The sequence below is a fragment of the Sminthopsis crassicaudata genome, chromosome 3, assembly GCF_048593235.1.
Source record: "Sminthopsis crassicaudata isolate SCR6 chromosome 3, ASM4859323v1, whole genome shotgun sequence".
Taxonomy (NCBI): domain Eukaryota; kingdom Metazoa; phylum Chordata; class Mammalia; order Dasyuromorphia; family Dasyuridae; genus Sminthopsis; species Sminthopsis crassicaudata.
The window spans coordinates 593,502,506-593,646,684 of record NC_133619.1 but is presented as its reverse complement, the minus strand read 5'-3'; the positions used below and the strand labels follow the sequence as shown (position 1 = coordinate 593,646,684).

Here is a 144,179-nt window from a genome sequence, read left to right as displayed (position 1 = left end):
TATCTATAATTAGACTGATTGCTATCTTGAGCAGAGAAGTAAGAGAGAATGAGGGGAGAAAAATCTGGAACTCAAAATCTGTTGTGACATGGGAACTACTTGCCAGTGGCTGCTGGAGGTCTACCTCAGACCTGCAGAATACACCTGTGTCAGCAAAGGCTACCCTGCAACTCCTTCAGATGTTATGATTCACAGCTATGGAGGCTCTCGAAGAACTGACCTGCCCCTTCACCTAGGCATGGTCCTTAACAAAAATCTTACAAAAATGAATGATGAAAACTATCTCAATATGTAATTTTTAAAAATAAAATACGATTAAGTGAAAATTTTTTTTTTTTTTTTTTAAAAAGACATCTCCAAAAATAAATGGTCTAATCTGAAATCCTCAGAAAATGTTCTGGGAAAGGATTTATGCAGCAAAATGTTCATGATCACTGATGGCATTCCAGGTAATATAAACCAGAAATATGGAGATAAACTGTACAGAGACTTTTTAAGGTTATATGAGTGGGTAGGAAATGGCAGATGAGTTTCAGTGTGGGAAAGTACAGTGATGTGTAGTTAGAAAAAAATCCAAATTATAAAGAATGCTGTGCTCTAAAATGCTATCAAATTGTTTCCATCTCTATGGTAGTCATCCCTCCCTGCCACTCACTGCCACAGTCATGGATAGACCTTTTGTCCCACCTGTTTAGGGCTATTTCAGTTGCCTCATACCAGCTCTTCTAAGACCTGATCTCTTCTTCAATCAATTAGCCCTTCATACCAATACTAAACTAATCTTACTAATACATAAAGTTGGTTATATCTCTTGTTAAAAAAAAAAAAATCTTCAGGTGTTCTCAATTGCCTACATCTAAAAAAGTAAAGAGAACAAAAAAGCAGGGCTTCATCAAGAATACAATATGTCAGAATAACTATATTCCTTTTTCTTATGGTAAATAAGGCAAATACTGTAGCTATAGTTTATTCAAATTTTGGCAAAATAGCTCATGCTATTTTTGTAGAAAATATATAGTAATGTGGGCTATATGACAGAACAGTTAGATGGATTTAGAACTGAATGAATGGCCAGCCTAAAGAGGAAGCTATTAATAGTTCCAAATAAGCTTTAAAAAAGATCTCTAACAGAATGCCCCTGGATTCTATGCTTGGCCCTATGCCATTTATAATTTATATCAATGACTAGGATAAAGGAATACATGGCCTTGACAAATTTTCAAGTAACATAAAACCAGGATGGATAGCTAACATACTATATGACAGGACAATAACATTTTCTCAGTAAACTAGAAAACTGAGCTAAACCTAATCAAATGAAATTTAAAAGGAATAAGAATAAAATCTCATGTTGGAGTTTAAGAAATTGACTTCATCAGAACAAAAAGGCAAAGTCATGGTTAGAACTTTTGTCCAAAAGATTTTTAGGTTTTAAGGGATTAAAAGAAAAGGCTACTAGATTTGGTGAAAGTTCATCAATAACTTTGGAGAGGGCAGTTTCCTTGCAATAATAAAGCTTTTGAAAATCAAGTTAAATTAGGCCCAAAGGACGATCAAACTGCAAAACTTTTGATCCAGTAGTGTTATTACTGGTCCTGAATCCCAAAAAGATGATAAAAGAAAGAAAAGGATCCACTTGTAAAATGTTTGTAGCAACCCTTTTTGTAGTGGCAAGGAAATGGAAACTGAGTAGATGTCCAACATTTCGGGAATGGCTGAATGGTATGGTATGTGAATGTAATGGGATATTATTGTTCTATAAGAAACAATAGCAGGATGATTTCAGAAAGACTTATATGAACTGATGCTAAGTGAAGTGAGTAGAACCAAGAGAACATTTGTTAACAGTTATAACAAAAATATGCAATTATTAATTTGGATGGACGTGATTCTTTTCAACAATGAGCTGACTCAGGTCAATTCCAATAAACTTGTGATAGAGAAAACTATCTGCATCCAAAAAGAGGATTTATGGGGATTGAATGTAGATCACAGTATAGCTTTTCATCTTTTTTATTGTTTCCTTATTTTTTTTCCTTTCTCATTTTTTTCTTTTTCACTTCATTTTTCTTATGCATGATAAACATGTAAATTTGGAAACTACATATATTTAACCTATATTGGATTACTTGCTGTCTAAGGGAGGGAGGGAAAAAAATTTGAAACACAAAGTTTTATAACATTGAATGTTAAAAACTATCTTTACATGTATTTTGAAAATAAAAAAAACTATTATTAAAAAATTTTTAAAAGCCAAGTTAAAAAGCTATTTAGGAAAAAGAAATTAGAGAAGTACTTAATCTAGACAACTTTTGCAAAGCGTTTAGCCTATTAAGAGAAGAGATATAAAATAACAGCTAGTAAGGAGCATGTTGAACACCTTTAAAAATAATAAACACAAATGAAAAAACACTTTTCTGTCCATGAAAATGCTGTTATTCTCTGCAACTTTTAATACTATATGTGAATCCAGAAGCCACATCTCAAATAAAAACAACAAAAAAAGTAACTAAAGAAGCTCTGTAGATGTCAATTAAAATGACCAGAGATAAGGTCAACTATCAAAGAAGTAGGCTAATAACTTTAAGTCTATTATTAAAAAAAAAAAAAAAAAAAAAGAAAGAAAGACAGGATTCAGAAATGGAACTCAATCTTCTTCCTATTCTAAACTTCTTTTATTTCTACTGGGATTATCACCATACTTTCAGTTCTCTGGATTCTCAGCAGTGCTATTACTTTCTCTCCTTTGACTCTGACCAATTGCCAAATCTTGTCATTTCTAAATTCACATCTCTTAAAGTCAGTCTCTTCTCTCCTCACATAGTGAGCACCTTAATTCAGGCCCTTATAAACTTGGGCCTAAATTCTAACAGTAGCTTCCTAATTGGTCTCCTGACTTAAAAATTTTCCTATTCAAATACATTCTCCATATTGCTACAAAAGCAAATTTCTTTAAGCACAATTCTGACTATGTCATTCCTGTAGTCAATAGATTCCTATTGGATGCCTCTGGCTTCTAAAATGAAGTAACAACTCCTTTATCCGAATTTTAACTCCCTCCACAACCTGATTCCAATATATCTTTCTAACCTGAAAGTCCTCCCTCCTGCACTCTGAGGTCTAGCCAATCCAGGCCTTGTCTCTGTTCCAACTCAACTCTCCTTACCCATACCTGGGGTGTACTTGTTCCTCACTTTGCCCAGGCTGTACTTCTTTGAGACTTCTCTGACTTTTCCACTAAGCATTGGGAAAGCTCAGTGGTGGGAAAATCATATTTTGTACAATCCAATCAGCCTTGTTTACTATTTGGAGCCCCAGCTTAGCTCAGCACTTGGCATGAGGAAGATGCTTAATAAATGTTCCCTGACTCCTGATTTCACTTCACAGAATGCCTTCCCCTAAAATGTATCTCAAGTACTATTCTCTATGTGAGGGCTTCCTAATTGCTACTGCTGGCTACATTTAACTAGGTCGATTTATCCTTACATTAAGTATTGGTGCTCTTTCCTATTAGAACAAGAGCTCTTTGCAGGGACAAAATCCTTCACTTTGTCTGTATTCCCAGGTGCATGCTTACTGAATGTTCATCAATGGTCTGACTAACCTTAGTTATCCAGTTCATGCCTTTATTTTACAGATGTGTCCAAAGCACATAAGTGATTTATCTGAAGTCACACAACAAGTATGTAACAGTGCTGGGATTCTTTTGATTCTAAATCCAGTGGACAGACTGTAATCCAGGACTCTTATTAAAGTCATGAATTCCACAGACAATCAAGTCTTATTCCAATAAAAATATCAAGCTGTTTGCTTGGCTTAGGAGTTAAGCTAAACAAGATTGACTGGGGGGTTCACTGTGAGCCGGTCTGACTGAAAAAGAAGGGACAGGTTAAGACCAGGTCAGGAACTTGACAATGATGGACACAATCGGGGCAGTCAGAGTTCTGAGCAGTTGCTTCTAGAAATCAGCTCTGCAGTTAGTCTCTGACCCTGACAAAGGAGTGGGCTTTACTACCCACCCCCAGTTTCTCCAACTCTATATGGCAGATTTCCCACCTGGGAATGAGATGACTGACATCTGAAGCCTCTTGGTTGCCAGGTGGAACTTCTCTTAAAAGGCTCCAGTCAGTTCTGACAGTTAAGGTCACTCCATCAAATTTAACATTCCTGCTCTAGAAAAGTCCTGATTGGGAGAAATGGAAAACAGCCTGGAGAGGGGGCACACCCCTGATCTCGACAGGGGTCATTAACCCACTTCCTCATCTCACAAGTATGTCCCCTTGATTTCCTCCTGCCCAATGCCCACTAAGCTGAAAGTGATCTTTTCCTCAACTCTTCCTAGGGCACACTATCAATTCTGAGTCAGACTTATTTGTATAAATGTCAACTTCTCCATTAGGCTAAAAGGTTCTTGAGGGGAAAGACTACATTGTTTTTCATTTCCAGAGCCAAGCATAGTACCTTATAGAAAGAACTTGTTGGGCAAAGCACCACTATTATGTTATTATTAAAATCCAAGCTTTTTAAACAATCATTCCCTTATGATTGAATATGTTTAGAAACCAGAATGCTACACACCTCAATGTACTAAATGTCAAAAGCCTCGTTTTAAGTACATATCAGGAAATGAAGGGACAAAATAAAGTTAACTTTTAATTATCCACTTACTAGGGTTCACAAATTCTATTATTTAAACCAAAGAGACTTCTTACCTGGAGGACTTCCCTGATCATCTTATCTAGGGGTTAACAAACTATGGCCCATCCACTTTGGGGGTTGTTGATTTTTTTTTTTTTTTAATAATCCCAAGAACTGCTAATCTTACCAATAAATTGAAGATGCTTGAAACTTTGTGCCTCAGTTTACTTTATTTCAATAGCACAAAGGCTTACTCAGGGGAGAGGCAAAGATATCCCCAAAAATATTTTTGTTACTGCTTTAACAAGAAAACTTAATCAATGCAATGAATATTTTTACTAATTGTCAGAGAGAAATACTCAAGTAGAACAGTTTTAATGTATCCTTAGCTACTTATGAGAAGTAACATATGTGACAAGCAGTGTATTGCAATGGATAAAGAAGTGGACAGTCTGCCAGCTGTGTGACCAGAGCTAACTCAAGTACCACCTTCTACCTGAAGTTCTTCCTAAGTGTGAGTGCCCACCTTCCCAAAGTACCTTGTATTTAACTACTTGACATTTATTTTGTATTGACTTTCTATTTATTCTGTATATGCTTATATATGTTCTTGTTTCCTCTACCAGAATATAAATCCCCTGGGAGTAAGGATTATTCTATTCTTTATGCATCTGTATCCTCAGTTGTGAACACAATACCAGACTTTTATTAGGAACTGCAAAATGCTTGTGGACTGATTGCTCCTGGAAACCCAGCTCTTCTGATTCCATATCTGAGGAGCATAGGAAAATACCGGAATTTGGCATCCCAAAATATTCCTCAATCTGGAGTTAAAGTACTTGGACATAAATCCTGGGTCTGCTGCCTTAACTGTCTAAATATTGGGCAAATTACTCAACCTCTGGGTCTTGGTTTCTCCATCTGCATAAGAGGGTGGATTAGCTGATTTAATTTTAAATCTTCTATCCTGATTTTCCCTATTTCTTCCTTGAGTATGTCATCCTTCTCTTAAACCAAATAAATGAGTCAACGTTTAATATTGTTCGCATTTTGGTTATTTCTTGACTACTAGCTTAAATTATATGAGCATTTTAGTTGGCCAGTTGGCCCTTTGGCCCAGATTACTAAAGATAAGATTAAAACAAAACAAAACAAACAAACAAAAAAAAACCTTAGTGTATCTGAAAACCTTTAAGCTAGAAGTCATTGTTTCCTAAACTACACTTTTTAATTCTCCTAATTAATGAATTGCTTCTAAAAATTCATCTAAAAAATATCACAAAAGTTCCCATTCAATATCAACATATCGAAAAGAACTCATGGTCTGTCTCTCTATTCCCTACTCACCTCATTTTTACTATTACAAACTCACAATAGTTGAGCAAAGACTCTTGGTTTTTCTTGGCTTACCATACAGTCCCAAAGCACCATTATAAATCTGCATGTGCCTTCTCTTTCTCCTCCATCATTTCTAGATAGTTTGGGAACAGATGGAGTTAGCATAATTCATTTTTTCTGAACTCCCATCCCGAAAACTAGAATGAAGTCAACTTCGGATTTCTAGGAAAGACTAAGCTTTCCCAATGCTTACACATGGCAAGTGTACCCTGAACTCCCCTGCACTAACTTTTCTCAAATCCACCAGAAGGTACTTTAACACTGCCAGGTTCTTAAGTTTGCTGGGTTCTCAAAATCAACTCACAGATGACTATACAATTAGCATACTGTTTCTCTCTTTTACTCAGGCTCCAATTCCACAGGAATAGTGTAAACATAGTATTTTACAGGTCTTGTCTTTCACTGAAGTACCATGCTTCTGCTTTCCTTGCTCCTGACATACTGTTTAGATTTTTTTTTTGTTCAAGTCACATTTCTAACCTCTGTAGCTATGTTATTTGTCTACAGTGGCAATTTTAGAGGCAACAAAATAAATTGTAATCTTGAAAGGAAAACTCTCAGGATTACTAATGAACCAATCAAATTAAAAAAATTAACTGAAAATGATTACAGACACAATATTAGCAAACTGACTCAAAGCAGCACAGGAAATTTTTTTCCAAAAACCCCCATTTGGAGCTGTTGTGAGGACAGACTAAAAATAGGAAGAATATATTTCTGTTTGATTCCTGCAAAGTTTCTGATTTTCAAGAATTGGAGGAACACAAACCAAATTAGTCCAGAAGATAGCATTGAACAATTATTTTCTCATCTGTAGACTCTTACTTGAATTTTTGCTACATAAATGTGAAATCAAATGTGATAATTAGGTTAAAATTGTTTTATTTAAAAAAATGCTTACAATGTTAAAAATTATCCATGTATATATTTTTTAAAAAGCTATAATTTTAAAAAGAGAAAAAAAAATACTCACAGTGCCTTCAGTTTCTGAATACAATCCTGACCAAAAGCTGAAAGTACTTTTGTCCAGCTGATACAGTCGAGATTTTTCAAATGTTTCTGAATCCATGATTTGACCCAATTCTTTTGGTACATGTGTAGTAGTTTTGTAGATACGTCTCTAAAAATAAATGAAGTAACAAAATGAAGATTAAAAAAAAAGTAACGGAGCAACTAGGTGGAACAATGGATAGAGCACCAATCCTTAAATTAAGCGGATCTGAGTTCAAATTTGACCTCAGACACTTAATACTTCCTATCTGTGTGACCCTGGGCAAGTCACTTAACCCTAATTGCCTTAATAAAAAAAAAGTAATGAATAAAACATTTGATTCTCAGTTCACTTCTTCCTTTAAAATAATCGAATCATATCTTGACAGCAAGACTAGAGTCAATCAAATTTATCTGTTTAGTCTGGTCTGCATGAAAACATATTAAGTATGGCATATTGATAACAGTTGCTAGTTCCTAGCCTCATACTAATAATGTGAAAAGTATAAAATCTGCATTTCTAATTGTTTTTGGTGGTATGATTTTTAATATTAAGGTCATGTATGCATTTAGAATTTACTGTGAATTAGGGTATAAGATGCTGGGCTACGCCTAATTTCTGTCAGACTATCTAGATTTCCAACAGTTTTTAATCTCAAGAGTTATTTGAGGGGGGGTTTTGTATGTGTGCAAGGCAATTGGAGGTAAGTGATTTGCTCAGAGTCCACAGCTAATAAGTACCAAGAGTCTGAGACCTGATTTGAATGAACTCAGGCCAGACTTGAGGACTGGTCATTTAGCTGCCCCAAACAAGGAGTTTTTTCCTACGTAATTTATGTTTTCTGGTTTTTTAACAATCCAACATGGAATTTCACTATATTATACTTATCTAGTTACTCTTAATATCTTAATATCAAATATTGATGGCTGCTGCTTTTATAATACAGTCTGAGGTCTGGAAATGTTATTCACTCTTTATACATACCATTTTTCATTACTTCCATTGATGTGCTTTTGTTTCTCCTAATGAATTATTATTTTATGAAGTTCTATAATTTGATAATGTAACTGGTATAGCAATAAGACCAGGATCATAAACTAACTTTGGCAGTACTATAATTTTTCTAATACTAATTCAGCTCAGTCATGAGCTAAATATTCCTTCAGCTATTAAAAGATGTTCTTTATTTCTTTAAAGGAGCACTTTATTACTGAACTTGTGCAAACATTTTGTCTTTTGGTAGATTAATTCACTTTAAATAGGATTTCCCTTTCTGTTAATGCCTCAGATTTTGTTATTCTTATTTAGAAACACTTGTAATTTGTGTGAGTTTACCTAGCCTGACTCTCTGCTGAAGCTATTAACAATTTCAATTAATATTGTTACTGATTCTGTGGGACTTTTAAGCAAATTATCATTCTATCATCAAAAAAAAACCACAAACAACTTTTAAAAATCTTCTCTTTGCCTAAATTTCCACATTTGATTTTTGCTCATTTTATTAATAATAACAGAGTACTGATAGCAGAAAAAAAGTATTAGGAAAATATGTAAATGATTATTGTTGTATTAAGTAAAATAGTAAGTTAACCTAAAACTAAATTTTAATGTATTGTGATCTTTTCCTGGCTCAAGTCCTATAAATATTAGCTCAAACTGTCTTAAGGGAAAAGTGGGACTATTGCAGTTTGGGCATTTCTTCCTCTGAGAATAAATATTTGTATTTAAATTAATGTCAAACTAAAAAAATTAGTGTATTAAGGAGCATTTGAATCCTTGGATTACAGGTCTAGTGTTCTATCTGTTACACCACTTGATCTTTAAGACAGATATCTGAGAGACAGGTTTCCACTACCCAGCTCAAGCCTACTTTTCCACTTATTTCATACACTCCTTCTTCATAAACTCTAACTTCCAGCCAATTTGCATTCTACCTCCCATCCATGTATTTAAATGGGCTGCTCTCCAGATCCGGAACATATTTCTCCCCACATCTGAGCAAGTCAGAATGGTCATCTTCCCATACTTTCAGTGGTTAGTGTTATCTACTTCCTCAAATTATCTATGTACTATGTACTATCAAATTGAGTACTAAGTACTTAAACATTCACTCTACTATGCACATACCTCCCGGGTAAAATGTAAACTCTTAAGGGCAGGGATAATTTTATTTTTGCCTTTGTATCTACAATACCTTGCACATTGTAGGCTCTTAAAAAATATTGGCTAAATTGAATTGAACTGTTTAGTAGCTAAAGCCAGGTGTATTTTACAGAATAAAGTGAAACTGAAAGACAAGAGAAATTTCCTAAAGTTACAAAGTGTGGCAGAGCAAGGAAGCAAATCCAAAACCAAATCCACTGACTCAGAGTCTACTGCTCTTTCCATTATACTACATTTAGAACTTAATTCTTTACATTTGCAGATGAAATGCTCAGGCTTCAGGAAATAATTTTCTAATCGTATGACATCACATAAACAAAAGAAAAAAAAAACACAGGAGCATAAGAATAGAGGAATTGGAAGGAACCTCAGAGGTCCTCCGGGCTGCACAGCAGAAAGTTGTAGATGATGTTTGCTCTTTGGCCTCCGAGGATTATTTTACAGCATAAACTAAGAATAAACCCTAGAAGACCATGGTATCAGAGAAGTGATGCCATGACATACAAGTTAATTGGATTTCAGTAAGGGCGGCTGGACAAGGTCACCTGCCTCATTTTCTCCTCCAAAGCCAGCTGGGTCAGATACAGATGCAGATACGACTAGAGATGGCCCTCGATGCAGTGGGGAGACCTTGGCCTTTTAAGCTAAGATCTCATTAAAGCGAACAGGTCTCATTTTGACTTAATCGAGCCCCAATAGATGATCAGGGTTAGGTAAGAAATGAGGCAGAGAATGACCTCTTTTATCTAGTGGGGGGGAAAAAATCAATCTGGGAAGGGAAGAACCTCAGAGTTTCTGGCCAAAACAGAAACAGAAAGACTTGGAATTATCCCAAACCAGGTTCTTCAATGTATTACTTTGTGGCTTTGGACAAGTCACATTGTCCAATATCATTATTTGAAAAATGAGGGTTAGGGGGATATACTAGACGTAGCAAGGGGCCTTCAAACTCTAAATCAATAACCGCACGATTTTATATTCCATCCTTTTACAAATGAGGAAAATGAGACGGAGAATAATTTAATGTTCAAGGTCAAAGAGCAAGTAAGTGGCTGGGGAAGGATTCGAGCCCGATTCCCCAATCGGGACTACAACTCTTCCAGGGAGCCCAGGGTCACGGCGGGTGGCGCTCGGAGGCTTCCTGACTTACACCAGTTTCCCGTCCTTAATGTCCTCATCAGCAACATGGCCTTGCTGTTCTTGACCCTACCAAACTCACAATGTCGTTACAGGGTACGCACTGACACAGATCTGGGCTCGAAAATGCCATATTCCCTTTAACTACCTCTTAGGATGACCAGAACACCAGCGTCGAAACCCTAAAACTCCATCAACATGGGCATGACGACGCAGGGCGAGTAGGAAGCAGGGGAGGCGCCAGATCCAGGTCGCCGAGGACTTGGGATTTATTGCCAGATGGGATCTGGGGATGGTGGTGGGGAAGAAGGGGGGAGGGGCATCTGGTCCGACCCTCTCATTTCACATAAGAAAGCAGAGGCTCCCAGAGGTGATACAGGCCAAAGTCACATCAGGAGGAAACGAGCAGGATGACAGCGATTTGAACCCCAGGTTTGTCCCCCAAAGCCAGCCTCTGAGGAAAGTCACTCAATCCAAGCATCCGTCCCACATTTATTAAACTCCTGCTGTATGCCAAGGGTGGAGGAGGGGTAGCAGAAATTGAGGAGCCCTCAGAAGTCGTTTTTAAGGGCGGGGGAATTTGGGGGCCCAGTGCCAGGTGCCCTCCTCCCCCCCCCCGCCGGGCGGACGCGCCCGGATCCTCAGCCCACGTGGGCAGGGCAGGCCCCGACAGGCCCCCGCCGGGCAGGGAGGGGTGCGGCCTTCTCCCCCGCCTGTTCCTCCTAGCGGCTCCGCTCACCTGCCGCTGCGCCAAGAAGGTTTCCCAGAGGTAGATGGTCCAGGAGAAGAGCAACACCGAGCCGAAGATGCGCTTCTCGAGCGGCAGCGCCCACAGCGCGTCCACCAGCGGCGTCCACATCCCCGCGGCCTTCGGCTCTCCTTGCGCCCCAACACGCCGGCAGCGTCCCGGCCTCCTCCGTCCCCTCCGCGAGCACGCCCGCCGGGGGGAAGGCGGGGAGTCACATCCGTCTCGTCACTGGGCTGGGAGGTGTCACCGCCATATCAGTCCCCGGCGCCTCTGCGCGTGCTCGGTGTCACAACCACATCGGTCCCCGTCTTCTCAGCCCCATCCGTCTACGCAGCTCTGCGGTCGGTGTTACAGCCAAACGATCCGGGCTCCTCGGCCAGTCGGAGGCGTCGCCTTCACATTCGTTCCACTCTGCCGCTTGCGTCATAACTAGAAAGGCCCGCTGCAGTGTCTGGCCTTCCAGCCTTCCCCTCAGCGCAGGGGCGTCTCGCCCACGCTCCACATCCACTCTGAACTTGCGGTGTCACATCAAATACCTTCCCCGAGGTTTAGGAAAAGGCCCGGAAGCCGAGCCAAGAAAGCGCGGGCAGCCCTTCGACTTCCGCTGAGCCCCACCCTGGCCCTAGATCTAAATGGGGCTGCTCCTGTGCGCGCCCCCGAACCCGGCATTCCGAGGGGGCCACGCTCCTGCCCCCGCTCCGCCACGCCTGTGCCCTTCCAAGCGCGGCCCCGGAACCTCTTCGGGGGGTAGTCTCTGACCCCGCGGTCAGTTTCCTTGCACATGGCTAACATCTCCAGGGCCGAGGTCTAGGACTTGTGGAAAGCTGAACCTTCGTGCTCTTGCGGGTCATGAGCTGGGGCCCTACCTGCCAGATTCTGAAAATGTCACCTCCGCTTCCTCCCATAACCCTCAGCTCCTTGCAATTTGGTTTTGAAAATCTAGTGAAATTTGTCTCTCCAGAAAGGTCCAGATTATCAGAGACCTCAGCTGCCAAATCCAAATGATCTTTTCTTGGTCCTCGAGATCTCTTACCTTCTTATAGAATTTGACAATGCCAACTACCTCTTCTCCACGGGCTTCCACAACACTACTGTCTCCCTGCTTCTCTTAGCTACCTGATCCTCCCCAGGCTTGGCTGGTTCCTTTTCTTCTTTCCTTCTAAGAACTGATATTAGCCAAATTTTAGTATTAGCTATGCTAGCTCCACTTCCCTCTGCCACATGACACCACTGCTAGTCTTGGGGGTGACGGGAGTATTTGTGCAGCCGCTTTTATTAAAGGGCTCCAGCTTTTGTTTGACCCATAAGAAGGCAGTGCTCAGTTCGAGGAGGATTAGACTTCTCTTTGTCTTCAGGCTGCCATTCTGGAGCCCCAGGAAAAATCACTTGCAATTTTAGGCTTATGTCTAGGATCTCCCTAAAAGGTTATTCAGTGCAGGTTAGTGATAAGACTATTTGTTTTCCATTTTTACAGTTAAAGGTTCTGACAAAGGTCTCATTTCCAAAATATATAGAGAACTGACCCTAATTTATAAGAAATCAAGCCATTCTCCAATTGATAAATGGTCAAAGGATATGAACAGACAATTTTCAGATGAAGAAATTGAAACTATTTCCGCTCATATGAAAGAGTGTTCCAGATCACTACTGATCAGAGAAATGCAAATTAAGACAACTCTGAGATACCACTACACACCTGTCAGATTGGCTAAGATGACAGGAACAAATAATGATGAATGTTGGAGGGGATGTGGGAAAACTGGGACACTGACACATTGTTGGTGGAGTTAAAAAAAAAAAAAGACTTGAAACAATAATCTATAACTCCTTTTATGCTCTTCAAGGAGTTTGGTACTTAATACATGTGTATTAATATATGTATTAATTAAAATGAATATTTAATTTACATTTAAACATGAAACATCTCACAAAACAGCCATTTTACCTTCACCTTTTGCCACCGTCCAAATAGTTCTTCCAGGTCCATGTTTTGTGTCAAGTCAGACCAGAGCTTGGGGTTATTTTCTGGTGGTGATTTTCTTTTGCAGAATACATTTGGAGAAAGCTTTTCCAGCTGACCGTTAGCTCTGCCAGAAGAGCTCAAGAACTCTTGTCTGCTTGAATTCAAGAAGTTACTTTCAAGACTAGAAACACCCATCTAAGGATCACTGTTCAGTCATCTGTACTTAAGAAAAATATGAAAAACAATGATGACCAAGCAGAAAGGTAAGCCTGAGTCTTGCTATCCTGACTCAGGCTCACCTAAGCAAGCACACAGACTCACTGCCGCATATGTGAGGGGAGAGCTTAGTCCACTTTTGATGGGAAGACTAACAGCTTCACAGTTACCAAGTATTTGGCTGACAGAAAAAGAAAATGTGAGGATGAACGTTGTCTCTCCCTTTAAAATCTACTAAGTGAGCTACTCTTCTGCCTCAACGTTGCATGAGTTTTCATTGACCAGTTTCAATCAATAAATCAGTATAAGACAAAAACAAGAAAAGTGCCCCTAATTCACTCAGACCTAGACATGATCGACCAGAAATTGTTGGACATGTATGTCTCATAATTCAGCTGGTAAGAACTATTCCATTCTACCAATTAATAAAGCGAAGAGGATACTTGTTTATAAAGTAGTTTTGATCACTAGGGAGGAAAAGCCTTCTTACTATAAGAACGAGCAGACTGTATCCCTGCACACAGAGCTCAAAAGCATAGCTTAGAGCAACGGGAGCTAAATATCCTTTCTGAGACTAGATAAAGAAAAGAAGCAGATTTCCTAGGGCTGCTGTCACTCTTCCTTTGCCATTTGTTGTTATTCAATCATGTCTGACTCTTTGTGGAAGTGCCCATTTTCTTGGCAAAGATACTAGAGTGGTTCACCATTTCCTTCTCTAACTCATTTTACAGATGAGGAAACTGAGGCAAGCAGACTTAAATGACTTGTCCAGATAGTAAGTGTTTGAAGACAGATTTTAAACCAGAAGTATCAGTCCTCCTGACTCTATGGCTGTTACTCCATCCACTGAGTCACCTATCTAAAAAAGGATGCAAGGAGAGACAGTAGGAAGCCAGTCTGTTGTAACTTGATCCTACTGTAAGTGCCAAAGCAATTCATAGCAAGATGTGAATATAAAACAAAATGAAGTTAATGATATCAATTCTAAACACATCACTTATTCTTAGTTTTTAAAAATCAATTTTAAACAACAAAACAGGTAAGGAAAAAACCAAAAACAACCCTAGACTTTGTTACCAGTAACAAAGGTATATAAAACATAATGCAGATTCAAAATTAAGGGCTCAAAATCTATTATATCAACAGAATCTTTAAAAAATAGAAGTTTTTATCATGATTTCAATTAAGATGATAGCAAATGTAGATTCCAAGAAGAGAAACTAGTTCACAATCAATGAAACAGTATCAATGTTAAACCTATAAATTGCATAGCAGAGCATTCAAGTTCTTAAGGGCAAAGCTATTTGAAATGAATAAAAACTAAGCTATTAACTCACTGATTTTAATTGACCCAAATGTTCTGAGCACAATAAATCCCAAAGGAAGATGAGCAAGGAAGATATTAAAGTTTTGAACAATATTGGAAAAAATTAATTTTACAGACATTTTGGAGATTCAAAGATTCAAAATCTTAGAGAATATATATGTATTATTAGATTCCAATGGCATCTATACAAAAATTGCTTTTATGCTAGGGGAAAACAACTTATGAACAAATGTGCATACAGATCAATTATAATCAGTAAAATAAATATGACAAAAGATAATTACTTAAATGGAGATTAAAATAACATCTCAATGAGTGGTCAAATACCAATTTTTAAAAATTCAAATGAAATGGAATAACAATGAGACAACATGACAAAATTTGTCAGACATCAAAGGAATCCTAAAGGGAAAAGATATATCCCTGATTACTTTCATTTTTTTTTTTTTTTTAAAAGAACTAATAAGGGGCAGCTAGATGGTGCAATGGATAGAGCACTAGCCTTGAATTCAGGAGGACCCCAGTTCAAATCTGGTCTCAGACACTTAACACTTCCTAGCTGTGTGACCCTGGGCAAGTCACTTAATCCCATCCTAAAAAAAATATAAAAATAAAAAATAAAAAAGAACTAATAAACTTGACTATGCAAAAAAATAGTTGAAAACAACAACAACAAAAAAATTGTACTCCCAAAACAAGTACAATAGATTTTAAATTTTTTGAAAAAAAAAAAAAAAAAAAAAAAAGCAAAGATCTGCTTTTTGAAAGCAAGCAAAATTAGCCTTTTAGTCTTAAGTCAGTAACTTAAATCTTAGTCTTAAATCATATAAAGAACTCAACCTATGTCCCAGAATATGAGCTCTAACTTTATTCAGAGTAATCTCTACCTTGGGGACTGAACAGAATCTATACAAACTTCCAGCTTTATATTATTACTGTGTGGAGTAAGATATGGTGAAGAACTTACAGATTATGCACATATTGATCAGAGACTGCTAGCTAAAGTAAAATCAGGCCTATAGGCCCCAGTCACGTGAAGGCCTAGGCTGCATTCCTTTGCCCAAATAGGGATTAACCTATAAGTGGCCGAAGAAGCTATAAATCACATTGCCAGCTGCATTCCACTGACCAAATATGATCAATCATAACCTATGGAGGGTGGGATTTTGAAGGTTCTTTGTCTGAAATGTGTAAAAGTTGTGAGCATCTTCAAGGGAGTGGCTCTCTCCTGCTGTGAATCTGGCTCACAGACCAGGATGGGGTCTGCTTCTCGAGATTCTAATAAATAATTCTGCTTTTCTATGAGTGATCTCTGAGCAGTCATTTTTGGATAGGATTTTCTATCCCTCACACTACTGTAGTTCAGCTCCCATCAAGGCTAGGTGGAATGGGGACAACTCTGTGTAACAAGATCCATGTACAAAGGAAAGCATGACTTTGGCAGAGAAGATTCTGAGAACATGCTACATGTATATATAAAAAACTGAACTGGTTTGAGGCAACCTTTGGAGTCACACAGGAAAGTGAATGTTCTGAGATGCAGTAGAAGAAGAGAGATTTGGAATAGTGGATAGTCATCAGAAGCTAGCCTGGTCATGTCCCTGGACTTGTTTGAAATTCCAAAGAATGATCAGAAATAACACCTTCTGGTTGAGATTGTCCCCTCTTTCCTGGATGAGCTGAAATGTGAAGATGTGAAGAACTCATTTATTTCTGTATCTTTATTGTTATATTTTAATCTGCATAACTTCTACACATTTTATTTACTGTTTGGCTTGGACAGATGACCTTCCTGCATAGTGGGTTATTGTTTTTTTCTTTCAGTAGTATTTTATTTTTCCAAATACTTGGAAAGATAGTTTTCAACATTCACCTTTGCAAAACTTTGCAAAACTCCAAATTTTTCTCCCTCCCTTCCTCATTTCACTCCTCCCCAAGATAGGAAGATATCTGATATAGGTTAAACATGAGTAATTCTTCTAAACATAATTCCTTATTTGTCATGCTACCAAGAAAAATAATCAAAGGGGAAAAAACAGAGAAAAGAAAAAATCCAAGCAAACAAACAACAATAACAACAAAAAAAAAGGTGAAAATACTATGTTTTGATCCACATTCAATCTCTCTGATAGTTGTCTCTCTGGATGCAAATGGCACTTTATATCCCAAATCTATTGGAATTGCCTTGAATCACTTCATTGTTGAAAAGAGCCAAGCTGATCACAATTGATCATCACATAATCATTTTACTGAATACAATGTTGTCTTGTGTCTACTTCCTTCACTCGGAATCAGTTCATGTAAGTCTTTCCAAGTTTTTCTGTTATCAACCTGTTCATCGTTTTTTATAGAACAATAATATTCCATTGCATTCTTACACCATAATTTATTCAACCATTTCTCAACTGATAGACAGCCACTCAGTTTCCAGTTCCTTGACACTACAAATATAGCTGCTACAAGCATTTTTGCCCATGTGGGTCTTTTCTTCTCTTTTATGACTGGGATATAGACCTAGTTGAGACACTGATGGATCAAATGGTATGCATAATGTGATAGCCCTTTGGGCATAGTTCCAAATTGCTCTCCAGAGTGGTTGGATCATCTCACAACTCCACCAGCAATGTATTAGAATCTGTTTTCCCACATTCCCTCGGACATTTATCATTATCTTTTCCTGTCATCTTAGCCAAGCTGAGAGGCATGAAGTGGTACCTCAGTTGTCTTAATCTGCATTTCTCTGATCAATGATTATGAGCATTTTTTTCATGTGGCTAGAAATTACTTTTATTTCTTTATCTTAAAATTATTTGTTCATATCCTTTGACCATTTATCAATTGAGGAATGGCAAAGTAGGCTATTTGTGATTGACTTTTGTACAACCAACATTTGAGGAGAAGTGAAGCTGACAGGTATAATAAGTTGGGAGATATCTTTCCTCTCTGGAGACCAGACAAGTATCTTTTGTTCTAGACCTATTGTATCCCTAGACTAAAGATTTTAAGGGGCAGCAGATGATAGATATAAATCCAGTCCAATATCTCTTTTAAAGGATGTAGGAAAGGCTGTGCAGACTTGGCTATACTAGGTCTTATTTCTCCCTCTATCCTTAGCTAGCATTATGGCAATTAAGGGATGGCTCTTCTCAAATTTCTTGATGGCGAGGTAAAATCTTATATTGCATCTATCTATGTGTTAAGTCTGAAAAGTCAGATAAACTAAAAGACAAAGTTCATTCTGAGCATGAACAGTTCATTAGTTAGGCTAGCAGTAACCACTAGGGCAGCTAGATGGCACAGTTAGATAGAGTATTAGGCTTGAAGTCACAAAAATTCTGTAAACTCAAATACAGCTTCAGACACTTAATAACTGTGTGAAGTTGAGCAAGTCACTTAACCCTGTTTGCCGATTTCTTCATCTTTAAAATAAATTGGTGAAGGAAATGGCAAACGATTCTAATATCTCTGCCAAGAAAACCCCAAATGAAGTGTCTGAAATGACTGAACAACAAAGCAGTCGCCAACAAATTGGATCAATGGCCTCTTGAATGAGGGCTAAGAGGGTCTTTTATAAAAATTAGCAGGATGAGAAAATAAAATCTTGATTTCTGATTGGTTATTGATGAATTGAGATGACATTATTTGGAGAAATAGAAAGCTGGGGAAAATGTCTGTAGTCTGTATTTCTAACAAAAGCCTCATTTATAAAATATAATTGACTCACATTTATAAGAATATAAGCCATTTCCCAACTGACAAATGGTAAAAGGATAAGGAAAGACAATTTTCAGATAAAAGAAATTAAAGTCATTTGTAATCACATGATAAAATACTCTAAATCACTATGGATTAGAGAAATGCGAATTAAGACAGCTCTGAGCTACTACTTCATACCTATCAGATTGGCTAAGATGACAGGAAAAGATAATGATGAATTTTCAAGGGGATGTAGAAAAACTGAGACATTGTTGGTGGAATTATGAAATGATCCAATCATTCTGGAGAGCAATTTGGAACTGTGCCCAAAGGACTAGTAAATTGTGCATACCCTTTGATCCAGCAGTGTCACTTTTGGCGTCTGTATCCCAAAGAGATCATAAAAGAGGGGAAAAGTCCCACATGGTGGCAAGGAATTGGAATATGAATGGATGCCCACCAATTGGGGAATGGCTGAATAAGTTATGGTATATGAAAGTAATGGAATATTTTTGTTCTATAAGAAATGATGATTTCAGAAAAACATGGAAAAAAATAAATGAATTGATGCTGAGTGAAGTAAGTAGAACCAGGAAAACATTGTACAAAACCAGTAGCAAGATTGTTTGATGATCAATTATGATAGACTTAGCTCCACTCAGCAATGCAGTGATCCAAGACAATTCCAATAGACTTGGGATGGAAAGTGCCATACTTTCCATCCAGAGACAGAATTATGGAGACTGTGAATCAAATCATAATATTTTCACCTTTTATTGTTGTTTGTTTACTTGGTTTTTTTTCTTTCTCATGTTTTTTCCCCCTTTTGATCTGATTTTTCCTGTGCAGCATGTCAAATATGCAAATAAATTTAGAAGAATTGCATGTTTAATTTATATTAGATTGCTTGTAGTCTTGGATAGGGGGTGAGGAGAGCAGTAGAAAAAATTGGAACACAAGGTTTTGTATAGGTGAATACCGAAAACTATGTTTGCATATGATTGGAAAAATAAAATGCTTTTGAAAAAGGAAGAGAATCTCCAATTGATAAATGGTCAAAGGATTTGAACAATTTTCAGATGATGAAATTGAAACTATTTCCACTCATATGAAAGTGTTCCAAATCACTATTGATCAGAGAAATGCAAATTAAGACAACTCTGAGATACCACTACACACCTGTCAAATTGGCTAAGATGTCAGGAACAAATAATGATGAATGTTGGAGGGGATGTGGGAAAACTGGGACACTGATACATTGTTGGTGGAGTTATGAACGAATCCAGCCATTCTGGAGAGCAGTTTTGAACTATGCTCAAAAAGTTAGTGTTACTACTGGGCTTATATCTCAAAGAGATCTTAAAGAAGGGAAAGGGACCTACAAGTGCAAGAATGTTTGTGGCAGCCCTCTTTGTAGTAGCTAGAAACTGGAAAATGAATGGATGCCCATCAATTGGAGAATGGCTGAATAAATTATGGTATATGAATGTTATGGAATATTATTGTTCTGTAAGAAATGACCAACAGGAGGAATACAGAGAGGCTTGGAGAGACTTACATCAACTGATGCTGAGTGAAATGAGCAGAACCAGGAGATCATTATACACTTCAACAATGATACTGTATGAGGATGTATTCTGATGGAAGTATCTTCAACATAGAGAAGAGCTAATTGATCAATGATGGACAGAATCAGCTACACCCAGAGAAGGAACACTGGGAAATGAGTGTAAACTGTTAGCATTTTTTTTGTTTTTGTTTTTCTCCCCAGGTTATTTTTACCTTCCGAATCCAATTCTTCCTTTGCAACAACAACAACAACAAAATTCGATTCTGCACATATATATTGTACCTAGGATATATTATAACATATTTAATATGTATGGGAATGCCTGCCATCTGGGGAGGGGTTGGAGGGAAGGAGGGGAAAAATTCAGAACAGAAGGGAGTACAAGGGATAATGTTGTAAAAAATTACCTATGCATATGTACTGTCAAAAAAAATGTTATAATTATAAAATTAATAAAAAAAAAAAAGAAAAAGGAAGAGATTACATTATTTGGATCAGTGTGAATCCATTACCACTGAATAGTTGAGATGCACCAAAACTTTTTGGCCCATAAATAGCCTTTAGAGCAATATAGAAGCACTTTGGATTGTTACTATCTATATCTGAGTGAATCTCATCTGCCTCTTTACTGAGCCAAAAATCCTACATCTCTCTAAGTTTTGCTTATACTTTATCTTTGGTGGAGTTAAATTCTACCTTCTTAGAAATGGATGAACTATCTTGTTGATAAACATTGTGGAATTCTCTTTTTTTGTTTTGAAGTTTCTAAATTTTCCTATCATTTAAAAAAATTAATAAAAATCAGAAAAAATTGTTATGTATATAGCAGAACATACAAAAGGATTAAAAATATGTAACAATAAATTTCCATTTCAAGAAAGTATATATAATAATAAAACACATTATATTTAGATCTACCCAGCTTAGGGCAGCTAGGTGGCGCAGTGGATAGCACACCAGCCTTGAATTCAGGATGACCCAAGTTCAAATCTGGTCTCAGACGCTTAACACTTCCTAGCTGTGTGACCCTGGGCAAGTCACTTAACCCCAGCCTCAAAAAAGAAAAAGAAAAAAAAACAAAAACAAACAAACAAAAAAAAAAACTACCCAGCTTTAGACAAGAGACTTGGCTCTGTCCAAAACTTTCCTCTAGGTCTATATGGTAGACCTCCCTTATTTTGCTGTGTTGCTGCCAATCTTGTCCTCTCTTGGCAATCTTGCCTCTTAGGACAAGGACTGAGCATGTGAACCTCAATATTCTCAAACTGGTCCATCAGTCCAGCCTCAGAGTATTGTTCAACAAAGAGTGAATGACAATGAAATGTAAGAAAAATACTAAAATACTTAGAATATCAAGAGACAAAGACTCAATAAAAGTTCAGAACACAAGTAGAGACACTCACAGACAGGATCAACAATACCACCACCACAACAAAACAGAAAGAAGAATGAGTAAAAAGTCTCCTATTTTCCTCAGGGATCCAGTCCCATGTTTATCTTTTAGTTATGACTCAGTTGGGACCAGTGTCCCTTCATTGTTCCATTAACTCTTCTCCCTTTTATAAATCTAGTCCAAAAGCTGCAACTCAAATGTATAATAGTCATGTATAAAAAAATCATCCCAGAATTATGAGATTTAATCTTTCATCCTTAATGAAGTGGGAATAAGTGAATAAATGCCATATTCAAATATAGTAATAATTAGCAACATTAATAAAATTTCAACACAATCAAAAAGTTAGATGAAAGTAAAAAAAAATCAAGTGATAAAATTAAGCTAGATTTAAGAAACATGAAAAAAAATTTAACTTTCAATATGGAGAATGATTAAAACATAAAAATAAAAGCCACAGAGTTACGTCATCAGGAAATATATAATTATATATATATGTATATATATATTCATTCCTTTCAGTATTCACCTATGCAAACCTTGTGTTCCAATTTTTTCTAGTGCTCTCCCTCTCACTCCATATCCAAGCAATCCAACATGGATTAAACATGTGCAATTCTTCTAAATTTATTTTCATATTTGACATGCTACACAAGAAAAATCAGATCAAAAGGGGAAAAAAAAACATGAGAAAGAAAAAAAAAAGCAAGTAAACAAACAACAGCAATAAAAGGTGAAAATACTATGCTTTGATTCACAGTCTCCATAATTCTCTCTCTGGATGGAAAGTATGGCACTTTCTATCCCAAGTTTATTAGATTTATCTTGGATCACTGACTTACTGAGTGGAGCTAAGTCTATCATAACTCACCATCAAAAATCTTGCTGTTGGCTTTGTACAATGTTTTCCTGGTTATACTTATTTCACTCAACATAAATTCATTTATTTTTTTCCATGCTTTTCTGAAATCATCATTTCTTATGGAACAATAATATTCCATTACTTTCATATAATATATGGTATATAACATACCAGGGATTATACAGGAATCTGGGGATGTAAACCAAAAAGTTCATAATAATCTTGTTCCCTGAGGGTTTATCTATTCTTGGACTCCTATTTTCAAAATAATAAAAAAAATAAATTAAATATTAAATTAAATTAAAAAATAAAAGCATGACTTTGGGATTACCCTGTTTCCTCCTGGTATATTATAGGTATTTAAAAAAACATATTGATAGCCTTTGTTTTTTAACATAGCTAGATTTTCTCTCAGAATCCTTCCTATCCCCGCTTCTAGAAAGCCATCTTATAGAGTAAATAATCTTTAAAAAAAATTTTTTTTTTGAGGCAATTGGAGTTAAGTGGGTCACTTAGGTCAAACAGCTAGTAAGAATCTAAGTCAAATTCAAATTCAGATCCTTCTGATTCTCAGACAGTCCTCTAACCATTGCATCCCCTAAATACCCACAATATTTTTAAAGAGAAAAAAACCCTCAAACTCCATCAATACATTAAAATTCTGAAAATAGGTGCAATGTAGCATACCCATGGGCCTCCCACCCATTTGATTGCTTTTCTTCTTATCTCAGATGCCTTACTTTTATTTGTAACAAGCTTTTCAGTTTCATGTAATCAAAGTCATTTATTTTATCCTTTTGGTAATTGCTCCTATATCTTGGTTAGTTAAGAATATGTTCCCAACCCATAATTATGAAAAGTATATGATGTATTTCTCTTCTAATATTTTTATGGCATGATTTTTAATATTAAGGTCACATATCCATCTTTGAATTTATTGTGCAATATGATAAAGCCAGCAGAATGGCAAAAATTATCCCCTCAAAATTTATAATCCAATGCTGGTAGGCCAGCAGGAAACGGGTATTACAATATATCATTGGTATTGCTATCAATAGTCACATTTTGGGGAACAAAATGGCAAGATATGGTGAGGAAGCATGAAACAATGGGTCATGGAGACCTGGATTCAAGTCCCTCTTCTGGGACATGTTGGCTGGTGACTCGAAGTCAGTCTTTCAGTGCCTCCAGGAAACTCTCTAAAACAATAAATTTCCATATTGTTACTGATTGTGTTTGGTGGATGGAGTTTCCTATCCAGAAGTCAAAATTCCAGACAATGTGTCACAAATAGATTATACTTTTTGACACAGCAATCCTTTTTTTTCTTTTTTTTTTTTGGTGTGTGTGGGGAGGCAATTGGGACTAAGTGACTTTTCCATAGTCACACAGTATGTGTCAAGTGTCTGAAGCCAGATTTGAACTCAGCTCATTATACCACCTAGCTGATCCAGCAATTTTATTGTTAAATCTTTGTCCCTTCCTTCTCTCCCTCCCCACCCCCCCAAAAAAAATACACAGAAAGAAAAGGATGACTTATTAGATTAAAGTACAGTATCTGGAATAAAGAATTGTTTTTTCTTAAATAACAATGGAAAAAAAAGTTTAGTCTTGCTTTACTCTTGTATTAGGGAACCTTTCAGCTTTTCTCCAGTACATATAATACTAGATTTTAATTTTTAGAAACAAACTTTTAAACCAATTTCCTGATCAAGAAATACCAGATAGTAATGAGAAAGTGATACATTAATTGTAAAGATGCATCTGCACCCTGATTCCCCTGAAATGTGTGAATCTCTTTTAGAACAGAATTGAAGGAATCTTGAACTTCATTGGATCAGCAAGACCTTAAATGGTTCAGCCCTAACAAAAGAGTTCAGTTGGGGAAAGTCAGGGTTTCAGGAACATTTTGTGGAAATCTCTAAGGAAAAGTGGGAAAGAAGGCAGAGCCAAGATGGTAGAGTAAAGGTGGGAACTTGCCCGGCCTCTCCCCCAAACTGCTCCAAATGCCTTCAAATAATGACCCTAAACATTTTTAGAGCATCAAAACTTCCAAAAATATGGAGTTGAACATTTTCCAGCCAAAGGCAACTTAGAAGCTCAGCAGAAAAGATCTGTTATACCAGGATGGGACCTCAGTGTCAGTGAGGCAGAATTTCTGACTCAATAGCAGTGCTGGAGGCTTCTGAACCTCTCAGCCCAGGGACATCAGGGAGGACTCTGAAGGTCAGCAGAGAGAAAGGGGTGGAAGTCTGGTGGACAGCCCCAGTCAGCAGAGCTCCAGCCCAGACCAACACACTAGATATTCCAGCCACAGTAGGGCCGGAACATACCTAATAACTCCAGGGCAGAAAAAAGTGCTTATAGTCAGATTCCTAGAAGGATTTCTGAAAACTGTCCCAAATCCCTGAAGCTTAGGACACTTTTCCCACCCTCCATCCTGGAAACAGAACCCTACTTTAATAAAGAGTTAAAAGCCAAGTAATAGGCAAGAAAAATTAGCAGACTACAAAAAAAGTTTCTAGCCACTGAAAGGTATTATGGTAACAAGGAAGATCAAAACACACACTTTGAAGATAATAGTCAAAGCTACTATATCCAAAGCCTCTAAGAAAAATAAGAATTGGACTCAGGCCATGGAAGAACTCAAAGAGACGTTGAAAATCAAGTAAGAGAGAGAGAGAAAAAATTAAGGGAAAGCCTTGAGAAGTACAAAAGAAAATATAAAAAGGTAATGAGGAGAAGAATGCCTTAAAAAGTAAAATTGGGGAAAGGAGGTACAAAAGCACACTGAGGAAAATCATTCCTTAAAAATTAGAATTGAGGGAAAGCTAGATAGCACAGTGGATAGAGCACCAGCCCTGAAGTCAGGAGGACCTGAGTTCAAATATGACTTCAGACACTTAACACTTCCTAGCTGTGTGATCCTGGGCAAGTCACTTAACCCTAATTGCTTCAGAAAAAAAAAAAAATTTAAAAATAGAATTGAGCAAATGGAAGCTAATGATTTTATGAGAAATCAAAATACAACAAAGCAAATCCAAAAAATAGGGGAAAAAATGTGGAATATCTCATTGATAAGACAACTTATCTGGAAAATAAAGATTATCTGTCTACTTGAAAGTCATAATAAAAAAAAGAGTCTAGACATAATCTTTCAAAAAATTATCAAGGAAAATTTGTCCTGACATTCTAGAACCAGAGGCTAAAACAGAAATTTTTAAAAATCCACTGATCACTCCTGAAAGAGATCCCAAAATGAAAATTCCCAGGTTAAGGAGAAAATATTGCAAGTATCCAGAAAGAAACAATATAAGTATAGTGGAGCCATAGTCAAAATAACACAAGATTTAGGGGCAACTAGTTGATGCAGTGGATAGAGAACCAGCCCTGAAGTCAGGAAGACCTGAGTTCAAATCTAATCTCAGACATGTAACACTTCCTAGCTGTGTGACCCTGGGCAAGTCATTTAACCCCAATTGCCTCAGCAAAAAGAAAAAGAAAAGATAACACAAGATTTAGCAGCTTCTATATTAAAGGACTGGAGGGCTTGGAATCTGATATTCTGGAGAGCAATGGAGCTAGAATCACAACCAAGAATCACCTATCTGGCAAAACTGAATAAAATCCTTCAGAGGAAAAGATAGTCATTCAGTGAAACAGGATTTTCAAGATCAGAGCTGAACAGAAAATTTAATACAGAACTCAATGAGAAGTAATCAGGAAAATGATATTAGGAGGAACTTAAGATTTATTTGTTTACATTTCTACATGGGAATTAAAACATTCTCATTATTATGGCAGGAGTATAGACAGAGGGCATGGGTGTGAGTTGAATATGAAGGGATAATATATTTTTTTAATGATGAAATTAAGGAATGAGAGAGGAATGTACTGGGAGAAAGGAAAAGGGAGTATTGTAATGGAGCAAATTATCTGCCATTAAAAAAAGAAGCAAGAAAAAGCTTTTACAATTGGGGGGGAAAGGGGGAGGAGAGAATATGTGAGTAAACCTTACTCTCATCAGAATTGGTTCAAATAAAAAACAACATACACACTCAATAGAGGTATGGAAATCTATCTTATCCTGCAGGAAAATAGGAGGAGAATGGCATATGGAAAGGGGAAAGAGTGATAAAAGTGAAGGCATATTGGGAGATGAAATGGTCCATAATTTAAAAAAAAATAGGGAGAAGTTAATTTCTCTCCTTTTCACATCCATTATTGTGCATCAGTGGAAGGAAGGAAGGAAGGAAGGAAGGAAGGAAGGAAGGAAGGAAGGAAGGAAGGAAGGAAGGAAGGAAGGAAGGAAGGAAGGAAGGAAGGAAGGAAGGAAGGAAGGAAGGAAGGAAGGAAGGAAGGAAGGAAGGAAGGAAGGAAGGAATGGAGGAAAATTTAACTTCCACTATCCCTGGAACATCTTTCTCTTTCTTATTCTTAGATGTTAAGTACACGATCAATTCTGACCATATAATTTCATTGACATATAAACATATAAGCTCAAAGGCAGGAAGCTATAGAAAACCTGATGAAAAATGGAACTGGGAACAAAATCATTCCACTTGGAAGGACAAAGTTTACCAGAAAGTGGAACTAACTTATGCTGTAATTATGGTCTGCATAGATATAGGAGTAATGGGTATTTTTGGAGGGCAAATGCAGATTTTGTATGTTAGAAGATTCATTCTAAGGATCTTTCAAGAAACAAATGTTGCCAGGATTGAGGAATTCACCTTGGATTCTAAAAACAGTAAACTGGTTTTTCTTCATCTTCAGCTGCTTATGGGTCCATCCCATGTGGCCTCTTAGGACCTTGTGTACACGAGATGGTCAAGACTGAAAATGTGGACTGCACTATTATGTTGGACAGTAGATCCTAAGTGACCATACATAAAAGAAGTAGGATTCAATATAAGAGACAAAGGCTATTCATATTTGGGATGTAAGCACAGTAAGCTTGAAATTTTCTGAGGAAGTTGTTAAAAGAAAAATAGACACTGTGGCTCTAATGCATCCAGGATTAGCAGTTATCTTTGGTAATCAGTACTGATTGGAAACAATCCCATATTCTTTGAGCTATTAGCCGAAGCTGTAAGAAGCTGGGACTTGATCCTTAAATACTCTGACTCATACATTCACCCATGCAGGGTTTTAAGGGTAGAAGCAAGCCATCTCAAGAGTATTGGCTCCTCCAACTTGGAAGAAGATGCTGAAAAGCTTTATTTTGATGACTGAAGAATGGAACGACCAACAAAAAAATTATCAAGAGGATAGGTGCATTTTTATTGTGAAGAGTGAGATGTTTCCAAAGAACCTCTGCTTAAAAAATACACCTGACTTCTGACCTTTCTGAGAACATGCTAGAAAGATTCCCGTCTGTGATGACAAGTCTCAAAAACTATCTTAATGAAATGAATAGTTTCCTCACAGTCCCCCAGTCTACACAGATTGGATTGTAGTGATAGCACAGAAGTGTGGAAAAACACAATTATATAGACTGTTGTACTTGGAACAAAAGAACTAAGGTGAACCATGCCATGATTTCAAGATGTTCTGTATTATTTGCTAGGCAACCAGTGGTCCTCTTTGTTGGCTTACCCAGTGAATACCATCAGAATTGTATGGCAGAGGAGAAAAGGCGGTTTTCACCTGTATGATCATCTGGATTCTACCAATACATGTATATTCCAAGCCATCTTGGAAGCATTTGCTATTTAAAAAAAAATCTTAATAGTATTTTATTTTTCCACTTACACATAAAGATAGTTTTCAATATTCATTTTTGTAAGATTTTGAAATTCCAAATTTTTTTCTCCCTCCTTCCCTTACCTCCCTTTTCCCCAGGACAGCAAGCAATCTGATATAGGTTATACATGTACAATCATTTTAAACATTTTTCTATGTCAGTTGTGTTCTGAAAGAAAAATCAGAACAAAAGGAAAAAATGAGAAAAAAAAAGCAAATGATAAAGGGAAAATAGTATGCTTCACTCCACATTTAATTTTCATAGTTCTCTCTTTGAATGCGGATGACATTTTCCATTCCAAGTCTATTGGATTTGTCTTGAATCATCCCATTGCTGAGAAGAGCTAAGTCTATCATAGTTGATGATCATATAATCTTGCTATTATTATGCACAATGTTCTCCTGATTCTGCTCATTTCTCTCAGCAATGGGTCATGTAGGTCTTTCCAGGTTTTGTAAAATATAAAACCATAATATTGTTACATTCCTATACCATAACTTATTTAGCAATTCGCCAACTGATGGGCGTCCACTCAAATTCTAATTCTTTGTCACCATAAAAAGAAGGCCTACAAGGGTCCCTTCCCCTCCTTTAAGATCTCTTTGGGATATAGACCCAGAAGTGACATTGCTGAATCAAAGTGTATTTACAGTTTGATAGTCCTTTGGGCATAGTTCTAAATTATTTTCCAAAATGATTGGATCATTTCACAGTTCTACTAACAATGCATTAATGTCCCAGTTTTCTTACATCTCTTCCAATATTTATTACTATTTCTTTCTGTTATCTTAGCCAATCTGAGGCTAATAGGTGTGAGGTGGTGCCTCAGAGTTGTCTTAATTTGCATTTCTCTAATCAATAGTGATTTAGAACATTGACTATAGATGGTTTTTAATTTCTTCACCTGAAAATTGTCTGTTCATATCCTTTGACCAATATCCTTTGTCAATAGGGGAATGACATTCTTATAAATGTCAGTTCTCTATTTTAGAAATGAGACTTATCAAACAATAAATTACTATAGTCATTGCTTATTGTGTCTTGTGCCCTTATGCTATCCCATGAATCCAGCACATTATTTTTTAGCCAGTATGAAATGGTTTTGATGATTGATACTTTATGGAGATATTGGTATACGTAGATAAGCTCATTTTCTCTGGAAAGATACAGGAATGGAAGGAAAGATTGAAGTTGGATTCACTATTGGAAGCTGTGATTTGACAAATGCTAGTTTTGCTGAGCTTCTAATCAAGTATATGGGTCCTATAGTATCTCAGCAAAGAGTGAACACTATATCCATAGTGCCATAGAATTTGAGGGGTAGAAGAGCCTTGAGCAGTCAACTAGGGCAACTCATATTTGAGAAGAAATCTCCCCCCATATCACACCTGACAAGTGATCATGCAGGCTCTGCTTAAAAACCTTACTGTTGCAGAAGCTGTGCCCCTCCTATACAACCCCAAATATTATTAGCTTTTTTTGGCTATCACATAACATTTCTGACTCCTATTGAGCTTGCAGTCCACTAAAACACCCACAACTTTTTTTTCTGAACAGTTTATCTTCTTATGTATTATCTAAGTCTCCACTATCTTATGCTTTATTTCTTCTGATATTTATTTCTATATTTATATTTATTTCTGTATCCAAATGCAAGACGACATTTATCCCTATAAAAATTTATCTAATTAGTTTCAGCCTAACACTACAACCCAGAAGTGTCAAATTCAAATAGAAACCGATCCCTCATTGCCTTATATTGAAAACCACAAAATAACATTATCTTAGTTGTATTTTTTTGTTAAACGATTCTCAATTATAATTTCACCTGGTTCCAGAAACACTTGGGAGTCTCATATCCCAATTTGACATTTCTGCTCTATCCTGTTAAAGTCCTTTTGGATCCTGACTTCGTCACTCATCCCATCAGCTCTCTCTCCTAACTTTGTGTAACCAAAGTCCCCAAACCCACTGGTGTATCATTCTCTCCTTACTGGTGGAGATTAACATCCTGTGGCTCCATCACATAGCATGGGATTATAGTTGTGAGGCTCGAAGGGAAATAGAACAGGTATCTCTATCTGGAAGAGTAAGCTGGATACCCTCCACCCTTCTCCAAGGGAGACTTTCCTTTGAGGAAGGAAAGCAAGAAATGGAGGGTAAAGGCTTGGTTATTGTGGAAGGAGATCGTTAATAAGTATTTATTAAGTACCTACCATGTGCCAGATTCTGTGCTAAGCACTGGGAATACAAAAGCACCCCTCTCCCCAACTAGTCCCTGCCCTGAAGCACTTACAATCGAACAGACATAACCATATCTTAGCACTGACAGATATGTCCTAGCATCAGGACCAGAAATCAGAACCAGAAAGCTGGTGTTACATGGGAGAGGGAACCTTCTAGCATCTGTTCTCAGGATCCTGGATAACCCTGGTGGACAGCTACTGAAGGAACCGCTGGCTTTGGCAGAGCTACACTCATGGTGTATATGTCCAGCTCTGCCAGGAATAATGCCATTGGTTTTATAAAAAACTTTCTGATGTTTGCTCACCAACCATGATGAGTTGGAAATTCAGAGAATGGAGATATAATTACTTACAACAAGCACCTCTCCCATCCAAGAGGACTGATAGCCAGCTTCATACCAGAAGACTTCTGTCAGAAACAAAAGCTCTCAGGAGAAGGACAGAAAAGACAGGAAGGCCATGATTATTCCGGGTTCTGCTCCCACAATGCCTGACAAACTATTCATGGAAAGAACTCGAAGATCCGTCCTGCAGTCTGAAACTAGAATAATCTTGAGGCTAATGGCATGGATGAGAGATAGGCCATTGCCAAGGCTCCTTCTAGGTGACTGAACCTGCAAAAATGCTTTGTGTAGTTGCCATCTCCCCCTTGTTTTTTGTAGAGCTGATCTCAGACAAATCATCTTTTCTTATTTATCAAGGACTGCTTGAGTGCTTCTGAGTTGTCCCTTCAGCAGCTTTAGAGAGAATGATGAGAACAAGATGTGGGAGGAAGTTTTGGGGGACAATTGTGTGAAAGGAATGCTTAATGATTTTCTTTGCAACTTTTCTATGTTTAACAAACTGTGGCTATAGGAACTTGATTGTGAAAATTAGAGGGAGTTGGACTGAGAGAGGAAATTCCAGATACAGGGTTGGGGAAGGCCAAAGATTTTTCTAATAATTTTTCAATAATTCAGAGCAAGCTTTTATTTTTATATAGTAGTGTGACCTTTGAATGATTGGTACCCCTTCTGAATTTGCTCCAGAAAGGTGGCAAAGACAGGATGGGGGTGGGGATCCTTTTCCACAGGGGGTCTTGGCAGGATCCCTGGAGTGATTCCTTGAATACACCATAGAGACCAAGTCACCCATTATGCTCCTCTCTAGGTTAAGTATTTATAAAATTACATAGTCTTTCTAGGGGTGTAAAGAAGGTTAGACAGAATCTAGTGAAGGCTGCCAATGTAACATTAACTCTCAAAGGTTATTTGGGATACTCACCAAGCCTATACAGACCACACTTTTTGTCTATTCTATTCTGGGCTAGTTCTGATCTAGGCCAGCCCAGCAATTCAGGCTTAAGGGTAAATACAATAAGATTCTCATGGAAGGAAAAATTCTACAAAAGTAATTTACTGAGAAGAGATTAAAAATGTATATAGTTTCCAAGTTAAAAAAAAAAAAAAAAGATACCCAATCATTCACTCCACCCCCATTATATTAGTTCCTATGGCAACTAATCATAGTCGGTCAGAAAAATCTCATAGTAGGTCCCAAAGCCTGCTGGAAACTACACTAAACCAACTTTCTTGCCACTGGGTCCCATGTGTCAGATGGCAAGAACACCAAATGCTTTCTCTACTCCCTTGAAGAGCTAGCCTAGCTTACATACTTTTGGAGCCCCTGCTTTGTGGGGCATGAGTGGGGCTTTTAAGGAAGGAGGGTAAGGGAGATCAAAGGGAGGTAGGAAGGGTGGAAGCTTCTACAGGGGCCAGCTGTAGTAGCCATGATAGTGCTGGCTGCTTCTCCTTAGGGGTGGCCCTTAGAGGGAATGGCAACAGCAAAAGTAGAGAGCTCCAAGGTGGTATCGTTCCCACCTTCCATTCCCACACTTTAAACATAGGCCATGGGGATTCATCATATTGATGAGTGGATTGATTCATTCTATTTAGCCTGGCTGTCAGATTAGCAGGGAATACTAAAGCCCAGAATGCTCAGGGATGAGGACAAGAGAGAGATGAAGATTTTGAATCAGGAAGACTGGTTCAAGTCTTCCTTTGACTATATGATCCTAAGCAAGTGATTTACCATGAATGCCCTACTCCTCCCAATATCAAGGCTTTAAGAAATCTTACAAAGTCCTTTCCATGTGTCATTCTTTTGCTCCTCAGAACAATTCTGTGCAGTAGGCACTATTATTCCCATTTCTCAGAGAAGGAAACTGAGGTTAGCTAACTTTCCCAGTGTCACATAGCTTTAGATCTTCCTGACCAGCCCTATCTCACTGAGCTATGTCATCTAGATGCTATTTTCTTATACTGTTCATCTTTTGTTTTCAAAGAGAACCAGTGACATCCTCAGTGATATTTTGAGATGCTCTTAAGTCGGATGTGAGACAGAGCTGCTCAAAGTCATCAGCTTTGCTCTCTCCGGCAAGACAAAGGTGACCCAGGGTACAGTGGGTTACCTTGGCTTTTCTAAATTAAAGGTCTTTCCTAGGCCACATTTTGTCTGAGACTACACTCTTTCAACAACTAAGGACTACAGAAGAATTGATATATAATTTTTTTTATTTTTATTTTTGCTGAGATAATTGGGGTTAAGTGACTTTCCCAGGGTCACATAGCCAGGATGTATTAAGTGTCTGAGGTCAAATTTGAACTCAGGTCCTCTTGACTTCAGGGCTGGTGCTCTATCCACATCACTACCTAGCTGCCCCTGCATCGTTGAGATGAACAATGGCCCCATTTACCATCCCAAAGATATTATTTCTGGATTCAGTTCAATTACTTTTCAATTACTTTCTTAGGACTAAAATTGCTGAGATGAGAAATTGCCTATCTCTCCTAGTGGAGGAAACTTCCTCAAGGAATAGGCAATTTCTCAGCAACTTTACTTCCTAAACCACAAATTTGCTACTTCAACAATAGTTCTGGACCAAATCCCACATGCCCAACTTGGAAATTAATCCCACGTTCCATCTCCTTTCTCACCTCTCTGTCTTCTCTCATCCAGAATGCCTCCTGTATCCTCCTTTATTTCTCTTCTCAATCTCTAATTCTTTTCCTCTACTAACTTCTTTTTCCAGGGTTGGACGCAACTAATGGGGCCTGAGTAGGTGCTTGATCAATGCTTTGAACACTATTACCCAGGGAGCTTTCAACATTTGTGGATTCTGCTGCTACCCCATGCATGCTTCATCCCCCCCACTCATCCCCCCCCATCCAGGGGAATCCTCTCTCTCAGTCCTAGGAAAGAGAAAATCTAGTGGATGAACAGGTGGTCCACAGAGCCAGATTAGGGATATGAAGCATTTTATTTGTACTCCACATGCCACTCAAGATGATGGATGGAAGTCTTTCTGGGGAGGGGTAGACTCATATCCTGGATTCATGGTCAGATGTAGAGGTAAACCCAGAAGTGGGCATGGGGCTCTGACAGTCCGAGCAGCTACAATAGGGCGCTGTACAATTCCTCTTGCCATTTTTGTAGTTTACGATCAAATTTTCCAGATCCTTCACTTTACACTCTACCATTTGAAGCTTTTTAAGGATTTTCTCCTGCAGGTTCAGGGTGACCAACATGTTATTTTTATCTTGGTTAATGGGGTAATAGACTGTTCCTCCACTGTTGTTGGACAACATTTCTTGAAAAAGATCTGTGCCCTTCTTGTAAAGCATAAGGAGTAAGTTAATAAAGAGGATGATTTTCTAAAAACAAAAGAAAACAAAAAATTTTAAGTTGATTATATTTATGTCCATGAAAACATTATTAACCAAATTCTAGTGGGGCTTGACCTTGATTTAGTAGTCAGTCTTTCTTGGCCTTCCTTAACTTTATTTTAAAAATGGGGAAAAGGGTCCTAGTTTTATCTACTTCTTGTAATAAAGTGTTTTTGTAGTGTTATGTAAAATAGTTATTAATTGAACAAAACACTTTTACTCATAATTAGTAGGGAATGGGGGTTCTAGCTGAGCATTTTTTCTGGGTACCTGAAAAATATCTTGTTTCACACCAAGACTTTGTTTCCTTTAGAAATGCATTAGAGCACATCTCTAGACTAGCATATGGAAAAGGTCCAAGGACTTCATCTCTTGAAGCTTGTTTGCCTATCCATAAAACATATTGTAATACCTTCTGCCTCCTGCTAAAGAAATCTCTAGTACTTCCCTATTGGGTATAGGAAAAAACAAACTACCTTTCACAATTGCCATAGGTGATTGTCCCTAGCTTTCAGCACACTCAAACATTCTGAGTCCTCAATAAATGGGCCCTTCCTTCCTTCTCTTTAAACTCTTGCCCCTGTGCTGAGCCACTGGCATAAATGTACTTCCCCCTCACCACCTCTGTTATTCACAACAATAACAATGGACATTTAGATACTGCTTTTAAGGTTTTCAAAGTGCTTCACCGACATTTACTTGGTTCTCACAACCACCTTTGGATCTATGAATGCTCCTCTTTCACAGATGAGAAAACAAGATTCAGAGAGGTCACACACGAACCCTGGGCCACATAGTTAAGTGGAATTATTGGAACCCAAGTTTCAGGTCCAACTCTCTTATGTGCTATGTCTCGCTACAGAGCCAAAAGAAATCTTAGAACACAGACTGTCAGAAGGAACTAACGCCTACAAAGACCCAAGTTCAAATCCCGTCTCATAAGCAACATTTGTTGCTTATGTGAATCTGGGCACAGCACTTAACTGTTTGGTGTTTTCTCAATTATAAAGTAGCTAGAATACTAGCATCTACTAGAATTAAAGGAGACATGGAGATGCTAAGCACATAGAAGGCAATTAATAAGGGTGCATTTCTTTCCATCCTTCCTGACTTGATCTAGATCTCTGTCAGTGGTTAATGCACCAAAGTCACCTCTTAGAATCAATCCCTAGCTTCCTTCAAGGTTCTCATAATGTACCATCTTCCACAGGAGATCCTCCCCAATTCTCAAAGGGATTACAGCTGTGCTTGGGCTGAATTTGAGAGAAATGAAATGCACTTCTAGGCCAAGGATGGACAACACATGATGGCCCATCATGACCATAGGAATAGTCACTCCATTTTTCACTGCAGGCTGAGAAGTCAATGCTATACAAGTGATTTAGTTAAAAGAACTATTTGAAGCAACCCTGAAATACAGATTGAGCAGAATGTGGGCTCTAGCCAGGACCTGCATTGGAAAACAGCCTTATAAAGCTTATTAGTCCCATTTTACAGATAAGAAAACTGAAGTAAAGAGGTTACTTGCTTAGGATCACACAATTATAAGCTCATGTTTGATTTGAACTCAGGTCTCCCTGACTCCTGCTACTTTTTCCAACCTTTTTCATCCATCCATTTACAAAATAACCTAACGGGGGCAGCTAGGTGGCGCAGTGGATAGTGCACCAGCCTTGAATTCAGGAGGACCCGAGTTCAAATGTGGTCTCAGACACTTAACACTTCCTAGCTGTGTGACCCTGGGCAAGTCACTTAACCCCAGCCTCAAAAATATATAAAAATAACCTAACCACCTTAAGTGGCTCTCTTGCTAAATGAGAAAATAAGTTTCTTCACTATATGGCTCCAGCCTACCTTTACTCATCTTATTTAACTTTCTCTCCTTTCATGCACTCCCTTCTAGCCAAATCACACCAAGTCCATTCATTTTCATAGTATCAGACTATAGACTCATTTCAAAAATGGGAAAAGGATCAAAGCAGCTTTGAGGAAAGTCAATAAGCACTACTCAGTGCTAATGGCTGGGGTAAGCATAAATATAAAGTACTAAGTGTACTTCCTATATCAGAAAAGTCATAGCAGCCCTGTATTCAAAGGGATTTAGAGGATTTTGAGTATTCTCACGTGAAGCATGAATCCTCATATCTCAGTGGTCTCACATGCTCTGATTCAAATTTTTCAGGGCAGAGCTGCTCACTATGCATAGAATGTCTTTTCCTGTAATTTCTGCCCATATATATAGCCTCTAGTTCTATCCTTTAAGAGCTTAGCTCACAATTTTAGCCCCCCACTCCCAATAAATCCTTAATATACTTGAAGATGGATGTCCCATTCTTAGAATTCTTTTCAACCAGATTAAACTTTCGTTTCTTCCTATTGGTACTCAATGAGTCTCCTTTATCATCCTGGACATAAAAGTTGGTGCTAAGGCAAATTCAAGCCACATTGTCTTGCCAGAAAACATTTTTGGAAATTTCAGCTTTTTAAGGTTCTTGTCAATTTCAGTGGCCAGAGCTCATTTCTGAAAATACTAACCCAATTTAAAAACTCTTTAGATTATTAAATGGTAATCACAACTCTTGTACAATTGCTTAAATTCCTCAATTAAAAAAAAAAAAAAAAAAAGAGTATAACCTGAATTGATCGAAAAGTTCGTTTCCAAAAGGCATATGTTCCTATTATCAGGAAAATGGTAAGGATAATCCAAAACATGGTTTGCCAGGTTGGATTTAGGTATTCTGAAAGCCAAGAATCTGACTTCAAAATGAGATTATTATCTTGCAGCCAATTCCAAAGTGTGGCAAAAGAGAAGAATCCAGAAGTTTGATCAAAGTAGGATGATGATGACATTTTACCCCTATTACAACTCCTGGAACTACATGTGCAATATGCAGGAAGAACCTTCAATCAGAGGCCTTAGGAGTACAAGTTTGTGTTAGGAGCCATAGGGTTAAGTACAGGCTGCTCTTCTGCTTATTATGAACTGTGTCTTTATGATGTCATTATCCCACAAGCATTTGAGAGGAGGACCAAGTCAGGATATTATTAATCTTTCCCCTAGCCTTTCTGCAAATCATCCTATTGCTCTGTTCTTCATTACCACTTAATATTTCTCTAACACTTTTAAGTTTTGAAAAGTTGTGTAGCAGAAAATCTGCCCAAGGACCTGGTTCAAAAGATGGCTAGGCCAATTACTTAGCTGTGGAAACTCAGGCAAGTTATTTCATCTCTCTGGGGGCCTTTTTCTTCATTTACAAAATGAGGTCAAATTGAATGATCTCAAGTCTTTTCTATGAGGTATCTTCCAACTCTAATCCTACGATCTTAAATTTATCTTTACTACAACAACTCTAGAAGGCAGTGCGTTTTATGGCTAATTCTATTTGAGAAGAGTAGCTAGATGTCACAATGGATAGATCGCTGGGCCTGGAGTCGGGAAGACTCATCTGCCCGAGTTCAAATCTGGCCTCAGACACTTAATAGCTGTGTGACTCCACACCATTTGCCTCAGTTTCCTCATCTGTAAGGTGAACTGAAAAACCACTCTAGTATCGGTGTTAAAACCTCAAATGGGGTCATGAAGAACCAAACATAACTGAGAAATGACTGAACCACTATTCTATAGTCTAAAAACATGCAATTCTGAGGTTACAATACATTGAGAGGTCTCCAATACCCAATCAGGTCTCCTGATTTTTAATTCTGCACTATCATTCTCACCATGAGAACAACAGAGTGATTACAGAGTGGGATCCTTCTGTTAGATTCAGTAAGATAGCATGGACAGAGAATGAGTTGATGTTAAGAACTCAAAATTTACTCATTAACATCTAATACATGTCTTGAACTTATACTCTATTTGCTATGGGAAATAGCTCATTCAGACAACTTAAGGGAACGAAAAGATTATACTGGATGGGAGAAGAGAAAAATATGCAAGTTCTGTGTTATGTCAGAAAAACTTGAGTTCAGAAAAGATGAAGATCAGTAAGAGTTGGAATAATCAAGATACATTTCATAGAGATACATTTTAAAGGCTTCAATAGGAAGAGGGTTGAGAGCTCACTTCAAGACTAGGGCAAGATGAAGAATGAAGACTGGGAGCAGGACATTGGGTTTCACTGATGATGAGGAAGTTGCCCAGACTAGAAAATGTATGTTTCTAGTATAAGATGGTGTCAGACTGAAAGCCTAACAGAATTGATGAAGTACTTTTTAGCTTTGGAGTATGAGCGTAATATATAACATGTAACATTGTTTGGGGTTATTGTTAGGAAGAACCAAATATCAGGAAAAGCAGTAGGCAGCTCAGTTTTTGCCTCCAAAAAAAAGGGATGGGCTTACACTGGGTTAAGATAGAAATGCTTAAAGAAAATGACCTTTTTTTGAAGGAAAAAAATTTACAGGTCACTTTGAAAAGTAGAAATGATAGCTTTCAACTTAAATGCTAGTGAAGGATGGCAAATTGGTATTTGGGACAAACCATAAACTGGCATGCTTTAAAGGGCAGAATCTGATAAAATAGGATATTTAATAACTTCTTGCTTGTTTGCTATTGCTAAAACAGATGACCATATTACTTCAATTACAAAGACTTCTTTGCCTTCCTACTGCCATTGATATTTAGCCCGCTATTTACCAATAAAGAGCTGAGCAATATGCCATCTATTTAATTCTTGCAACTTGTTTCATTAGCTACTCCTGGTGCCTGACATTCCACTTCCCAACTGTACATATTTACATAGCTAATCCCCCCAATGCAGGACATTTTCTGCCCCAACTTTCATCTTTTAAGAATCAACTTCTTTTGCCTCATCACTTTGGTAGTTCTTTCCTTTTGTGCCAAGTACAGATGCATGTAGTTTGCACATATTTTCATTTACTTTATATACATGGACCTCATGAACAAATAAAATTTAAACTGCTTTAGGGAGATGACTGTTTCATTAAGTTAGAAAGTTTTTGCATAAACAAAATTAGTGCAGTCAAAATTAAGGGACACAGAAAACTGGGAAATAATTTTTACAGCTAGTGTTCTTGATAAGTCTCATTCCTAAAATATAGAGAAAAGAATCAAATTTATAAAAACATAAAAAATTCTCCAATTGATAAATGGTCAAAGTATATGAATGGATAATTTTCAGATGAAGAAGCTTAGTCATATGGAAAAGTGTTCTAAATTGCTGATTAAAGAAATGAGAATTAAAACAATTCTGAGGTACCACCTCACACCTCTCAGATGGGCTTAGAAGACAGGAAAAGATGATAAAGATGGGAGGGGATGTGGGGAAACTGGGACACTAATGCACTGTTGATGGAGTTGTGAACTGATCCAACCATTTTGGAGAACAATACAGAACTATGCCCAAAGGACTATCAAATTGTGCATACATACCCTTAATCCAGCAGTGTCACTACTAGGTCTGTATCCCAAAGAGATCATAAAAGAGGGGAAAAGATTCATATATGCAAAAATATTTTATCAGTTCTTTTTGTAGTAGCAAGATATGGAAAAATGCCAATCAGTTGGGAAAATGACTGAAAAAAGCTATGATAGAAGAATGTAATGGATTATTGTTCTATACTAAATGATGAGCAGACTGGTTTCATAAAAGCCTGGAAAAACTTACATGAACTGAGGTTAATGAAGTAAGCAGAAGCAGAACATTGCATAGAGTAACAAGATATGGTGATGATCAACCGTGATGGACTTGATTCTTCTCAGCAATGCTGATTTCAAGACAATTTCAATAGACTTGGGATGGAAAATGTCATCTGGATTCAGGAAAAGAACTATGGAGACTGAATGTGGATTGTAGTGTAGTATTTTCATTTTTTGTTGGTTTGCTTCTCCTTTTTCATGGTCTTTCCCCTTCAGATCTGATTTTTCTTACACAAGACAACAAATATGTTTAAAAGGAATACACATTTGTCTTGTATCAGATTGCATGCTTTCTTGGGGAGGAAGTGGAGGAAGAAGAAAAATTTGGAATCTAAAGTCTTACAAAAATGAATGTTGAAACTATTTATGTATTTGGAAAAACATAACACGGGGTGGGGAAGAGGAGGTCATATCATGAACTAATGCAGCATGAGACTTGAACAGACTGGTTTCCAGACTCCTGCCCAGTCTTGGTCTCTTACCTATGCCAAATGGGTCTTCCCAATATGAGAAGTGAAATTACTACTAATTATCCTCAAATGAAATGTTTATCTTGAGAGAGTAGCAGATCATTACTTCCATTTTAAAAGGGTTAGAGTTAGCATAAGCAAGGACCATGTCATTCATGTCTGAATAACAGAAATTGATTGAAGTGCCACCAGAGGCTATGCAGAACAACCCAAAAGTAAGAATTACACTTACATCATCCCAGTGATGGGACATTAGTGAGCCAGTGATTTGTGACTCCATATGGGATTATATAATTGGATGTGAAATTATGACAATATCAGTAAATGTTTGATTTGTATATCAATTTTGTATGCCTACATAACAAAGGTCACATAAAAATTTCTTAGGAGTCACAAGTGGAAAAAGTTTAAGAAGTCTTGAAATAGAGGGTATAAAGAAAGCTAGTATTATATGTAGGAAGTGAAACAAAGGTGAGGAAAAACATCTCTTGGAGCAACAAAATTTAGTTACCTAGAACTATGATTTCACTAGTGTATCATTCTATGAGTAATAGAAAATAATGACCCTCAAATCTTTGTTCAATTATGTCAAACAGCCCATGCAGGGGGAAAAACAAAACAAAACAAAACAAAAAACAAACAACAACCAAAAAAATTTCTCCACTTCCTCAAGTCTCTCTCTACCTGTCACTTCTAAATCTTCATGATAAGGTATGACAAGTCCCGCCCTTCACACATGAATGAAGATACTTCCTTTTGGTGAGTGTGGATAAAGAATTTCAGTGGACCATGTGACCTAATACAATTCCAGGCTACATTAAGAACTGGCTCCTCCCTTTCATTTCCACATTTTAAAACAATCATTTTTCTTTAAAGAAGTTTAACACTGGCTGCTTTAGTTAGTCATGACTAGAAAGAAGCACAAGAACACACGTTCATTCCATCTTGTGAATGGCATGAAAACTTTTGCCAATTAAACCAGAAATGGGTGAAAAATTGTAATTTATTGAAACTCAACTCAAAAAATATAAGATGCTGTAGTGTACAATATATTACACAAAGCACCCTTAGGTGCACATTCAAGTCAAGTAAGAACTCTGTCTGCCTCCCTCCCCCCAGCCCTCCCACCCTGGGGCCTCAGTATCTGTTCCATATACAATCATGCACACTTAATTTGAAAAAGGAAGCCCCAGTATATTTGATGTATTAATTAGCACCAAACAGAGCACAGTTCCATTTTCTTAATAAAACAAAACAAAACCAAAAAACCCAACCAATAAACAAACCAACTGGGGAGCTAATGAACGCTGCCAATACTGTTGACAAAGATATTATACATTCATGAAAATGCACAGCCTACCCTACCCTAAACAATGGTGTGGCTGCTGCTCAGCCTTTGTTCGAGTTGGCAATTGTCCCCATGCTGCAGTACTGGAGCCAGTCTGTTCTCTAAAACAAAACTGCTACTTAGGAACTCCCTACTACACAAAGCTCATCTGTTTTTTTTGTTGGAAACAAGTCTAAAAGAGATGTGGAAAATTTAGATCTTTCCAGGACGACCACCGGCCGCAGATAATGTAGTTGTTTTAAGGCAAGCTCTCCACAGTCTGTTAGTGCCTTATCTAATATGACCCTCAGATTTTCAAGGGAAGGGACAGTTGATTCTGCTACAATGATAGGCTGGATTGCAGTCAGGTTATCATGAATTGCAGAATCATTGGAAGGAAGAGGTATATCAACTTTAGGGCTTTTTTCATTCACTATACCATCCACAGTTGCATTCCCTGCTAAGTCATCACTGGGCTGTGGAACTTCATTTACTGTTAAGTGCTCCGATGGCTCCCAATCATCAAAATCATCCTCTTTTTCCTTACTTTCCTGAATGAATTTTAAAAATGAAGATTCAAAGCCCATGGGTTTATAAGTCTTCAAATCAAATGATCTGGCCTGTGAATGTTTCCGAAATGTATCTTTTGGAACATGAATTGGAGTTTTTACCACATTACTTTCCAGTCTAGAGGTATGGTACCCAGTTTCTAGTATCCTTTTTCTTGGTAAAGGCAACTGGAAATTTGTTAAATGGGATCTGCTCTCAGTTCCATCAGTGTTCTTAGGTGTAGACTTTTCAATTTTACAGGAAGAGGGCTCAGTAACATGACACTCTTCCAAGCTAGTGGTTTCTGAACTATGGTTACATTTTGAAGTTTCTCTATACAGGAAGGTATCTGTATTAAATACAGAATTGCTTTCTACACACCCTTCCTGACTGCCATTTCCTTTATTTTCTGGATGAGGGGAACTGTTGCTCTTTTGGACAGATGCTTCATTTTCACCAGGGCGATGGGTATGTACTGTGCTTCCTGGTTCACAGTTACTGGTTTCTTCCTTCTTTACACAAGGCTCTACCTCAGAGGGTGGTTCTTCTTTAATTTTGGTACCATATTTAACACAAACTACTAGGATTTCCATCTGTTGCTCTAAATAAGCACTGCTCATCTGGTGTGTACGTTTGTAATGTCTTAATATACTACTTTCCAATTTAACAACAGATGCACAGCCTTGAATCATGCAGGGGTACTGAGTGTGTTCAGACTGCTCTACACACATATTTAGGGCTTCCTCTTTTGTTTTAAAAATGATTGGAAGCTTTTTGTCTTTAATCAGGCCACCACATTTTCTAGTTTTGGAATTTAATGCTTTCTTATTATTCTGATTTGTTTCATTGTGAGACCGAGTAGTTCCATAACTTTTCTCACCTTCACTCCTCAGTACACTCTCATTTTCCACTTTTGGATTCCCAAAGAGGTCATCATAATAGTCCTTGTGTCGGTAATACACATGTTGAGAGTAGTTACTTCGATGTGTGAAGATTCGATCACAGCCATTAAGGTCACAATGAATTTCAAAGTCTGAGTTTATCTCTCCTTCAATACCGTGCTGTTCTGTCAAATGGTGCTTCAACTTGTTAAGAGTGTAGAAGACTGCTGGGCACTGTGGTTGGCTACAGGAAAACCTGGCAGTAGAGTCAGTCTCAGAAAGGGCTTTCTGATCTTCAACAGGGTCTAAGTTATGGGAATCACTACAGTGTTTAGCCAGTGCTTTGGAGCACAGGAAACGCTTATTACACTCTTTATATTTGCAAGCAAATATTTTTTTACATTTGACTAGTTCCCTTTTTGTTCGTGCTTTGTCTTTTTCCAAACACAACTGCTCTCTGTTATATTGATGCACTGTTCGGTAATGGCGAATCAAGCCCTTTAGATTTGTGAATGAAGAATTGCAACTCTTATGAATACAATGGAATGGTTTGTGGTACTTGTTCAAAATATAGCAGAGATTTCCTTTGGCAACAGTTCTTCTACTCCCTCTTCCCTCTCTTGCTTCTAATTCTTCCCTGTGGCTATCTATTGGTGATGAAATGCTAGATGATTTTCCTGTCATATTATTATCAATTTCCTCACAAGAAGATTCCAAATCAGTTTCTGAACTACACTCTTCCTTTTTAGGATGTCGGATTTGCTTCTCAGAGTTATTCGTCTGATCATCTCCAAGATCTGCACTTCCACAAAAAGTAGAAGCAGAGCAACCACCCAAGACATTACCTTTCAAGTGATCCCCTGTGCAGGGGCTTACATGATCACATTTTCCATTATCAAATAATTTATGAGTGACTTTTTCATTGCTAATCTGATGCTTATTTTTGTAATGAATTCGAAGGTGGGTTTTCCTGGTAAATGACCTTTGGCAAATATGACACTGGAAAGGGGAGTATCGATGCTGAAACATTGACAACTGTAGGACTTTGTCTCTGGAATAATTATGCTTTTTAACATAATGCATCAACAAAGCCTCTCTGGTCACAAACTCGTATTTGCAGCCTTGAAGTTCACAGAAAAATGGTTTGGCTGCCAACTGTGCAAGATATTGACTTGACAAATTTTCTTCTTGATTCTGAAAGTGAAGGTCTGAGATAGGGCTTGATGAAACTGACTGAAGGGACTTAGCACCATTGGATGGATACACTGGCAGTGACCCTGAGAAGGATGTGTGTGTTATTGAGTTTTTCAAGCTTAAGTGTTTCAAGCGTAACAGAAGCTCCAACATGGCATCCTCAGTACACGGAACTCTGGAAGAACAAATGGGGGCTTCAGGAGAATGGTGACAACTTTGAAGATCACTTTTACATTTAGTGTGAATATTATGATCTAGACCTTCATCTGGGGAGTCACTATTTGTATCTGAACCCGGCTTAGGCTCAGCATTAAAGTTCTCATTTGCTTGACTGTGTTCACTGTCCAAAAATGGAAACATCTCTTTATCTTTTATTCCCAATGGCTTTTTATGCTTGAAATGGCAAGGATGAACCTTTCGGAGATGTTTCTGCATACCCCTAGCATTTTTGTATGTGGAACCACAGCCTTCAAAACCACAGGTAAACTTTTTCCCATCAAAACAAACTGCCACATTGGAACATTTCTCTTTTAAACTGGAAGGGTCAAAGACTTTATCATGAGAGGATAGTAAAATATCAGGCATGGTCTCAGGAGAGTCCAGTGTATCAATGAGTTCTTCATTCATTGAGGCAGATGAGCTGTGACTTAATTGATCACTGGAGTTGCTGTCACTGTTGTCTTTTAGGTTATCAGAGCCTGCTTCCTCAATATCTGGAGCTAATTGGGAACTAGTTGCCTCCACAGAGAAAAGCAGATCCTCAGGTAGATGCGATTTCTCAGTTGGGTCAAGTAAATGAGGTTGATCTTGACAACTGTTCTTTTCATTTGCTGCAGATTCAAGCTTTACTGTTGTCTTAATATCTCCATTTGAGATGTCACCATTATGCATGGAAAGGTGTTTCTCAAATTCAGTTTTAGAATAGTAGAACTTTTTGCAACCAATAAAGTTGCATGTGTAGGATGCATCCCGAAAATGCTGAGCTTCATGGTGATAAAGCTGTCCCAAATCACTGAAAACAATACTGCAGCCATTTAATTCACATTTGTATCGAAGATCCTCATGTTTTTGTTTGTGATTAAGTAGCTCATTCACTGACCCAAATGTCGCATAGCAGTCTATAGAGACACACATATAAGGCTGAGGTCCACAATGAACTCGTTCATGTTCCCGCAGATGAAAAGCTGTCATGAAATGTCGTCGACAATAAGAACATTTCTCTCTCCGGTTCTTCATGTCCAAATAATGCTTAGCATTTTCATCATTGTTTTGGTGTTCAGCTTTGAGGTGCACACTTAGGTACTTAAATTGCTTAAATACACGGGAGCAGTCTGTCCCAGGGCAAGGATATAAATCTCTATCTTGCAAGTGGCAATCCTCTAGTTTGCTGAAGGTAACATACTCTTGAGAATCTCCCTGTTCATTGGATGACTGATTTTGATCTGATGCTCCAGAAGGACTCCTGGAGCCATTACCCTTTTGGGAGCGCTCTCTCTTCATCAGTAATTTCTTTCTGGGTCTGTCTCTTCTGCTTGGTGGCATTTTCACATGTTCCATTACATGAGGTACAAAAAATTCCTTTTTCTTGAATTTTTTTATACAGACAGGGCAAGTATAAATTCCATCTTCCATGTGCATCTTAGAATGATGCAGTATCCTAGCTTCTATACATTCTCTTTTGCAGAGTACACAGAAGAACTTATACTGAAGCCATCTCTGATATCTTTCAGAAGAACCAATTGGTTTTTTGTCTCTTTTCTCCTTCTGCTGATCTGTTGAATCTCTTCTTTTGGAATGTTTATCATCTTTGTTCTCTTCATAGTCACTGAGAAACGACTCCAAAACATCTGTCTCATTAATTGACATCTCATAGCCACTGAGATCATCATCAGAATCTGAAGCTTCTTGGCCTAAGAGTTGGTGACAATGTCGTTTTAAGGTTTTCCAGTCCCAAAATTCAGGATCAAAAGGCCAATGTGCTTTTAAAGCTAACAAAAGCTCACATCGGAGAGAGTTGGGAACAGGAGCATTTTCCTCATCAAACTTCTGATCTGGTTGTAGGTAGAGTTCTTCTAACATATTAAATCCAGCCCAGCTGGGCTCTAACAAAAATTCAGTAAGCTGACAGGCTCTTCTAACTTCAAGGTCTTCTGGTAAAAGACAACCAATTGTTTTACATACTGATGTTTTCATTTCATCATCTTCACTTGATCGAATTTGAAGGGCTCTCACACATAATAAAATGGACACTGCCACACCAGCATCTTCTGCCTAACAGAAGAGAGGAAGAAAAAAATTGATTTTGTCCTGAAACAAAGAAAATTATATAAAAATACTCTCACCAGCTCTCCAGCCTTGTATCACTCTTTGGCCCTGGGTTACTGCCTTTTCAATGCAATGAAGATATATTTCATGTAATGAATGAAAACAGCTGAATATATCTGTGTAAAAATCTGCACTAATGTTACTATTCCTAAACATTCCAAAGTTTTATATTGATTTTCTTTTCCTTTTGAAATCTAACTTGAATCACAATTATGTGAAATTTCTTTTTTGCTGAGGCAATAAGGGTAAAGTGATTTGCCCAGGGTCACACAGCTAGGAAGTTTTAAGTTTTAAATGAGACCACATTTGAACTCAGGTTCTCCTGATTTTAGGGATGGTGCTCTATCCACTGCGTCACCTAGTTATCCCAATTATATGCACTTCTGAAATTAATGAGTTTAGCAGCAGACACTTATCTTGCCAATATTAATTTTTATCACTTTTGAAAACTTTTCTATCTCTGTTTTGGGGACAATCATATTAAAAAACCTGGGGTGTATATATTCAAAGAGGAGGACTGGCACCTTTGTTGGGCTTGATAAACCTTTTTCAGGGCTGCCTATCCATCTTTGTTGTACACTCAACTCTCACCTGTGGCTCTAAGAACCTATAGCATATATGATGACACTCTTTGGTAAAAAACATTTTGGCAGATAGGCTCAACCATGTGGGGAATAACCAAAGGATCACAACTCTATTGGGGAATTACAGGAGTGACCAATTCAAGCACCTGAAGACTTCCCTTATTGGAATGGGCAGATGAGAACAATTAATTCCAATAACCATGAAGGCAATTAAATCAAGTGCTATGGAGTGGTTAGAGCTTTGTCTGACATGGAAGAAGCCAAAATCATTCACTGCAATTCTGAGTCATTGTGAGTTATCCTTATTTTTGTTTTGTCACTGTTCATTGATGACTCAAGAAAAAACAGTGAGGCTGCCAACTTTGTGCAATTCTACCCCACTTAAACCCAATTTAAATACAAGATACCATCATGTGATGTCATTGGTCTAGTTCAAAAATGAAAGGCCAAAAATAACTAAAGAAAACAGACAAATGCTTGAAACATTTCCTAAGACATAATTTGCTTTGGAAAGATGTTCCCGTGTCTTAATCTTAATAGGAAGATGAAAGTAGTCTTTAACCCACATTCCTTCTATTGTACATTCAAATTGATTCCTACTTGACCTCACAAAAAAAAAAGTGAGAAAATTCAACGACAATTAAAAAAAAAAAAAAAAAAAAAAGGGGGGGGGGTTGCAGCTAGGTGGTGCAGTGGATAGAGCGCCAGGCCTGAAGTTAGGACCTGAGTACAAATCTAATCTCAGACACTTAACACTTCCTAGCTGTGTGAACCTGGACAAGTCACTTAACCTCAATTGCTTAAAAAAGAAAAAGTCTGTATTTCCTAAATACCCATCCAGTAGTGGGTCTTGTTGGGAGATACAAAGTAATGTAAAATTTAGTCTTTAGCCTCAAACTTATAACTTGGTACACACATAGAGATGTATATTGATATACTGATATTGATTTTCAGTGCTGTGGTCAACAGAAGAATGATGAGACAAACTGGATGCAGGAGGATGTAGCTTAGATAAACATGGAAGAACAAGGGGATTTCCTAGACAGGGGTAACTGCATGAAAAGACAGGAAAGCTGGAGAGTAACTTACCAAAGGGAAAAAAAAAAAAAGTTTTCATTTTTATTTAAATTATTAACATTCAGAACATGAATGCTTTGTGAGTACTAATTTAGGGAGGATACATATTTGTATAATTCACACATCTGTGCTTATGCCTACCAGGCAATAAAGGATATTGAGGCACTACAAATTAAGTGACCTGGCACAGATATATTATATAAAAAGTTATATGATGTATTACCCATCTGATGATCTTTCTTAGAATCACAGACAGCTGGAAGGGACACTGGAGGTCATCTAGTCCACCCCCTTTACAGAGGAGGAAACTGAGGTCCAGAGAGGTTATGTGACTTGCCCAAGGTCACACGGGTAGTGGTAGTAGTAGTAGTAGTAGTAGTAGTAGTAGTAGTAGTAGTAGTAGTGGTAGTGGTAAGTAGCATTCGAGCAGGATTCAAACTCAGGTCCTCTGACTCCAAATCCAGTTTTTCTTATACTATACCACCTTCCTGATTCTCCACCTCTGTTCCAGGAACAAGAATAGGTAATTATGTCTTCATTCAGAGACCACAACCTTCTTACTGGTTGTTTCTAACATCCATCATATTACCTCAAACTTCTTAGGGTGATTCACTCATCCCCACCCACTCTGACCATGTTAAAGAGTTTGAAGTAAGCTTATCATCCCCTCTTACATGTTATCTTCTTTGACTATTCTTAGCCCAGGTCTCATCATTACACCAAGAGGTTCTATAATCATATCTGGGGGTTCTTTCTGAACTCCTTTAGGCATTACTTAAAGCTTCAGTTTCCTCACTGGTAAAATACCTATAGGTCAAAAGAAAATATGTAAAGTTCTCTGAAAACCTGAAAGGGCCCTTAAATGATAGTTATCATCCTAGAAAATAAATTTGCTGGGACTACAGACTAACACTCAACTAGCCTTTATGTAACTAAGGCTGAAGCTCCCCTTTAATCATTTTCAACTTTAAAACCATTATTCATGCTGGAAAAGGATGCAGGAAAATATTTATTTCAAAGAATGACAGAAATGGTAAGAGAAATGAATACAAAGGGGAAAAACATGGAGATACAACACAATAGAAGAAAACATTAAATGGAAGTACATATCTGGACACTTGGGTTAGAGTCTTAGCTCAGTCATTAGATTTGACTTTAGGCAAGTTTTTTTTCTTCTCAGGACCTCAGTTTTTCCTCTATAAAATGAGACAGGTGGATTGGCTAGATGGGCAAATCAATTAACCTCTTAAGCCTCAGTTTCCTCAAGTATAAAATAGGGATAACAATAGCATCTGATTCCAAAGTTGTTGTGAGAAAAAAACATTGTATTGTAAAGCATTCAGCACAACGCCTAGCACATGATAAATCCTTCTTCCTTCTTTGCTAAAAATGCCTCACTGTCTGTGAAATTCTAAGATTCCAGTTAGTGACATTAGCAATGTTTGGAAGAAATTAAGGTGGTAGTTCATGGTGTAAAATTGAAATACTAAAGCATCAGAGTTGGGAATGTGATAACATCATGATCTAGATTTTGCATAATGTTAGATGACTGACTTTTGAACACAAAACTATGATGTTCAAGAGCATATGGAATCCATATGATAAGGATGTTATCCTTCAACAGTGCCTTATAATGTATTTTTGTGCCTAACTCCAACATTTATTAGTTGTGTAACCTTGGACAAGTTATTTTATTTCTCTGAGCCACTTTCCTGAACAGCCTAAATTACTTACTTCCGTTTGTACAACTCTAATCAGGCAGAAGAGATGTTGCTGTGTTTTAGCAATAACACCAAACTGTCGACAACGCTCCAAAAAGATATCTAAAGAAGGATCAATTCTTCTTTGCAATTTACTCCAAAAAAGAGTCAGCTCCCTAAAAAAAGACAGAAGACAGTTGGTGACCATTTAAAAACAACAAGATGTATTTGAAGTTTTACTCATTTCAATCTGTAAGCAAGATTGCGAAAGGGGAAGAAAAATCTACAACAACATGTTCACTAAGACTTCATCATGTATATATCTATCAGCATGTCTCAATTAGTCTTTTTTTCCCCCTCCTTTCTGAATCTAAAGGAGTTGACACTCCATTCCTCTACCACAGACCATTTTGCACATGTTGTTTTTCCTTTTTTTGCTTTTCCAACAAATGAGGATTTCCAAAGAGAAGAGACTATATTCTAGATTCACTTCCTTTAGAATTCTACACAAGCATTTATTTGACAAATATTATGAGGGTACTCTGGGCTGCTGGATTTCCAAGTTAAGCTGTTTCTAATTCTATGAAGATGTATTGGATCGTATTGTAGAACTGCTCCTTCTCATAGAATTTAGATGAAATCTATGACCTGACTCATTTATTAAAATTATTTCAATCCTTAAAGTTTATTATTCAGTTTGGGGAGGTAATTCATTAAAATAGCATTGAACTATCAAAATCATTCAACAATCTTATATTGATTATCTCATTTCCTTTCTTGAATCTCTGGGAAAGATCTTTAAAAATTACATTAAAGAAAATGTTTATTGCAAACACAATACATGGCACATAGTAGATGATTAATCAATTATTTTGTTGACTGATTTGTCAGTTGAAATAATGTAGAAAACTAAGATTTGTTATATGCATATTCCATTTTCCCTATTCCACTCCTACTATTCACTTCTCACATTTTTCAAGTTGGCTATTAAATTTATCTACTGTTATAAGCAATAAATTAATGCTATCCTACAAACGTATTCCTTCTCTTAGATACTTGACCCTTTTCTTCTCTTCCACAAGATAACAACTAGGGACAGAATCATAACTATGAACTACTGGTTCACAAGGAAGCAATAACTATAATTAACATGACTGACATTATAAACTTACAGAACAATTGTCTTAGTCCTATGACTATCTTCAAATTCAATAACTAGTCCATATAGAATTAAAAAGCATTTATGAAGTGTTCACTCTTTGCTAATAACCATTTTGTCAACTACAAAGAAAAATGTGAAAGTTTCTACTTCCAAAGATCATACATTGTATATCTATACAAAATTGTACAGTAATTGTTAGATCTTTGTATTCTCTTATAAATACCTCATAATCTGGATGCTTTAAGGCTTAATTGAACATACACTAACCTATTGTTCTAGGGAATCCTAGATTCAGAAGGGCTTTGGATGACCTTTAAATTCAACTAGTTCAATCTTCTTGTCAAATGGATGAAATCTTCCCTCTCTCCCATCTTAACGTACTGGCCTGAGTTATAAATGTGTCTGTACATTGCATAAGGTCAAGAAAATTTTACCCAGGATTATAATGAAGAATAAAACTACCACATTAAGTAGTACATAAAATTGTTTACAGGCAGATTTGTAGGACCCATAGCTGTCTCAATCTCTTCTACATTGTTTTAAGCCTTTTTAAAAATTTTTCAGAAAATAATTAATCTTATGTAAAAAGAGAAATAAGGCTTATATTATTGCACAAAGTCAAATGAATTAATAGGAAGAAAATAATGAATAAGGGGAGTAGAGAGAAGGATGTATTTTAATCAGGTAGAGGAAAAAAATAGAAGATGAAGGATAATAAAGGGAGGGTAATAAGGTATAGGCAGAGAAAAGAATATTTATTTATATCTGCCATGAGAACAGGGCCAACTTCTAAAAGAGTATCTTTTTATAGTTATGGAGAAAGTTTGTAAGCTAATTGGAGATTATGACCTGTAGGATGCATTTAAGTCAAGAAAAGGGGGCCTATTAATGAAATGGAAAGCTGCACAGGGCTATTGTCTTGAAGGAAGAATCTATTCACTTTTATCTAATCCAGAGGAAGGAATACCACACAACTAGTCCTAACATTCAAGAGTGTAAATCCCTTTCATTTAAAAGTCTTAAATCTCAAGGGAAATGGGAGAAATGGGAGCACAGACAGGAGCTATGCCTACAGACATAATTTACCCAAGAGACATTCCTACTCACTGGGGGATGGGGGAGGAGGAGGAGGATGTGCTATGTTATTTTGCTTAGAAAACAACAGCAGTATCCTATAATCTGAGAATGTCCTTATTTTGGAGATTAGGAAAGATGGGGAAGGACCATCCTCTCCAACAACAAAAGTGATCATTCAGCTACTACATAAACAACTTGAGAGTTAGTAAACTGTTCTATAAGTTATCAGAAATCTATTAAGGAAGCTTTTTTATTTTAAACCAAAATTGTCTTTCTGTGTTCTTAACTTATTGATTTTAGTTCTCTTCTCTGGAAGTAGGTTTAATTATTTTTTCACAAGCTAGTCCTTCCAATATATGAAGACAGCAATGATATTCGCCACCTGTTCTTCCCTCTCTTCAACCCAACTAAAATTCTAAGCATAATCAGTCAAGTCAGCCTGCATGTGGCATAGGTTGGAATCCTTTTAACTATCTTTAGTTGCCCTCCTTGGGATTCAATGTAATTTTTAAAAGTCTCTCCTGAAATAAAAAAATCAGTATCAAATTAAAATAGAGGACAGCAAGACTCTTGTTTTGAGTACAGTAACTTCTAAGCTAAAGTTTTAAATAAGGACAATGATCTCATTGAAGCAAACATTCCCTCCTCATCCATATCTTTTTGTCATGCACAAATTCTTGCCAGAGCCATTCAAAAAACTCTTTAAGGATCCACACACTGAAGGCTTTCCTTTTTAAAACTCCTTTTTCTTTTAAAAACTCCTGAATGCTTTGAAATACTTCAGATATTCATCTATTATTACTCATTTTTGATACATCACCTTTTTTTCTATATTCTTTATTCTAAATGATGTCCTTTACCAAAAGGATAGTTGGCAACATGCAGCACTATGTGATTTGGTATTACCAAGTAAAGAACTCAGGGAAAAAGAAAAGAAAGAGGAAGGAGGAAGAAAGAAAGGGAGAAAAGAAAAAAACAAAAACACAAAAAAGCAGAGGATTTCACAGTAAGCAACAATTGGGACCAATGAAAGCACCAACACTTCCAAAAGTAATACAGCTCAATAAGGCTCATTATTGGACAGGTATATGGCATGGTGGATAGAATACCAGACCTGGAGTTAGGAAGTCTCAGCTCCCCAAGTTCAAATCTGGCTTCAGATACTATCTGGGTGACCCTGGGTAAATCATTTACCCTGTCTGCCTCAGTTTCCTCATCTGTAAAATGAGCTAGAGTGGGAAATGGCAAAGTACTCCATTATCTTTGCCAAGAAAACTCCAAATGGGATTAGACATGATTGAAAACTGAACAAACTATGAATTATTTAACTTAAGAAATTAGCATGTATTGCTAATATTTTAGCCTTTAACTTCCCTGCTCCTAGGAGCCTAAGTCCCTTGTTTTACAAGACTTCCCCTTTTCTGTGTGAAACAAAGCTTCTCTTTTTTGTGAATTAATTCCTCATTTGGACTCATGGAAAACCACACAATTTCCACATGATAATAAGCTCAAGATATGTGTTAATAGCCTATTTATCAATATGCTTTTCTAATGTCTAGCTAATCAGTGAAAAAGTATGTCGACTACTCATAGATTATATAGTTTGAGTTTCCCATTCCCTGTTTCTAACCCATTTCCAACCACAATTTCCCTATTATTGTCCTTGTTCAAGATGCCACAACTAATACAATTTGTGGTTAGCACCCTTTTGTGCTGAACAACCAAGAATTCTTGTTAGAAGCACCTTTAATACTGGTTTTTTTGGCCTTCTAAGGAGTATCACATCATGACTCAATTAAATGGAATACATAGGTCTCTTAAATGATCTATTCTCTAAGGGCAGCTAGGTAGTGCTGGATCTGGAGGCAAGGAAGACTTGAGTTCAAATCTGGCTTCAGATACTTTCTGTGTAATTATATGGAGATCTAGGGAGGTCACTTAACCCTGCATGCCTCAGTTTCCTCAACTGTAAAATGAGCTGGAGAACGAAATGGCAAACTGTTCCAGTATCTTTGCCAAGAATATCCCAAATGGAGTCATGAAGAATCGCACATGATTCAACAATAATTACTCAGGGGCAGCTAGGGTGGTGCAGTGGATAGAAAACCAGCCCTGAAGTCAGAAGGACCCGAGTTCAAATCTAGTCTCAGACACTTAATACTTCCTAGCTGTGTAACCCTGGGCAAGTCACTTAACCCCATATATCTCAACAAAAATAAGTGAAATAAATGAATAAATGAAAATAAGATAAATCAACAATAAATGCAAAGCTTTGAATGTATTCCTATTACATTTCATCTTTGGAAATTTAACATTGTTGTCTTTTATTCTGGAAGACCAGTGATATTACAAGATTATCTTGACTTGCACTTGAACTGAATTTAAGTGAGGCAGAGCTACACAATGTCATTATTCTAAACTATTAACTATCTCTTTCAATCCTAATTCACTTATCTAACGAGTTAGCTCTCTTTCAGCTCTTGATGTAGAGATTTGTCAAGATCAGAACCAATTCCCACTGTAGTCTCAAACTTATAAACAAGTTATGCTCCAAAAGTTCATCTGAAAATGAGTTATTAGGAATGCAGAATTCAAAAGATACAATGTAAAAAAAGGTTCATAAGGCAGACTCAACTACCCAGCACAGATAGTACTGATGAGGAAGCCCCAAAACTTAAGACTCTACCTCAGGGACTCTGCCCCACCCCAAGCACAAACAGTTTCCTCCTTATCTAAAAATCTGTAGTGTTCTGTTGTCTCTAAATTGTCATCCTTCTTTGGGAGCAGATCTCTTGTGGAGCTTCGGGAGCCAGCCTTAGTTTTAGTTTCAGTTCAATAATCCCAAAATGCAGCCAGGAGTTAAAGTCCAGATCCTATATTGTGTCCTTCAAAGTCTTAAGTCTGAATCCAAAGCCTCCAGCCAGCACAAAGGTAGACTTGGGAATGAATCAGACTCTGCCTCTGAGAGTGTGGGATTGTGGCTTTCCCAGAACTCAAACCTAGATGTGAATCTCCAGGAAGTCCATGAGCAGTGAATCTACTGGACTTGTGAATCCACTGAATCCTAGCTCTGAATCTCCTCGAGCTTCCCCAAAGTTCTCCCCTTGATTCACTCCAGACTGACTTCCCCACTCAATATTGGCATCCTTATATACTCCTAGAGAATGGGCTTGTGGGAACTCATTGGTTCTCATTGTGAGAACCAATGAACAAGCTTCTTTAAAGGTGTAAACCCCCTCAAAGGTTTGAACTTCTTTAAAGGTGTGAACCAAGAAGATTACCTTGTCTCAAATTCTGGCCCATTGACCTGTATGTGCCAAAATGTTTGTGGCAGCTCTTTTCGTAGTGGCTAGAAACTGGAAGATGAATGGATGTCCATCAATTGGAGAATGGTTGGGTAAATTATGGTATATGAAGGTTATGGAATATTATTGCTCTGTAAGAAATGATCAGCAGGATGAATTCAGAAAGGTTTGGAGAGACTTACATCAACTGATGCTGAGTGAAATGAGCAGAACTAGATCATTATACACTTCAGCAACAATACTGTATGAGGATATATTCTGATGGAAGTGGTTATCTTCAACATAAAGAAGATCCAACTCACTTCCAGTTGATCAATGATGGACAGAAACAACTACACCCAGAGAAGGAACATTGGGAATTGAACGTAAACTGTTAGCACTACTGTCTATCTACTCAGATTACTTATACCTTCGGAATCTAATACGTAATGTGCAACAAAAAAATTGGATTTACACACATATATTGTATCTAGGTTATACTGTAACACATGTAAAATGTATGGGATTGCCTGTCATCTAGAGGAGGGAGTAGAGGGAGGGGAAAATTTGGAAAAATGAATACAAGGGATAATGTTATTTTTAAAAAATGACTCCTGCATTATACTGTCAAAAATTTTTTTATAATTATAAAATTAAAAAAAAAAAAAAAAAAAAGTTCTGGCCCATAACATCTTTGAGAATCCTAACAAAAACCCATTGAATTCTATTCAGATTACAACCCTGGGTTAAGCTCAATCCACAAACCAACCTGGGATCCCACCCATGAGCCCCTTCAGATTATCAAAAGCCCCCCTATTATAAAAATGGCTAAACTGGAGTCCATTCTTTACAGAGATCCCAAACATGGCATCCTTACGCTGGTCATGTCAAGGGTTTCTGCCCACTGGACCTGTGGTTCCGATGCCCTTTTATCTCTCCCCTCAACTTTACTAACTAATCTTTACTTCCAAACCCCACAATAAACCTCTTTTATCAATCTAGGTTTTGGGTCTGTAAATTCCTTTACAGAGGACTCTTGTGCCGCTACTAGACCTCATTTAACTCTGTATCCTTACACCAAATACAAAGGGATTGCAAGGGAGCTCTGTACCCCTTTTACCCCAAACCTGCCATTAGACCTCAATTAAACCTAATTTCTTTTAGATACTCCTTATCTAGTTCTCATCAGTACTGTATGTGACCTAAAAACTACTTGTAATGCTATTTGCAAAACAGGAAATTTAGAATCAATTTACCCTTCCAATGTGTCTTTTATAAGTGACAGCAGCTGTAACAGATCTTTCTAAGGTTACATAAGATGTTAAGAAATGATATGATAATGATATCTCCTGAAGAAATATAGGCAAACATGAAAATGGTATAGCAGGGTAAACATTTCTAGTTGTCTGAAAAAGGAAGGAATAGTAGTTTTAAAAATGTAACCAAGTGGTAACAAAGCTCACTGATGGTCATAAAATGAGGCAATATGTATGCTGTGTAACAGAATGATCAGAGGACACAGTGAAGTCAAAATCCTGACTCATTTCACATGGCTATCTAGGAGAATTAAGAAGGACTAGAGAAGTGATGACATAAAGATGATGGAAGTTCTCTAAAGATCCCATTGTTTTTCAATTCTGAGAAGAAACATCTTCCAGGGCTGACCACATCTTTGGCTAAAACCACCTCATTTTACAGAGAAGAAAATCAAAATGTTAAATTGCTAATGTAAAACGTATATATACATTCTTTTATCAGGATGATAAAAGTATGCAATGTTTTGGCACTCCTCATAGATGTCCTCCTCCCTAATCCACATTATGAAGCTTTATGAATGCAGTTTATGATGCAGCCAATTACAAGAGAATTGTGAATAGGTTTTAAAACTGACAGAAATATAGAAATATAGAAATGTTTGCAAGGTCCAATATCCAGACAGGAGAGGAGACATATGAAAACAAAACAGTTGCTGTCACAGGCATTATTTATACATACTATAATAGGGAGAATATAAAACAGAAGTGTAAAAAATGATGTGTTTTGGTTTAGGTGGGGCTGAGGCCTACTTGGCACTCATTCTCCATACCATCATTTTCAGTACTCCTGAGAATGGGTCCAAGATGATCTTGGGAATGTATTAGCAGCACTCAGCCCTGTTTTCTTTCTTTCTTTTTTTTTTTTTGAGGCTGGGGTTAAGTGACTTGCCCAGGGTCACACAACTAGGAAGTGTTAAGTGTCTGAGACCAAATCTGAACGAGAGAGAGAGAGAGAGAGAGAGAGAGAGAGAGAGAGAGAGAGAGAGAGAGAGAGAGAGAGAGAGCATCTGTGTGAGAATGAGTAATTTTTTGTAATTTTGTATGCATGTATGAGTAATTTTAATGCTTCAATAGATCTAAAGTTAACTTTCTCCCTTCCATCACTAGAGGATGAAATCTATCCAAAGCTTCATGTCCAAATTGTCTTTTGTCCTTGTCATCCACATCATCTCATAAATTGCTTTATGAAGAATGCATCCTCCTCTAGGCCTTTTAATATTTTGTGAGTTCAGTTGTAGTAGTTTTGGCCCCTGCTGGGCCAAACCCCGCAACTTGGTTGCCCCTCTCTTGTTCTTGCCAAACAACCAGCCAATCTCACCCCTGTGATCAGTCTTTTTCTTTAATAAATCTTTTGCCCACTTCATATACTAATGTCATCCTTGATAATTAATTTCACATCCCTAAGGTTACTCAAAATTTTAATTGTTTAGAGACTGTTATATTTCAAAACTCAGAGTTGTATACACTACCAGAATAGTGATGTACTAATAATAGTAATAGTAACTCAAACGAAAACCTATTATTAGTACATATAAAGTAGCTGATAGTGAAAATTCCCATTTCTGTTAAACAACTTACACATTTTTATTTTCTTTTCCTACAGAACTTTCCCAAAGTAATTCATGTATATTTTAATAGGACTTGACTAATAAATGTACTTTTTTTTTTCAAGGAAAGTCCTATAATGGTATAGCAAGTATACTTTATTGTATTAGAATTGTATAGAATTAGAATTGTATTAGAATGAGTTTCTTGCATATAGGTATATTTTATTCTTTATATTTCTAATTTAAGTATGTACCTTAGTGTGTGTTACATAGTATTTCTTGAAACTACTAATTACTAATTGACTATTTAAAAATTGAACATTTATTAAATGCTTATGAATGAATGAATGACAGGCACCATGCAAACTATACAACTATTTTTAAAAAGGGAAATCTTGTTCTCAAAAGGATGGCATTAACCGCTCAAGAGTTTTAGGCAGATTGATATAGGACACAAAATCAATTACACCCAAAGCTGATGTCATGAAATAATACATGGGGTCTAGAAGGTTATCACAAATATCCTGGGTTTCAGCGTTATCAGAGCCGAACTAAGAATCCTTTCATTCCCTAAAATGGCCACAATTAAAACTGGACATTAATAAGAATATGCACTCCAATAGTACTAAGAGAATGGTTCTGGACACTGATCAAGTCAGGAAGATTCGAAGGCTATTCATTCAAAGTACCACATAAAAAGTTTTCTTCACCAAAATGCCAACCACAGATGGTTTTTAGAACTGAATTAGGTAAAAATTACTGAGTGGGCCTCCAACTAAGAAAATACAAATTAATGAGCCAAATAAAATTCTCTACTATTACTATCTGGCAGGGCATCCATGTGCTCCAGAAACCTGAGTAGAAGTTAAGAATGTGAGTATTTGAAAATTCTATGATGAATGCGTTGTCTTTGATCACATTAAGGGTCTAAAAGAGCTACTACTTAAAAAACTTTTACGTGTATCTTTATTCAAACTGTCTTAAAACCATCTACACATTTCCCATTTTGAGAGTGGTTTTACCAACCACAAATAAAAGTCATTTAAAATCAAACTTTGTAATTAAAGTTCAAATTAAGAAATTCCATTTTAGATTTTAGGCAAAATAAGACCACAAAATACTGAATCTGATTTGCTTATGTGGTTTGCAATCAAGCACCTTCCTAAGGTGACCACAAGAAGAGGGAAGAAGAAAACAAATAGTAAATACTGAACATGAATAGTTTAAAAATCTAATAAAATCAACAATATGGTTGATATCTATTTATAGATATAGTGCATTTATAATCACAATATCACAGAAACTTAAACCCTCAAATAAACATTCAATAAAACATCATTTGGAGAACTGAAGTCTCTTTGATAATTTCATATGGAAAGAAATGTTTCACAGGAAAAATTAGATATTTACATGTTTACCCAATGTTACATAATCCTAAAACATTATTTAAAATACAATTGGGATTTGTTTCTGCTTAATGAATAGTCTTTCCTATGTCCTCTTCTAGGAAGGACACTCTTACTTTGTTTTTGTTTCAAAGCTACAACAGTTTAGTCCTTGAAGGATCTTTCAAATTCTAAAAATTTCTAAAATTTCCTAGCTCAGATTCACTAATATTCTGAAATTGGGACTCATAAGCTCTATTTTCACAATCATATTTCATAAGCCTATTCCTCTTCCAGAGTATCAAGAACAAGGACATAAACATTTCATGTCTAATATCCCTCAGTATTGTTCATAAAGCAATTTTAGGAAATCTCTGCTAATTCTTTACTATTGCAAAAAAGCAGAATTCCAATTGTAGAGGTATCTTTGCAGCAATCAATCAATGATGGTATAGATAAAAGGCAGCATAAATTTGATTAAAATTTCTATAGAGCCCAGAAAAAAGTAACAATTAATATTAAAGGAATGAAAGATGATTTTAAAAGCCTTTACAAACTTTCTATTAATTTATTTGCAATTTACTGGCTTTAAAGTCTTTGACTTGAGACTGTCCTTCATTTCATATTACTCTGCTGACATATGTTCTTTCATTCTAGTCTAACTGAATGATGACTCTCACTACCATATCTCCTATTACTGTTTTTTTATGGTTGAGAAAACTGAGGAAGAGTTAAATGATTCATCCGCAGAAGGAACTGTCTGACTTCAGATTAGTGTTACTAACTCCAACACTGCACTACCTGATTGCCTCATTGACTTAAGATCTCAAAGCTCTCAGACATTCCTCTTATATTTTTAAAGTCTTTCTCTGGCCTAGCATATCTAACAAACTGATAATTGCTCAATCAGAAAAAATTATCATTTAGTCCATGTGACCTTTCTGTCTCTTCTATTTCCTTTGGATAGAAATCTATACGTTTAGAATCCTCAGAGATTATACTACAGGAAAATTTCCCCAACCCTACTTTAATTTCAATGCCTTTCTTTTGTTAAGTATCTTTCCATTTATCTTGCATTCAGCTTGCTTTGGATATATTTATATGCATACTGTCTGTCCCATTAGATTGTAAACTCCTTGAGAGCAGAGGCTCTTTTGCCAGGCATATGGTAGGTACTTAATGTTTATTGATGGATTCTCTAGATGAGGAAGAAACAGATTTGTCCTGGAAACATGACATATACATGATAGTCTTCGGATGCTGTGACTTACTGAGAACACTGCATCTGTCACAGTTCAACTCCCCCTCTTATCAGATGCTGCATTCATTTCCTTGCTACTTTCTCCTTCTAAAAATCAAATGTCATCACCTTACAGAACCTAATCCTTGCACAGCAGCTAAGTGATTCAAGACTTTTCCTGTCAAATCTAGCAGCCTCTATTTTTTTCTTAAAAAAACAAAAAAACAAAAAAACAAAAAAAAAAAAAAAAACAAAAAAAACAGCTCTTTACTGGAATAGCCTATTTTATTTTATTTTTAGAAGTATTCCTTTACTTACTTTACTGGTGTTTGTTTCTTTCACTGCCTTTTAGACATTGCTGCAGCTTCACTTCTTAGTCCTTTGTCCTCTCAGTGTATGCTCCATTCTCAACAATTTCACCCCTTATGCTTATCATTTAAATCTATCGGCGCTCTCACATCAATGAAAGATCTAAATATATGTTTGGATGTTTCCATTTCAATGTTCTAGTTCAAGATGTTACGAATCTTAAATCACTCCCCACAAAAGGCTTTTCTGACGAGTTTTTGTGAATGAAACCATTTTCTCATGCTCAAAACCATGACATCATTTTAGTTACTTGATTTAGCCACTTATTCTGCTGTTTGTTCCTTTACAATGTCTCTAAAATCCCTGTTTTCCTCTTTATTACTACTGCTTTTTCTTTAGGTCTGATCTTTATCACCATATTCCTGTACTACTGCAACAACCTCTTACCAATTCTAGTCTCTGTCCTCTTCTATTCCTCCACAAAGTCCCCAGAAAAATGATCTGAATGTGTCATTTCTTCCCCTGCTCAAACTCCTTGATTAATTCTTTATTGCTACCACAGAATAAAAGCTGAAATCTTTTGTTGGGCTTGATGTGTTAGGCTCTCACTCCTACTTTTCACTCCAGGTCCCTAAATTGCCAATCAGCATGGTAATCTCTAACAGATTAGTTAGTGGGAGTTCCTCAAGGCTTTCCATACTTTCTTTTCTGTTTATTCAGTGATTTCCTTAACTCCTATGGATTCCATTATCATGTTTGATGATCCCTAAAGATGTTTACCAAGTCCAGTATCTTTCCTGAGCTAAAGTCAACCCTTGTCTTGGACAAGGGTATGAACTAGATTTAGAATTCAAACTCAAAAGTTGCTGAAAAAAACTATACTCCTAAATCTCCCCCAGTCCCCAAAAAACCCAGCATCTTCCCCCAAATATCCTTATGACCAGGGCAGCTAGGTGGCATGGAGGACAGAGCACCAGTCCAGAAGTCAGGAGGACTAGAGCTCAAATCTAGGCTCAGACACTTAATACTTCCTAGCAGTATGACCTGGGAAAGCCATTTAACTCCAATTGCCTCAGCCAAAAAAAAAAAAAAAAAAAAAAAACTACTATATAAAAATCCTTTTTCATTTTCTCCATCTCACACACACACACACACACACACACACACACACACACACACACACACACACACACACCCCTACTTCACTCTCACTAAAGAGCCTTTTCCAATATCATGTCTGATTTTGTCTCTTCTGTCTTTCCAACATCACACACACATTACACTTTTTCTCTGTTCTAATTCTGGTCTGGACCCTCATTGCCTCTTACCTACACCACTCCAACAGCCTTTTGACTTGTCGTGGCTTGAGCCATCAGATTCTTCACAATCTGGTGCTCTCTTAGGCTGATTTCCCTCTAAATGCAATCTAAACTAGACTGACATTGGCCTATTGCCAGTTGTTTCAAAACAATATTCTTCTGTTTCCATGTTTTTGCACTGACTGATTTCCATACCTGGAATCTTGTAAAATTCCTCACACTTCTACTTAGTTTCAATTCAGAAAGTTCACTTTCTGTGGGAGAGCTTCATCATCCCCTTTAGCCTCTAATGTTTTCCCTTGCCCCAGACTATCATTATCTATTCTATCTGTCTTACCTGGCCCTAATCACTCACACACCACCTCCTCCCATTAGAACATGACATCTCTTTGAGGGCAGGTTCTGTTTTTGACCATTCTTTGTAGCCCCAGATGACAGGCACAAGAGCCTAATAAAAGTTTGTTGACTGATTCCCTGAATGGCCCTGGCCTCTCAACTTCCAATTCAAATACAACCTACTGACCCAATTAAAATTAAATGTCACCTTCTCCCTGAAGGCCTACTGTGGCCACAGGAGCCAGTAATGACTCACCTCTTGTACATGTCTGCAAACTCTTTTGGCAGCCTTCCTCCCTGTGCTATTTGGCAAGCCTGAATCACAAGTTGCCTTACAAATGTTATTTAAATTTCACACGTGTACATCTTACCTTTTCCGACCAGACAATAGGCCCTGAATAGGAGGAAACAAGTCTTACCTTTTTCTTCTGCCTATATATACAAATTAAGGTCTACCATTGTAGAGACTGGACAATAAAATCACAACTAATTAAGAATTTTTGACAAGTAGGATAATTAATGCTAGGCTTGGACTCAGAAAGATCTGAGTTCAAATCCTTTTACTTTTCCCTCTATAGATTCTCTCTAATTTATCCTGTCTCTGTCTTGTTTTTTCACAAGTTCGCAGTTGTGTACATGCTGAGCTCACTACTGGATTGCAAGCTCCACAAAAGCAGGAACTATCTTCTACTTTTCTTGCATGCTTGGCACAGAGCAGGCAGTTGGACTTGATGGCCTCAAAGACCTTTTCCAGCTCTAAATCTATGAGTCCAATCAATAAATACAAGAATAAAGATCATCCTAAAGAGTTGCTTCTTTCCTTTTCCAGAGTCTAAAAGTCTAATGATTATTCTGTTATATCACCACAGAACTTCATTTGAAGGGTTAGGCTAAGTACAAGCGACCCAGCACTCAGGAGCCTCCAACTTGCCTTATTTCACCTCCCATTTTTACAACTCTATAGTTGAGTCAAACTGTACTACCATAACACATCTTGCCCTGATTCCTTGCAGTTGTCCTTTAAGCTTATAAATATATGCTCTCTTAACCTTGAGCTACCTTTCTTAATGGTCCAGCTGGGTTGCCACCTCCTCCAAGAAGTCATCCCTCATCTAATCGAAATGCCTACTGTCACTCTGCCCCCAGGCTTTGAGGTTTCTCTTTTCAAATTATTCTAGAATATACAGGACAGATTTTTCCCAGTTTTGATAATATTTAATTCAATCACCTTTTCTTCAATGCCTCCATTATGTGCTAGGCTCTATGCTAAGCACCAGGGGGCATGAATAAAGACATTAAAAAAAAAAAAAAAAAAAAAAAGTCCCTGTATAGGAGGAGGGTAAAATCTAGGGGTTTAAAAGGCATAATACAATGGAAGAAAGGAGACACATGTACACAAATACTTCTCTATAAGGTTACAGAGAGAGAAAAGGGAGGTAATGGGAGAAGAAAGAGAATGAAACCTTAGTTCATCCAAACAAAATCCTAAATTTATGCAAGCCTTGAACCACACAGAAAGCTAAGGGAAGGACTTTTATACTTACTTGTACACATTTTGCACCAGCCAGCAGAATGTAAAGCATTTTAAGGATAGATTGTTTTGGTTTTGCATCTCAAAACTTACCCCAAGGTCTTGCCTATTATAGATACTGAGGAAATATTTCAATTGAGAACAATCTGACTCAAATGTTAACACATCTCTCCCAGGTGAAAAGAACCCAAGACTAGGAGCTCTTAATAAACCAAAAAGCAAAAAATCAGTTTATACTTTACACAATGGTTCTACTTCTCACTTTTACCTAGGTCTTTTGAACATATGAATTCAACAATGTTTGCCATCCAATCAGCAAGTTCTGTAATATTTACTATCATCCCAAGTTCCCTAGAGCTTGAATTGGAATTTAACAATGTTCAGTTTGTGACCCCTTAATGTTATTCTATGTATTATCAAGTAAAGGGAATAAAAACTAAAGATACTCACCAAGAATAACACACACTTGCAGTTTGCAGCTGCTGCGTTAGGTAAGTCGTACAGAGAATAAAGGCTGTGTGATCCTGACCCTCAGATTCCAGATTACATATGATGTCTAGCACTTCCTTGCAGTCCAATTTTGCAATCTATCAAAAATGAGATGGCCGAGTCAAAAAGAAAATGGTGACTTTCCTGAACAAGTTTGGCACAAATTGAAGCTTCTTTATAACATTTACAACAGGTCCCAAATCTTAAGCTGGTTAGCAAGGCAAAATCCAACATAAGCTAATTCTTTGAGGTTTTTGAGCATGAATGTGTTAGACAAGAAGGAAAGGGGTTCCATGGGGCAGGCAGGGCATAGTTGAGATACTAGAAATAAATCCCCCTCCCACCATCCCTTTCCCAAAGAATTAATTTTTGGGGGGTTGTTGTTTTCTTAGTTTGGAATTTTGAATCCAAACCTGTGATTTCACTGGTACAGAGAACTCTTGGTGAGGAAAATCTCACCAATGCAGAATGACACTTGTTTTGTAACTAATAGCCTTAGCAAGTTGCCTGGAGTACTGAGAGGTCAAGGAACTTGCTGGGCCACATAATCACTATGTAATCAGAGGCAGAACTTAAGTCCAGGATATTTTGCCTCCAAGGATGGCTTTTTACTAACTACATACAATGGCTACCTTTGATTTTTAATATGGTTCTTGGAACAAATCATATTATGTTTGAAGAGGGTTCCTCTCTTTCCTCCTTTGTAGTTTATTCAAAAGATTACTGTAGTTATAAACATAGGAACAAAAAACCTCTGGCTTAATGCTATTACTGCTCTCAGCTGAGCTAGCCTGGGACCTTTTAGAAGTGTTGCTTAGAGTACAAACAACAATAAGGTAATAACCTGATTTACTTGGCACCACTGGGGAATGCAGTGTTCTGGGTAAGTTAAGTTTCCAGATTATTAAAAGTTAATTTCTTTAAATACAAAACCTTTTCATTTTTTAACTGTTTGATGGTGGGTGTAATATAACTTCTCTAAGTGACTAGGGCCAAGCCTTGGTAACTTTATAATATAGCCTCATTATTTAATATGTCTAAAGTATATTTACAATATAAAGCTGGTGACATCACCATTTCTAATATAAAGTACCTAGAAGATTTACTTAAAAGTAGTGTGGCATAAGGGACAGAGAATTCACTCAGGAAAATGTGTCCCAGCTCTGGCAAATATTGATTTTGAGTCTCTGAGGACAGTAATTAAGATTTTCAATCTCTCTTTTTTATCTCAACTCTGCAAGTGGCAAGAATAACTGCTAATCTGCACAGGTGAAGGGATTTTCTTCCCCAGGGAGTTCCCTACAAAAAAAGAAATCACAGGCAATACAGCACAGTGGAAAATAGCACTGGTTCCAGAGTCAGAGGACCCAGATTTACAGCCCACTTCAGCTCCTGCCTACCTGTGTGACACTGGGCAATTCACCCAACCTCTCTGCGCTGCAGAGTCCTCATCTGTAAAATGAGAAGTATGACCCTTCTGGATCTGGGATCTATTATGTGGGTTCCAATCCCAGCTCTATGACCTTGGGCAATTCTTGAACTTGTTGAACTGTACAGGAGCTGGCCTTACTTACCTCACAAAGCTGCTGTTAAGGCATTTTCATCAGATGCCTTCAAGGCACAAAGTAAACACTTTAATAAATACTTGATTGACTGATGAGATGTTTGATATGGTAGTGCTTTGTAAACCCTAGAGGGCTAAGCCTAGGGGAGAGCTGTTACAGAAAAGAACCATATCCTCAGCTTCTAATCACTATTCTGCTCTCTGGCCCCCACTGGGTTTTCCAGACTGTACATTCTGTAAGACTAGCAAGGCTGCTGCTTCTCCACCCCCCCAATTCTCCCACTGCTTTTTATTTTTTTAAATGTCGCTCAAAAGTTAATTTCTCTTAAGTACAATGTTGTAAAATCACTAATGCTATTGGAAAGCATCTAGATAGATGACTTTGGAGAGTGTTTTTTTTTTAAATTGTGACCTTCTGTCTTTAATTTGTGGCATTTTTCCCCCCACTTAAAATTCCTCTGTAACACAACTACTACTACTTTTGTGTAACCTGCCACCTCAAGTAAAGGGTCAGGGTGAAAGGTAAAAGGAAGGGTAAGAGCTAGGACTCCAACTGTCCATCAAAATTGAGGTAATCCAGCCGTGATTCTGCTGGACTCAAATCAGGAACCAAGGGATCATGTTATGAGTCACACGGCAAGTTCCTGACTGCTCTTCTGGGGATCCCAACACAACTGGTATATGAATGGATGAATTTTCCCTTAATGGTTGGGTCCTGACTTGGGATATTAGGGGAATATCTAGATATTTCCACAGGAGCTGCTCCTGGAAGGAGGTCCAGATGACTTTTGTAGGAAACATGGGCTCATGAAAATAGTGACATGAGCTTGTTCTTGATGCTTGTGATGATGCCACCCTTAGTGGCAGTTTCTATGAAGTCCCTGAGGTGAATGAATAATGTGGGGAAAATTTTATTACATAGTTTAAAATTAGCCTTTTGGGATAAAACCAGACCTTATTTAGAGACCAGATTTGCTTAAGTCAGACCACCTAGTTTATATTGACACCCAAAATCTATGGACAGATTTAAAAACTGATGCGAGGAATCTCCAATTTCTTGAGATACAAATTTTAATCAACTTATATTGTATCTGCAAACTTCCTTCCATGATACCCAGTCAGACAACTGTTTCTTTGCTGCTTTGTTTGATTTCATGGAATGTGTAACTCATTAAAGGTTTGGGGGGGAAGAGTCCCTTTTCAGCTCTCCAAACTTCTTTGTAAAACTTTTTCAGTTCTGTATAATAATAGATCAAGAGTGACTAGGTTGAGGGGAACTAAACCATTTAAAAAACTCTAGTATTATCCTTTCTCTCCAGTTAAAGCCCAAGAAAGAAAAAAAAAATTATCTTTAATTTGAAAGGAACTCAAAAAATTGGTCCTGGATTTAAGTGAGAAAATGCACTGAGCACTGTGAACTTTCTGATGGGCTCAGAAGTCTTGCTGAAAATGTTGATAAGAAAAACAAGGACAGGTTGATAAAAGGGTGCAGGATGTTACCAATGCCTTACATTTTGAATGGTGTTTTAGACTAAGATCAGAATAACTGCTAAATTGTATTGGTAAAGGAGAATATTCTTACCTGAGAGCTTACTACAACAATAAAATCACAAATCTGGAGCAAAAAAAATTAAGACAAAAATCTGTAGATGGATACCTTCCAGTTTAAAAACCAGTGCCTAATTAAAATACTAACAAAGCTAAAACAAGCAAAATGGGTGGCACCTCAAAGGGAAAATGACATTCTCAATATCTACAGACTCAATTTGTAAAATTACCTCAATATCACATCTGAGAGAACTTGCACACTGCTTATTCAACTTGCCCAAAGTCACAGTGCTAGTCAGTGGCAGACCCAGGTCTTCTGACTTCTAACCAGTGCTCAGTCTACATGACTTTAAAATATGTTGCTATAATCAGCAAGATTTTAACTTAAGCAGAGAATCAAATTTAATTAACCACATGAAGAAATTTAAATTCATAAAGTGAACCATGTGGCAGGGGATCAAAAAATTTTTTCAATCAAAGGCAACACATAGAAGGAAGGAAGCAATATTTGAGTTTTAAGACCCAAAGATACAATGATGGCTCAGTTTAGCTTCCAAAGACAGAATATATTACACCATGAAGATGTCATTTTTAATGAGACTCTGGATCAAATTTATGGCTCGATGGACTAGGAAGATTAAAAGCAATGCCCATCAAACACTGGCCAAAGAATGAAATGGACACTACCATGCTAGGACAAACAGCTGTTCCACAGCAAACCCAGCCAACACTTCATGCAGGGAGAAAGCTAGAGTTCAGAAAGCTGACAGGGGCTACAATATAATATCTCAAAGACAGTCTACTAGAACATTATAAAGATATATGACTGAGAACACTAAGTAAAAAAGAGTTGTGGATTGAAATCTGAATTAGCCCACCACATATTATCAAGTGGTTTCAAGGAATCATAATTTCCAGTGAAAGAACATCTAACTGACTAATTTCAGCATTACAGTAATTTTCAAAACATAAAGGTGAGATTTTGGTCATAATGGATTAAAGACATTGCTGAGAAATGGTGTTGGTTGGGCCTGTTTTATGCGGGGATATGACTGCATCCTATTGGTCCGAATAAAGGCTGCCCCAAACCACATGCCATAGCCCTGAAATGCAATCTTTCATAAAGAAGAAAATGCGTTAATAAAATTATTTTCCCAATTCTAATCTATTTTGGAGAATAGTACCAAGATGCCCAAATTTCATCACATGTTTTTGTGGCTGAAGAGGAGAACACCATAGACAGGTTGTTCTTATTTGTCTTTATCCCACTTTTGGCAGTCCCTTGGCCAGTTACAAAGATTAAAAAACACCATTCCTCTATGGGAATCCATTCCCTGGTCTACTTAACTATTATGTGATACTGAACTCCATAATAAAGCACCTCAGCAACAGCTTTGGGGTCATCCATCCACCTCATTATACTAAAGGCCAAGCCAGGGGATAAAGTATGTATTCTGAGAGAAGGGGAACACACTGCTGAGATCTCCTGTCACTGCCCAACTAGTAGTTCTACAAACTCAAGAATGTACACAGGAAGGAATGAGGGATCACAGACCATAGGCTATAGAACCTGTAGTCAAATTCATCTCTAAAGACAAGGTCAATGATATTAATTCTACTCCAGCTGACGTTTGTATAGTGCTTTAAGGATTGCAACGCACTTCACATACATTGTCATCTGATGCAATGTGTAAGCGGGAGGGATCTGCCTCCCTTACCTTGCAGTGTCAGCAGCAGGGGCGTCTGGCACAGGCTTCTTCAGCAGGTGTGCGGGTCGGTGGGGAAGCTGTTGCTACTGCTTCTGCTGCTGCTAGGGAGACCAGCGAGGCTTAAGCTGTGCCTATGGTACTAAGAGTGCAATTATAAGGCTGCACTCACGTTTTATACAATCAGATCTGGGGAAAAAGCATGGCCTACATTCAGACCAATATGGTAATAAGAACCACCACTTTACTTTTCTCTAACACCTTATACTTTTCAAAGTGCTGTCATAAACATTACTTCATTTAGGTTTTGCAACTATGTGAAATTATTTTCACCATTTTGCTGCTCAAGAAACTAAGTTGGATTCTAAGTGAAAAATCAACGGCCTCATAACATAATGACAATTATTAACTCACATTATGGCCTTTCAAAATTTACAAAATGCTTTCCTTTCAGCAACCCTACATAATAGATAATGCAAACATTGTCATCCTCTTTTTTCTGATGAGGAAAGAATTTAAATGGCTTGCCCATGGTCTGATATTGGAAATGACAGAAACAGGATCCAAACTCACCTGTTCTAACTCAATTTCAGTCCTTTTTTTTTTTTTTTTTTTTTTGGGGGGGGGGATGTTTAACACTGTACTGCCACTGATTTAGCCACAAGAGATTAAAAGCAGTTATCTTGCCAGGTGATTTTCACAAATGAGTCTGAATTTTAAATGGGTGCATTATAAAGCTTTCTACATAACTGGCAGAAACATTTCATCAGATACATCCAAATAGGATGTGGGGGAGAAAAAAAAAAAAAAAAAAGCTGATTTAAGAATATAATTCCTACTTGGGAGAAGGGATGTCTGAATTCATTTGCTCTTAGCAAGTTGTTTAATTACTTCGGATAATTGTACCTCTAATAGCCAGACTGGCTACTTGTGTACAGTTTTTTGTTTTGTTTTTTTGGGGGGGACAAAACTCAAGACAACAATGTATTCAAGTATAAGCAAATCTGCATTAGTAAGGGGAAAACATACATCAACAAAATCATTACTTACAAATCCTTTTAGGTTCTATAATATCTACACTGGAAACATTTATGTAATAAGTAAAATGTGCTAAAATGAATGATGTCACGGATTCTTAGTTTCATCTGTGTAGATTGGTTGGAATCAACAATGAAAATCACAAAGCACCCAGACTTTCTCATCTCTTGTGATTGTTTCTTATATCCTTTCATAAATCTTCCCTATGTGTTGAACATCTTTCTCTTATCCTTACAATATTTTTCTGGACATTGGTCCCACACTGGCTCGTTCACATGTTCTCCCTCACTCTTGGTCATGTAGAGAAAATGGGAATAGACAACAAAAACTATGTCATATCAAATGAGGTGGTATGTTAAAGCACTTTGAAAAATGTAAGGTTAAATATAAAAATTCATGGTGGCACTTTTTATTATTTCCACTCTAAAATTCAGATTTCAGTCCATTGCTCCCATTCCCTAATAGGCCTACAATATAACTACTTTTTGCACTTTTAAACTCTATAGAGATGTGAAATACTATTACCTTCATCACTCTAAACTTATCTACTCTTTTAGACCCAGAATAAGTTTCTCTCTTTTTTGAAAGTCAGTTCCAGAAAGGAGGATGATTTCCTTCTCTAAAACCACAGGAATTGTCTATATCACTACACTTTTGGTGATAAATTTTATGCTGCTCATTAGAAAGGGCTCTTGCAATGTTGACTGATATCACTAACTTTTTTTTTTAAGTTAACGATGAAAATGTTATACTTTTAAGATTCATGGGTTACTTTCAACCAATCAGTAAAATTATACAAATGAACATTTACCATCAGACTAAGGATAATAAAATATTATTTTTAATATTTTAAATAAAAATATTAAATACTTGACATCACTAAAATTTACTTTCTTGTTTGATTAATGTTACTGGAAGTAAAGGACATAACTTCAATAAGAATGTAGGTAAAAGTTTTTAATACATAATTTGTCAAATATTTCAGATTTACTAACAACCATGTACTGTGCAATATCACGATTATATGAAGTTTTCTGATGTTCTCAGATGGCTCTGCACTTGCCAATTTTAAATATATCTTAATATATTGTAAATATTAAATATGCTTAATATACTGTAACAGCTATGGTACCGAAAGAGTACCAAAAAAACACCTTAGAAATTACTTGACAATGGAAAGAAATGGCTGCCAAAGGGAACATTGAATTAAAACTTCTTCATAAAAATCTTACAAAAAGATTTTTGATGGAGAATAAGGTTTTCTAGATGCTTCCCTTTTGAAGATGTCACTGGATCAAGCCCCACGAGGCTGCTAAAACTCCTAAAGAAGAGCTATAATCACTACAAGAAATTTGGTCTGTGCATTCCCACAGGAAAAACCAAATGGATGAAGAACGCTTGTTGCCCAGATTCCAATGTGCATTTGGATGGATCCTGTATGGAGTTTTTTAAATACTATATGGATCTCAGACATTCAGTAAAGATGAAAGAATTTAGTCCAAAGTTTAGTAGGAGGAAAAAAAAAAAAAAAAAAAAAAAGCAAGTTGGATTGTTTTCAGGAAACTGCAAAGTTTTTTGACCTCAGGAAAATAGAAGTTCATTTTAAAAATATTAACACAGAATTCAATTGCCTCCAAAGAACTAAAAATATTTATCACACAGAAGGCAATGAAAGGGTGAAGGGTCAAAGTAAGAGAAACAATGAGGAACTCCAAAGAATAGGAATAAAAAATATTAGTTACTACTACTAGAACTATATGGTAAGAGAAAATGGGTTAGTTACGTGGCAACAACCAAAGATGGCAGTTTTGAAGATGAGGAAGGAGAGAATTTCAGTCATGGAAGTGAGGTAAGGGGAAAGGGCAAAGAAAAAGGAGAAAGAGAGGAAACGAAATTTCTTGTTAAGAAAATAGTACGGAGGTCACTTTGGCTGGAATGAGCAACAAAACCAAATGGAAAAGACAGGCTAAAGCTAGATGGTGAAGGGCTTAAAATTTCAAACAAATGGAGTATGTGTTTTATCCTAAGGAACCGGGAGCCATTTGAAATTTCTTGAGCAGGAGACTAACATGCTATAACCTATGCTTTAAAATAGTAATTTAGCAGCTGTTCAGAAAGTTGACTACAGAAAGGGAAACCAATTTGAGAGTCATTGTAATTGCTGAGGTGAAATGCTGATGGGAGCTTAAACAAAAGCTGTATGAATAGAGAAGGTATCAGGATGGAAAGAGGTTGTAGAAGTATAAACACCAAGATTTGGCAATTAACTGGACATGTGGGTTGAAGGAGAAATTGAGGACAATGTTATTGTTTTAGACAGGGAAAAATGGTAGCGGCTCTTCAAAGAAAAAAGCAAGTTTGGTAATGTTGGATTTAGGGAAAAGAAAATGCATGACATATTTAAAAATCATGAAGTTCATGAGGTCAAGTGAGAAAACAAAGAAAAGAGAAGACGGCTAGAACACAAACCACATTTAGGAGTACTCAGCAAGGAGACTGAGAAGGAAGTCAGGTCAGAAGAGAACTAAGAGATAGGGATGTAAAGAAACCTCAGAGTAGGGAGTACAAAGGAAAAGAAGAGAGGCAACAGTATCAAATGAAGAGACCTGAATTAAAGAGAAACACTGAAAAAAATATCATCAGGATCTCTAACTCTACTCCCACTTTTTCCCTCTTTCCCTTCTCTCTCCCCCTACATCTTCAATTTGGACTTGGAGACATATTTCTTTTCAAAATATTTTTATAATCTTTATTTCTTGTCTATTTGGGGGTTAAGGGAGGGAAATAATATTTCCAGAAGCACTATTTTTTTTTCTGCTAACAAAATTGTAGGAGTGGACTGAATTCAAAATTAGAAAGAGAAAAGTAAATAATTGTACAAAAGGAAAAATGATGATTAAGTAACATAGACAGCTTCAGTTAACAATACCCAATCCTGGTTTTGTGTCTACCTCTCACACTAGACATAGGCCTATAGACATAGTATTAATGAGCCTTGGTTTCCCCATCTGTAAAAATGGGGATAAGACTTGTAAATAACTCATATCTTGTACTCGGTGGTACAAGAAGCTCAAATTATAATTAGCAAATCTCAAACCTGCTATGATGCCAGTTATCATATTGCTTTCCTCCCGGAAAACCTAGATCACTAGTTAATTTCCTAAAACATTACTTTTCTCATAATACTCTCTTGATCAAAAAGCTTAAATCATAAATGAATAAATCTTTTACCTACCAAAACTTAATTATGGATTTGGCACTCTAACTATGGTTACAGGGGCCAGAATAGGAGAACCGTTAAAAGAGTAAAAGCTGTTATTAGGGAATATTGCCAAAGATAATGAAATGGTCACAAGTGGACAAAGGTAAATATTAGGAAACAAAGAGTAGAATAGCAAATTTATATTCAGATTACTTTTGGCTTATTATCTATTAAAACCAGTAAGCATTATGATCAATGCTGATTAATGGCATAATTTCCTCCATAAAATCCCAAATGTCACTCCGTTGGAGAGAGAAAGAGAGGCAAGATTCATATTGCTACAGACTAGCAGAATCACAAATATGGCATAGCAAATGACTAATCCTTGGGGGGAAAAAAAATCAAAGGTACTCTCCAATTACCTGAGGCTTGATATGAAAAGCTTTCTTTTTTTTGGGGGGGGGGGGAGGGGGGAAGGGAGACAAGGCACACAATTAAAAAGCACAGAAGCATGCTTCAATTAGGAAGCCAGAAGCAAACTCAACACACCAAGAGCACCTGGCAGGCAAAATGCTCTAAAAGTTTGGATTCTGGGGATCTACACTGAGTGGACTGCTGAGCCCTGAAATTCTCAGAAGACTAGAGAAGAGATAATGTATTTTAGGAAGACAGTTTTGAAAAATAAATCATCAACGAATAGCTTTCATACCAGACATGAGGTTCAAAGCCAGCTTTCTGAACTCTATGTCCAGAATTCTTTCCACAACATGTGAAGAACTTATTGTTAAAACTACAAAGAGAATGTGTGGCCTCCTATTTATATTTCTTTTAGTTTCCAAACTGAATAAATGCTCACTGGTTCCTGTAGAGAATTGTGTTTCTATTTATCATTTATACCTGGAGACTGTGATTTTATCCCAAAGGGACCAAGACTGAGACTAGCTATGTTTGTCTATTTCTTTTTTAATACAGAACGTGTCTCTCTCCCTTTGAGTTACCCCATCCAATAGTAGCCACATCATACAACTAGATTTTCTCTAGTTTTTAAATGCATTTTTTTTTTGGAAGAAAAAAATTCTTTACCCTCATGGAAGACTTTCCCAAAAATGTGTTGTCATTTTCAAAACAAAAAGTAAATATACAGTAACTATATCCTAACCAAAGGGTCTGTGCTAATAAAGGATTGTCCTAAAAATTTAACCTTTCTCAGACCAGAATTTACTTCCCCAAATAAACAACGTTCTTATTTCTGTCAACAAAGGAGACTGTGCTTTGCTCCAGAATAAATTCTTCCTCTTTACTAGGTCAGCTTCCTATCAGCAAAGTATAATAGAAAGCACACTGGGCTTAGAGTCAGGTGAGCAAGGTCTGAGGACTAGCTCAATTGGGAAATGACAACTTCTTTGAACCTAGTTTCCTAGTATGTAAAATGGGAGTAATTCTTGCACTACCCTCCATCACTGTGCAATGAAGAAAGTTCCTTGAGACTAGTAAAAAAGCACTACAGAACAGAAGCTATTGTTATTCTCAGACTTGCAAGGACCCACCCTTATCAGAACAGTCTTTAGTGTTTTGGCTTCCAGCTGACTCAGTTAATTAATCTTAATTGTGCATCTATAGCTCAACAGACTCCCAGCAGAGGTTTCCTGTTCCATAAACCCATTATTGGGATACCCATAGGTGCCAACACACACTGCTTTATTCCCACCTGCTTGCATAACTCATCTACAGACCTCAGCTGCAGCTGTTAGTGAACTCTTCTTAGTTTGATAGCTCTTTTACTGTACAAAATCACTATTCTGAAATTTCAATTAATCTAAACATGGCAACTTCTAACATTTTATCAAAAACTTTCCTGCTGCCTTCAAAAAATAAAATGCAATTGGTTTAATGATCTAGGAAAAAAAAAGTTGGGGAATATTTGCTTAACAATGAACACAAACAAGTAAATACTACAGAAGTGATCACTATGGATTTAATCAAAATAAGGAAGCCATGTAGTACAGTCGTAAACACCCATACTGGAAGGCAAGGAAAAAAATTGGGAATGGGAGGGAAGGAGAGGATGGAAGAAAGAGCCCTCTTGAAGGGGAACTATGGATGAGGAACACTGCCAATAACATCACTGAGTTGGTTCTGCTTAACTGCATTTTTTTCCTCTTTTTATTTATATAAAGATTACCCTGATGGATAGGTGTTGGAGATGTAAGTGGAAATGAAGATAATGTTTAAAAAAAAGCTATCAATAAAATATAAAATATTTTATTTAAAATAAAAAACTCTCAAAATTGTCCTCTCCATTTTAAATACCGCCTTATCATGGAGGAATACATAAAAACAAAAGCCTCTAAAACTCTAAAGTACCTTCTCCCACCACACATTTTGCACATGCTGCCAAACTTAAAGCAATTCCACCAGAAAGATATATTCTTCTTAAAACCTTTCTTTGGGCTCCCTGCGTTAATAGCCTTCTTCACTTTGAACACCTTTCACAATTAGGATCCAGGGCAGCTAGGTGGCGCAGTGGATAGAGCACCAGCCTTGAATTCAGGAGGACCCGAGTTCAAATTTGATCTCAGACACTTAACACCAGCTGTGTGATCCTGGGCAAGCCATTTAACACCAGCCTCAGGAAAAAAAACAAACAAACAAACAAAAAAATTAGGATCCAACTGTACTTCAAACTGCTCCCTAGACTCTTTAAGTGGGTAGGCCAATTTTTTCTGCACATTCTGTAGACATAAAGGTAATCTTCATTGGTTCCTTTGCTTCCCTGGCAGTACTCATCCTAGGCTTCTTAAATACCCATGTTTCCATATGTTCTTTTAATGTTCAATTTCTGCTTGAGCAAAATTTCCAGCTCCTATTGTAAACTTGTTAGCAATACTTATAGCATACTCACCAATTCCAAACATCATAGAGGCAAGCTGCATAAATCTACAACATTCTTCTCAAGTATATCCCTATTCAGAACAGTCTTGATCATAGTAACAATAAATTGTAAAGAATCTTATTGGTCATCTAATCCAAACCAGGACTAAAAAGAAATCTCATTTTCAAGCTAAATATTTTCACATGGTCACCCACCGTGTGAAATTTCTGTGTGCAAGCACTATTACTGATATTTTCACATAGTCTGATATCATCTCACCTGTGCCTTTGCCCAAGTCCTAGACAAAAAATTTAAAGAGGTCAGAAGCCAAGGAAAGAGGAAGGCAAAGACAACATACAGAAGAATCCAACAATGAAATATTCATTGACTCAAAGAAAATTTATAATCATTTAATTATCTCTGAATATATGCACAGTACTCTGTGTTTCCAATACTTCTCTGTCCTAATCATACAAAATTGGTGTTGACACCAGCTCACCCCATCCCATGTTCTTTGAAAATCTCATTCTCAGCAGACTTCTTCATAGTCTTCAACATTATTTCTACCTTCTTGGAAAGTGAACCCTCACTCAGGATGCTAATTTTTTAACCCATAATCCTTTCTGAATGAAAGCAATTCTCTTTTTCTGAAAATTCCCAGTGTTTGGGGATAAGGAAATAGTTCTGCTCTGGGCTGGTAACATTTCCACTCTGACCCTCTGTAACTGTTCACCTTCTCATTCTAGTTACTGTCCTCCGCTAATTCTTTAACAACTGGTTTTTTTTTTACCTCCTAAAATCATAGATCTAGAGCTGAAAGCTCTAGAATTTTTAAAAATGTTTTGATTATTCATTTTGACAAACCTTATCTCACAATTATCCAGTTAACAATGTCTAAAATAAATTCAGCTCTTATGTAAAAGAAAGCTGGAGATCAACAGAGAGATCAGAACTGGTTAAATAAATGTGATATTCATGAGCCTAGAGATAGTAATTAAACCCATGAAAGCTGAAGAAATCACCAAGTGAAATAGTTTAGGGAGAAAAGAGGGCCCAGAACACCTGGTTCAACACCTACAATTGGAGGATGTGATTTGGACAAAATAGATAGGAAACCAAGGAAAGGGTGGTGTCCTAAAAAACAAAGAGAAGAGAGTGTTCAATAGTGTCAAAGGCTTAAAAGCAGAAGACATTGAAAATGGAAAAGTAGTCACTGGATTTGGCAATTTCTCCCTGTCCTTCATTTACATTGAATCTATTCTTCTCTTACCAAAATTATGACCTCTAATCATATCTTCTATTTCCTATTCTTTCAAACAATTTCCTCCAGCCTGGTTTCATCTACCTTCCATTCTCAGCCTTGACCCCATGTCTAGGAGTCATCCTCTGTGTTCTGGCCCATTAATTCACAACCCTGCAAAGCCCCTCAACTGCTTTCATTGCTACTGAATCCAGGCTACTTACTGTGTTTTACTACAGGAAATCATGAAATTGAACTAAAGAATACATTTGTGGTATATAGCCACAAACTTGCTGTTCCATAATCCTTCTGTTCTACTTTTATTGACTCCCAACTTTCCTGCACCAATTGTTTTGATATTGTTTTCCAGCTTCTACTATGCTCCAGGTTTCTAGCTGAAGAGCATAGCTCAAAGAAGAATAAAGTCCATACAAGAAAAACTCTTCTGCCAGTATAATCATTCACTTTCTTCTACCCTCGGAAAAGAGGTAATTCTTCCATTTCTTTCTGCCCTTTTAAGATTTTGCTTCAGCTACCATCTAATTAACAAACCTTCAATCTTATTTACTTATTTTACAGGGTAGTTGTGACTGAAGAACTTTGTACGTCTAAAAGCACTATATAAATACATTTAAATCACTGTCACTGGGATGATCCTTTCCTATTGGTTCTTATATTTTACTAAAATGTAATTAAGTCTCCCAATTCTTTAAAAAACAAAACAAAATCCTACTCTCTCTACCTAGCTTGTACTCAATTTTCTGGCTTATTGCCTATCTCCTTGAAAAGGAAGCCAATGTCTCTTAATTCTTCACTATGCAATTCTCTCATGAACTCCTTTTGACCCAATTTTTATCCTCATGACTCCATGGAAACTTTTATCTCAAGGCAACTAATAATCAACTTCCCCATCCTGTTCCTCCAATCAAATTCTCATCCTCCATGACCTATATTACAAGATGAGAATTATGACTACTGTACTCCTTACTTCTAAGGGGCAACTAGGTGTTTTAAGGTGTTGAAGTCCACTGGACTTGGAGTCAGGAAGACCGAATTCAAGTCTGGCCTTAGACAGTGTGATTCTGGACAGGTCATTTAATTCGGTTTGCCTCAGTCTCCTTATCTGTAAAGTGATCTGGAGGAGATGGCAACCACTCCAATATCTTTGCCCAAAAAAATCCCAAAATGAGTCGCTATGAATCATAGGTAGGCTACAACTGAAAAACAATTGAACAATTCCTTATTTCAAGATATTCTTATTTCCAAGACATCATCCTTCCTTTGCACATACCTTGTCCACTTCCAACCCCAGCATGGTGCTAAAATCATAGAACTGAGACTTGAAAGCAACTTTAGAAATCATCCAGTTCAATTTCCCTAATTTTACAAATAAGGAGATTAAGAAATAGAAACCCCAAAGATCACAAAGATAAAGGTAATTTTTAAAAATGTTCAATACACATTAGTTGCTTAAAGAAAGCATTAAAATATTATATGAACTTAAAGTATAGATTTTAGTTATCATAATTTAAAACTCATATGATATGTAGTATGAATTAAAAGTATACACTTCCTTTTTCCTGACCTGTCATTTTTTTTCAGTTACCTCAATATCAAAAAGGAGGTATGACTATACCATAGGTTTCTGGTCCTTTCTTCAAAACTATCAGTCAAACGGGCTTTCTGGTTTATTGATCATTTTTATTGAGTGTTTTATTGTTTGGGGATTTTCCCCTATTAGACTGTTAAGGGCCAGGTCTGACTTTTTGTGAGCCTTTTAGATGAGCTAAGTGAGGCAAACACAGTTAAATGACTTGCCTGAGGCCAGACTTGAATTCATGAACATGAGTTTTCCTGACTCCAAATCCAGGGTTCTATAGACTGTGTCACTTAGCTGCCCCTTTAAATGAAGAGATTATCATGATACTAAGCTTCGGGGCCATGGTGAAGGAGACAGGAGTCCAGATACATTCATCAATTAAGAAACAAAATATCAGAGTTGAGCTCTTTTCTTTAAATGAAGGTTTGGAATTCATGACCAACTCTCTAATTAAAGGGAAAGTGGTATTGAGGTGGAATACTAAAACTGGTAAGATTTTTTTGGATCTTACTTGGTATCCTCAGGCCTCAGGCACAGTGCCTGAAACACAGCAGGTGCTTAACAAATGAATATTGTAATAACCATCCAATTGCTTCCAGGATCAAAACTAGAACCTCTCATTAACCTGTTCTCTCCTCACTACATCTTACCACCCTTCAAAGACTGGCTTTCTTGTTGTTTCTTGAATAAGATATTCTACCTTGCTGACTTTAAGTATTTTGTCTGGTTGTCACTCAACAATACAGGAAGCTTTTCCCAATCTCTCTGAATTCTAGAGAAATAATAGTCTGTTGACTATTTCTTATTCATCTAGCTTATTTGTACATTGTTCTTTGCATGTTGTCTCCCTCCAATATGAGTTCTTTAAGTAAAGGGACTGTCTTTGCCTTTCTTTTCAAACCCAGAGCTAAGCAAAGTGCTTGGCACATAACTGCCCCTTAATAAATGTTTATTGATTAAATAAATTTTTTTTTTTTTTTTTTTTTTTTTTTTTTTTTTTTTTTTTTTTTTTTTTTTGCTGAGGCAATTGGGTAATTAACAGACTTACCCAGGGTCACAAAGCTTAGGGAGTGTTAAATGTCTTAGACCACATTTGAACTCAGGTCCTCCTGACTTCAAGGCTAGTGCTCTGTCCACTGTGCCATCTAGCTGCCCCCTGATGTATTTTTTTAATGAGCCATGCCACTATCAACCTTCTCCTGTAATTAACTCTGTTTTCCCTAATCAAATAATACTTACTTATTCCTCCCTCCTCTTCCAAATGAAAAAAACTTACCCTCTTTCCCAATTTCCTTATTTTTGTCAAGGGCACTATTATCCTTCAAAGTTCCCCACATTCATAAGCTTGGAGTCATTCTCAACTGCTTAGTATCATTCCCCTCAAATATCTACTCACTAGCCAGGTCTTGTGCTTCCAACTTCTTTTTGCAAGAAACATACAACCTACCTCCTAATGAAGGGATAATATATTCAAGATAAAGGAAGAGGCATCTTTTGGATATAGATATGTGTGTGGAGCTGTTTTGCTGAACTATGTAGTATTGTGTGTGTGTGTGTGTGTGTGTGTGTGTGTGTGTGTGTGTGTGTGTGTGTGTGTTTAATTAGAGGAATGGATAAGGGAGATGTGAGAAAAGAGCTAACGTTGACAAAAAATAATCACTAAATTATTTTTACATACACTGAAAGAAAACAAAAAGGTTCAGATGGAAAATTACTGCTTTAAAAGCAATAGCCTGAATTTATTATAAACCTTTTTTAAAAAGGTATATACAGAATAGAAATTCAATTTCACATATGATCTTCGTCTCTTTGTATGTGAACATGCCTTGTAGTTTTTAATATTATGTAAGTTTAGAATATTAAATTGTTTAAAATGGTCTGTATTCATTTAAAACTCTCCTAATTACTGTACTTTTTCAAAAGTTGAAAAGTGACTACTTTATCAAATCCAAAAACTACTTTCTAGGGCACATTCTCCTAGACCTTTTTTCTCCATGACACATTGCATTCCTTCTTCACCTGCTTCTTTACACATTCTTTTTCTTAGCTTCCATCAAATTATACTAATTCTAAAGACCTAGAAACAAAGTAGGTATACTCAATTGAGAAATAACTAAACAAAGTATGACATCAATGTAATGGAATATTTCTAGGTGTATCAAATGATACTATGATGAATATAGAGAAGCACAGACAGATTTATGTGAATTGATTAAAATCGAAGTAAGCAAAACCAAGAAATATATACAATGACTTTAACAATGCAAATAGAAAGAACTACTACTACTACTACTACTACTACTACTACTACTACTACTACTACTACTACTACTACTACTACTACAACACACACACACACACACATACACACACAATAATAAGTGATTTCCTGGACTGTGTCTCTACTTGTTTTGAAGACCTTTAAGGAAAAGGGACTTTGAGAACTCCAATCTGAATTCCTAGCACTCTTTACTAGTTGATCTTCTGGATTCTATTCTCTTTCACCTCAATTTTATCAAGATTATAGCATTTTTTATGTCACTTACCTACATAAAAACACATTATACCATTACAAATGACATAAAATTAAAATTCTTTTCTATGAAGTGTTCCAAGGCCATTAAATTTTTTATCAGATAACACTTCTGCAAACATAATGCAGATCACAAACCCTTCTGAATACCAGATTTTAAACAAAATTTAAAGCACAAGCAACATTTAAAATAATGTAACATCATATTATAACATTATTGAATTAGTTTTCCCTCTTTTTCAAAATTAAAAAAGAATGAAAATGGAATCAAATGAAGTAAAACTAGCAGGCAGAAGATGGTTAAAATAATACCCGACACTGATTTATGTTTTTTTAAGATGAGCTCTATAACCCTCTAACACTAATCTCATATTTGGGCTTTCTGGGAACAGTCTTCTCCTTTCTATGACACTGCTCTCCTTTTTGTCTCACCACTTTGTCCTTTGCTGGCTCAACATGTTTCATTCTCCTAATTAGGGACATTGCCCAAGTTTCTGTTTATAGGCTACTCTTTCTTTTGATAACTTTAGCAGCTCCCATGAGTTTAATGGTCATCTTGACAGATCTAGATATCCAATCCTATTTTCTCGCCTTCTGCACCACCAAGTTACTTACTGGACATTTCCAACTGAATTCCTGGTAACATCTTAAAACTCAACATGTTCTAAAAATGAACTAATTATCTTTTCCTCTAACCTTCTCTTCTTGCAAAATTTCCTGCTTCTGTTGAAAGCACTACTAACTGTTTTCGGATTTGGTAGCCTTGGCATTGCCCTATATTATTTTCTCTCCTTCAACAAATAGGAACAGTGGCTGAACCTTGCAGCTCAATCATTTCTACTTTCCCAACATCTCTTGAATCTGATTCTTCCTCAGCTCTCATAGTTATCACCTTGGTTCTGGTCCTTATCATGTCTCAAATTAAATTACTACATAGGCTTCTAACTAATTCAACTCTTTTGCCACTTCAGCCCACATACTGTTTTCATATAATTACTATTTTCATAATTCTTCATATTAATGTCTCAATATTTTCTGTCTGCTGTGCCTAGATGTCTGTCCTCAACTCCTTTAACCATTTCTAGTTTCAATTGAATTAAAATAAATAAAAATAATATCATATATATAGCATATATATAACTCACCTAGAAATATAATTATATATATATATGTATATATATATGCTTATAATTATATATATTTTTCCCATGTAAACACACACGCCCATGTGTGCACATGCACGCACACACACACACACACACACACACACACACACACACACACCCACACCATTCTATTAGGATTCCTACATAAAGAAAATTACACCTCAATGCGGGAACTAAACAAGGATTTTTATTTTTAGCCAAATGGTGCATAAAAAAAGGGAAAAAATATGTTGAGACAATCTGATAGAACAAAAGCTAAAATTGTCCATATGAAGTTGCATTAAATTTTTGTGGTTTAAAAAACAAAGATAATCTCATCTCCAACAAGAAAATTACTATAATTTTGTAAAATAATAATAATAATAATAATTTTTAAAAAGCCAAAAAAAAATAAAAATTTTTAGAATGTTTAGGAATCTCACACACACACACACACACACACACACACACACACACACACACACACACCTCTTGTCAGAATCCATGAAGATACAGATTTTTAAAGTATTACAAATCACTACTTGCAAAGTAAGCACACTGTACTGGTTTAAATATAAGTCATATTCTATACCTCCTCTTCCTTAAAATCTGGCTTGAGCAACCAAACATCTGCACATCCTAATGTGGGTCATTCTATCACCTGCTTTCAAACAGACTCATTCACAGATGAACACACATTCAGCAATTCAGGCCAAACAACTAAGGAAATACTTTAACAATTGTGGAAAGGTCTCCTTATTTTTTCCATAATTTTGAAAACAGAACTCTGCTATTACAGCTAACATAATCTATTAAATTTCTATTAGAATTTCCTACGTATGGATGACAACAATAAGAATTATGCTTTACTGACCTCCTTAATGGCGTCTTCATTAGGTAACATGGAGCATAAACATGTGATATAAGCTTGCCGAAAAGATGACACATTAGAAATTTCTTTAGATTCCGCACATAGTTTTGACAAAGAAGTAGCTTGTGTGATACAGTTTGACTTCAATAAATGTTTTATACGCATCTGCAGAAAGGAAGGTCCTTCTCGTGCAATAAATTTATTAGCTAGGGAAAAAAAAGAAGCATTTTTCATAAATGACAAGCTCTAATTTGTCTTAACTGTATACAGATCAGGCAGTTTAAGAGATCATTAGCCCAAAAAAAGGAATTTGTTTACTATCTGAGCAAGATAAAGAAAAGTCAAAATACTGTGACAAGAATATTAAATATGGTCTCTATAGCCACCATTCTGTTATCTGCTCTAACGTGTTAGAACAATTCAGAATAAATTGAATGTATAGATAATAACTTAAATGGTTTCTTTAGTTCACTTAAGCTTTTGAAGAGAATTAAGAGACTTAGTAAAATGAATTGTTTTAGTCATCTTTTCCCATGAATTATTCCCTGACTTTCTTACAGATGTGCTAATAACCACTGAAGAGGGAAGGAGGTCTAAAATGATAAAACCATAAACCCCTTTTCCTTCAAGGGCTAGCACAATTGTCTTCTCCATGAAGACCTTTCTGAAACATCACAAAATTCTGTATAAATTTCTCTTATGACCACTTATCACAACCCAACCTTAAGATATTGACCTGTATATATTTTATCTCCTGTACAAGACACTGTAAGTTCCTTGAGAGCAGAAACCTAGCTTTAATTCATCTTCCAGAGCTGTTGCATATAACAAGTGCTTAACAAAATGAATTCTTATTGATTCATAAAAATTACGAATTCTCTCTCCCAGAATTTGTGCATTTCTTAACTTTAATGAGAAAATTCGAAAGAAAAAAAGAATATTAGAAGATAGAAAAAAGATAGAAGATAGATAAATTTAGGGAAGATGGGATTACTGATGACTACAGATTCTTATAACTCTAAATTCTATGGTATTTATATAACTAGAAATTTATTTACCACAAAACGATGAGAATTCTTCATCAAATAAACTAATAATTGAAAGAAATTCTTTGGATCTATGATCTTAATGAGAATTCTCATTTTCATAGCAAAGCCTTATTTTTTTATTTTCATGTATTATTTTATTGTTCCCCAGTACATATAAAAACATTTTTAAACATTCCCTTTTAAAACTCTTGAGTTACAAATTTTTTCCCTTCCTCCCTCCCTACTCTCTATCTCCATTGAGATGGCAAGCAATTCGATATATCATCAGGCAAAACCTTTCCGTAAGTCATGTTGTAAATGAAACAAAGACAAAAAACAAAGAAACCAAAGAACCTCTAGAAAAATAAAGTTTAAAAAAAAAAAAAAAAAAAAAAAAAAGTATGCTTCAATCTGTATTCAGAAATCTTTTTCTGGGGATGGATAGCATTTTTCACCCTAATTCCTTCAGCATTCTATTGGATCATCACATTGCTGAGAGTAGCTAAGTCACTTCTAGCTGATCATCTTAAAATATTACTGTTACTTCATAGATACATTTTATTTTGTATCAGCTCATAGAAATCTTTCTAGGTTTTTCTGAGAATATCCTGTTCACCATTTCTTACAGAATAAGATTATTTCATCAATCATACACAATTTATTTAGCCATTCTCCAAATGATGGCATATCTTCAGTTTCCAATTGCCCCCAGAAAAGAGGTGCTATAGTTATTTTTGTATATAGGTCCTTTTTCTTTTTGTTTTTTCTCTTCTGGGAGGCAGATCTAGTAGTGCTTTTTACTAGGTCAAAGAGTATGCATGGTTTTATAACTCTTTGGGAATGGTTCAAATTGGTAAAACCTAACTTCTCATTGTAATACTCCTGTTGGTTCAAAGTGCCTCTACTCACAGGAAGAAATTTGTAAAAGGTACTATAGAAAATTCAAAAGTTGTAAAAGTTGGGGGCAGCTAGGTGGCGCAGTGGATAGAGCACCAGCCCTGAATTCAGGAGGACCTGAGTTCAAATCCGGTCTCAGACACTTAACACTTCCTAGCTGTGTGACCCTGGGCAAATCACTTAACCCCAGCCTCAAGAAAAAAGAAAAAAAAAAGTTGTAAAAGTCTGAATAATCACCAACCTAAATTATTGAGAAGTGACTAGAATTTATAGGGCCTGGCTAATATGCAATACTAATGAATGATATTAATAAGCAAACAATGAAATATAATTAATCTAAGTCTAATTAATCAAGTTCCTCAGAGAGAATTCTATGACAAATTGTATAATACTGAATTTCTAAAAGTTAAAGAAGCTCTAATTCAGTTGGAACCACTATTTTCTCCCAAAGGAAGTACTTGATCAAATGCCAATACTTACCTTCCTCTGGCTCTACTGGTTGCTGAGACAGTATTTTAAGAAGAACTGGATTTTTCCACACACCTTCTTTGGTAATATCAACCAAGACTTGGAGGTTATTATTTCCAAATTCCAACAAAGCATCATGTGAATCCTGTGATCCCAAAATAAATCCAGCAAATACAAAATTAAAAGCCCAGAATCTGCTATGAAAATGAACAATTATCCAAATTATCCAAATACAATTACAATTAAGTATGTACTAATATCTATCATATACTAGAGGAAAAAGTTTCTGTCCCTCTAGGCTTTAATGAGTATCTTAACTTTTTATTTTGTACCTCAATACATAAATCTTGGGTACTTCAATGAGTTGAGTCTCAGAATTGAATAAAAGTAATATAACTGGATAGGAAATATTTAAGAAACGGTAGCCCTTGTTAATGGCACCAACTTATTACCCAAAACCAATATTCTTCTACTAATACTATGTGATTGTGAAAAATGTAAACATTGTTTCCAAAGAATAATCATTCTCATAATTAGTATTATAGCAAGTTAAGGTTGACAAAGCACTTTACCACCATTTGTCTCATCTGATTCTCAAAACAAAGCTATGAGATAAGATTTACAAACATGGAAAATGGAGTCCAGGTTCTGTGTCTTGCCTGAGGTCACATAGCAAATAAGCACTAAAGGCAGAATATGAGCAAGGTTTTGGCTGACTTCTAATCCTACACCCAATTCAATGTTCTAAACAATACAAAGAGTATTGGAGAGGCTCATGGTAGGTATAATTAACACAAGAGTAATAATGCAACATATTAACATATTAAGGGCCCAATGAGTAGTAAAGGAGGCTCAGGTACGTTTAAAAAAACTGACAAAGACTTATCCTACTGCCCACAAAATGTTAAGAAACCGGCGCCTCTAGCACATTATGGATGGACATTCATATTCAAGGACATGAATAAGGGCACCTATGGAGAACCAGTACCAAGAAGATTATGAATCCTTCAAGAGTTCAAATCAATTTTAAATTAAATTAAATTAAAAGGCTTTTCGTTGGAATTAAATATACACTCACAAAAAAGGGTGTTCAATGTTCTATAAAGGAGATCAAATGAAAAGACTGATTGACCTAATTATCTGCAAATCAATTGATAAGACTGACAAATAATCTGGATTAAGAACCTTCCAAAGCTTTTTTCTGTGTAAAGATTTTCTATGACCATTCAGACAATTAGTTATTGAAGTGAGAAGATAAGCTATCTCAGGCTGATTCATTTTCATGTTGTATTTTATTGGGATTAGCATTTTGGGGAGGAGGGGAGAGAAAAGAACTATAACATACAAGATTTACTATGAAAATATATCTTAGACTAGGCATTACTCACTTTTATTAGTATCATAAAGATATTATAATATTATTAAGATATTAATTATTAAATATATTATATATTATTATTAAGCCATTTATTAGTATCATAAAGATAAAGAACATAATTTATAACATTATTTCAAAGAAAAATTGTTTGAAATCGTAGGATTTAAACATAAGGCTCACACAACAATGACTAGGACTATTATGAGAAATGTTATACTTTAAAGGAATTATGATAGTTCCCAATTATATACATGATAAAGTTTGCAAAAAAAAGTTTTTTTAAGAGTATTTCTTCTATTATTCATCTGTAAAATACAGGAGGAAATTGAGGCTTAGAAAACTCAAGTATATGCTTTTAGCCTACAGCTAGGAAATGTCAGAACTGGGCTATACTCTATAAAACACTCTTTCATAAAGATCAAGTGATCAACTCTAAATCCAGTACAAATGATCTAAGAAAACTTTCTGATCTATATAGGTCAAAATATTTAAAATGTAGAATATCCTGGAAAATCCAGGTTGGTTGCCAGTTATAATCTCCTTTTAGTACACTTTATCTGGGCATTCATGGACAAGTTTTATTTCTCTGAAACCACCCCTTTAATAATTTCTTACAATACAATGGTCCTCCAACACATTCATATACACCATACTTTTTCAAGTCATTTCCCACTGAACTCAAGGGGAAAGAAAGAAAGGATAGAGTGAGGATTGGGGTAAGGAGCTAAAACAAACAATACCAGAGATAGAAAAGCTTTAAGCAAAGTAAACTTCCTTATTCTGAAAGAGGGAATTTTAGAGAGAGAAAAAAAGAGAAGCAAAAGAACTAATGGGAGTGCTTAAAATTGTCTTAAGACAACTAAAAAATGGCCTAAATATGGTCACATGTGCATACAATAGATATTAGTTGCTCTTTAAGAAATGAAAATTTCAGAGAACTCTATATAATATATACTCATACCAAGTGAAAGTGAACAGAACCAAGAGAACCCAGAAAACAACATTGTAAAGAAAAACAACCTTGAAAGGCTTAATCGTGACCCAATCACCAACTATTGATACAAAGTACTGACCTATGAAGAAACAAATATACATCCTCTAGATTTTTTTGCTTATTCTTTTAGTTTTTTTCTTTTTCTATATGTGTGTACATATATTCACATAGATATGTGTGTGCGTACATACTTGGGGGAGTGGTAGGAGGTGGAGAGTCCAACGGGGGAGGGGAGGGAGTATCAAAAACCCACCAAAACATTTCAAAAAAGCAATAATAAGCAACACATCACTGAAAGTATTATGTAGCATTGCTTTTTAAAAAAGCAAGCCATATACATTGTTGGTGGATTTGTGAACTGACCCAATGATTCTGAAAAGCAATTTGTAATTATGTCCAAAGGGCTATCAAACTGTGCATATCCTTTTATTCAGCAGTGTTTCTACTGCATGAGCTTCCCAAAGAGATCATAAATAAGGGAAGAGAACTCACATGTGCAGAAATGTAGCAGCCCTTTTTTGTAGTGATAAAAAACTGGAAACTGAGTGAATGCCCATTAGGTAAGGGCTGAATAAGTTATGCTATATGAATGTTGTTATTCTATAAGAAATAAGAAATGATCAGCAGGATGAATTCAAAGAGGCCTGAACTGTTGCCAAGTGAAGTGAGTAGAACCAAGGGAACATTGTACACAACAGCAAAAATTATATGATCAACTTTGATGGACGTGGCTCTTTTCAATGAGGTGATTCAGACCAATTCCAATAGACTTGTGATAAGAGTCATCTGCATCCTGAGAGAGGACTATGGGAACTGAATGTGCATCACAACATCGTATTTTCACCTTTTTTGTTATTGTTTGTTTGCTTATTTTTTTTTCTTTTTCATTTCCCCCCCTTTTTGATCTGATTTTTCTTGTGCATCATGATAAATATGAAAATATGTTTAAAAGAACTGCACATGTTTAACCTATATTGTATTGCTTGCTGTCTAGGGGAGAGGGATGGGGAAGACGAGAGGTAGAAAAATTTGGAACACAAGGTTTTGCAAGGGTGAATGTTGAAAACTATATTTGCATGTATTCTGAAAAGAAAAGAGTATTTAAAAAAAAAGGAATTTCAAGAGAAATGGGGAAAATGATGTCAGATCTCAAATTATACTATAAAAGTATAATTATCAAAAGTATGTGGCACTAAGTACAACATTTAAGAATAATAATAAGTGGATTGATTTTATATCAATTATTAATTTTATTAATAAAATGCATCAGTGAAACATTACATGCACAAGTTTAGAATAAAGTTCATAGAATATTCTAGTGTTTAGTAAATCCAAAATCCCCTAACTTCGGGGATGGTGCTCTATCCACTATGCTATCTAGCTGCATTCGAATTTTAAAATTTAAATGAAAAAAATTGTAAAAACAAAACAAAACAAAAATAGCATGATAGTAGCAATTATTTAGGGTTGCTGTTCAGATCAAATAACATGTAAAAAGTTTCTGAAAATCTGAAGTCAGAGCTATCATTTTTAGAGATAATTTATTCATGTATAGATTGAAATAAATTGTCCCAGATGTCCCTTTTAACTTTGAGATCCTTTGAGGGTATTCTGTGAAGTAATTATCTCTTATTCCACGTTGCACAGTGCTGAGCATCTGCACAGCACTTGGTAAATGAATGAAGTAGAAAAGCATTTACTAAGTACTTTGTGTCAGGCAAAATAAGCCCAACAGTTGGGGTTGTCAAGGAACTTTTTTTATAATAGTGGACAAGATTTTGCAGTGAATAGAACACCAGTCCTGAAGTCAAATCTGGCTTCAGATACTTAATACTTCCTAGCTATGTGACCCTGGGCAAGGCACTTAACCCAAATAGCCTCAGCAAAAAAAATTAAATTCATATCATACATAATGGTGGATAAGAACATATAAGGATTTTGTTAGTGACATGAAGATGCTTTGGAAACAGCAAATCAGGGTGGGTCTTTCAACTAGATCCCAGATATGAGCCTAGAGCAGAGAAATGGAGGGTGCAAGCTGCAAACCCGGAGAATGACATGTAAGGATGATTATGTGGTGTGATGTGATGGGTTTGGATTGAAGGCACATACCAAGGAGATTGTACAAGTCAAAATCCAGAATGCTCCATAGGAATTTGGAGTACCCAAACTAAAATGGAGGACCTTCTCAACGGGAAGAAGAGTGATGGACATCAAGATATTATTAGGATTTGGGGGAGGAGGGGAGGGTAGAACTAGTGGGACTTGGCAAGAAACTGGACAGAGAGAATGAAGGAAAAGGCAAAGATAAGAATGACTTCATGACAGGCTTGAGTATGATCCTCAACAAAAAGGAAAGTTTGGAGGAAAAGTAGGTTTAGGAGAAAAAATGAGAAATTCTATTTTAGACATATTAAATGGAGATATCCAACAGATAGTTAACATTATAAGGAACAACATTTACATTCTCAGCAGTAGTGCAGATCAGAGGGCAGAGCTCAAAGTCAAATACCACCTCAAACCTTCACTAGCTGTATGCTCTTTTGCAAGTCACTTAATCTCTTACAACCTCAATTTCCACCTTTGGCATCTATCTTGAAAAGTTGTGAACAGAGACAGCGACATATATATACACATATAAAACCTTAAAGTACCTAAAAATTCAAATAGACTTGTGACGAAAATGTCATTCGCATCTAGAGAAAAAACCATGGAGACTAAAAATGGATCAAAAGCAAAGATTTTACCTTTTTTTGTTCCCCCCCCCCTCTTTCTCAAGTTTTCCCCCTTTTGATCTGATGTTTCTTGTATAGCATGACAAATGTGGAGATAAGTTTAGAAAAAACTGGACAATTAACCTATATTGGATTGCTTACTGTCTTGAAGAGGAAGAAAATTTTGGAGCACAAAGTTTTGTAAAGAAGGTGAATGTTGAAAGCTATCTTTGTATGTATTTGGAAAATACTATTAAAAATGTAAAAAAAAAAAAGTTTAATGTTTATAGAAACAAAAAAATTTAAGGGGTAAAAGGGAAAATAGCAAAAAACAAAGCCCCAAAACTTTAAACTGCTTAAGATCAAAAGAGCAATGGATATGGGGTTTGTACTTAGCTGCAAATCCAGCATTTTTTTTACTACCCTATGCTACGGCTTTCATTATGTAACAGGACCTGGGTTCCAAAGAAAACTCTGGATAAATGAGGGGTTTATTCTATTAGTATATATTACAACTTCTTAAATTAAGCATTTAAAATATAAGGCTTACTTTATATACATAACTGGTGTAAGGCAATGGAGCTAAGAAAATTTTGCCTTTTTTCACATATATGCCAAGGAAGGATTTGAATTAATGTACCTCTGGGCAGAACACTTGGAGGATCAAATTCCAGCCTTAAAAATTCAAATCACATACTTTTAAATTTGAAGTCTCTCTGATCTGAGTATGTGAGAGGCAAGCCACAAGTTAAGACTGAATCAAAGAATTTTTACAGCAGAAAAAGACTTACCTGTATGGACTGATTAAAAGGTACCCATACATCACATGGTAGTTCAGTTTCAGGCACAGAAAGCAAGAGTTCAAAACAACTCCTATAATAAAGGAAGACAAGAAGAGTAAAAAGCAGTTCCAATTGCAATTGACATTTTGTTAGTATAATTACAAATTAAATTTAGATAATGAGTTCCATGAGGAGGACAAATCACATTTTTCTTATACTTTTGTGTCACTCTTCAGAGCCTAACTTGCAGAAGAAACTTGATATTTGTTTAATTTATACCTTTTGTATAAACCTACTTAATGTTTTAAAGCAAAAATTCTCCTTAAAATGTTTTGTCCAACTAATAGCTATGTGATACTGACCAAGACATTTAATCTGTTTGCCTAACTTCCTCAATTGTAAAATGGGGATAATATGAACATAAAATATCAGTATTATTAAGAAGCTCAAATAAGATGGCATTTATAAAGTACTTTGCACAGTGCCTGGCACACAGTACATAACATATAAATAATGCTAACTGTTACTGATGTTAAAAGAGTGACAAACATGTTAAGAAATCACTTCTGAAGAATTGTTTCTTTTTCCCTTTTCACCCTCTATGTCCAGCATAATGCCAAGAACACTTGGAAGGGGAATCAGGGAGAAATGCTTGTTGAGTAGTATTCTGATTTCAAGACTCTAAGAACTAACAAAAAAGATACTCCTAATATAGTTGGAAAACTGTTCTCCAAGTACCAGGCTCCCAAAACTACCAAATTTAGCAAATGTCTAAGTGACTTGCTATGTATTCCAAAGTCCTATTCCAAGGAGTTTAGAACGCAGGCCTTCTCTCAGGTTGGTTCTCTATCCATGAACATGCTGCTCTGAACATAGTAAACACTAGTAAACATAGTAAACACTCTAGTAAAAACTAGAGAGTCTGTATTCCAGTTACTTTAGGAAAGGAAAAAATAGAAGGGGTTAAAAAAAAAACAAAAAAAACCTAAAGGGTGTTATAATCTACAAATTCTAATCCCTTAATCCTTCCCAGAGGTATTTGCATTTGTGAAACAAAAACACACACACTGAGGGGGAGGGGAGATGAAGGGACACATTAAGTCAAATGGATCTGATTGGTAAAAATCACAGGTCTTTTGAGATCATATAGTATAATTTATTCATTTTATAGCTGAGAATACAGATTATGTAGAGAGAAGTGACTTTTCCAGGAGCACATCAAAAATATCCAACCTTCAAAGTTCGGATGCTATGGAAGGACTAATATAAACCTACATCTACTCCTATTTTCTCTTCCATTTCTGATTTTATATGCAAAGATATAGTGGAAATAATCTCTCCATATATCTTCATTGTTATAAGATTAAACTTTTATCCACCTATGAAGAGTTACATTTTCTTTGGAAGAGATCCTGGAAAACATCAAGGAGACACAACTGGGGAAGGAGAAAGGCAAGAAATTTAGGAACTAAGACAGAAATGCAGAATAACAATAAAGCAGCAGACATACCCACATATTAATTAATTTACCAATGTTTATAATTTAGTTGGGAAAATATTGGGTATACATAAAACAAAGATTCAATTTAGAATGATGAAAGTTTTTCTTTCTTTCTGACTTACTCAGGAATATCAGAAAATTAAAGATTTGAGTTATTTGCTAAATAAGTAGGAATAAAAGGATTAGAAAACATGGAACACTAGGGTACACATGGAACACAGGGCCAAAGGACTGTAACAGAGAACTAGAAGTGCCAGACAGGGACAGATTTGTTTACATGCTCAGGGTAAAGATACTTTTCTTTTAGGTAACCCTGCCAAAATCACCAGTTTATCAAGACAAGGAACTCAGAGTAAGCATCATCTAGTAAAAATAAATGTGCTTTCCCCACCCCCTCCTCCTTTTTAATGTTCTATTCTAAGGAAAGATAAAAAGGATCTAATCAAAAATGAAAGTGTTAATTTTTTTTAAAAGTGATATAAAAATATACACATATACATACATATACATGGCCAGGTGCAGTTGCATACACCTGTAATCCCTGCTATTATAAAGGGAATGGCTGGTGGATCAAGTTCATAAATTCTGAGCTAAGGGCTAAGGATTGGGTATCCTTTGGGAGCAGAATGCTACCGGGATATTGTACTGAAGACAGGATTTAGAGGGGTTAGAAATAGAGTTTAGTTAAAGCAATAGGATTGGGTTTATGAGTAGTCACTTCACTTTCACCCTGAGCAAAAGAGACAATCTTCTCACCTCCATATATTATAAAATCTATTTTTAACAATTTTGGATAAATAAATAAGAAGTAATAATAGCTAAAATAATTGATTAGAACACTCATTCTAACTGAAGAATAAGCATTCTCCCTGATAATTAGTATGTCTACAATACCTTCAAAAGTGCTTCATGAGAATTGATATGACAATGTTCTTTGTGTTTTGTTTGAATGACAATTTTTGAGTAGCTAGTCATTTTATTCATAACTCTAGAATTCTAATAAAAGAGATCAGTGGCACTCTTGAATGCCAAATACAACCATGGTGGGCTCACAGATTGGATGTCCTTGGAAAGTGGACATTCCAGAGAGTAGCAATCAATTCTGACTGGTTAACCAATAATGAAGAGAATGAATATTACAATGAGGGGCAATACAAATTCTAAAGAACTCTTCACTATGTCATTTACCTCTAAATCTGGGTAATCCACTCAAAAAATTTTTCCTTTCCCAAACCTCCATATAATACAACAGGCTTCCCTATCTTACATTAAATTTTTTGTAAGGCTGAGTGGGATCTTACTAAGACAGAGGAATAATTCAATCACATTATTAATAGTGTCCATCAAGAGACTGAACTTTGTAATAAGAACTATAGAAAAGGGGGGATATCTCCACAAATCATTAGCAATATTAAATCATTTCTCTCAGTTCCTACAACATAGAGCCTGTCATATCACTCACTCTTGATAAATGTTTGTTAAATAAATGAAAGAATGTATACAATGAAGAGAGCACTGAATGTGAAAAGCTCCAACACAATAAAAATTAGCTAGCAACTTGGATGACAAACTGTCCTGAACTTCTGGAAATATCTTATGAAGAAACAGATACAGGGCAGATTAAAAGAAAAAGTCAAGCATGGTTATAGAAAGGTAAAATAGGGTAGAAATAAGAACATTGAATTTGGAGACAGAAAACAAGTTCACTTTAATTTTAATTTATACATGATTTTAAATCATATATAAAGTTTAGAGCACTTTGTCATTACCAAGGCACTACTATTCATCTGGTGGCAACCTGAAAGTATCTAAAGAGGAAATGAACAGCCTCAAAAAGTAAATCTACAAATCTTAAGAAAACAGTAATGTGATAATCATTCTGATCTTTTAAGCATATCTCAATGGAAGACTCCTTTATGGCAGACTTTCTATGTTACCTGATCTGCATAACAGAAGGATTTCCTGTTTCAAAAATTTAGATTTAAACAGCATACAGGAAGAAATGACCAACAGGAAGAATACAGAGAGGTTTGGAGAGACTTACATCAATTGATGCTAAGTGAAACGAGCAGAACCAGGAGATCATTATACACTTCAACAATGATACTGTATGAGGATGTATTCTGATGGAAATGGATATCTTCAACATAAAGAGCTAATCCAATTCTAATTGATCAATGATGGGCAGAATCAGCTACATCCAGAAAAGGAACACTGGGAAATGAGTAACTGTGAGCACTGTTTTGTTTTGTTTTGTTTTTCTTCCCAGATTATTTTTAGCTTCCGAATACAATCCTTCCTTTGCAACAACAACAACAACAACAACAAAATGCGGTTCTGCACATATATATTGTACCTAGGATATACTATAACATATTTAATATGTATGGGAATGCCTGCCATCTAGGGGAGGGGTGGAGGAAAGGAGGGGAAAAATTTGGAACAGAAGGGAGTACAAGGGATAATGTTGTATTAAAAAAAAAAAAAAATTACCTATGAATATGTACTGTCAAAGAAAATGTTATAATTATAAAAATAAAAATAAAAACAGCATACAGAAATACTAATTACCATTAAAATAAAACAAGTACCTATTTATGATTCTTTTCAACCACTGAACTAAAATGCAGTGTCTTTTATATTTCCTTTTTCATTTAATCCTAAAATCCCAGGTTTAGAACTGAAAAGGACATAGCAATCTAGGAATCCAACTTTTTTGTTTTACACATAAAGACACTGAGGCCCAGAAAAGTCAAATGATTTGTCCAAAGTCACAATAAGTATCAGGCAAAACCTAAACTCCAAGACTGCCTCTCTTAACATTTCAGAGTTTCCATCAATATTTTTGTCCAACTAAATTAATTTTTTTTGAAATGTAGTTTACTTTTCACCGATGAGTCATGATCTTCAATAAAATTAAAGAACTGAAAATCTTATTACAAAGGAAATTTAGGTCAAAGATATAATACGCTAGCCAATGAGATTTAAATAGGAAGACTATCAATGATGTAAAAAAAAAAAAAAAAATTTTTTTTTTTTTTTTGGTGTTAACACTTTATTTTCCTAGACTTCAGGGTTTATACATGCAAAAATGGATGGAATAGAATGCAACGCAATTCTTTTACGTATATAAAAGACAATTTTATAAACATTTTAAAGATACCTCAAAAACAGTGTATTTTAGAGACCAAGGAGTAATTCAATTCCATTATTCGGCTTTCTGATAGCTACATACTGTTATCAGACCACAAGAGTGTTAGTGAGTTAACATTAGATTACAATATTTGGACATATATTAAGAATATTGTTTCTTCCTCCCTAAAATAAAACCAAAGTAAACTACAGTGATTACTAGAGTTCTTGCTTGTATGTCTAAGGTATCACAGTATTGATTATACTTAGAAGGGAAAAGAAACCTAAATTTCCCCTTAAATAGCATGTTCATGCCATGCATTTTTTTTTAAAAAGTGATTTAACAAAAATAAAGAGAACATATCTGAAAATATACAAATGATGTAAAAAATTTAACCACAGTGCAGCAGAAGGCAATGAACAAAGATTGATGAACTGATATAATACACATACCAAAAATCAAAGAACAGTTTTTAAAAGTGAGAATTATTTTTGCAAACTTACAGTACTAGTCTGCCCAAAACGAGGAGAACATCTTCACATTCAGTAGTTAAATATGGCCGAGCACTAGCAAAGCTCTGTATTGAGAGTCGATATACTTCCAGAAGGCACGCCATGTGTTCTGATGTATTCCTATTGCCTGCATACTGCAGTAATGTCTGTAAGATAAAGGTCAAGTTTAAACTTTTTAAAAATGACAACATATTTTTGAATCATTCAAACATACCACTGCTACTTTTTATTCACATTCTTAGCTTATTTCTTTTTGTACTTTGTTCCTCACATAAGCTTCTATTTTCTATTCTAGCAAGGCATGGTGAGCAAACTATCAATCCCAAGGAAAGAACTTGGGACTTGACAGCACTGTAATATTACAACCCCAGTGTTGCTGCCATGTGTTAAACTGGAATTATCCTCTAGAGTGAGCCCTGTTCATCTTTTTGACTTTTGTATTCTTGTCACTAGAAAAGTAGCCTAGGAGAGATCAAGAGCTGGCCTTGGCCTATAGGAAGTCTCTTACTGGCTATGTGACCTTTATAAGTGGCTTGAACAAGTTTCTTCAAACCAGGACTTCTCTATACTAAGGAATGACAAGTTCCTACTCTTATCCTTCTGTAAATAGCATTATTTGTGAAATACTGTCACTTTCAATTCTATACCTTCTCTGACACCTGTCCCATTATTTCCACTACCATTCTAGTCCACATTCTTAATTAAAACCTGTATAGACTATGACAACAGAAGACCTAACTAGTTAATACTGCTCTACTCCAGTGGTCCTTAAACTTTTTAAATAGGGGGCCAGTTCACTGTCCCTCAGACTGTTGGAGGGCCGGACTATAGTAAAAAACAAACTCTCTGCCCCTCAGCCCATTTGCCATAACCTGGCATAAACGTCTTTAATAGGACGCATCTGGCCCATGAGCCATAGTTTGAGAACCCCTGCTCAACACTGCTATCAGACAAATAAATTTGTATCACAGTTCTGACTACATCACTACTAGATTCAAAACCCTTTCAAATAAATGGCCTTTATATCACTGAATTTTAAAAATCATAATGCTAACTACCATTTGTATGGCATTTTAAGGTTTGCAAAGCACATTACATATATTATCACAACCCTGAGAGGTGGGAACCAAACCAGACTACTTGCTATCAGACAATAGGAAATTTGATGATGAAAATCCCTACTGCTGGAATGCCTATTCCCCATTTTGCTTACCTACTTGATATATAATAGTCATCCTTCAAAACCTGGTTAAAATTCAACATCTCCAAAGCCTTCTCTCCCCCAAGAGTATTGCTGACCTTTACCCCAGGACCTCATGAAACATGTTCTAAACTGGTCAATTCCAGCTTTTATCTATGGTCCTCATGCCTTTGCAAAGCCATCCAGGGGTACACTGCTCTTTCCTCAGTTCTGCCTCTCTTAACATCTAGATCTGCCTCAAAAGGCAGCTAAGGTAGCACCTTTTCCTGATTTTAACTACTTGTCAATATTCTTTTGCTCAATCATATACCCTTCAATCTTTGTCTCAGGGGTAGGTAATATGCAGAGAATCATCCATGGCCTTGATAATATGCCTAGTTGGGTGAGGTCAAGGATTATTTCATTTTGATATTTGTAATCACCATTGGCATAGTACCTACCATAAAGTATACACTTAACATAAATAATTTCAAGAAAACAATCCTTATAAATTTACTTCAAAGTAGATATAATTGTATTTTTGCTAATCATAATTTCCTTCTGGATATTTTCAATTTCTCCCTGGATTTTTATGACAAGATTTATCATGGTTTTCTTATGAGGACTAATTGATTCTTTTCTCTGACCTCATTAATGCCCATGGATTCATAGTCAGCTAGTATTAAGTACCAGGTACTGGGCTAAGGGCTGGGAATACAAAGAAAAAAAAAAATTAGTCTCTGCCCTCAAGGAACTCACAGTTGAATTTAAGGAAAGCAAAATGCAAACAGCTTCACATAAAACAAGCTACAGACAGGACAAATTGGAGGCAGTTTCAAAGAGAAGACACTGATTGAAGAGGACTGAGAAAGGCTTCTTTCAGAAAGTGGGACTTTAGCTGAGACTTAAAGGAAGTATAGGAAGTCAAAAGTAGAGCTGAGGAAGGAGAAAGTTGTAGGTACAGAAGACAGAGAAAACACTTCTAATTAGTTATGCAATGAATAGAGTAGAGAATGAATATAAAAGTTCTAAGAACAGCAGTGTCGCTGGATTGTGGAATACACCTACAGCAGGAGTAAGATATTGGAAAACTAGAAAGGGATCTAGGCATAAAGGGCTTTAAAAGTAAAACAGAAGCTATGATATTTGATCCTGGAGACAATAAATAGGGAGTTAATTGAATAGGAGAGTTCCAAGATTAGTCCTGTGTTTTCAGGAAGGTCACTTTGACAGTTGAGTGGAAGATAAACTGGAATGGAGAGAAAAAGGCAAAATAGATCACCTGTAAACTATTTTAATAGTCCAGATGTGGGGTGATAAGGGCTTGCAGGATGGTGTTTGCAGTATTAGAAGAGGACATATGCTGAGAAATGTTACAACAAGAATAAATGAATGAATTTGACAATTCATTCAACATGGGGATAAGAGGATAAGAAAACCTGAGGAGTGGAGGATGGATGCCGCCTCATTTGGGAGCCTGGAAGTATTCAAAACAGGAAATTTATGAAGAGATAAGATAAATAGGTTACCTTTTGGATACGCTGAATTTAAGATGTCTACAGAATTGATTCCAGTTCAAGATATATCCTAGATAGTTGGAGATTTAAATCAGGAGAAAAGTTTGGACTGAACAAGTAGATCTAAGATCAGCACAGAGATAATTTAATCCATAAGAACTGATGTGATCAGCAAATGAAAGCATATAGGAGAAAACTCAGGAGGGAACTTTGGGAAATCCTAAAAATTGGTGTCAACAAAGGATACAGAGCAAAAAGAGCCAAGAGTTGCAAAAACCTAGGGAGAAAGATGATGAAGGAAAAGAAGGTAAACAACAGTGTCAAAGGTTGCAGAGAAGTCAAAAAGGATGAGAACTGAGAAAATGTCAGTGGATTTAGCAATTAAAAGATCACTGGAAATTTTGGAGAGCACTCTTGGTTAAATGATGAGCTGAGAAGCCAGACTGCAGAGAAGAATATGAAAGGAAAGGAACTGAAGGCACTTATAAGCAATCTAATTTAGACACACACAAAAAATAAAAGAGAACTACAGTTAAAGGGGTGAATGGAACACATGAGGGCTTTTTGAAGGGAGACTTAGGTGTTGTTTGGAGGCCATCAATCAAGAAGAGAATGCTGGGATGACAGTCACTGAGGTTGTAAGTTTGGATGACTAAATAGGAAGAGGGGTGGATTTAGGGGAAAGGATAATGAATTCCATTTTGGACAGTTTGAATTTAAGTTGTCTATGTGACAGGACATAGACAAAACCCCAAGTTCACAAACTTGAGTGAACTGCTTCCTTGGACCATCCCATTTCGCCACTTCCCCTAGCACACTGTTAAAACCTCTATCAAATGTCTTCTGATACCCCTTTCAGTTTTCTGTCTCCATACAATTACTCAAAGCCTGGGGATGGCTCCACTGTGAGGCTGACTCAAAGACTGCTGAGTCACTGCCTGGAATTTCCTTATCATGAGACAGCCTCATCCTTACTCAAAACAGTGTATTTACACTTGATCCTCTCAATTCCTTTTCTGTTCATGAACTCTTTCCCATAAGGAGTAGCAAAATGCATTTTCATACTTGCTTCTATGTCAACAATCTTTGAAAAAATATTCTAAAATCTAAATTAATAATAATTGATTAATATGTGAATATGAACAAATGAATCTGTTTATATATGTTAAAATATGTATAGACAAATAAATATCTACACATATATTCAAAAAATAATAATTGATTAAATAGTAGATATTTTAAAAATATATAGGCAATGACTATGAAGATAAAGAGAACTACAAAAATCAAAAATAAATATTGTTAAGGATAAGAAACAGACAATTTCAAAGAAGAGATTAGAAGAAAACCACTGCAGAGGTGAAAGTTCCACAAGAACATATATTTGCATATTTTCATATTTTTCACCCAACTAAAGCCCAACAGAATAGAGAAAGAGCTATCAATCTGTCAATCCTTTCCGTGTCCGGGCTGGGTGAGGTTTCCCTGTCTCTTCCTATGCTCCCTCCTTTTTTTTCCTATTAAAAACTATTTGTATTATGACATTGGGAAGAGTAGGAAGAAACCTATTTTTAAAAATTATGCTGATTAAAAAAAAGTCAAAAAAAAAAATTATGTGCCCAAGGTCACATAATTATCCCTTCTACATCTTAGATTTCCACAGTAAGGTTTTGCTGCATCATGGGCCAACATAAGAAATCTTTGGAAGTTTTGTGAAAGCCACAGATATTTGAAAGGCAGCAGACAACACAGGAAAAGTTTAGAAACTCAAGTACATCAAATATATGTATAGTTTTGTAGAATATCAACCCAAATTTTATAAGGTACTCTAAACATCCCATAAAAGAAAAAAAAAAAAAAACTTATCTAGTATAAAGGTAGGCCAAAAAAATTTTACTTGGTTGTTCCAGATTGCAGGGATGCCACACTTGTAATGAACCCCTGTGATGTGGAAGGGAAAACTGTACTAAGTGACAGAATTTGTCATGTTCCAGTTGTCTCATTTTTCATTTCAATATTTTTGTAGCTCTTTCCATTTATAATTGTGGCATGGCAGAAAATATCCATAAAATATTCTGTGGGTCTATACTATTCCCATTAATCTCATCATAGCATAGATTGCTAGGAAACTATATCTATAGTCTTAATTAGCTTTTCTTACTTAACACACTCACATACTTTGTTTTGGCAAAGTAGATAATCTCCCAAGAGAATAAGTAATCCATACTACAAAACATTCCCTGAACACAAGAATGCAAAATTGTCTAATGATGTGACTGATGTTATCCTCTACTCTTCCCCTTAAAAATTTACAAAAAGGTTTCTATAACTTAGAATGGAAACAAGAGTTTGAGAGAATTAAAGAATTTTAAAAAGTGATGCCAAGTTAATAATAAGCCTGAATGACTGGGAGTTTGGTGAGATCATTAACAAAAACTGATGTAACAGGGAAGGGTAAGTTTAGGAGTAAAATTTCCTCTCATTTCTTGAATATCCTGAAGAATGCTCCCACAATCATTCCCTCTCATCTTCATCTGGACTTTCTTGACTCTGGGGTTTCCTGTTAATTACTTCTTTTCAATCTTCTGTGATCATTCCTAAACCACGCCTCTCTTTAATAAGTACTCTGTGGGAGGCCCTCTTCTCTCTCTTAGTGACCTCATCAGCTCCCATGGGTTTTAATTACAATCTTAACACTCACAAGACTCCCTTATCTACTTATCTCATACTAGAGCTCCAGACCTGCACCATTAGTACTATTTTCTTGCTCCTCAAGACATTTTTGAGCTGGATGCTCTGTAGGCATCTCCAAAACTGAACATCATGGTTACATCTGAGTTCCAAGTGGTTTCCATCCCTCCAAATTCTGAACTAGAGAAGACCAATATTAGATGAAGATAGATGAGATAGACAAATAGAAAGTGGAATGATAGATACACAGCTCAAAATAGTTTACTCTTCAAACAGTATTGCTATTATTCTATACAATGTTCTCTTGGTTTTGCTCAATTCACTCAATTATTTCATTGAAGTCTTTCCTAAAATCAACCTTAATATGTTTTACAGCACAGAATTCTATCATAATATACCACAACTTATTCCCCAATTTCAAGTTCCTCTCCACCACAAAGAGAACTGCTATAAATTTTGGAACATGTTAGTTCTTTTCCTTTTCCTTGATCTCCTTGGGAAACAAGCCTAATACTGATATTGATACAAGAATATACAGTTTTATAAATCTCTGGGTATAATTCCAGATTGCTTTCTAAAATGGTTGGAAAGTTCAATTTTCCCAACAGTGTTTTTTAGAGTTCCACTCCAACATTTGTCATTTTCCCATTCTATCAATCACTATAGCTAAGTCTGACAAATGATAAGGCACCTCAAAGTCTAATCAATAATAATTGAGCATTTTTTAATGACTACATGACTTTGAATTCTTTTTCCATCATTTATCAATAAGGAAATGTCTCATTCTTATGGAAATTCTCTATATAGTTGAGATATATGGGCTCTATCTGAAAACCTATAACACCCCCCCCATTTTCTGCTTTCCTTCTAATTTTGCCCATTTTGGTTAATTTGTACAAAATGTTTTTTTGTTTGTTTGTTTTCTTTTTGAGGCTGCGGTTAAGTGACTTGCCCAGGGTCACACAGCTAGAAAGTGTTTGAGACCAGATTTGAACTCTGGTCCTCCTGAATTCAAGGCTGATGCTCTATTCACTGTACCACCTAGCTGCCCCTGTACAAAATGTTTTGAGTTTAATGGAATCAAAATTATTCCTTTCTAAAACACTTATTTAACTCTTGATTCATAAATTCTCCTGTTTATGAATCAGAAAGGTAATGTTCCATGCTTTTACAATTATCTTTTCCTCATATTATTGTTCTGTAAGAAATGATCAGTGAATACAGAGAGGCTTGGCGAGACTTACATGAACTGATGCTGAGTGAAATGAGCAGAACCAAATCATTATACACTTTAACAACAATACTGTATGAGAATGTATTCTGATGGAAGTGGTTATCTTCAACAATGAGAAGATCTAATTCAATGCCAATAGATCAATGATGAACAGAATCAGCTACACCCAGAGAAAGAACACTGGGAAATGAATGTGGACTACTTGCATTTTTGTTTTTATTCCCAGGTTATTTTTACCTTTCTGAATCCGAATTTTCCTGTGCAACAAGAGAACTGCACAGATGTGTACACATATATTGTATTTAAGATATACTTTAACATGTTTAACATGTTTGAGACTGCCTGCCATCTAGGGGAGGGGGTGAAGGGAAGGGAAAAGTTGGAACAGAAGTCATTGCAAGGGACAATGTTGAAAAATTACCCATGCATATGTTCTGTCACTAAAAAGCTATAAAAGCTATATATATTTTCTCCAAACCCAACTATTGAACTAACTTCCAAGCTTCCCTATTATTGTTGAGAACCTCTCCCATACAGTCAATTTGCATTCTTTATGACTGACTCCTTGCTTCTGGTTCACCCTAAATATCTAGTCAGTTCATAAATTATATTTATAATTCTTCACAATATTTCAAACACCTGTCTCCACTCACTACTCACTACTCTGGTTCAGGCCTTCATCAGCTCTGATTGAACAATCATAATAATTTCCTAATTGGTCCCCTTGCTGCAAATCTCTCTCCTGACTAATACATCTTCCACATAACTCTCAAAATGTTTTTTCCTATTAACACAAATCCAACTCTTATCAGACCATGAGTAGGGTTTCCAACTCCTGGGGCTTCTGATTATTTTTAGATTAAATCACAAACTTTTCTATTTGGCACCTCCTCACTGGAATATCCATCTGTCCCTGTGGCATTTCTACTTGCAACCCAACTTCCTTTTCTTCTTGGTGACTCCTCCTGGAGTCCAAGGTAGCCAATTGTACTCAATAGCATCTCCTTTGGGAAGGAGCCCAGGTTACCCAATTCTCATTCTCTGTTGGCTCTGCTTCTGAATTTCAGAATGTATCACCATGTTTCAGCTACTCTCTCATCCTGGAATTTAAGATCTGCCTTGACAATTTAGGTCTGACTTTCTGGATTTTGATACTATGCCTTCTCCCAGTTTCTGGGCCTCATCCCTTTTTCTGGCTTATAGCTATAACCCCAAGGCTTAGCACAATGCCCGACACCTAGTACACACAATAAATGCTTACTTCACTTTGTTTTGCCTTCAAAATCTTGACCCCGAGGATATGAACAATTTTCCGATGAAATTGAAACTGTTTGTAGGCATATGAAAAGGGAAATTGAAACTTTGTAAATATATGAAAGGTGCTCCAAATCATTATTGATCAGAGAAATGCAAATTAAGACAACTCTGAGATACTACTACTCACCTCTCAGATTGGCTAACATGACAGGAAATGATAATGACGAATGTTGGAGGGAATGTGAGGAAACTGGAACACTGATACATTGTTGGTGGAACTGTGAAGGGATCCAACTATTCTGGAGAGCAATTTGGAACTGTGTTCAAAAAGTTATCAAACTTTGACCCAGCAGTGTTTTTACTGGGCTTATATCCCAAAAAAGATCTTAAAGAAGGGTGTAACTGGCCAGAACTCTGTACTTAAAAACAAGGATTCTTACAAGGTGTTAACTGAGTGGAATTGATAAGACAATGGTTATCTAGTTTAGCATGGTGATTAATAGTTCTCCAGTTCAGTAAGATTGAATTAACAACAAATAATGATTCTGGGAGAAGACAGAGGATTGGAAGAGACATTCATTCCATGGTGGCTGGCCTGTCCTTCATTTCTCCACTAAGACCAAGACTCTTCTGAAAGGCCTCCTGAAAGCTAGCCCAAGGCCCAGGTAAGGAGACAAGACTATGAAGAAGACAATAAAGAATTTGTCTGGCTATTCTTGTTATGATTACTCTTCTGAAAGGAAAACAAGTCCAAAGACTTCCAGAAAACCAACCAGAACACTGAATTTTGGAGTCCAAATGTGGGACTTGCACTCAGCAGTCCAGACTGACATGATCCTGAGTTCAGTGAAAAAGTCTTCGTGACCCAGAAATTAGGGTGAATACAAAAATAGATAAGAAGTAAAGGGCTAAACTAGTGTTTCAGCTGAAATGGGACAAATGTTTAGAAAAGTCTTTTCCACCTCAAAGAAAGTGTGTAGAAAGCATAGTTAGACTAATAAAAAACTAAGATTTGATTGTAATTTGGGAGCAGATCATTGGACATTACAGTACTTGTCTCTTGGTTCTCAAAGGAAGAATTAGAGCCAGACAAGTGTAGGAGAGCAATAACTGAATATTATAATTATAATGGTCATGATTCAATTCCTTAAAAAATTCTAAACATTCTAGACATATAACTTAATACAATTGACTTTAAGGAATTACAAAAGTTTTAGAATTAGGAAAAAGGAGAAAGAAGAAGTGGGATACTTACAAAACTAGGTGAAAAGTATGAAGAATTAGAAAAGGAGTTAAATGCAATGCTGATGAAATTAAGTGGTGCTTCACAGCAGGAAGCATTAGGGCATTCCCCATCCCCTGATCTACCCCCCACAATTAACCCTTCATGGGTGGAGGGAGAATGAGCAGTGGGGTAGGGGCAGTGACACCTTCAGCACCATCCATGCAGGAGCTTGGTCCACCCCCTATGACGATTTTTAAAAGCTAAGAACAGGATATATCTGATTTAAAAATAAAAGCATAACTCTTCAGATCAAAGGAGAAGATTTGAAAAACGGTTGCACTCTTTATGGGGTTACATCATCTTATGTTAAGATGGTATTGGCTTTGACATATTTAACATGTACTGGACTACCTGCCATAAAGAGAAGGGGGTAGAAGGAAGGAGGAATAATTTGGAACAGAAGGCTTTTGTAAGGACCAATGTTGAAAAATTACCCATGCATGTTTTGTAAATAAAAAGCTTTAATTAGAAATTAATTTAAAATCTCTCAGGAGAGAGAGAAAGGGAAAGTAAATTGACAGCTAGGTGATACAATGGATTATTGTCCTTATTTCAAATCCTTCCTTACACATTTACCAGAAATGTTACAATGGTCAACCAATCTCAGTTGGTTAACATTAAACATTTAACATTAAAGAAATAAATGAATGAGCACTTGGCAGACTAAAAAAAAAATCTTGATTCCAACCTACCTTTCCAGCTTTAGTTCACATCACTCTTTACTGCTGTATAAAACAGCCAAACTGATCTTACCCTTCTTAACAAAGGACATAACTATTTCTAGCTCCATGCCCTCTGCCTCTCAGAATCTCTAATATCATTCAAGACTCAACTCAACAACAATTTTTGGTATGAAGCTACTCCTAATTCCCAGAGTTTCTAATGGTTCCCACTAATTTAATATAAGCCTCCAAATCAGCACCAAAGCATAGTTGTGGTACAAATTAACTGCCTAAAACTTTAAATGCTTGCTGACAAGAAACTCAGTTTGAATACCAAGACAGAACATCCAGATAGAGATGTTGCAGCAACCAGAAACAAAGGACTATATAGTTGGTAAAGATAATGATTTGGAAATCATATAAAGATGGATAACAACCCATAGAAGTGTGGCATTTAAAAAATGTTTGTGGCAGCCTTTTTCATAGTGGCTAGAAAATGGAAACTGAATGAATGCCCATCAACTAGAGAATGGCTGAATAAATTATGATATATAAATGTCACGGAATATTATTGTTCTGTAAGAAATGACAAACAGGATGATTTCAGAGAGGCCTGGAGAAACTTACATGAACTGATGCTGAGTGAAATGAGCAGAACCAGGAGATCATTATACACAGCAACAAGACTATACAACGATCAATTCTGATAGACTTGGCTCTCTTCAATATTGAGATGAATTGATTCAAACCAGTTCTAATTGTTCAGTGAAGAGAATCAACTACACCACAGAAGAACTGTGGGAAATTAAAGTGGACCACAACATAGCATTTTCACTCTATTATTGTTTGTTTGTATTTTTGTTTTCCTTCTCAGGTTTTTTTTCCTTGTGTAACAAGTAACTTTATGGATATGTATATATATATTGGATTTAACATGTATTGGAATCCTGCCATCTGTGGAGGGGGTTGGGAAGAGGGGAAAACAGAAGGTGGCATTTTTCAATAATACTGTCAATAAGCCCTAAAGCTCAGAAGCTATAGCTGAGATATAACTATATATAGCCACTCCCAACTGATAAAAGGCTAAAGTTATGAATATGGTATAGCTTTTAGGGAAATAGTGTCTGATTCTGACCACTCTACTCCCACAGATCAACTCCAGAGACAATAGTGAAGAAGACCACTCCTCAATTCACTGCTGACTGATAATCTGGTCAAGAGAACCAAATCCCAGAGACCATTCCTTCCTACCTATGAGCCATATCTATGATATGGATAACTAGTTGTATAACTGGATAAACTGGATAACTATCTCCTTGCTTCTGTTTCTCTGCTGAATTCCTTTACAATTTAGTCAGCTTTGAAATGGTGTTACTTTCAATAAACTTCACCCCTTGATTGAAATGGGTTCAAGCCCGCAAATTCTTTTGAGACAACTTATGACACTAGTCTGGGACACACAAAAACCCCTCCAAATCACTATAGTTCTTAAGGGAAAGTTTTTGGAGAGAATTCTATTCAGCATCTGAAGTTTGTTCCACTCCACATTCTTATTAGTGTGAAGAAAAATAAAGAAAAAAAATCTATAACAGAAATTTATGGATCACCTACATTTAAGGGGTAGTAAGATTAAGAAGCCAGAAGGAAAATCTGGCATCACTAAAGATGAGGGACAAGAGGAGAAAAGTGCAAGGAGTAATCAGTCCACTATGTCCAAAGAATGGGGTAGATCTGATCCTGTTTGTTCAAATGCAGCCAATGAATGATCTGAAGTTGAAGAAGAAAAAAAGAAAGGCAAAAATAAAATTTTGTAGCACCCTTGATTCTTACTTATTCTTACACTTACACTCAGGCTACAGAAGTCATACCAAGTCATGTCAATTCTACCCCTAACCACATCTCCCTTTCTTCAAATACATAATAGATATCTTCATGGAAACTCTCATCACTTCATGTCTGAACTATTTCATTGAACTTCTAGTTGGTCTCCCATATCAATTTCTTTTAACTGCCAACTGTAAATATGACCATGTAATTTTCTATTCCCCAATCAAGAGGGACAAAAGACATATTGATGACAACAATGTTAAGATGGGTAAATGGAAAAAGAATGGTGCCTTTTAAAGATATGGGGGACATTTTAAGAAAAGTGGATTTGAGTGGAAAATATTTAAGTCTCCAATGTAACTGATGATGGAGCTGACAACAGAGTGACAAAGAGTGACAACAGGGTAGATATATAAATTCATAAGTCATTTGTATAAAGGATAATTAGAAGCTTGGGAGCTTCCTGAAAGGGTCTATGCAGAGCTTTGGTTCAAAAACTGTAAAGTAGAGGGAATAAAGGATAACAATCAGGCAAAAAGAGAGAGAACAGTACTACCAAAAAATTAGGATGGTCAATAGAACAAAATACTATAGAGAGGTCAAGAAGAACATATATGGCCTGGGAAAAGACGGTTGAATATGGCAACAAAGATCAATTATGATTATTACTGGTTAAGATGGTCTTTTGAAGGACAAGGAGGCAAGCCCAGCTCCCACAAACTATTTTTCCAGAAAAACCTGTTAAGTTTGAAAGGGTGATCAAAAAACATAATGAGAAAACTACAGTAAGTAGCTTCTTCTACCCTAAGCAAATACCGTTATTGGGTAGTCTCCCAGAACAATCAAAGACTACAAGTAGAGCCTATAAGGCTTTATATCAGGATGAGTCAAGAGCAGATGGATGCCCTGAAAAACCTTGGAAAATAGCAACAACACCCATAGCAACAGAAAGCAAGTTAATCTTAGAGCACCAATGTTCAGTACCAGACAAACCTAGACACAGGGGCTGTAACATCCCTAATACTATGTGATAATTCAGAACAAAGTACCATGAAGATCTGTGACTTTGGGCCTCAAATATTTGTTACATGTCTCCCTCCTTCCTCAGTGCCCACTAGAGAAAGCCATCATTTGACACAGATTTATAAATATTTGTAAAACCATTTTATGCATACTTGATGGGCATCCTCTTAATTTCTTTGTCACCACAAAGAAAGCTTTTTCCTTTTTCCCTATTCACTTTGGGAAACGGACCTAATAGTGGTATTGTTGGATCAAAAGATATACAATTTTAAAATTCTTTGGGTATAATTCCAGATTGCTTTCCAAAATCATTTCATCAGTTTAGTTCCATCTACTTTTTTTTAAATATCCTTTCTAACATTTCTCATTTCTCCTTCTATCATTTTAGCCAATCTGATAGAGATGACATGTTATCTCAAAGTTGTTTGAATTTGCATTTCTCTAATCAATGATTTAGAGCTTTTCTATATGGTTATACATAATTTAAATTTCTCTATTTTAAAAAAGAAACTTCCTGTTCATATCTCTTTGTCATTTATCAATTGGGAAATGAATCATTTTTAATAAACCTGAAAGTTCTGTACATATTTGATATGAGACCTTAATCTGAAAAACCACCCAGAAAATTTTTATTTTTTTTTTATTTGTACAATACCATTTTAGCTTACTGTAATAAAAATTATCCAACTTACATTTGATAATGCTTTGATCTTTTTTTTCATCACAAGTCCTTTGAAACTGTCTTGGATCACTGTATTGCTAAGAATAGCTAGGTCATCCTTATGATATTGCTATTACCATGTACAATGTTATGTTCTGTTTACATCATTTTGCATCACTTCATGTAAGTCCTGATTTTTCCAAAAGCATCCTACTGATCATTTCTAATAGGAAAACTGTATTGTCACAATCATATGCCACAACTTGTTTGTGTGGCTTTTGTCCTTTGATGTTGAAAAAGACCAAAATAACATCCCTATGATAGTGTCAAATTACAGTAGTCTGATTGTGGCTGCTCAAATCAATATGAGTTCAGAATATTTGGCCAAAGACTGGGCACAAACAGTCCATACAAATATTTGGGGTTTCAAGTTTCTTTTAAGCTACTTCAATTCTGCTTTGCCTATAGAGCATAATGAGGCATGCTGTAATGGGAAATCCTGTATCAGCGCTTCCCATGTCATTCTGACCACCACTGAATACCTACCCTGTGTGAGTTTTTCATGGTATAGTCTTTTTAGTATACATATATCTGGCACTGGAATAATGTGGATAGCTTACTAGAATTACACTCTGTAGTAAAGTTTGAATGCTTGGAAGCTTAGTTCAAGAAAAGACATTTTGTCTGGTATCTTATCTTGCCAGGTGATCTTCAGAATCTTCCAAGACAATTCAAATGGAAGTAATTCAGTTTCTTAACATGGGACTGATATATACTGTCCAAGTTTCACAAACATATAAGAGTCAACTCTTTAGAATGTGAAAATCAGTCTAATACCTCTCCTCTCCCACACTTCCTTTGGAGGCTCCCAAATACTGTATTAGTTCTGACGATGCATGTGCCAATCTCCTCATCAATGTGTACCTTTAGAAAGTATACTGCTAAGATAAATGAACTTATTCATACTATTCAATACTTCTCCATTTGCTGTAATGGATAGTTCCACATATATGATGTGGTGCTAGCCTATGTTTTCTTGGCGTTAATTGTTAGGCCAAAATTAGCATAAGGAGCTGCATCTCAGCTTTGTAGAGTGCATATACCAACAAACTATCATGGACCCACAACAATCCATCCATTTAAACTTTGGCTTATAGCCTTTTCAAGTTGATAGAAGGCCTTGAAGCAATATTTGTCCTCATTGTAGAAATATTCAGCAATATGGCTGAAAACATCATACTAAGAAGCAAGCACAAAACTTTGTTTCACTCAATTTGATTGGGAAAGTGCTGGAACATCATCCATTGTCCAGAATCCTAGTAGGTAATGCCATTGTGAAACTGGGATGAAACCTTCTGGGAAACCAAATTTTGACATAATTTCCAATAAGCCCTCACAACTGACAGAATCAAAGGCCTTGGTCAGATCTACAAATGTTATGTTACCTACAATAACAAATACTAGAAACATCTAGAAAGAAGCAGTCCAAGTACCGAGGAACTACAATCAGGATCACATAAAATCTGGCAATTTCTACTAAAAACCAGATCATCTTGCAATACATATTCTAAAGTCTAAAGGCTTGAAAGAAAGAAGAATTTCTCCTGAAAAACTGGGTAAAATCATACAAGGGGTTGGGGGTGGTGGTGGTGGAATTTTTGCAGAGAAACCAGGAAAGATAAATTTATTTGAGCAAATAAAAACAGGAAAAGAATGAAGTATCCCTTCAGAATTTGAACTATCTTCAAATGAGAAAAAGAAGGTCCTGGCACAATGGATTACATCCTGAGAGTTTGAAGAAGGGCAAACCAAAAGAAGTTTAAAGATGTAATATACTAGTGTCAGGCAAAAAGGCAGTTTTTGTCAGCAATACATATATAGGAGTGAAGATGGTAAATGATGAAAATGATCTAAGGTTGAGAGTTAGCAAGATCCATCAGCAATGAGACTAGGGACAAGAAGACAATGGATATGTAGGGAAGATGGTCTGAGAGACAACTGGGGGTCAAGGGATTGAAAGTGACAGTGTGTGTGTATGTGTGAAGGACAGGGTTTGATAAGTGAAGGCAGAAAGAGGAAAAGTCAAATGACCAGGATGCCGACCTGGATGGTTGATGAATTCTATCAATCTCAAGGTACCAAAAGGATAATAATAACAAATAAACAAAATCTTAGTATGGAGAGCCAGTTTCAATAAGTTAGGACGTGGAAAGATTAGGAAAAGGAAAAGATTTAGAATGAATGTATAAAGACCACCAGAACAGAAAATCTGGAATTTGAGTCAGATGACAAAATCTTTTAGTTTCTTTTTTATGAGAAAGGGCATAGCCATTAGTCTCTCAAACCCCCAGGGTTAAGTCCCAGTCCATGCCCTTTTCAGATCATACTCAGACAGTCTAACTAATGGGTGCAAAGCAAACCAGATCCCACCTTATCATAATTATTCAAAATGCCTCTAGTCCAATCATAAAGTGAATTCCCAATTCCTCATTAGGCATACCCCTATACCATGTTTAGAAATATCTAATGAAGCGTCTTATGTATGTCTTCTTATAAAGATTTATTAGGAAAATGGAGGTCTTCATAACACAGCCCTTTCTTCTGGTAAAAGTGATACATAAGCATGACAAAACTACATCATCTCTCACCAAGGGAGGTTTGTTGTCTATGAACAGGCACTTCAAAGGCCACAGTGAAAGGAGAGGGTAGGGTTTGATTGGAATTTTCAACCAGTAAAGTTAAGGATGATGGTAAATAAGAAATTGCATGGTGAAAGATGGGGAATGGGGTTTGAAAAGATGGATAAAACTTGCAACTTCTCTTAATTAGGATGGTTGAGTGTATATACTCTTATACACTATAATGTGGAGAAAGAGGTGGAAGAAGGTACTAGATGAATCTCACTTATATAAAACAAAAAACTAAATATGCATACACACAGGAAGAGAATTATATCAAATCCAATAATCAAAATATAAACAGGTAAGGAGGAACATATTTGTGTGTATTGGAGAAGTTTTAAAATGGACAGATGCAAAGGACTGAGAATATTGGAATAGCTTTAAGCAAAACAAACTTTCTGATACAGAAGTGAGGAATTATAAATTATATTATGTATGTATATCACATTATAGTTATGAATATATATAAATATATATATAAAATGGGATTGAGGAGTGACTGAGATTGTCTCTTTTGACATCCTAGGAATTAAACTGTAGCATATACATGTAATAGAATAATTGCTTTGTAAGAAATGATCAAAAAAGGGTAATTTCAGAGAATACAGTGAAGCATGAACTGAATCAGAGAGATGAACAGAACCAGGAGAACAATTTCTACAAGGAAAACTCAAAAAACAAAAACAATAACCAAACTTGGAATAATTTAATCCTAATTAAAGCAATGATCAATCAACCATGTCACCAGAGGGGCTAGGATGAATCATGTTACATACCTAATAGCTGATGGATATAAGATGCATAAAGAGACAACTATTATTGGATGTGTGTTATGTTGATTTTTTTTTTTTTTGATCCAGCTGGATCCGTTGTCAACAAGGTTCTTTCAATCTTTCCCCTAAGACACCTGATTCCCCACATGGTATGAAAGATGAAAGTTCCTATGGCTAGGGCTGAGGGAACTTTCCCAACCCTGCTAACCCCAGGGTTCCCTACTTGAGAAACTAGCCTGGAGATATGTATTCTTTACTAGGACCAAAGCTCTATCCCAGTTCTCTTTCTTCCAGATATCTCATTCTCCCAGCAGGACCACTGTTCTCCCAAATCCTTTTTTCTTGCACCATTCTCATTTCTCTTCCCAATTTTCCCTCTACCTCTCTTACTTAATTTTCAAAATCCTTTTGTGTTCTCCACCTAAGATCAGTTCATATTTTTCTTGGAAGTTTTAAATGTTGGAGCTTTGACTTTGTTATCTTCTGAGTGTGTGGTTGTGATCTTTCTTGACACCATAGTAACTTTTTATGGGCAGAATTTTTTGTTGTTGCTTGCTCATTTTCCCAGGCTATTACTAGATTTTTTAACTCCTTGTTAAAATAGGATTCTGCTTCCAGGGTGTAGAGTATATTTTCCCAAACTTCAGGGGGATTGTGTTATTGTTGAAAGAAATTAAAAGAATCTACTATTACCACCTGAGAATCCCCAAATGAACACTCCCAGGAATATTATGGCCAAATTCCAGCTCTCCCAAATAAAGGAGAAAATACAAGTATTCTTTTTTTTTAATAGTTTTTGTTTACCAGATATATCCATGGGTAATTTTACAACATTGACAATTGCCAAACCTTTTGTTCTAATTTTTTCCCTCCTCCCCCACCCCAGAAGGCAGGTTGACCAATACATGTTAAAGTATAAATTAGATACAATAAATGCATACATGTCCAAACAGTTGTTTGGGTGTACAAAAAGAATTGGTTCAGTTCATTACTGCTCTATTGGAACTGATTTGGTTCATCTCATTGCTCAAAATGGCCACATCCATCAGAATTGATCATCATATAGTATTATTGTTGAAGTATACAATGATCTCCTGGTCCTAATACAATGATCTCCTAGTCCTATTCATTTCACTCAGCATCAGTTCATGTAAGTCTCTCCAGGCCTTTCTGAAATCATCCTGTTGGTCATTTCTTACAGAACAATAATATTCCACAATATTCATATGCCACAAGTATTTAGGTAATTATCAAGAAAGAAATCACAGTCAGAATAACACACTATTTAGCAATTTCTAGATTGGAGGAGTTGGAATCAAAGGAGCTAAAACTACAACTAAGAATCACCTACTCAGCAAAACTGATTACGATCCTTCAGTGGGAAAAAATGGACATTTAATGAAATAGAAAACCTTCAAGAATTCTTGATGAAAAGATCAGAGGTAGGGGCACCTAGGTGACACAGTGAATAGATCATCAGCCCTGAAGTCAGGACTTCAAATGTGACCTCAGAAACTTAATACTACCTAGCTGGGCAAGTCACTTAACCCCAAATGCCTCAGTGTAAAAATTAAAAAAAAACCTACTTTAAAATACGACAATAGAAGCATAAAAAGGTAAACAGGAAAGGCAAATCATAAGAGACTTAATAAGGTTAAATTGTTTCTATTCTTATATGGAAACATGTAATTCCTAACAACTTTTACATTATTAGGTCAGTTAGGAGGCATATATATAGACAAGAGGGCACAAGTGAGTGTGCCCTCTTATGAGCTGAATGTGAAGGGATATCTACAAAACAAAAGGGTGAGATACCAGGAGAAAGGGAAAGATAGAAAAAGAGGAAAGAGAAAGTTTTTTTTATAGCTAAGGGAAGGGGGGAAGGAAAGGGAGTGAACTTTATTCATGAGAACTGGCTCAAAAAAGGAATAACATACACAATTAGGTATGGAAAGCTATCTTACTTTACAGAAAAGTTGGAAGGGAAGGGGATCAGAGACGAGAAGAATGAATTTTAAAAGGAAGGGAAGATTTAAGGTACTCAGAAGCAAAATACTTTGAGGAGGAGGAACAGGGTGAAAAAAAAAGAAAATAGTATAAATGGAGGGAATATGAAGGAAAAACATAGTTAGCAAAGGTAATAGTGAAAAAAATTTTGAATCAAGATTCTCTGACAAAAAAATTTCTCATACAAAGAACTGAATCAAATTTATTTTCTAAAAAAGGCTATTCTCAAATTGATAATCAAAAGATATGAACAGTTTTCAGATGAAATCAAAGCTATCTATAGCAATATGAAAAAATGCTCTAAATTCACTATTGATTGAGGAAATAAAAATTAAAATAATTCTGAGGTACTACCTCATACCTATTAGACTGGCTGATAGGACATAAAATGCCATTACTAGGTCTGTATCCGCAAAGAGATAACAAAAAGGAAAAGGCCCTATATATACACAATATGTATAGCAGCTATTTTCTAGGGGCAAAGAATTGAAAATTGTGGGATGCTCATCAATTGTGAAAAGGCTGAACAAATTGTGTTGCATGCCCATCATGGAATACTATGGTGTTTTAACAAGAGCAGCTAGGTGGCACAGTCAGGAGGACCTGAATTCAAATGTGGTCTCAGACACTTAACACTTCTTAGCTGTGTGACCCTAGGCAAGACACTTAATCCCAATTGCCTCAGAAAAAAAAAAAAAAAAAAGACTTCCTGAACCAGTACAAAGTGAAATGTACTGCATACAAAATAATAGAAATATTGTAAGATGGTCAATTATCAATGACATGATGAAAAATGCTATCCATTCCCCAGAAAAAGAACTGATGGTTTCTGAAAACAGATTCAAGTATTCTTCTGATTATTTTACCTGAATATTTGGGTTTGATTTTTGTGTTTGGAATATCTTGCATGACTACACATGCATATTCTATATGGAGCTGCTTCTCTTTTCAATAGGCGTGGGAGTGAGATGGGAAGGGTGAGAATCTGGAACTCTAAAAATGAAAGTCAAAATTTGTTTAAATGTAACTGAGTAAAAATAAAATACTACACAAATTGAAAAATATCAACTAAAAAACTAATCGAAACAATAAACCACTTTAGCAAAGTTATAGGATACAAAATATGCCCACACAAATTATCTTTTCTGTATATTACCAACAAAACTCAATAAGAATAAGTAGAATGAAAAGATTTTAGATACATTCAGACAGTATAAAATACTTGGGTGTCTACTTGCCAAAAAACATTTAAGAACTATGTGAACACAGTTATAAAATACTTCACAAAAATAAAAACAGATTTAATTAACTGGAAAAATACAAACTGCTTAGCCAACAAAATGAAAATAACAATGCTATTTAGATTAACTTATTCAGTACCACACCAATCAAACTACCAAAGGATTACTTTAGAGAAGTAGAAAAAATTTTAAACAAAATTCATCCATAGGAATGGATAGTCAAGACAAAGGTCAAAGGTCAAGACAAAGAAATTACAAAATATAAAGAGTAGCATTATAAGCAAATTAGGGGAACATGGGAGAAATCATCTATCAAATCTAACACAGTTCATAACCAAATAAAAGAGAGAGGTTCGTGGTATTAAAATAGACAATTTTGATTTTATGCAGAATAAATCATATACATATCCATATATATGTAAATGACTTATTCTTTTTTTATTTTGATTTTTTTAATTAATTTTATAATTATAACACTTTATATTATCCCTTGTACTCCCTTCTGTTCTGAATTTTCCCCTACTTCCCCCCACCCCTCCCCGAGATGGCAGGCATTCCCATACATATTAAATATCTTATAGTATATCCTAGGTACAATATATATGTACAGAATCAAATTTTGTTGTTGTTGTTGCAAAGGAAGAATTAGATTCGGAAGGTAAAAACCTGAGGAGAAAAACAAAAAAATACTAACAGTTTACACTCATTTCCCAGTGTTTCTTCTCTGGGTGTAGCTGCTTCTGTCCATCATTGATCAATTGGAATTGGATTGGCTCTTCTCTATGTTGAAGATATACATCTTCATATAGTATTGTTGTTGAAGTGTATAATGATCTCCTAGTTCTACTCATTTCACTCAGCACCAGTTGAGGTAAGTCTCTCCAAGCCTCTCTGTATTCATCCTGTTGGTCATTTCTTATAGAACAATAATATTCCTTAACATTCATATACCAAAATTTACCTAACCATTCTCCAATTGATGAGCATCCATTTACTTTCCAGTTTCTAGCCACTACAAAAAGGACTGCTACAAACATTTTTGGTCATACAGGTCCCTTTCCCTTCTTTAGTATTTCCTTGGGATATAAGCCCAGTAGTAGCACTGCTGGATTAAAAGGTATGCACATTTTGATAACTTTTTGGGCATAATTACAGATTGCTTCAGAATGGTTGGATTCTTTCACAACTTCACCAACAATGCATCAGTGTCCCAGTTTTCCCACATCCCCTCCAACATTGATCATTATTTGTTCCTGTCATCTTAGCCAATCTGACAGGTGTGTAGTGGTATCTTAATTTGCATTTCTCTGATCAATAATGATTTGGAACACTTTCATATGAAAGAGTACCTGCTTCTTGGATATCATCCCTTTCTGGGATCTCAGGATCTTTCTGTATTTACCTACTGCCTCTTTCTTTGTTGACATTAATGTGTCTCCAATCTCCTCTACCTGTTAAGAACAAAGAATCTTCACCTTCCCATTAGTAGCAGTTTCTGGACAAAGTCTTTCACCCTCTTTACCTTACAAGTCTTTACAATCTCCATTCCTGTCCTACCATTATTTTCCCCCAAATTACCAGTGATCTCAAACTGGCATTATCTCATCTTTTCAGTCTTCATCCTTCTCTGTAGTTGTCAATACTGCTCACCATCCTGCATATCCTTTGCTCCTCTAACTTTAGGAACATTGCACTATCCTGATGCTCCATTCAATGGCTCCTCAGTATCCTTTGCTAGATCATCATCTATTAGTCTTCCAATGGAAAACTGTGGGTATCCACAGGTTCTGTCTTGGGTCCTCTTCTCTCTTCTCTTGATAATTTCATGAGTTCCCATGAGTTCAATTATAATCTCCATGCAGATGACGCCCAAATCCATATTTATCTAATACAATCTCCTTGTTTAGCTCCAATTCCCACAGTCAACTACCTAAAGAAAAACCTCTTTTCTGAACATTTCAAAGACATTTCAAATTCAACACGTTCAAAATAAAAGTAATAAATAAAATGCTGCATGACCATGCATTATATTATTAAAAAGAAAAAACCAGTCCCAGTCTTCAAACTATGTAAAAACAAGGATACATGTGGAAAATTGGGGAAAGTCTCAGACAAAAAGACACTAAAATTAAGGTGGACAGAACAGGAAGGCAGAAATGAGGAATGAGTGGTCACTGAAAATGCACTGAGTTGGCAAAAGCAATGTCTTGAGCAAGGAACAGCATGGCAAACAGTATCACTAGATCAGAAATTACAGGGAGTAAAATATTTTTCATCTTTGTTAAGAGAAAAAGTTCTTTATATCTGATCCTGGAAGTAACAGGAAGCCACTGGTGGGAGGGGGTTCTGTGCTTTAGGAACATCAATTTAACAGCTGAGTGAAACATAGACTGAAGTGGGAAGCAATCAGGAAGGGAGACAAAAGTTAGTGCAAATAGTACAGGTATTCAAATCAGTTCCCAAAGGTTCAATTAATATCTCTCTATATAGATGACCCTCAGGTCTGTATCTATCCCTAGCCTCCAATACAACCTTTTTGACATCTCAAATAGGATATTCTGTGGCCCACTTAAACTTTTCATGTCTAAAAGATGAACTCACTATCTCCCTCTCAACTTTAGCTTCACTATCACTATGGAAGACATTACTATTTTTCCCAGTTTCCCAGGCTTGCTGTCATCCTTGATTCCTCCACTTATGAAGGCTTTCCAAGATCAAATTTTGTTTAGCATTTAAAGCCCTTTAAAATCCCCTTTCTTGAAGCAATAAACTGGGAAAACATTTTTACAGTCAAAGATTCTGATAAAGGCCTCATTTCCAAAATATATAGAGAATTGACTCTAATTTATAAGAAATCAAGCCATTCTCCAATTGATAAATGGTCAAAGGACATGAACAGACAATTCTCAGATGAAGAAATTGAAAACTATTTCTAGCCATATGAAAAGATACTCCAAGTCATTATTAATCAGAGAAATGCAAATTAAGACAACTCTGAGATACCACTACACGCCTGTCAAGATTGGCTAGAATGACAGGGAAAGATAATGCAGAATGTTGGAGGGGATGTAGGAAAACTGGGACACTGATACATTGTTTGTGAAATTGTAAATACATCCAGCCATTCTGAAGAGTTATGCTCAATTATGGAATTATGCTCAAAAAGTTATCAAATTGTGCATAGTCTTTGATCCAGCAGTGTTATTACTGGGCTTATATCCCAAAGAGATTTTAAAGAAGAGAAAGGGACATGTATGTGCAAGAATGTTTGTGGCAGCCCTCTTTGTAGTGGCCAGAAACTGGAAATAGAGTGGATGCCCATCAATTGGAGAATGGCTGAATAAATTGTGGTATATGAATATTATGGAATATTATTGTTCTATAAGAAATGACCAACAGGATGATTTCAGAAAGGCCTGGAGAATCTTACATGAACTGATGCTGAGTGAAATGAGCAGGACTAGGAGATCATTATACACTTCAACAACAATACTGTGTGAGGATCAATTCTGATGGGCGTGGCTCTCTTCAACAAAAAGATGAACCTAATCAGTTCCAATAGAGCAGTAATGAATTGAACCAGCTACACCTAGGGAAAGAACTCTGAGAGATGACTATGAACCACTACATAGAATTACCAATCCCTCTATTTTTGTCCACCTACATTTTTGATTTCCTTCACAGATTAAATATACACTATTTCAAAGTCTTTTTGTACAGCAAAATAACTGTATGGATATGTATACATATATTGTATTTAACTTATACTTTAACATATTTAACATGTATTGGTCAACCTGCCATGGGGGGTGGGGGGGAGGCGAGGGGGTGGAGAGGAGGGGAAAAATTGGAACAAAAAGTTTTGCAATTGTCAATGCTGAAAAATTACCCATGCATATATCTTGTAAATAAAAAAACTATAATAATAATAAAAAAAAATATCCCTTCTTAACATTTCCAATGTTTTTTACATTTTACTATTTTCCAAGCTAAAAAAATAAAATAAAATTCCATTTCCTAATTCAATGCCTTTTTTAGTGGCTCTCTTACATGCTTAGACTACTATATTCTTGCCTCTTACCTTCCTGTCTTCCTTCAAGACACCTCAGGTCCCACCTTCTGCAAAAAAACTTTTCCTTTTCCCCAATCTCCCCATTACTAGTGTGTCTTAACTCCGAGATTTCCTTCATATATATATTAAGGACAATTTTTTGCATGTTGTGTCTCTCATAAAAATATGAGGTCCCCCCCCAACTTTAGACAAGGGAGTGATAGTAAAGTATTTAAACCTGTAAATATGTCTAATGTGGGGATTTTTTTTTTAAGCTTTACTAAGAATAGTTGTTACAATGGTTTGGTTTGGTTTGGTTTCCAATGGGGAAAGGGTGAAAGGAACAGAAAATGTTAATAAAAATAATTATTATAAACTGAAATAGAAAAGCTAAAAAGAAAGGAGGGTTAAGAGACACAATTTGCACATCCTGAGTTTAAAATGCTCAGATGGAAATATCCATTAGATAGCAAATAATAATTCAGGAATATTAGCACAAAATACACAGTTCTGAGAAACATTGTGGATAGAATTAATAATAGTTTCAATTATTAGTCTGGTCTTATGGATTCTACTTTTTTTTAACATTTCTCAATCAATAAGCATTTAATAATTATATACTACATGCCAAGGCACTGTGCTAAGCACTGGGGATACAAAAAGAAGAAAAAGACAGTCCCTGTTCTCAAAAAACTCACAATTTGACAGGATAGACAACATGTAAACAAATATATACAATCAGTTATATACAGAATAAATAGAAAATTAATGGAGGAAAAAGCAATGGAGTCTCCTCTCTACTCATAATGACATCATTATAGTTCAGACTTTTTTCCACCTCTCATTCAGACTTGGAGAGCATTTTCCTAATTGACTTTTATGCATACAGTATCTTCCCTATAATTCATCATCTACACAGATGTCAAAATGGTCTTCCTAAACTACAAATTAATTATACCAAGTTCAAGAACAATCACTGGCCCCCTATTGCTTTTACAATTAAATAAAAACTCCTCAAGAGTTTAGCATTTAAAGAACTTGAAAAGCTGGATCAAGATTATCTTTCCAAGTTTATTTCATATTTTCTCACATTCTGCCAAAATGGCCTACCTCTAATTAATCCCCTCAAACTCAGCATGGCCTTTGTTTGCACAGGCACTCCATCATACTCCTATAGCTGTAAAATACACTAGCTACCTTTGCTCTCCGACAGCTGTCTGCTATCACAGTGTAGAATTGAACTTGAAGTCAGAAAAATCTGTTTGATTCTCACCTCCGACACTCACACTTGGTTATGCTGGCCAAGTCACAACTCTGCTTTAGTTTCCTGATCTGTAAAATGTGGCTAATAGCACCCATCTCACAGGAGAGATGAAAAAACAAAGGTTTGTCAACATTTACATTTGCAAATTGTAAACAGTTACAGTTGTAAAATGCTTTGTAAATCTCAAAGTACCATAAAAGGGATTCTCAAACTATCCACTGGGTTATGGCAAATGGGCTGAGGGGCAGAGACAGAGTGTGAGTTTTTGTTTTTACTATAGTCTGGCCCTCCAACTGTCTGAGGGACAGTGAACTGGACTCCTTATTTGAAAAGTTTGAGGACCACTGTACTATATAAATTTACCAGCTATTATCAGAATCCTTAGCTTTCTCATTTCTAGTCATATGAAAGTACTCTAAATCACTATTGATTAGAGAAGTACAAATTAAGACAACTCCAAGGTACCACTTCACACCTCTCAAATATGCCCAGATGACAGAAAAGATAATCATAAATATTGGAAGGAATGTGGGAAAAGTAGGGCTCTAATGCATTGTTGGTGTAGTGGTGAAATGACCCAAATATCTTGAAGACTAATTTGGAACTATGCTCAAAGGGCTATAAAACCATGCATCTTTCTATTGGATCAGTATCCCTAAGAGTTCATAAAAGAGGAAAAGAACCCATATATTAAAAAGTGTGACAGTTCTTTCAGTCATGACGAACAGGAAATTAAATGGATACTCCTCAGTTGGGGAATAGCTGAATAAGTTATGATATATGAATGTAATGGAATATTATTCTTCTATGAGAAATGATCAAATTGATTCAGAGGCCTGGAGAGACATGAACTGATGCTAACAAGATTATACGATGATCAATTGCGATGGACTTTTCAACAACAAAGTGATTTAAGACAGTTCCAATAACTTGTGATGAAAAGTGTCATCCGCATCCAGAGAGAGAACTATGGAGACTGAATGTGAATCAAAGTATAGTACTTTCTTTCACCTTTCTTTGGTGGCTGTTTGGCTTGGGATTTTTCCCCCTTGTGTTTTTTTTTTCCCTTTTGATCTGATTTTTTTTTTCCCCCCACCATGATGAATATGGAAATTTTTATAAGAATTGCAAATGTTTAACCTATATAAGATTGCTTGCTGTCTTGGGGGGAGGAGAGAAAAACCTGGAACACAAGCTTTTGCAAACAAGAATGTTTAAAACTATTTTTGCATGCATTTGGGAAAATAAAATACTATTAAAAAAAAAAAAAAAAGGAATCCTTAACTTTCTCACCAGCCTCAGATTAGGAGCTCCCTCTTAAAGAAGGCACTAAGTCCCTATTTTACAGATGAGAGAACTGATGCTTAGAATCTCAGGAATGACTGATGCCAAGTGAATTAGCTATTTATTTAGTCAAGTTATGGAAGAGTTATCAAGGTTTCAATCTAAGCAAAGGATACAGCTCAAAAGAAATACATACTCCAGCTGATTTAGCTGTGTGTCCCAACAGTTAGAAGATAGTAAAAATTCACAAATTTCTTATAGTTATAAGCAATTATTTAATTGTGCCACATATTCCATTCACTTTCAGTTCAGGTGCCAACCACAATTAATGAAGGTGCTTATCTTCTGTAATAGTACACTACTTCCTGAGGGCTTTACAGCTGTCCAGATTTTAAAGATTATATATGGTGATACTGTTGTAAGATTATAGAAAAATAAACATTTCTTAAACTTTCTACCATTGAAAATTCATTAATTGTGGGAGGAAGTAACACAGTAACACCCAAGTTACTGAAGACCACAACTTTCAATAATAACACCCAAGTTATTGAAAAACAACTTGTGGATCTCAAGCAAAGGACATATTTTAATAACTGATAAACAGTTAAATTAATGAAAAGTTAAAATTCAAAATAGGTTCACTTTATATAATGAGGTTCCAAATTATGTCCCAAGTGCCACAAAGTTCTTATTAGGCCTGTCCAAATTAATGAGGCTTTATTGTACTAATTAATTAGTTTGACATTCAAGCAATAGATTCATAAGTAAGCTCTGAAATCTAATACCAACATTATAGCAAACTACTACAGCAGAAGAATGCTGAAAAAAGCCTTGGGGTAACAAATGAGCACAACAGGAAACAAGAGGTGGCAGGGAGCAAAGCAAGGTGTCCCTAAGGCTGCCTGGTAGAGATAAAGGCAAATGAGAAAACGGAACTAAACCTAGACCACCAATGGTTTCAAAACTCTTAGCTCCAAAACAGTGACAAACTTTCAGGAAGATTAAAAACTATAATTAGAATTCAGATGATTTACATGAGAGAACACAAGTACTATATCAAACTCATATTTTAAGGTCATAATACTAAATGAAAATTTAGTCATGTATAAACCACAAAAAAGCACAAGCCAGAGTATCTTGGAAGCAACTCCATCTTCACCTACTGATAAACTCTCAGGACAAAGAAGAGAAGCCAAAGCTCTATACAGGTATCTGTTGCCTTTACTTTATGCAAGCAACAATCTCACAAACATTAAGCACCTATTCTTCTGTAACTTCAATCCTTTGCATCCAAAACCCATTTTTCCTTACTGAGAATGACAATAATTTCCAAAAGTTTCAATGTGTCCAAATATGTACCCAATGGATAAAGTCAGAATCACTAACACCAGCAGCCTGTAAACAAAAGATGGAGGGAAGTTAAGGGGAACTAACTCCTCAAAGAATTTTAAGAGTCTTGTAAGAATTTTAAATCCATAGTCTTATTTCCTCTAACAACATGAACTTTAGAACAAGTTCCTTAAAATAGATGCCAAGGCAGATATATATTTGCTACACATTTTAAAGATGCAAGGGGAAAAGTGGAATTTTTAAGGGAACAGTCTCATTTTTAGAGAAAACTGAAATGAACATATGCAAAAATTTAAATTTTTAAAGCATTTTCCTGCCTAGAATAGTTCTTAAAATAACTCTATACTTTCATATGAAAGATTGCTCCAAATTATTAACAAAAATGTAAATGAAAACTTCTAAGGTTTTATCTCAGCAATAAAGACGTTTGAAGAATGGACAATGATGAAAATAAATTAATGTTTGGGAAGAGCTTCAAAAAAAAAGACAAACACTAATATACTGTTGATGGAGCTGTGAAATTAATCCAATCATCAATATGTAAAACAATTTCTAGAAATGTTAAAAACTTTTGACTCAAAGATCTCATTACTAGAAACACTTTAAGAAGGTTAAAGAAAAAGTCCCACATATAAATACACAAAAATAGTCATAGCATCACTTTTTGTGAAGCAAAGAACTGAAAGCAGTGACAGATGATTGGGGAACAAATAATGAGGTGTACATAACATTACTCTAAAGAAATGATAAATATTCAGAAAATCATGGAGATATATATGAACTGGAGCAGAATGAAGTAAGCAGAACTAGAAAAATGGTAAATCCAATAATGGAGAAACAAAGAAAATAGTAGTATGCTGGATAATTAAAACGACCAAGTTTGGCCCCAGTGAAAAAGGTATCTTCTTTTCTTTAGTTGTTGAAGCTATGGATATAAAATACTGAGTATACTTACTATTATGGTGTTGGTTAAACTACTTTTTAAAAAAATCTTTTTTTTTTTTTTTTTTATAAAGGATAGTTCACTCAGAAAGGATGTATTTGGAAATGAATGGAATGGAATGAAAAAAAGGTTTTTCTATTCAAATCTGTAGCCTAGCATTCAAGGTGTCTGGCTTCCCCATACTTTTCTAGTCATATTTGATTACATTATTCCTCTCACATTCTATATTCCTGACAAACTAATGCAAATTTATCTCTTAACTTCTTCATATATCCCTTTCTCAAATCCCTTAGAATTTATGTAGACTACTCCTCTCACTTGGATTTCATTTTCAGTGCAATGTATCAAAACCCTTCCTTTTCTTCAAATATCAACTCCTTCAACTATCAGTTGCTCTGCCTTAATGAAGCCCTTCCCTACTTTACCCAACTCATAAGTGTTTGCTCTTAAGACATTCAGCCTGATAAGCACAGAACAGCTGAAAAGAAGTTTGGTTTGAAGGGCAAGTTACCTACTGCTCAGAGCCTGTTTCCTCATCTATAATACAGGGATGATGTCAGCAGTACCTACTTCACAGCTTTAGATCAAAAAAGAAAATATACGTAAAGCCCTTTACAAGTTTGATGTATTATAGACACAGGAGTCATTATTACATTTAGTGATAATAATAATGATGATGTTTTCTTCCCTCAGTATAAACTCCTCAAGGACTGGGAATGTAGCATTATTCACCTTTGAATGACCAGTGTGCATATTAATAGGTATTTAAAAATGATGATAGTTAAATTAAATTTGCTTTCCTAAGTCAGAATTCAAAAGCATATTAGGGCATTTAGTATTTATACTTGGTATGTTAAAGGATAGTTTACTCAGGCAATAACTAATTACTCTATTTTAACAAGGAGGAACTGAACTTTTAAAGAATAAAGGAAGCATCTTAATTTATATCAATCTGCACAGAAACTTCAAAAAACAGAATGTAAAAATTACTCCTACTATAATAAAAAAGAAAAATAGGTTACTATGTTCTTAGATATGAATTTGGAGCCAAAAAATTCTGATTTGGGTATCAGTTCTATCATTTCTGATTAGGCCAGTCCCCTAACCTGAGAGTTTCTTCAGGACAAATATCATGTCCTTTAAAAAAAAAAAAAAAAAAAGTGTCACACTGGCTTGCTGTAAATATTAAATGAGGTAATAATATATGCAATGAGGTCATGTCCAATGAGATGCAAGTAATTGATAAGAGACCTACACCTCAAACAGAAAGACTTGGATTTTTCTAAGCTTTACCCCAGATATATATGGGTTCATTTGTGATACCTGGAATGCTCTCCCTCCTTACCTCAAACTTTTCATCAGGACTCAGCACAAGAGTCCACTTTCTAAAAGAGGACTTTCCCCAGTGTTTCTACCCAAGGGCCATTTCTTGGGGATTATCTTCCATTTTTAATGTGTATTTGTTTGCAGGGTGTTTTTTCAATTAGAATGTGAGCTTCTGAGCTCTGGAACAGGTTTCTGCCTAAATGCTCCCAGGGATTAATATATATGGTACCAAATTCCATCTGATTAACTTATGACTGGACAAATCACTTCACACAGTACCTCATGGCAATTCTCAAAGGCTATCAAAGTTGCAGAATGGGGAAGGGGGCACCTGCAAATTCGCTAATTACAACTCTTTTTTTTGTCTAACTTGCATCATTTTCAGCTGGTTTTTGCTGTTCCTGAGGCTTCATTTTTTCCATTTTCATCTCCAAGAACTCCTTGAAAACTGAAACTTTTCCCAAATGAAGAGCGTCTATATTCTTCCACATGCTCATTTATTTTTCAATGAGTTGCAGTGTTTCCAAATGCAAACTTGTTCCTTTCACATGCTGCAGAAGAGAAAGCAATCTGAGCAATGGGAGAAAATCAAACATCTGGGTTGAAGGAGGATTCTGTCTCCATCTTATATAATAATATAATATGTGCCTATTAGGACCACGGATTATATCAATTATCTGAAGAAGTTTGATATTGTACAGTTTGAAAAGGATTAAGAAATTTTAAATCTACAGTAATATATTTTAAAGGCAGGGAGGACACTCATATTTCTGCATGCAGACAACCTAGAATCCAAAAAACCTCCAGCACCAGAAAAATTACAACAAAAGTCTTCCTGGGCTGTTTTTTTTTTTTCCATAACCTACTTCATTCCCCCCCTTCTGTACATGGAAGCAAAGAATTATTTTGATACTGTAAAGAAATAGTTCACCTTATCTAGACCTCTAGAAAATAATGTCTAAGACAAAAATCACAAAAATCTGCCTGTTGCATGATTTGTGTGATTCTGGGATAATAAAAACTGAGTAAGACCTTATTTTGAATAGGTTAGTTGTTACTCTACATGTAATCTAAAATTTTTCATGAAAAAAGAATTTAAAAAGGGTCCTTGACTAAAGTGAAAAAAAAAAAGTCTTTACATATTTAAATTATATCAAAAGTTCAGAGCAAGATAAAAATATATTTACCAAGCACCTAGATACAAAAGTATAACCACTGTCCTGACCCTCCAAAAACTTATAATCTAATGTGCATTTATTCTAAAAATATGTATATCATATGAGTAGAGATTAATTGCAGACCATTATTTAAAAGTACATAAGAGTAAACATTAAAAATACAAGAAGCATGAGAAGACATAAGTTATGCAAAGTGAAATATTCAAAAAAAGGAAAATGACAACTACTGCCACAATGTAAATGAAAAAAATGGAAACTTAACTCTGTGTAATCATAATTGCCAAGTTTAGCCCCAAAAGATAAGAGAATGTATTATTATTCCTCACGAAGGTGAGAGCCCTATGGATGTTATATATGGCTAGTCTGGACTGAAGTGATGAATAATTGCTCTTTTCCTTTTATTCTGGATCAATAAGTTTATCTTTCTAGATGAAGAGAGATACTTTGGGAAATGAAGATAGTGTAAAAATAAGAGATGTGAAAAAAATTTAAGTGCATGAGAATATCTTACACATACCCTTTAAATAAAGGGTCTAGAACTAATCATTTTAAGGTATTTTTAAGGAGCAGCTGGGTGTTACAGTGTAGAATTCCAGCCTGAGTCAGGAAGACTAATTAATCTTCCTTCCTTCAAATCTGACCCTCAGACAATTCCTAGCTTTGTGACACTGAGCAAATCATTTCATCCTGTTTGCCTCACTTTCCTCATCTGTAAAAGGTGCTGATGGGGGAAATAGCAAACCACATTAGTATTTTTGCCAAGAAACCCCCAAATGGTATCAGGAGGAGTTGAATTCCACTAAAAAACAATTTTTAAAGAGGTGCCTTGAGGACAAAATTTGAATTGAGCAAATCGTTCTGTGATTTGTATCTGGCATTTCTACTAATAGAGAAAAATCATAAAGAGATTAACCAAAAGTGACATAAAATTCGGGGAAAATTTACTTTTATAACCCAGATTATTCAGTTAAACCCTTAGCACTCTAAGAAAAACAAAGCAGCATCAAGTTTGCAATCTAAGCCTTACAGCAGAGGTGGCTCAGAGTTTTGCTATAGGATGAGGAGGAAATCAGCAGGAATTAAAATACCCACAACAGTAACTTATATTTGCACAGCTCTTTAATTTTCAAGGGGCTTTCAGAGACAAAAAGCAAAGCTTCCTGCACATTTGCAAAGTAGTTTACCCCTACACAGTAGTGAATATTTGACAGCAAGATGCAGAAAAGAGCTAATTTAGTGAAATCCACCTTTTCAGAACCGCTAAAGAACGAAGACTCAGGAAGGCCACTAAACTGGTCTACATTCCTCCACCCCCCGTAATTTCAAACTCCAAGAGAACAGAGAGCTAAGTTAATGCCTTAAACAAGTTTAATTAAAACGCAAATAAAAATTTCATTCCAAAACCGCTTAATGAGAGCCGTACAGACCACCTTTCCAGGGCTTGCGGTCCGCTGAGGAGTGAAGACGGTACGAGATTTATTTAAGACACCAGACACCTTGAGCCGAGCTCCACGGCTTCGGAAGGCGCTGCCCTGCCAGAGCAGAGATCTGCAGAGATCTCCTCCAAGTGTGGAAGCATCCCCCCACAGGGACAGGAAAGTGTCGCTTCGGGCAAACGCAGGCAGGTGGGGGTACTGCCCATTAGGGGCTGTGTGGGGAAAGGATCGTCCCTCCCTCGTCCCGTGGGATGCTACGACTCCATGAGGCGGGGAACACGCGTGGGGAGGCTCCCCTCCTCGCCCAGATCGGACACCAACAATAGGGCCCCCGAGGCCTCCCGCGACCGATACCGAGCGAGATTTCCCCCGCCCTGGGAGCTCCCGAGCCAGCCTTTCCTCTCCCGGGGCAGGCCTTCCCTCGCCGGAGCCTGGAACTCCGCAGGCCAGCCCCGGCCTGGCCGGGCCCACTCCACGCAGACCGGCGGCCCAGCTCCGGCCCCGAGGCCGCCCAAGCCCCCGAGGCCCAGCCTAGGAGGGCTGCGGGCCCGTCAGCCCCTCACCTGGCAGAAGCTCCGGCAGTAGACGCGCGACGAGCCCTCCGACACTTCCTGCTCACGAAGCTCAGTCTCCAGCTGCCACAGGCGCGACCAAAGGCCCGGGGGCCCCAACGCGGGCGATGCCGGGCGACGGCTGCGGGCCCCGGCTCCCGACCCGGCCCCGGCCGGGGCTCCAGAGACAGCGGCGTCTCCCTTCCCGTCCGCCATCTTCCCACGGCCCAGCGGCGCGTAGGCAACCGAGACACGTGACGTGCTTCTCAGCGGCACCGCCCCCCTCCCGCTCCCTTCACAGCCCCCGCCCCGCGATGATGTTCAACTCCTGAGACAAGGGGCGCGCGTTTAATGACATAACGATAGGCGACTAGGAAAGCCCCAACCTACGAAGACTACGTGCTCTTCGTTTCCCCTCCCAACCAAGCCTACGCGGCGCCATAGCAACAAACACGGCCACGCCCCTCCTGCACTTTCACTACTCTCTCTTCCTAGAAGCTTCCTAGACAATGCTCTGCTCTCCGTTTCCCCAGCACCGCTCTCTCCACTTGCTCTTTCTCTATAGCAACAAGCTGATTAGACTCCTCCCTCTTCAGGACTACTCTCGGATCAAGATCAAGCCCTGGCCTCTAATAGGAAGGCCGAAGAAATGGTCCCGCCCATATCGCAAAGAAAAACTTTGGAAAGGGCTTCTACGGACCTGGCCAAGGATCCCACATCCTCCCCTAAAGAACCCCAGCAACACTATCCGCACCCTAACCCCTTCTCTCTCCGTCAAGAGAATTGAGAGCGACTTTCCCTAACAGCGGTGACACCCTGAGAACTATCCAGCCCCTTATCTTCCTGCGGCGGCACCCTAGTAACGGCCCCGCCCTTCCCCCCCATGGCGACCCCTTAGTAACGGTCTGGCCCCGCCCCACTTCCCCGTCATGGCGGCACCCGTAATGACCCCGCCCCTACCCCCTCCCCGTTCCAGTTCCCTTTATCGATCCCGCCCCTTGCCCCCCCAAGACGACGCCCTGGTAACGGCCCCGCCCCTTTTCTCCATCCTGGAGATGCCCGGTAATGTCTACGCTCTCTGTCCCTCGTGGGGGGTCGGGTTACCTGCCCCGTCCCTTGCCCTCCCATGGCGACGCCCCTGTAACAATCTGGTCCCCTAGTAATAGTCCCGCCTTCCGCTCAATTAACTTCCTCGGGTCCCAGCCCTCCCCTCCGAGGTAGCCTAAAACTAGCTAGGGTCTAGTAAAACTCCGCCCCTACTCGAGTCACTACCCGGTTAACAGCCCCCGCCCCCTGCCCCGCCAATGAAGTGTCCTAGATTCGGCCCCACTCAATGCCTCCTCATCTCCCCCGCCCATAATGGCTCCTCCCCCCGTTCCCCATGGCAACACCCTAATGTCGGCCTCTCACAGTGGAGAAGCTCTAAAAACGGCCCCAACCCAAGGCAGTGCCCTAGAACTAACTCCTTTATTCCCCAAGACCCCACCTCCTGCCCCATGGCCCACCCCCACCTCCACGATAGTCTAGTAACAACCCCGCCTCCTGAGTCACGGCCCAGCCTCCTGACCTCTGGGTGCCCTAGCAGCGGACCCGCCCCCCTCCCATGGCCAGCCCCCTGCTCCCAGGAGCTGCCCCAGTAATGGCCCTTGCCCTGGCCCTTCGCCCTCTCCCGGGTCCGCAGGTGGAGCCCTAGCTACGGCCCCGCCCCTTGCCCCTACCCCCTGCAATGCTCACCTCCCCTTATCTGCTATCCCCTACCACTAATACTCTGGGTAATGACCAGTCAGAGATCTCTCTCCTCGCCGTCGCCCTGGCAACGTTCCTTCCCTCTTCCCTTCTCCCTCCTCCCTCTTCCCTCTTCTCCAATCCTGCGGGAGGGGTGGGTAGGGGAGGAGAAAGAGAAAGGGCAGGAGGCCGCCCACCGCCAGCACCACTTCCAACACCACCACCACCAGCACCCCCCACCAGCACCACTACCCTCCACCAGCACCCCCCACCAGCACCACTACCCCCCACCAGCACCCCCACCATCACCGCTATCCCCCACCATCACCACTACCCCCCACCAGCACCCCACCAGCACCGCTACCCTCCACCATCACCACTACCCACCATCACCGCTACCCCCCACCAGCACCCCCACCATCACCGCTACCCCCCACCAGCACCCCCACCATCACCACTACCCTCCACCATCACCACTACCCACCATCACCACTACCCCCACCAGCACCCCACCAGCACCGCTACCCTCCACCATCACCACTACCCACCATCACCGCTACCCCCCACCAGCACCCCCACCAGCACCGCTACCCCCCACCAGCACCCCACCATCACCGCTACCCTCCACCATCACCACTACCCACCATCACTGCTACCCCCCACCAGCACCCCCACCATCACCGCTACCCCCCACCAGCACCCCCACCATCACCGCTACCCCCCACCAGCACCCCACCAGCACCGCTACCCCCCACCATCACCACTACCCTCCACCAGCACCCCCACCATCACCGCTACCCCCCACCATCACCACTACCCACCATCACCACTACCCTCCACCAGCACCACTACCCCCCACTAGCACCCCCACCATCACCACTACCCTCCACCAGCACCACTACCCCCCACTAGCACCCCCACCATCACCACTACCCTCCACCAGCACCCCACCATCACCACTACCCTCCACCATCACCACTACCCACTATCACCACTACCCCCCACCAGCACCACTACCCCCCACTAGCACCCCCACCATCACCACTACCCTCCACCAGCACCCCACCATCACCACTACCCTCCACCATCACCACTACCCACTATCACCACTACCCCCCACCAGCACCACTACCCTCCACCAACACCACTACCCACCATCACCACTACCCTCCACCAGCACCCCACCATCACCACTACCCCCCACCAGCACCCCCACCATCACCACTGCCCTGCACCAGCACCCCACCATCACCACTACCCTCCACCATCACCACTACCCACCATCACCACTACCCACCATCACCACTACCCCCCACCATCACCACTACCCACCATCACCACTACCCCCCACCAGCACCCCCACCATCACCACTGCCCTGCACCAGCACCTCACCATCACCACTACCCACCATCACTGCTACCCCCCACCAGCACCCCCACCATCACCGCTACCCACCACCAGCACCCCCACCATCACCGCTACCCCCCACCAGCACCCCACCAGCACCGCTACCCCCCACCATCACCACTACCCTCCACCAGCACCCCCACCATCACCGCTACCCCCACCAGCACCCCCACCATCACCGCTACCCTCCACCATCACCACTACCCCCCACCAGCACCCCCACCATCACCACTGCCCTGCACCAGCACCCCACCATCACCACTACCCTCCACCATCACCACTACCCTCCACCATCACCACTACCCACCATCACCACTACCCCCCACTAGCACCCCACCATCACCGCTACCCCCCCACCATCACCACTACCCACCATCACCACCAGCACCCCCACCATCACCACTACCCCCCACCAGCACCCCCACCATCACCACTACCCTCCACCAGCACCCCCACCATCACCACTACCCACCATCACCACTACCCCCCACCATCACCACTACCCACCATCACCGCTACCCCCCACCAGCACCACTACCCACCATCACCACTACCCTCCACCATCACCACTACCCTCCACCATCACCACTACCCACCATCACCACCAGCACCCCCACAATCACCGCTACCCCACCAGCACCCCACCATCACCGCTACCCCCCACCAGCACCCCCACCATCACCACTACCCTCCACCAGCACCCCCACCATCACCACTACCCACCATCACCACTACCCTCCACCAGCACCACTACCCTCCACCACTACCCCCCACCATCACCACTACCCACCATCACCGCTACCCCCCACCAGCACCACTACCCACCATCACCACTACCCTCCACCATCACCACTACCCCCCATCACCACCAGCACCCCCACCTCACCACTACCCCCCACCAGCACCCCCACAATCACCGCTACCCCACCAGCACCCCCACCATCACCACTACCCCCCACCAGCACCCCCACAATCACCGCTACCCCCACCAGCACCCCCACCATCACCACTACCCCCCACCAGCACCCCCACAATCACCGCTACCCCACCAGCATCCCCACCATCACCACTACCCTCCACCATCACCACTACCCACCATCACCACTACCCCCCACCAGCACCCCCACCATCACCACTACCCTCCACCATCACCCCCCACCAACACCACTACCCCCCCACCAGCACCCCCACCATCACCACTGCCCTGCACCAGCACCCCACCACCACCACTACCCACCATCACCACTCCCCACCATCACCACTACCCCCCACTAGCACCCCACCATCACCACTACCCTCCACCAGCACCACTACCCCCCACCAGCACCCCCACCATCACCACTACCCCCCACCAGCACCCCCACCATCACCGCTACCCCCCACCATCACCACTACCCTCCACCAGCACCACTACCCCCCACCAGCACCCCCACCATCACCACTACCCCCCACCAGCACCCCCACCATCACCGCTACCCCCCACCATCACCACTACCCTCCACCAGCACCACTACCCCCCACCAGCACCCCCACCATCACCACTACCCCCCACCAGCACCCCACCATCACCACTACCCCCCACCATCACCACTACCCCCCACCATCACCACTACCCCCCACCAGCACCACTACCCCACACCAGCACCCCCACCATCACCACTGCCCTGCACCAGCACCACTACCCTCCACCATCACCACTACCCCCCACTAGCACCCCACCATCACCACTACCCTCCACCAGCACCACTACCCCCCACTAGCACCCCACCATCACCACTACCCTCCACCAGCACCACTACCCCCCACCAGCACCCCCACCATCACCACTACCCCCCACCAGCACCCCCACCATCACCGCTACCCTCCACCATCACCACTACCCCCCACCAGCACCCCCACCATCACCGCTACCCCCCACCATCACCACTACCCTCCACCAGCACCACTACCCCCCACCAGCACCCCCACCATCACCACTACCCCCCACCAGCACCCCACCATCACCACTACCCCCCACCATCACCACTACCCCCCACCAGCACCACTACCCCCCACCATCACCACTACCCTCCACCAGCACCCCACCATCACCACTACCCCCCACCAGCACCACTACCCCCCACCAGCACCACCACCTCATAGCCCTGCTAGGCTTTCCTCCTCCCTCCCAGAACACTGAACCCTCAGAATCCAGAGCGGGCCTTGTCCATTTAGAAAGCCCTTCTCCTTTGTTTCATAAGGCACTTGGTGACCCCTCCACACTCTCCTTTTTCATCTCTCACCCTTGCCTCAGCCCTCTAAGCTTTTCATACCCACAGATTTCAGAGTTGAGCTTAGATTACCAAAGCCAGCCCATTTTCCAGTTGAGGAAACTAAGGCACAGAGAGGAAACTGTACTTGAAGGCAATTCAATCAAAAAACCACATATTTGTCCAAAAACTTAGTGTTTTGGCAGAAAATATGAGCCCTGGTCGCATGGAGCTCAGTGACTAGGAAATCACAGGACATAGAACTGAAAGGAAGCTTAGATAATATACAAGACTTCGAATTACCCAGGATTTTGTATTATCCAAACATTGTATGTAAATATCCCCACCCCACCCCCACACATGCACACATTGCTTGAAATAGTAGAAGTTAATAAATGGTTTTTAAGTAGAATTCAACTCCATCATAAGGATAGAAAACAGCTAAGAGAAGGATGGAGAGTTCTCCAAGATCATAGAATATCAAAGATAGAAGACACAGTCCCACCCTCTGGTTTCACAGCACAGTGAAAAAGATGGCTCAGACTGTATGTGTGTGGGGGGACTTGTCTAAGGATCCTCTGCTAAGGTTCAAGAGCTCCAGATCCAAGAGTTTCCCATGTTGTGTTTACAGGGTAAGGCCACAGGCAATTGAGGCTGGCTGGGATCAGCACGGCTCTGGACAGTAGTGAGGAGACAACCAATAAGCCAAGATGGCAAGCAAACCCATTAGGTAACGTAAACTCAGACTATCCACATCATAGAATTATGCTCCAGTTTAAAAACTAGTATGATTTGAAGGTCCTTTTAATATGGCATACTCAAGCCATCTCAATAAATAGAATATTATTGTCCTGTTAGAAACTAGGAATTCAGAAAAAAAAAAAAAAAAAAAAAAAACCCTGGACTTAAGTGATCAGTGAAGAAAGCATAATCAAGAAAAATGAAAACACCCGAAGCTGGCTCAACTCAGTTTAAAGGCAATAATCAATTTTTTCCACAAGACATATATATATGAGAGAGAGACAGAGAGAGACAGAGAGAGACAGAGAGAGAGACAGAGACAGAGAGACAGAGAGAGAGAGAGAGAGAGAGAGAGAGAGAGAGAGAGAGAGAGAGAGAGAGACAGAGACAGAGACAGAGACAGAGACAGAGACAGAGACAGACAGAGACAGAGAGAGAGAGAGAGAGAGAGAGAGAGAGAGAGAGAGAGAGAGAGAAAGAGAGGAGAGAAGGAGAGAAAGAGAGACAGAGGCAGAGAGAGAGAGAGAGAGAGAGAGAGAGAGAGAGAGAGAGAGAGAGAGAGAGAGAGAGAGAGAGAGAGAGAGAAGAGAGAGAGAAAGAGAGACAAAGAGACAGAGAGAGACAGAGACTTCCCTTAGAAGGGAAATGAATAATGGATGTTCAAAGTTGCATAGGACTGACAGACATAGTGTATGGCTTAGCTTTGCTTTACTAGTCATATGGGAAAGTAGTATTGAAGAATGGCAGTTAATTGGAAATACACTGGCATAAAAATCAAAAGCTTTATCATAAATTTTAAAAATTTATATTCTAGAAGCTAGCAGAAAAAATAAATAAGGAGGGATGGAAGAGTGTTGATGAAGGTGAAATTGACAGAATCTGGTCCAATAGGATTTGAGACCAAAAACCATTGGTGCAGTTTTGAAAAAGGGAATAAGGGGGAGTCGGAAGACTAAAGACATGTGTGAGTTTCACATCAGTCATGCAAAATTTAGAATATGTGATTAGGGGGTGGTTTTATTAGCTTTTAGAAAGAGAAGTAGTGATTATTTCTAAGAGCCAAGCCTGGCTTCATCAAGAACAGGAAATGCTAGACTAACTTCATTTTTTGGTAGAGTTGCTTGACTGATTGATCCAGAATGATGTAAAGTATGTCTGGATTTTGGCAGTCTCTCATATTCTTGTGGACAAGATGGAGAAGTGGTTTATACAATAGTCTAGTTGTGTGAACTTAGAATTGGTTCAATGACCATCCCTAAAGGATGCTGAATAGATGAATGAAAGAAAAAGGAGGAAAAGTAATTTTCCAGTGCTAATTATTTTTCAAGCACCTTGTTAAACTCAGAGTAGATAAAAAGAAAAGCAAGACAATCCCTGATCTTAAAGAGCTCATACTGTAAAAAAAGGGAGAGACGATGCATATAATGAGACTCATCTCTGAGACAGATAATCAGATACTATGACACTCACCTACTTAAGATGATCAGTGGGATGTAACCCCAGAGCATCTTCCTGTATCAATAAAACCATAAGCATTTTGATAAGCTATTTGCCAGGGTGGTGAGAATGCTCTTTTGTAGGTCTTCAGTAGTTTTAGTGACTCTGTGTGTTGGTGGATAAGTGAAACATTTGCAGGGATGGGTGCCTAGTTGGATGTCTACAGGGGTTTCTCCCCTGAAAACTGGTGACAGAGGCTGTGCTTGAAGCAAGGGTTGAGATATCTCTTCCCAGGGCTCTTAGACAAAGAGTCATAAGGCTGTCTGAAAAAAAAAAAAAAAAAAAAAAAAAAAAGTAGGGGCAGCTAGGTGGAATAGAGTACAGGCCCTGAAGTTCAAATGTGGCCTCAGACACTTAACACTTCCTGGCTGTGTGATCCTGGGCAAGTCACTTAACCCCAATTGCCTCAGGAGAAAAAAAGAAAAATAGTAATAATGAGCTGATCTTTTCTTCTTTGCTAACCCCCCCAACATGCTTCCTCAATTTCTCCAGTATCAGAAAACCAATAGTGTATACATGAGTATCCCAATTCTTAGAGAAAACTAATCTTGTTGCTTTTTCAAATTTTAATACTCTAATTAGAAAATTTTTATCTTTTTACCTAGTTTATTACTTATGCTGTTATCCCATGTCAGCTCTGAAAGAAAAATTAAAATGTTTTGTACTTGCCTTATTTTTCTTACATTGTTTTCTTTTATATTAATATCTTCAGGGCAGTTGAAGAACAAAATCGGGTTTTCCTAGCTACTAGATAAAATTAACCAGTGCTCCTTGTAGATGTTCTTGTTTTCCAGCTGCTTTCTTTAAGTGGCAAATCATTAAGTTGTAATTTCATTGGGAGAAAACAAATTATGTTTTATAACTTAAGAAGTGAATAGTGGCTCCAAGAACTTATTTACTTAGTAAGTCAGAGACTATCAATTGATATGGTATTATAAAATCTTCATAGTTCACCTGCTCTGGTTATAGAAATTTACTATGAATCCTTGAAAAAGGAGGGACATAGTTCTAACAGTGTCAAGATTGTTCCCTCATGGGTACAAACTGATCTGACATAAGTGATGATAGGGAAAAAACTCCCTTAGCTCTATTAGATTCTAGGCAAGGATCTTAGTTAACATAACTACACAGCAAACTTCAAAATGATTCACAGGATGTCATAGAATTAACCAGTATGGATATAATTGAATGGATATAATCCTAAATTCACTGGGTTGATAGGATCTTGTAAAGGCCAATTAGAATGACTATGGGCCAGCAGATATAACAAGGTTTTTATTAATTTCAGAAGAATTTTTCCTCCAAGTGGCTAGACCAGGGGACTAAAAATTTGGTAGGGTCTTAAAGATATATTTCTTATCTCATAAGAAGAATCAGTCTTGATCCAACCATTCAGGAGAGCAATCTGGAATTATGCCCAAAAAGTTATCAAACTGTGCATACCCTTTGATCCAGCAGTGCTACTACTGAGCTTAAATCCCAAAGAAATACTGAGGAGGGGAAAGGGACCTGTGTGTGCCAAAATGTTTGTGGCAGACCTCTTTGTAGTGGCTAGAAACTGGAAGATGAATGGATGTCCATCAGTTGGAGAATGGTTGGGTAAATTATGGTATATGAAGGTTATGGAATATTATTGCTCTGTAAGAAATGACCAGCAGGAGGAATACAGAGAGGCTTGGAGAGACTTACATCAACTGATGCTGAGTGAAACGAGCAGAACCAGAAGATCCCTGTACACTTCAATGTTGTATGAGGATGTATTCTGATGGAAGTGGATATCTTCAACATAAAGAAGATCCAACTCACTTCCAGTTGATCAATGATGGACAGAAACAACTACACCCAGAGAAGGAACACTGGGAAGTGAATGTAAATTGTTAGCACTATTGTCTATCTTCCCAGGTTACTTATACCTTCGGTATCTAATACTTAACGTGCAACAAGAAAATGGGATTTACACACATATATTGTATCTAGGTTATACTGTAACACATGTAAAATGTATGGGATTGCCTGTCATCTAGGGGAGGGAGTAGAGAGAGGGAGGGGATAATTTGGAAAAATGAATACAAGGGATAATGTTAAAAAAAAATTACTCATGCATATATACTGTCAAAAAAATTTTTTTCCCCCCTGAGGCTGGGGTTAAGTGACTTGCCCAGGGTCACACAGCTAGGAAGTGTTAAGTGTCTGAGATCAGATTTGAACTCGGGTCCTCCTGAATTCAGGGTTGGTGCTCTATCCACTGAGCCATCTAGCTGCCCACCAAAAAATTTATAAATTAAAAAAAAAAAAAGACAGCTCCAATCTCACCTGATATAAGAGGCTGTTCCAGGTAATTTCCCACTACTTCATGCCTAAATGTAAGCATTTTATTTTCAAAATTCCCTTCACTTTAACTCATGTATATCTTAATTCCTACAATTGATTATGTGTTGTCTTCCCTATTAAATTCAGACCCTTGAGAGTAAAACAAAAAAAGAATCAGTCTTGGAGAGAAAAGATATCCCTCATGTTCAAAAGAAATTAAATCTACTATTGTAAAAAAAAAAAAAAAAAAAAAAAAAAAGTAAAATGGAACAGAAGATATGAAAAGAGAAATCAAGGAGGTAGAAAACATAAAGGTTAAAGAAGAGTGGGCCTTTTAAGGAGTGGTGGGTATCTCAGCAAATCAGTAATACAGTAATATATTTTGTAGGGATAAGTTTGTTCTGTTATGATTACTAGGTGAGAACTCAGGTTGTCTGGACAGTAACAAGGTGAGAACTCAGGTTGACTTGACAGTTCTCTGGCTCAGACCTTTGGTTTGGGCCTTTAAAGGGAGTTTACACCTTAGGAATTCTAAGAGGAGCAAGCTCATTGGTTGGAGTACTTCTTCCCAGAAGCCCTTGCATTATCCCACACCCATTCTCTGGGAGGATAAAAGAGGCAACATTGGGCCTGGACAAGCAGTCTGGACTGGGGAAGGACAAGAGCTGGAGGAGATTCAGAGCCAGGATTCAGGAAGAAGAAGAGGCTGGCTGGAGGCTCCAGAAACCTCCCAAGAAACCTGCTCATAGAGGAAAAGATTATACAGAAAAGAAACCTCCTCCCAAAGAAGGATCACAACTGAGAGACGATCCATTATCCATACCAAATAATAACCAAAAAGTGCCAAATTTAGGTCAGATTAAATTTGGATCAGAATAATTTGTTAGCAAATCCTTTGTGATTTGCTCTTTTAGCATACTGGGCTGAAGCAGTCAAAAAATATGAGTTTTTCTAGGAGGTTTCACTTTGGTTATTGTTATTCATCCTTCATTCTCAAAGAGGACCAATGACAACAGGAGTATGTTGTCTTGACTTGTGTTTGAATTGGATTTGAGTAAGGCAGAGCTGTGCAAAGTTTTCTGTCTCATTCTTTCCTCCAGACTCAGTGGCAAGACAAAGATCAAAAGGACCTTCATTTTGGTATGCTATTACTGCATCCCATCAATTCCTCTACTTATAAAAGAGATTCACTTGACCATAATAAAGATTCTCTTCTCTATAGAAAGAATTCCAGAAATTAACTCAGATTTAAGGAATTCCCCAATTGATAGAATTGATGGAATCCCTGGTCTATAGTAGGTATGGACTTTTCTGTGCTAGCCATAGAAGGAATGGATTTTTTTTTTTCCTTTACCTATAACAGGAATGGTACCAACTGTATTTTCTCTAAGGGATCAAAAGTTTACTTAAGAAATTTGAGATTGAGATGTGGGAAGAGGCAATCCTTCCTGAATGTGTTTAAGGTATTTCTTCAAAGAAAGTATCTCAGGGATTAAGGTCCCTCTCTTGTTTTATTTATTTATTTATTTTTGCTAGGCAAATGGGATTAAGTGACTTATCCAAGATCTCACAATGTTAAGTGTCTAAGGTTGCATTTTATACTTACATTACTACCACTCTGGTACTCTGTCCACTGTACCATCAAGCTGCCCCCAGGGTCCCTCTCCTGAACTCTTTTATTGTCACAGATCTCTTCAGCAGTCCAAAGAAAATGAACCTTTTCTTTTAATGTTATTTTAAAACACACCAAATAAAATACATCCAAAGCAAATTTTAAGTTCATATCCCAGGTTAAGAACTCTTGTACTAAAATTTGCAAAGTACAATATCACTGAGATACATGGTGAAAATATTATTGCTCCCATTTTACATTCTGTGGTCACATAGCAAGTAAATGTAGGATTATTTGATATATGTATCCTGATTCCAGTTCCAGGACTCTCTCTACACTGCACTACTCTAAGCTAAGCACAGCACAAGATTTTCTTTTTTTTTTTTTTTTTTTTTTTTTCCTGAGGCTGGGGTTAAGTGACTTGCCCAGGGTCACACAACTAGGAAGGGTTAAGTGTCTGAGACCAGATTTGAACTCAGGTCTTCCTGAATTCAGGGCTGGTCCTCTATTCACTGTGCCACCTAGCTGCCCCCTACAGCACAAGATTTTCATCACAAAATTGGGCACATGATTTTTTTTTTTTTTTTTTTTTTTTTTTTTGCCAGAGATTGTGAAAGAGGAGTCACTCAGTGAAGAGAGTTGCTATGGATAGTGATGGAAGGATTTGGCTCTCAAATGGAGGAAATCATAGAAACATTAAGGATACGACTTAATAACACAGATGTTCTTGTGACTCAGGCTCTCAGTCCCTCTGCTTTGAAAATATGAACAAAGATTACTTCCGATATAGCTGTTAACTGTCACAAAGATGCTTTGGTCTGATGTTTTCACAACTTTGGGATAGCATTGCATGAAATTGTGATTTGAAACTTATTCCAGCATTTATGCTCTAAAAGTCATGCTTCCCCAGCCTAAGAGCTTGAAAGGACATTAATGATCATCTAGTTGATCTGTAGGGGTCCATGAGCCAACTTGTTTGGGGGGTATCAAAGTACATGTTCAGCTTAAAAATTGAGTAGCCAATACATTCTTGTCTTACTTTTCAATAGTATTTTATTTTCCCAATTACATATAAAGATAATTTTTATCATTTTGTGAAATTTCAAAATTTTTTGTGAGTTTCAAATTTTTTCTTTCTCCCTTCCTTACCTTCTTCCTCCCCAAGATAGCAAGCAATCTGATATAGGTTAAACATGTGCAATCATTTTAAACATCTTTCCATATTAGTCATGTTGTGAAAGAAAAATCAGAACAAAAAGGAAAAACCATGAGAAAGAAAAAGAAAAAAAAAAGGTGAAATTACTATGCTTTAATACTCATTCAATCTCCATAGTTCTCTCTCTGGATATGAATGGCACTTTCAATCAAAAGCATGAACTTACTTTTAAGAATATATTTTATAACTATTTCAATATAATGTGTTTCCTTTATGATGATATATATTAATATTTTTATGCATCTAAAAACATGATTCTGGGGGCAGCTAGGGGGCACAGTGGATAGAGCACCAGCCTTGAATTCAGGAGGACCCGAGTTCAAATCTGGTCTCAGACACTTAACACTTCCTAGCTGTGTGACCCTGGGCAAGTCACTTAACCCCAGCCTCAGGAAAAAAATAAAATAAAATAAAAATAAAAACATGATTCTGAAAAAGGAGGTCCATAGGTTACACCATGCTGCTAGAGGGCTCCATTGAGCCAAAAAAAAAAAAAAAAAAAAAGGTCAAGAATCTCTAAATTTTAACCAACACTTTCATTTTACTGAGGAAGAGATTGAGACTAGAGAATTGAAACCCATGGTAGATTGTGTGGGTATTTGTAAGAGAAAGAGCCAGAATTTGAACCTGAATGCTCTAACTCCAAATCTGGGGTCCTTTCTAATCTCTAGCTTTCTGTAGTTATGTCATTTCCCCACATCATTAGCAATT

At 37.3% G+C, this 144,179-nt stretch overlaps 3 protein-coding genes across 7 annotated transcripts in view; all 3 read right to left on the bottom strand.

The window, feature by feature from the left end:
• The window catches only part of ZMPSTE24 (zinc metallopeptidase STE24), a 47,114-nt gene extending 35,522 nt beyond the window's left edge, over positions 1 to 11,592 (bottom strand). For both annotated transcript variants that reach the window (XR_012488507.1, XM_074305260.1), the window contains exons 1-2: positions 11,067 to 11,592; positions 7,010 to 7,156 (exon numbers count right to left, since the gene is read on the bottom strand). Coding sequence is in view for 1 of the 2 variants with exons in the window: in XM_074305260.1 (XP_074161361.1) it covers positions 7,010 to 7,156; positions 11,067 to 11,186 (267 nt within the window). In the remaining variant the exon portion in view is untranslated. The remainder of the gene's footprint in view (positions 1 to 7,009; positions 7,157 to 11,066) is intronic.
• A 21,781-nt stretch (positions 11,593 to 33,373) lies between these two features.
• Positions 33,374 to 40,796, bottom strand: TMCO2 (transmembrane and coiled-coil domains 2). The gene is made up of 2 exons (XM_074305256.1): positions 36,433 to 40,796; positions 33,374 to 33,786 (listed from the first exon to the last, which is right to left on the bottom strand). The coding sequence occupies exons 1-2, from the start codon at positions 36,646 to 36,648 to the stop codon at positions 33,454 to 33,456; spliced, it is 549 nt and encodes a 182-aa protein (XP_074161357.1). The 5' UTR covers positions 36,649 to 40,796; the 3' UTR covers positions 33,374 to 33,453.
• Positions 40,797 to 40,917: 121 nt separating this feature from the next.
• RLF (RLF zinc finger) lies at positions 40,918 to 131,549 on the bottom strand. 4 transcript variants are annotated; one of them, XM_074305253.1, is made up of 8 exons: positions 130,723 to 131,537; positions 97,280 to 97,434; positions 92,152 to 92,233; positions 86,287 to 86,419; positions 83,885 to 84,087; positions 64,524 to 64,660; positions 49,602 to 49,743; positions 40,918 to 46,152 (listed from the first exon to the last, which is right to left on the bottom strand). In XM_074305253.1, the coding sequence occupies exons 1-8, from the start codon at positions 130,924 to 130,926 to the stop codon at positions 41,398 to 41,400; spliced, it is 5,811 nt and encodes a 1,936-aa protein (XP_074161354.1). In that variant the 5' UTR covers positions 130,927 to 131,537; the 3' UTR covers positions 40,918 to 41,397. The 4 variants fall into 4 exon arrangements, 3 of the variants coding, with proteins under 3 accessions (XP_074161354.1, XP_074161355.1, XP_074161356.1); XM_074305254.1 differs by lacking the exon at positions 40,918 to 46,152 and adding an exon at positions 47,461 to 48,369 and having other exon boundaries at positions 130,723 to 131,547; XR_012488506.1 differs by lacking the exons at positions 40,918 to 46,152; positions 49,602 to 49,743 and adding an exon at positions 69,393 to 69,569 and having other exon boundaries at positions 64,555 to 64,660; positions 130,723 to 131,548.
• Positions 131,550 to 144,179: the final 12,630 nt, after the last annotated feature.

What these genes read in the sequence shown, in the direction of transcription:
- TMCO2 (XM_074305256.1), bottom strand. Translation starts at nt 36,648, where the DNA reads ATGTCATCATCATCCTACTTTGATCAAACTTCTGGATTCTTCTCTTTT. An exon ending in GAACTTTTCGATCAATTCAG is followed by an intron (nt 33,787 to 36,432) that starts GTTATACTCTTT and finishes TTTTGTTTTTAG; the next exon opens with AAAATCATCCTCTTTATTAA.
- RLF (XM_074305253.1), bottom strand. Translation starts at nt 130,926, where the DNA reads ATGGCGGACGGGAAGGGAGACGCCGCTGTCTCTGGAGCCCCGGCCGGG. An exon ending in ACTGCCGGAGCTTCTGCCAG is followed by an intron (nt 97,435 to 130,722) that starts GTGAGGGGCTGA and finishes TTTATCTTACAG; the next exon opens with ACATTACTGCAGTATGCAGG. An exon ending in ACCAGTAGAGCCAGAGGAAG is followed by an intron (nt 84,088 to 86,286) that starts GTAAGTATTGGC and finishes TTTTTTCCCTAG; the next exon opens with CTAATAAATTTATTGCACGA.